The 134,100-nt window shown below is 40.9% G+C and overlaps 1 protein-coding gene across 5 annotated transcripts; it reads right to left on the reverse strand.

Annotated features, from left to right (window-relative positions):
• Positions 1 to 17,018: 17,018 nt before the first annotated feature.
• LOC124143837 (MLX-interacting protein-like) lies at positions 17,019 to 103,364 on the reverse strand. Of its 5 annotated transcripts, none has more exons than XM_046512958.2 (7): positions 103,149 to 103,364; positions 22,160 to 22,324; positions 21,793 to 21,880; positions 21,163 to 21,262; positions 20,091 to 20,208; positions 19,045 to 19,174; positions 17,019 to 17,831 (listed from the first exon to the last, which is right to left on the reverse strand). In XM_046512958.2, the coding sequence occupies exons 1-7, from the start codon at positions 103,161 to 103,163 to the stop codon at positions 17,617 to 17,619; spliced, it is 831 nt and encodes a 276-aa protein (XP_046368914.1). In that variant the 5' UTR covers positions 103,164 to 103,364; the 3' UTR covers positions 17,019 to 17,616. The 5 variants fall into 5 exon arrangements, with proteins under 5 accessions (XP_046368914.1, XP_046368913.1, XP_046368909.1 ...); XM_046512957.2 differs by lacking the exon at positions 103,149 to 103,364 and adding an exon at positions 69,216 to 69,326; XM_046512953.2 differs by lacking the exon at positions 103,149 to 103,364 and adding an exon at positions 35,611 to 35,949.
• Positions 103,365 to 134,100: the final 30,736 nt, after the last annotated feature.

A 134,100-nucleotide genomic window follows, 5' to 3' on the forward strand; every position in this document is an offset into this window, starting at 1 on the left:
ATTAGGCAGACCACTGAAGGGGTCGGTCCGAAGGGCCTTGTTTTCGCATATCACCTCATCAAAAGCAAGTACTTGTTTGTTGAGTCTTTGAAAGGCATTAGAAGTGATACACATAAGGAAGAGAATTTATGGATGTCAACTTCTTTGTTATGAGGAACACAACGTTTCGGAGTATATGCTTCCTACTTCATCAAGCGAAATCCATAAAAAACTTGTTTGTTATACTGAAGATCATTTATGAATTTTGGGGCACGGGTGGCCCAGTCGTCTGAGGTGCCACGATTTGCTGTGCAGAGTTGCGTCCCTTGGGCAAAACAGGAACCCCGATTATGTTTCTAGGTTTGTCAGCACCATATCTGTGCTCGTGGGTTTCACCGAAGTGGTAACCGTCTGAGACATGTATCACTTTGGGCTTTCCTCCCTTTTTAAGCTGACATGCCATGATATAACTGGAATACTGTTATAAGTGGCGTTAAACCCAACTCACTCACTCATTTATGAATTTACTTTTGTCCCTGTTATTAATTATGTGTTTCTCACAGAGGAACTCGATACTGATTATGTATTAGGTGACATAGTGATCATGTGACGAGTCAATATTTGCAGTCCGTGTCAGTCAAATGATGAAACCAAACTTTTTGGGGTCAGTTTTCTATTGTTAGGTCAACACTGAAATTTATTGTTTTATCATGTGATATAGATTAACCACTTAACTTCAAAGATTCTTAATAGATGTATAACAAATAGATACAATGGAGACATTTGAAATTATAAAAATAATTATAAGATTAAGTTTCTGCCGGCTAAACACGTAATTAATTAACTCAAATCTACAAAATTACAAGTGTCAATGTTTCATATATCATATGATTGACAAAGGGGGATCACTTATTAAAACCATACGTGAGTTTCAATCAAGAAGTTGTTATCCATAGATGTTCCATGTCTTCATAGCTTATTTAAGTAAACTGAATGGTTTGGTTGGGGATTTAGTCTGTCCAAATGATACTAGAAAACTTGCATTATGATAATCGTGTTTTCTGTGTACAACAGAAGACTTACTAAAAAGAGACCCGTGAAGATCCGGGGTAGAATAGGTCTTCAGCAACCCATGCTTGCCGTAAGAGGCATCTATGCTTGTTATAAGAGGCGACTAAGGGGATCAGGATCGGTCTTTGTCATATTTAAAATTATCTTTCATGTGTCATGTAGTTTCCAACCTCGTTGGACCAATGATAAAGACACAGTTCAGTTGTCTTTATTTGTAGAAGCTTTATTACGCCTGACGATACACCGGGACTCACAACACATGCGGGCCGCCATCTTTTCCCGACCATCCTACTTCCGGCCTGACATTCGCAAACCTTCGTATTTCCAACAATCGGAATAACTCGGAAATGAACATACTAACATCTCCCCTCCTTCGGAAGAAACAAAAAAAAAGAAGAAAAAAAAAGAAAGAAAGAGAATATGTCTCCTTTAACTCAAATGATATTAAACGATTGTAACCGTTAAAAGTTCTCAACATCTGCAATGATCAGTTAAATGTATCTGCTTAGTTCACACAGGCACTGTCTGTATATGCAACCGCATCTTTTAGTCTTGCCTCAAAGTTCATGACCGTAATTCATGCATGTCCATGTTGACAATAATTACATCAAATCACTCAAGCATTATATAGTCATTGTATCTTAAAGGCAATCTTTTTTCCCTGAGTGGACGTTTTACTGAGCAGGTCTCTTCAGATATCTTGGTAATATCTGTAACACTTTCTGTAGGTTGAAAACCTGGCTGTGTAGTCTTTGATTGTTCTACATTCTGTGTAATGTTAGGGCTGGCTTGGGCCGTTACACTTCGATCTGTCACAGGTTTCATGGGTGAACTTGGTACAGCTGTTTGGAATTCGGCATTCTTCAAGATCAGTTGATTATGCTCCCTCTGTGATGAGTTGTAGTTGTTCGATGGTGGTGGCGCAGCTGCTGGCTTGATTTGCACACGGTTTCTTCTCAGTGTGCTACCCTGGGTTTTTATTGTGTAAGACCTTGTATTGTCCTTGTGGATGACTTGCCCATATGCCCAAGGTTTTCCTCTCTGGTTTGGTGGAGGTTTAGCATACACATAACTGCCAGTTTCTATTGGTTCATGCTCTGTACCAGACGATCTATCGTACTGAGCCTTGCTAGAGATTCTTTTGCCCCTGATCTCTCTATAAACTATTTCAGGATCCACTACCTGGGGCTGCAGAAGTTGATTTGGTGTCGGCAGCAAAGTCCTTGTGCGACGATTCATCATGCGTTGTGCAGGTGAATAGGTATGTCCCTTTTGAGGAGTATTTCTGTAGTTCAAGAATGCAAGTTCTTTGTCATCAGATTTCTTCATCATAGCTTTTGCCACTTTGACAGCTGACTCAGCCTTTCCGTTTCCTTGTGGATGATATGGTGAAGACGTTGTGTGCTTGAAGTGATACTGCTGAGCAAAGTCTTCATATTCTTTGCTGATGAACTGAGGTCCATTGTCTGTATGACACACACTCGGAATCCCATAGCGAGAAAAATGAGCCTTTGTTTTGGCTATCACTGTAGCGGAGAGAGTGTCTTCCAATTCGTCAACCTCAATCCAGTCAGAGAAGTGACAAACTGTGACAAGGTAAGTCTTTTTCTCAAAGGCAAATAAATCTTGACTTATAATTTGCCAGGACATGGTGGGTATTGGTAAAGACTTCATGGGTTCTTTGGGTGCTTCATTTCCATACTGTGCACATGTTCCACACGCACTGCACATATCATGAATAGAGTTCCTCATCCCAGGCCAAAAGAGGACCTCTCGAGCCATTCGTATGTTTGATTCAGCTCCAAAGTGATTCAAGTGTATCTTTTCCAGCATCTCTCTGTACATGCTCTGTGGGATCATCACAAGTGAACCTTTGTATATGATCCCATTGCTGATGCTAAGTTCATCTCTATAGCCCCAGTAGGAGACCAAAGCTGGATCCAGTAGGTTTCTGTCATCTGGCCATCCATGACCTATCAGTGTGTACAACTGAGACATCAATGGATCTTTCGCAGTTTCCTCTCGGAGTCTGGCCTCAGTTTCTTCATGGAGATGTGGATTGTGCTCATCATATTCATGTTCTAGTTCCAGACGGAATACTTCATACCCTGTCACCTTGGCATTGATTGGAGTTGGTAGTGCTGCTCGTGACAGTGTGTCTGCAAGATGAAGTGATGTCCCTTTTCTGTACTTGACAGTGAAGTGATAGCGTTGTAGTTTTAACAACATTCTTTGTAGCCTTGCAGGGGCCTTGTTCAGTGGCTTCTTCATGATTGTTTCCAGTGGCTGATGATCAGTATGTACTTCAATGTCTGCCTTTCCGTACAGCCACTGGTCAAACTTGGCAAATGCATTGCATATCGCAAGACACTCCTTCTCAATTTGGGAATATCTCTGTTCTGTCGCATTCATGCTGCAGGATGTGAATGCCGCTGGATGAAGTTTTCCATTAGCATCAGGCTGAAGTAAGGCACCCCCAAGACCTTCCTCACTAGCATCCACTTGCAATACCACATTCTTTTGCAGGTCATAATAACTTAGCACAGGTGCTGTTGATATAAGTTGTTTGGCCTGATTGAATGCAGTTTCTTGTGTTGACGCCCAAGAGAATGGTACACCTCCCTGTGTGAGCATTGTGAGAGGGCGAATTGTTGCACTCAGATTTTCACAGAAGGGTGATAAGTAGTTGACCATCCCTATGAATCTCAGGAGCCCAGCCTTGTTGCGTGGAGGAGGCATTTCTGTGATCGCAGCAACCTTGTCTGGGTCCACTTTCATTCCTTTGTCAGTAATTATGTTGCCGACAAATTTCAGTTCCTTCATTTTGAAATTCAGTTTAGAAGATTGGCACTTGATATTTTTCGTCAAGCATCTTTCCATTAACGCTATAAAGCGTCGATCATGATCCTGTTCCGCCTCCTCATATGTGTTTCCTTCACCGTATATGAGTATGTCATCAGTCATTGATATGGTTCCATCTAGACCTTCTAGTGCAGCAGATAGTCTTATTTGGAACTCCTCAGGTGCACTTGTAATTCCAAATGGCAGGCGTAGCCATCTATACCTGCCATAAGAAGTGTGCATTGTAGTCATGAAAGATGATTCTTCATCAAAAGGAATATGAAGAAAACCATCACGGACATCTACCAGTGAAAAACACTTGGCGTTGCATAATTTGTGAAGCTGTTCATTGAGTGTCGGCATTTGACATATTGGTCGAAGGATGGCTTTGTTCACAGTTTGACTGGGATCTATGCATACCCTGAACTTTTTTGGAGTTTCTCTAATTAGAACATTTGAGCACCATGGGGTTGGCTCATCCACCTTTGCTAGTATACCAGCTTCTACATATTTATCAATTGCAATCTTTTCCTTTTCCCTTTTCGCTACAGGAACTCTGTGTATTGGCATCTGTATGGGAACAACATCAGTTTTCACCTTGAAATGAACTGGAGGTCCCAGGGACCCCACCCCCTCAAAGTTTTCTGGGTATTCCTTCAGCACGTTGTGCTTAGTGAGTTGACCAGGTGGAGGTAACATCCTTTTCCTTGGTACTACAATAGGCTCTGATGGTGCTGGAGGTGGCCTAGTGCATTGTCCAGGCACCTTGGTGTGTATAGTCTTAAGATGATTGCATGCACATAGACTACTGGGATCTGTAATTTCCATTTGTTTCTTTTCCTCCATGCACATGGATTCATTTGATTCTTGAAGATTTGATGAACCGCAGTCTGGTCTGCGTGCCTGAAACCCTGGTAAGTCTCCACCATCTGTAACATCATGTACTTTAGAAGTCAAAGTAAATACCTCATCAGCTTCAATCTTTATCAGTCCAAGATTTTCACTGTCTTGGCCAGAAAGTAAAGCTGGCTTTCCTTTTAACTGATCATGGGGAAGTACTTGAAATGTCAAAAGTTCAAACTTGTTCTTTCGTTCACATATTAAACTGACCTGTCCCAACGGGTGAAGGGGCTTTGCATCACCATAAGGATGCAATATGAACTGGGATCTCTGAATAGTTGCCTCTGGAAACATATCTCTAACAGTCTGACCGGAAATGGTATTACACGTGGCTGCAGAATCTATCTGGTACTTTACTGGTGTAAACTTGTTTCCTGATGTTGATGTTGAGAGGTAGACAAAGTATTTCTTGCCCATTTTGTTTGTGGTTACATTATATGCCTGCTGAGTTTCTAGTGAGTATATCTGGTACTCATCCCCCTGTTCATAGTCATCAGTGTAGTGGCATTGTGCATCTAATTGATGAGTTGACTGGTGACTTTTGCTTGTACCTCGACTTTCCTTGTCCTGGTTTTCACGCTGGTTTGTGTCCCTTACGTACCCTGTATTTCTCCTACCACGACCCTGGTTCCCTCTACTTTGTTGTTGCCCCCGTCTTGGATAAGAAGTGGGGTTGACAGGATGTTGCAAACATACCCTGGCAAAATGGTCATTTAACCCACATCTCACACAGTCTTTTCCTTTTGCTGGGCACACCTTCCATGGATGAGGGCCTCGTCGATCTCCACACCAATGGCATGTACCTGGCTCTCTCTTCAGCTTCATTTCTTTGTGACGAGTCCAGTGTACTTGTTCCTCAATATTCTTGGATGATTCACCAATAAGTTTATTTGCCTTATGTGCAGATTCAAGGGCTTTTGCTTCACTGACAACATCTGACAATAACTTTTTACTATTGTCTGATTTCAAGTGTGTCTTTAAAAGTTCAGTTCTAATGTTGCTGTCATGCAGACCAAATACAAATTTGTCACGACACATTTCATCTCCTACTGCTGCATAGGCACACAAGCTACCTGATTGTCTGACCTTGACCTCCCATTCTTGTACTGTTTCGTGTGGTAGCTGATTAGTATTCCAAAATCTGAATCTATCTGTCATCAGTGAACTACCGACTGTCCCTGTGTAGAAGATCCGTAACTTTTCCATCCATACCCATGGTTTATTCATATCTTCTTCTACTATTTGAGGTTCTATAGTGTATCTCACGACCTGTAGTGCTTCATCTGGCATCGCCGACCTCAGCGACGATATTTCCAATTTTGGCTTCTTGTAGTATTCTATTTGTTCAGTATTTGGGTTTTTATCTAGATTTCTGTAATCTGCCTGAATACAATAGTCATTGAACCTAACTTCAAAGTTCTTGAAGTTTTCAGCCACATTCCCCGAAAGCTTGAGCTCAGGTCGCTTTGGAAGTCCCGCCATTGCATGTGTTCGTAGTTGATTCGAGTTTGAAACAATCTGGCCTACCTCCGCTTCAATAGATTGCGTGATCCCACTTCTGACACCAAGTTTCCAACCTCGTTGGACCAATGATAAAGACACAGTTCAGTTGTCTTTATTTGTAGAAGCTTTATTACGCCTGACGATACACCGGGACTCACAACACATGCGGGCCGCCATCTTTTCCCGACCATCCTACTTCCGGCCTGACATTCGCAAACCTTCGTATTTCCAACAATCGGAATAACTCGGAAATGAACATACTAACAATGTTACTGATGTTTCCGAAGTTGTAGGGGGCACGGTTGGCCCAGTCGTCTAAGGCGCCGCGATTCGCTGTGCAGAGTTGCGTCCCTTGGGCACGCCAGAAACCTATGATTGTGGGTTCGAATCCCTCAGGCTTTCCTCCCACATTAAGCTGACACGCCGCGATATAACTGGAATACTGTTAAAAGTGGCGTTAAGCCAACTCACTCACTCACTCACTCCGAAGTTGTAGATAAAAGGAGCATTTCATTTTGATCAGGTATGTTTAAATCATGTAGTGTTTAATCACTTGTTGGGAATGAAGGTAGTAATATTCTAAAACAATATTTTTCATGTTTACAAATTAATTTAATATTTTAATGCATAATATTTTAGTAACACCCTGCCCACCCCTACAGGAGGGTTTCCTAGTGTATGGCTTGTTTAACCCTTTTGGGCTCCACTGGGATCAACTTCAGTAGTCTTTGCACTAAACATGTTTTACATAAGCATAATATATGTACCGGTCACATATCAGGCAAAGTTAACAAATGTTGGTCACAGAGAGTACAGTAGAACATGGATATAACGAACAAGAAGGGACCGGAGAAATCAGTTTGTTTTGAATGTTGTTCGATATATATTTTTTTGCTTGGAAATGTCTGCCATCTTGGATAAAACAAAACACAATACACGTAATTGCAGCATTGCTGGCCAGGAGAATATGTGCAAGTGAAGAGATACTTCGACACAATCTTGTGAAATTTATGTTTGGCTTACAGACAACCATAGTCCAGTTACAGTTTAACAAAGTTGAATCATCAATGCTGTTCGTGTTGATTAGCCGCGATTATGATGATTTACCGCTGATTGCCAGTTGTCAGTGAAACTTGACACTGAGTGAGATTTCTCAATTCGCCATACACGTCACTAAATAGTGGTATTTGGGCTTGTCGGGGATCAGATCTCAGTTCGCTATATATGTTAGTTCGCTGTAGAGAGTTCGTTATGTGCGTATATGATAATATAGAGGAGATAAATTGGGGATTTTGTAGCAGTTCGTTGTATCGGTTTGTTCGCTTTACCCATGTTCATTATATCCATGTTCTGCTGTAGTTGGATGTGTGACCATGTTCGGAGTCCTGAGAGTCTCGTTCTTTGGTCCTGCTCCACACTAAAGTATGTGGTGTCTCCTTAGGCTAAAGACTTTGTTCCAAATATGCCCAGCAAGGAACCGGTACCCAGTAGGAGATGGTAATGTGACTGTTAACGTTCTAGCGACTCAAAGGCATCTTTGGTTGTATGATCCCCAGGGAGCTGAGAATCAACTAAACATACCTGAAAATTGAGCAAACACTGATCTAGAGATCATGGTAATAATAAGATCTATCATGGTCTAAGTGCATTTGACTGTTATAAACTGGAAAGTGCACTATAGAAATTCATGATATATATGATATGTAATAAATTGTGTTTTGATGAAGTTTCATATGACAGTTGTTCTACTGTTGGCAACATTAGCAATAACAGCTTTTCCCTGTGCAAGCATTGTCTGACAACCCAGAATCAGGACAGGAGCAAAAACAGCAAAAGCTCTTTTTTTAAAAAAAAGAAGGAATGTGTACATGGTGTAGACACCTGCTGCCTGTAACTATTGCGTTATGATCACAGGGGCGGTCGGGTAGCCTCGTGGTTAAAGCGTTCGCTTGTCACGCTGAAGACCCGGGTTCAATACCCGACATAGGTACAATGTGTGAAGTCCATTTCTGGTGTCCCCCGCCGTGATATTGCTGCAATATTGCTAAAAGCAGCGTAAATCCATACTCACTCACTCACTCACTAATGATCACACTTATCTCATGTGCAGTCACTGTTGTTATCAGCATGTCTCACTGCAGTGATCACCAGCCTCACTGCTGTGTACTTGTAAACCATACCACATTTCGTTGATTCACCGACATAAATTGATATTAATATGCTGATGTTTTATGCATCCTCATGGATATATCTTTGAAAAGTTTCATAGATAATGTTTATTTACAGTTCTTAACTGACATATATTTTACATTCACAAACAATGTGTTGAAAGTTAAGTTTCTGAATGTTAAGCTCACCTGGACTTTAGGTCCAATGCGATGAAGTTACCGATGGTGAATATCATTTCCTTAGAAAAAGAGGATACATGAAACTAATTGTTCGTGTAAGATGTTTTGCGATCTTGATATAATATTTAATATAGTTGCCATGACATCCATTCAGAGAAAACATATTTGTGATGATTGGACAGCAATTTCTTGATCTTTTTAGCATGATTGTTCTTAGAAAGTAAGTAGCTAGCCCCAAGAGCTGCTGATGAAAGACATCTTTAGACATCTTTGACAGTTGATCTTGATTAAACTTCAGTAAATGCTCCTATGCAGCAATCGTGAAATTTTGTTTTTGGTCCTATTGATATAAGCTTGAAGGCAGTCTATTGGTTCAAACATCTGCCGAAGATATGGTTTTGATTCCCCACAATGGGTACAATGTATGAAGTACATTTTTGGTGTCCTTCTCTGTGAAAGTGGTGGAATATTGCATAAAACAATGCTCACCTACTAAGATTCAACTCGACTGCATTGTCCTGTTTTATTCTTTATCATGCAAGTAGCCCGTGAAGATCCGGGTTAGAATAGGTCTTCAGCAACCCATGCTTGCCGTAAAAGGTGACTATGCTTGTTGTAAGAGGCGACTAACAGGATCGGGTTGTCCGGCTTGCTGACTTGGTTTGTGCATGTCATCGATCCCAATTGCGTGGATTGATGCTCATGTTGTCAATCACTGGATTCTCTGGTCCAGACTTTATTTCCACAGTTACTGTTAGGAGCTGCAAACACAGTCCCTGTTAGGAGCTGCAACCTCAATCACTGTTAGGAGCTGCAACCTCAATCATTGTTAGGAGCTGCAACAACAATCACTGTTAGGAGCTGCAACCTCAATCACTGTTAGGAGCTGCAACCACAGTCCCTGTTAGGAGCTGCAACCTCAATCACTGTTAGGAGCTGCAACCTCAATCACTGTTAGGAGCTGCAACAACAATCACTGTTAGGAGCTGCAACCTCAATCACTGTTAGGAGCTGCAACCACAGTCCCTGTTAGGAGCTGCAACCTCAATCACTGTTAGGAGCTGCAACCACAGTCACTGTTAGGAGCTGCAACCACAATCAGCGCAGTGTTTAATAATGTTTGTTTACTATAATATGGAAGACATTTATTGTTATAAAAACTGCCAATCAGTGAGTGGCATTGGGTTTAACACCGCTTTGAACAGTATTCCAGTTATATCATGGTTTGTAAGGTTGACGTGGGAGTAAGGTTTAAGATTGCCACTTTGGTGAAAGCCACTAACATGGTATGGTGCTGACAAACCTTGAAACAGAATCATAGATTCCTGGCATGCCCAAGGGACACAACTCTGCACAGAGAATTGTGTCGCCTTAGACAACTGGGCCACCCATGCCCCCACAATTACCATAGGCATGTGGCATTGAAGTCTTGAGGCTGCCAAGTGGCTGTCACTTGTGGCACGGTTCGCCCCGATTATGTTTCTAGGTTTGTCAGCACCATACCCGTGCTCGTGGGTTTCACCGAAGTGGTAAATGTCTGAGACCTGCATCACTTCGGGCTTTCCTCTCACATTAAGCTGACACGCCGAGATAACGGGAATACTGTTAAAAGCGGCTTTAAACCCAACTCACTCACTCACTCACTTGTGGCATGTAGTACACGTGAGCTACAGTTCCCTGCCACTAATTATAGAGCATGAGTGTGCCACAGGGTGTGGACATGATTTGGTACAGTTAATGTTTTACACTTTGACACACTGTACAATAGACACTTTTTACGAGTATATATACGGGAAAAACAAAAGTGTATTCTTTCAATTCTTTGTCTTTAATCGTCACAAAAGCATCTTAAAAACTTTTATTTGTAAGGATTGGTCTTAATTGTTTACATTTCCAGACAATAGACAAGTGAAGGTTTGTTGTGTGTTTGCTTAGCTTTTAACAGTGATGTGCTTGGGGCCAGGCATGGATAAGATACCTGAATGAATAGTTCTTGATTTCACCTTCAGTGAAACCAAAGGATGTTTTTGAAATAGAAGTAGGTTCAATATCTTATGGATGTGGCAAATCAGTGAATCTTTAATGAGTGAGTGAGTGAGTGAGTGAATGAGGTTTTACGTCGTTTTTAGCAATATTCCAGCAATATCACGGTGGGGGACACCAGAAATGGGCTTCACACATTGTACCCATGTCGGGAATCGAACTCGGGTCTTTGGCGTGACAAGCGAACGCTTTAACCACTAGGCTACCCGACCACCCCGAATCTTTAATGAGTATAGGTTCAAACTTAACATTTCTCAAATACTTCTCACTGTAAAATCAACTGTTTAAGCTTTTTTTTTATATACATTGATACTTAGGCGATAAATATACTGTGCTTTCAATGTAGAGCAATGTGACCTGTAGATTTAATTGTGTTAAATTGAATTTGGAATCAAACATGCAGTATGAGGTTTCAAATGGTAAGTTTGGAACAGTTAAATCTACAGGTAACCTTAATTTACATTGAAAACACATATGTTTATTTCCATTCGACCATGTTTAAATAAAACGCGAACCCTTTGATGTCAGCAAATACATTAGTTGAAGCAGCATGGGTGGAGACCAGTGTTTTGAGTGAGAGTTTACGGAATCACGGACAACAGCATTTATACAAACTATGGCATTCAATATGATCAAGCAGTTTGTATTCGCCGTAATACTTCACTCAAACTTATGACAGGCACTGGAAGCATGTAGCATGGCAACTTCGTTAGCTAACATGAGGTGGGCACCCCGAAAGAAACTAAGCGAACCTAGGAAAGTTTTTGTTCTACAGCGTACATCACTGTTATGACATCATATTGCTCATTGTGATGTAAAAGATATGTCATCTCAGTTGTATATAGAAAAGCATCAAACAGCATGCTCTGTTGTCCTCAAAACGTGAAATACATCTCTTTGTAGATTTCTAAGGTGTTTTCTGCACAAAATGTATTGCCACACATCCTTTGAATGTTGTGGTAACTGCAACTTTGCATTTTGCAGCCTATAATTGTACATATAATTATTTAAATATGCCTGGATCCGCAAGTGGTGATTGTAAAGAGAATGCCTTAAGTCAAGGAGTTTGAATTATTGAGGTTGAACTGTGTTGAGACTGGTTTCAGTACAACATTGTAACAGTGTTATGATATTAATTTGTTCATTCATTCTTGGACAATAGTTTAATACATAACACAACATGAAATATTAATAAAATGTTTTATTCTCAATAAAACAATGGAATTCATATAAAATATATATAACAAGTCATTTTGTATGAGATAGATGTTGTAAGCATCTTTCACCTCTGTTTGCGGTCATGGGGATTTCTTTGTATATGAAGATATTTAGATATATATCTGTATGTAAATGAAGATATGTTAATGTAATATATATGATAATGTAAATATAAATCTTTTATGTACATTTGTACATAATTTATGTATAATATAGTGAATACAATGAAAATGTTTTGGTGACGTTCTCAAATTTTCCCTGAATTATGAAGATCATAATACATGACCTGTGATGTTTACTGACATGAAACAGACATGGATGGTTAACAAGCAATGTAAACTATCCTGCCAGCAATGAAGCACCCTATTTTCATTACAGAATGTATGGTCTATATCCAAGCGTGAACGACGACATTTGTTCATGATGAAATATGTATCATGAGACACTATTTCATTTAGAATTGTATCATTTTGTAGGACAGAGAATACAAAAGCTGCTATTTTTTCAGAAATCACATGTAGATGCCAATATTATGTGTATATTTTAAATGTTAGCTTGTTAGTGTAGGAAAGCTTTAGGCCACAGTGTGCAATATTTCAGTTTTATCAGACTGAAATGTTCAAGTCTGAGCGAGGCACACTAGTGGCTGAAAGCATGAGCAGCTACCCATCTTGGTTCGATGATGTCACTAACAAGGTGACAGAACTGATACTCTCTGATGACTGTATAAGTAGTACCACTAGCAGAGTGAACAGAATTCTGCAAGCTGAACGGCTTGTACATGATAAGAGTGAAGGTCGAGGGGTGTACAGAATTCTACTGGGCTTGTACATCATGAGAGTGAAGGTCAAGGGGTGTACACATACGTTCAGCTGAAAAAAATCTGTACACCCTGGAATTAACACACGTAACATGCATCATTATGAGATCAGAATTTACAATGAATTTTCAGGTGAAATATTTGTGTGTGACAATTAGATCTATCTATCGTTGTCTGACTCTCAGTATGGTATTCGATGTGGGAACAGGGTCAGTTGTGACGTGACAAGACTATGATGTCACGATGTCTGTACAGGACGGCCAACCAACCCATGTGATGTTTATGAGATGGTGACTGATAGATAGCTAGATTCTATGATATTAGTTATGATGTCAGGGTTTCGAGAACTGGTGCAAGAGACCTTAGTACTTAAAGATGTATACAAGATATATGATAATGATTATCATCAAAACCTCAGCGCTTGTTACTGTTTACATGCACATGTCATAATAATGAGATGATGAATCATATTTTTGTATATTTAATATAAATGTTCTATTTATATTTACAGTTGAAGAATTTTGATGAATATTCACAGTGTGTATTTTTAAGTTGAAAAAATCCAAGAGAATATATGGATGTCAACTTCTTTATTATGAGGAACAAAACATTTCAGAATATATGCTTACTCCTTCATCAGGTGAAAGCATATACTCCGAAACATTGTGTTCCTCATAATAAAGAAGGTTACATCCATAAATTCTCTTCGTAATGCATATCACTTCTAAATGCTTTTCAAAGACTTGAAATAAACCATTGTGCGCAATTCATCGTTTTTGTTTTTGCTTTGAAGAAACAAATAGCATTTCTGGGTAAGGCTTGCTGGGTGCATTTCTGACTTACACAAGCTTACCAGGTGACATATGTAGATATGTCATATGTAGATAAGAATGCTATGGAAGACTAGACAGAAGTATACCAACTAGGACAGGTGGAAGAGGCATTCTACATCTTCACTTCATTTCCTTGAAAGAGGGGCGTTAGGGTAGCCCAATGGTTAAAGCACTGGCTCAACATGCAGAAACTTGGGTTCAATTCCCAATATGAGTTCAGTTGGTGTACATTTGGTGTCCAGTCATGATATGACCATTACTTAGATTAAATTCATGAGCTCTGATTTGGTACTGACAGACCAGTGAGGCAGATTTGGGGTTTCTGAACTCATGCCTATTGCATCCTGACAAGTTCAAAGAAGGCAATCCTGCACAGTGATATGCAGTACCACAGACCACTGAGCCAACCCTATGCTATCATCGTGGTGATTGATACGATGGTCAATTAATAAGTTCTGAGCCTCACAAAGAAGCAATTGGGTAATAGTAAAATATTTTGTAGTGGACATTACATGTCACAGAGGTTTATCCACAAATACAATTGAGCAAATTGTAGTCGAGAGCCGCGATGGGGTCCTATAGTCAAGACGTGACCCTGCACGTGACCCTACAGGGTCACGTCTTGACTGTAGGACCCCATCTATACTCTTGGCTCAACAAATCAAGTCGGTAAATAAGCAGGGTTCTGTGACTTTTTGGAAATGGATGTACTTGAGGAACGGGCACTCATCAAGTGTCGTCTCACTTCATACCTTACAATGAATATATCAAAACTGTAGATTGATACGTTGTATCAACAAGAGTCCACTGTTGCTTTGATGCAAGTGATTAATGGTGTGGTACAATATCACAAATGTGTGAAAGACATACAAGAGAATGGAAAAAAATGAGATACTTGAAAAAGTATTCATTCAATTTTATGAATTTGCACATAAGTTCAACAATGGAAAACATGATGCCAAACATATATAAGTTCGGGTATCAAATTCCTTTGCCAGGCACTGAGATCAAATAGCCATGCTTTGCCCTTGAAATATGCTAATGAGGTGAAATATGCAAATGATATGTCATCTGGTAGCAGATGATTCAGAATTTCTATCACCTGGATAATGGACCCTTGGACTCCCAATTTGGTTGAAGGATAGAATAAAATGAGTACAAAAATAATTCAATTATTTATTTACTCACTGACAGAAAGAACGTTTCATTTAAGCCGACTGGCAAACAAGATGTTGCTAATAAGAAAGGGGTAAAATAAATATTATTTGTGTATCATTACAACATACCTTGTCAAGGAACAAATCACTTGATTTCCCTTTTTTATTGTTGATTGTTTCTTTTCCTTTCCACCCAAATAAGCCTAAGGTCCAAGACATAAAAAATGATATGAGAGACCATGAAACTGCTTTGTGTAAAAGATACAGTTCTTTCTATATACATGTTAATATGTGGATTTCTTATATTCCTACTGTGCATACGTAGACTGTACATGATGTGTAAGTAGAAATATATATGTTTGCTCACCTTGTATGAAGAATTATGATGGTACGTTTGGCAGATAGAATGGTATGCATGAATAGGTTGCAAAGAAGAGCAGGACGTCAACTGAGGAGGTTGGCTAAGGTTCATTTGTCAGACAATGCGAATGTTAATGACATTTCATAAATGTAAGGTATGGTTATGTTACATAAATGGACTCATCAGGTCTTTTCGAAAAAAGGACTGAGTATGAGAGATATAGGACGTGATGTCACAATGGACACATAAGTGCACAAGTCACATCATGTGCACAGCCAGAATGGTTCTTGTTATTTCACTGACTTTGCCATCAAGTTGTAAAGCTTATTAGCTTTGGTTTTTTTTGATAATTGTCTTCACTCATTAATTAAGATTGGAACTGAACGCACCTTTTCTCTGATTTCAGATTTGGTTTTTAGATATTTGAAATATTAATTTGTTAATCGTTTTAAAGTGCATTAGCTGAACAAAAACAGATACTGATAAATTAAGAATTTGTTTTTGTTTGACTTTAAAATCTCTCACCGTGTATATCTTGAGCATTGCTGGGGTTAAATATACTCATGTTGATTATCTTGGCCCTATGTTGTGGCAAAGATAGTTATCTTCCCTCATACCTGTCCTTTGTTAAATTTGTCATATACCAGATGACCCCTCACATCCGTATCACTTCAGACTCAAACTGTTCTACACTCTTTGAAAAAAGCTCCACCCGGATTTTTTTGTTTTCATATATCCTGAACTTCCATGTATTATAGAACTTTGTACATATGCTATTGATCTTACTTTGATATAGGTCCACTGATACCAGTGACACCTCCTGATAAGTCAGTACAAGGGCATTGTGTGTTCCTTAAGATAATTCCAAGTGCTACCTCATTATATGATGCAAAGAAGCTGAGTAGATCAAATAACCATTTGCCACGGAACAGTTTCGTATAAATATCAATACAGGATACAAATTTTAATTTGGCTACTTTATATGGTAATATAACATAAGTGGTGAAGATATCACCATATATAAGTTGTCCCACTGCCTGTAACAGTGTTTAGCAATCTCGTGAGCCCTAAACAAGTTATGGTTTGTGTGACCAATACCCGCGGGCACCTGTCATGTCAGAATGAGAATTTGTAGGTAGGATATAATTTCATAAACCTACTATGTGTCCCTGTTTCTGTTAATTAAGCTTCTGCAAATTACAAAATGATATTACACATGAAAACTGAAAATTGTAAAGGGCAACAACCTGATACTAATGTAAGGGAGGTCCCATCCATGATCAGTACAGAGAAACTTTTCATTTCCAAAGTTGTTTGTTTGTTGTTGTTTAAGGCCGCACCCAGCAATATTCCAGCTATATGACGGCAGTCTGTAAATAATCAAGTCTGGACCAGAAGTCAAGTGATTGACATCATGAGCATCGATCTACGCAATCAATCCATACATCAACCAAGTCAGCAAGCCTGACCACCCCGTGTCAAGTCAAAGTGTCAATTCCGGGTATAACACCAGAGTTCTTTCAAGGATTATGCCAGGATCCTAACCTTATGTCTATATCTTATTATATGAAACGTCAATGCCAGAGAATAACCAGTCTCGATTATCTGTGGAAACAGATTCAATTGGTCGTAAAAGGACTGAAATAGCGGTGAAAATTATATGCATGACTCATTGAAAATCAGAGATGATGCCAGGTGTTCACGAAAAGGGTAAGCATGTCCTGCCCCAGCGAAGTAGATATCAAACTAATGGACTGATGAGGTCACTGTACATTTGCTTACAACGTACCGTATTCGACGTAATAAGCGCCCCGCTCTAATAAGCGCCCACGGCGATATTTGCTAATATATTGGCTAGTGACAATCCCAATTAGCATCCCCTTCCGATTGACCAATGTACACAAGACCTATTTATTCGTTTATAATACGCACTCGTGTGTAATATGCACCCTCAATTATGGGCAATTAAATTCTGGAAATATGTACCTGTCGTATATAAACATTTCAGGCTGTCTATTTCTAATTTTGAGAGCGCCCTGGGCGCTTATTATGTCGAATACGGTATATTGTATTCTCGACAGGATTTCAGAAATCATTGAAACTTAAGTACCAATAACTTTCTGTAAATGTGAAGAAATGAAAGTTTAAAATGATTTTCATACAGGTGAAAATTGGAGAAATTTGGTAGGCAAGGAATTACTTGGACAAGAAAGCAACCAATTCACATGAAGTGAAGTAATGTACATGAATGATGTTAAGGCATTTCTTCGTTTAACATTCACCCATAGTGTCAAAGTAACCAAGTATCTGTGAACAAGTTACACCTTTGGTTCTTTCATTCTATGCTGTATCACTGATCTTGCTTCACCTCTCACTTACTTGCAACAGCCTTATGTATCATCTGAACCCAGCATCTGTCTAAACATGCATTTCCTTGCTCTGTGCAGCACACATCCGCTCTTGCATAGCAGACAGATCGTCACTCAGCAACTGTGTGTCCATATAGGATATTTTACACATTGTCATATTAGGCTTGACTGGGTCATAGAGCTGTGTAGGTTGGTTCTGGGAGTGCCAAGTCCTTGAACAGAGGATCTGAGAGGGAGAAGTCCTTGTCTAGAAGATCTACAGTTGACTGAAGGAAGGCTGGGTCAAGAGAAAGTTCTGTGGTTTGATGGAGAGCTTCCTGAGGGAGGCTGAGGGGTTCGTTCATGATTGACGTCTGGGTGCTGATCAACCGCAGCGAGCCTAACACCACTGTAAAACAATACCAGGATTTTAGCCAAAGTGACCATTAGAAACATGACATTTGTATCGGGTTTTCTGACCACCACAGAGTAAAGACAAAATTATTGGTTTTAACATTATTCAGAGACCGAAGGTCTCCCTCAAAAGTAAAGTGTAAGGTAGGATAAGGGTCCACTAGCAATGTCAAATTTATTTTAAAAAGTCTCATTTCTAATTTCGACCTCTAAAAAGGGCCCTTATCATACCTTATCCGTTCCTTGTTTCCCTGATCAATATGAACCCTGTATACAACGTATCTACATCGGACTGTTATGTGTCATGTGATCATGTGAGCCCATTATTGGTGTCCCCCGCCGTGGTTTTGCTGGAATATTGCTAAAAGCGGCGTAAAACCATAGTCACTCACTCATCAGTATGATCATGGAGCGAGTTTTGGAACTCCGCTATTGCAGAATTTCTGTAATTCCAAGGATCCTCTCTTCACTGTTACACAGTAAAGAAGGACGTACCGTTCCTTAGATCTTCCATCTAAAGATGGATAAGGACAACCTAGTATGGTCATTTCATACAACAATATGTCGGACAACCATCAGTGGTGAAAACAACTAGAAAAATATTCCTATATCTTTGGAATTGTGAATGTTCTTAGGTCGGGCACAATCAATATTCCAGCTGTATCACAGCGGCCTGTACGTCATCATGTCTGGGTCAGGTAAGTATGTGGTTGATGGGATTAACAGTAGTCTAAGCCGTTTGGGCATAATGAGTGAGTGAGTGTGAATGGTTTTACGCCGCTTTTAGCAATATTCCAGCAATATCACGGCGGGGGACTCCAGAAATTGGCTTCACACATTGTACCCATGTCGGGAATCGAACCCGGGTCTTCGGCGTGACGAGCGAACTCTTTAACCGGTAGGCTACCCGACCGCCCCTTTAGGCACAATGACACAGGTATGTCACACATCACTACCACCCGATCCTCATCAGGAATCCCTACTGGTACCCATATTCCACGTGTACTTTTAGTCGGTGATTTGCATTTACACAACGCCTTCAGCAATATTCCTGCAATGTCATGTTGCTGGACATCAGAAATAGGGTTTACAAATAGTACCCATGCAGGGATTCGAACCCAGATCTTAGGCGTGACGAGCGAAAGCTTTCACCACTATCTAACCACCCCTATGAAACATCTGCCGTACTAAGGAACACATATACTGACCTGATCTGAGATTAGCTAGAGACAAGTTGCTGGCGGCCCAATCCAAGACTGAGCGAAGAAAGCCCTCTGTGGTTGTTGTTGAGACCAGACGGTTGTAGGATTCGAAAAGGGGACGACTTATAAAGCTGAACTGAGTGAGTTCAGGAAAGTAGAGTTTGTCATTTCTACAAATCCATAAATAAATGAATAAATGAATGAAGGAATGAAAATACCACACGCACGCACGCACGCACGCACGCACGCACACACACACACGCACATGCACGCACGCACGCACTCACACACACATACATGTATGTCAGGTCATCGGTGTATATACAACCTAAGTTTTTTCTTGTTAACTACATGGGTAGCATTTACATTCCCATCTGACACTACCGAGTATTCATTTACTGCTTCGTGAATACAAGCAAACTTTGAAAAGATTTTTTTCAAAGGAGTCTGGAAAGACTTGAGTGAGGGTCGGGCAATATCACAATCGTACCAAACTTGAATAGGCTATTCGGACAACCTTATTTAATTATGTAGTTATCGGGTTTCTTAAAGTAAGACATACAAAATGTTTTCATGTCACATACTGAAATTAATACAACCATCTAATTCTACTGTCAACGATATGTAGGCCTGCAGGGCAAATCATGTTTACCGTTTCACTGTTTAGATCGAGATATTTCTTTAACAGCGTCTTGGAAATGTCTCGTTTTTCACTGGGTAATTGGCCTCTTTACTGCCAGAAGGGGGAGAGACGCCTCACAGCTGTAGGCCGTGTGTTGGCGATATCTGCTTACACAATAACAACTGCCATCCCATCAGTTACAAACTCCCTCGTAAAATCCCCGTATCAAATCACTTTTATTCTGTGTAGGGCATGCCTTGAAATACTAGCCACACATACCTTTCCCCAAACGAATCCCGATTAAACCATTCTACTTACAGTTGGCTCATAAACGACACTAGCTACGACTGGCCCATGCGCTGGCCGTCACGGCACGGGGTGTAAATCCAACCCTATTTTACGGGTGGTAATGTAAAGAATGCAAGGATACAATCCAGAACTTCCAACTGTCACGGGTTCGACTCTGGATGTAATCACTTAGTCGCTCTTCCATGTTAACTTGGGGTGGTTCGAATAGGTTCCCGTCAGGCATGAAGGCTTGATACGCTCTGGAGGTGCAAACAGATACATAGTTAGCGAATTGTGATTAACGCTTATTGAACGGTGGGTCTATTATGGTTGTCTGTTGTATGTGAGAGGAAAGATCAAGTTAATGTAAACCGTGGATGTTTGCCGATTTAGGGAAGGCCTTGGGTACGGGTATTGTACAGACAAACCAAGGATCATAATTGGAGCGAACCTTGGATTCGAACCAACGATCAGTAGATCCTGGCACTGTACAGTTGTATCGATCACCGTGCCCGACAAATACATATTAACGTGTGGCTAATCAGAGAGGTCTGTGTGTTTCCAAACCTTCTCTTGAAAAAGTGATTCACATTCAGAAATATTACAGCTATTTTACTTGGATCTGTAAATAATCGACTCTGGATCAGAGAAACCAGTGATTGATATCATGTGCCACGCCCCACGTCGTCAGGGCACGATGACACGCAAACAACCACGTCACCGAGCTTGAACGTCCCATTATTATCACACACGAATGATATAGAAAAAAGAACCAAAAGGCTCTGTAGCTCACCTGCAATTTTCTGGAATATCATGTTGGACCAGAAAGGTCATATAAGGTAATGAAGAATGAGAAAAATAGAGGATTGCGCATAAAAGAGATCCTCATATCATGGGCAATATATTACACAGTGGTACATGCGTAATTGGCCAAAGTTACTCGTTCATCGTGAGATGCATTATGTAATGTCAGACCTTTTAAATAAGGTCAGGAATCCTGTGAGCAGATTAGATGTATCATAGCTGTATTTTGCCATACAAAATTTTAGCTGCATGGGTTTTGAGGCTTCAGTTGCGATGTTGAAAATGTAAGGACTTATTCGGACGGCCAGCCCCCGTAAACTTCGCCCCGATCAAAGCTCAGTAGGCTAGCTAAAAACTGTCATACAGGCTTTGTAACAGTGACACCATTATTTAATCCCAGGAAGACTTACTCAATTTCAGCATTGAGGATGTCCATTTCCTGTCGCAGCGCTGTGATCATCGTCTTCTGCTCTTCGCATTCGGTCTTCACCTTCCGGCTGTGATCGGCAGCTGCAGACAGCATCAAATAGAGATATGAATTACAATTAATGGTGAACGCAACAAATATATTCTATGACGTGTAAAATACACAATTCAAAGTCGACCAACAACTACAGAAGCGTACAATATACAGATGATACAAGGCAGTATGATGATTATTCTACAAAATGAGGTGACGTGCAATAGGGTTTAACGACCCGTTCAAGATTATTGCTCTTATATAGAAACGCGTGTGTGTGTTTGGCTGTCTGTACTTGTCCGGACTAAGGGTTTTATACTGCTAGCCAGGTGAGATACCATGCTGCAAGTTTAACATGGATACCCCACTCAGACACAGTATACTGACCAGCCCTTGTGATATCCCGTTAATGCCGAGATCCAGGCAGGGTAACAAAAAGTACCATCTTTTAACATCTTTTGGTATGACGCAGCCGGGATAAAACTACCGACGCTCTCCGGGCAGACGTTCTATCCACTTGACCACGGAGGCGGTCTCTTAAAAACGAGACAGCAATGCTGCATGGGCGGTATGGTTTTACCTTTGAACAGAATATCTGACTTGCTGTCTCTTCCGACCGTTGTTTCGCCATTCTTGGGGACAATGTTCTTTAACGTCTGGAAACCATTCTGTTAACAGAATTATGTCCTTTTGAAATGTGTATAATGCCAACCGCATTTACAACAGTCATTTCTATAATAGGCACTGTCTTAGCTCAGGGACAACGTTTTCGTCATAAATACAGAGTGTAGAATGTTGTTTTATGCCGCAGTCAACACTATTCCAGCTATATGAATGATCGAATCAAGGCAAAGTCAAACCAGTGGTTGTCAGTATGAGCAACGATCTAAACCTTATACTAGCAGGCCACCAGTGTCCCCTTACAGTACACCACATCCAGGTCTCACCTGAATCTTTCCCCGCCGCCTGTGCTCGGCGTTGATGTGGGACTCTCTCTTGTGGCGAGGGATGGGGTTCCGAGGACGTCCACATTTCCTCTTCACCTTCACCTGTGCGGCATCGCCCACGGACCCCTTGGAAGGGGGGCACACTACAGAGGGTGGAATTGGACCCTGGAAACAAGAATAGGTTTCTATTTCATATCCGAAGAATATAAGAAAAAACAAGAAGATACTAAAGCCAGAACCACAGACTTCATCGAACACATACGAGGGCTGGTCAAAAAGTTCTAAGGCTGACAAACAAAACCAACAATTGTGAAAGTGTTTTTTTTTTGTTTTTTTTTCAATATAATCTCCTTGCTTTTCAATACACTTCTCATATCAATAGTGAAGCGCTTCAATTCAAGTCAGGAAGAAGGTTTCTGAAGCCACCCTGAAAAAAACATTCACGGCAGCTTTGAGGTCATTGTTGTCGTCATAGCGCTTTCCACGAATGTGTTCTTTCAGTTTAGGAAACAGTTTCTTTGCCGGTGGAGTGGAATGGTGCCATTCCATGGATTGACGTTTTGTCTAGGGATCACTGTGGTTCTCCCAGCCTTAAACATACCTGCCAAACGTTTAACAGTGGGATAGCTAGGGCACTTACCCCTGTACACTTATCCCTGTGACATGCGGTCATGAATTTCTTAGGGTGTACTTTTTTCTAAAGTCAAAAAGTATATGACTGCTCAGGACCCGCTCTTTTCCATTTCTGTGTCCATTTGGAACCCTATCACGTTCAACTGGCTGTCCCTTATATTCAAACGGCCTCAACAGACCAAATACACTTGCAATAAACTACACACTCAATGTATTAAATTGACTAGTTTACTTTGTTATGGCCCAGAATTTAAAGTTCGTCAGGCTCAGAACTTTCTGACCAGTCCACGTACAAATAGCAGGTTACAATATACAACATTCTGGCCGTTTTCTCAAAGTTGTAATCACATCGAAGACTCACTCCTATTCCTCACATAGATACAATGAAGCCCAGCCCCATAGCTGGAATATTGCTGAGAGCAGCGTAAACAAACAAACAAACAGTGTCCCCACCGGGTGTGATATTGCTGGAATATTCTCCCAAGCGGCGTAAAACCAATCTCATCCACCCATTACCTTGATATATGAAGTAATATACTTTGTATAGTGTATTATCTTTTCCTATCTTATATCAAATCAGTTCCCACACACTATACAAATATATAGATAATGTATCACGTTCCTGTCGTCTTAATTCCGGGTAACCAGTAAGAAGACCGGGCCTTGTAATAAGCAGTGTAAATCAGCATAGCATTATAGAGCAACCCGATAACTGGACACATATTCTCTTATCTAACTGGGGTCCATTTTTTGCCAATATTTCAAAATGCCCTTCACGTTGATGACATCGGTGGGGATTTGTATGACAAGCCACGTTTCAGGACAAAGCAAAGCGGTCTTCCCAACAACCGACTATGAATAATTGGCTTGAAGTACTTTGAGATCCCCGGGACCATTAACTGGCTTACTGTACATGTTAACACTTCAAATTCGATTACTCAGTTACGTTCAGGCGTGTTTATAAATGTCCTTGTTACAAGTGGTCTGTCAAATCTGTAGTGTGCACTTCAATGACTTACTCGATGAAAAATTATTCGATTTTACTCATTCATATCCACATTCAGACTAACCCTGAATGCCCACTGACCAGTCGTGACTATTCGCTAGAGCACCTTTTCCTGCTAAGTACAAACAGTATGGTAAAAGGAAACATGTGTCCTGCATGAGGTACACATATGAAATTGTCTGAAGATCCACCGTTACTTCCGCTCACTGCACATCAAATGCTTTTATTCATGATGTATGACTAATAATGGCAATATGACAGTTTCGTGTGACTGATGATTACGATTGACATATTTTGCTTGTTTCATTTGTGGCCACCACCATACATGGGTGTGTACTTTCTCTTGCCCGGCAATTTGGTACTGGACGGGATGTAAACCCTCTGTGTAATGAGTGGCTTGTTGAGTTTCAATTTAGTATCACGAATTGGAAGTTATTACGAATATCATGTCATCACGAATACCAAGGCATCACGAATATCATGTCTTCACGAATACCAAATCATCACGAATGCCATGTCATCACGAATGCCAAGCCACCACGCATACCAAGTCATCACGAATGCCAAGTCATCACGAACACCAAGTCATCCCGAATACCAAGTCATCCTGAATACCAAGTCATCCCGAATACCAAGTCATCCCGAGTACCAAGTCATCCCGAATGCTAACTCATCCCGAGTACCAAGTCATCCCGAATGCTAAGTCATCCCGAATACCAAGTCATCCCGAATACCAAGTCATCCCGAATACCAAGTCATCCCGAGTACCAAGTCATCCCGAATGCTAAGTCATCCCGAATACGAAGTCATCCCGAATACCAAGCCATCACGAATGCCAAGTCATCAAAAATGCCAAGTCATCACGAATACCAAGTCATCACGAATACCAAGTCATCACGAATGCCAAGTCATCACGAATGCCAAGTCATCACGAATGCTAAGTCATCCCGAATACCAAGCCATCACGAATGCTAAGTCATCACGAATGCTGAGTCATCCCGAATACCAAGTCATCCCGAATACCAAGTCATCCCGAATACCAAGTCATCCCGAATACCAAGTCATCACGAATGCCAAGTCATAACGAATGCTAAGTCATCCCGAATACCAAGTCATCCCGAATACCAACTAATCCCGAATACCAAGTCATCACGTATATCAAGCCATCACGCATACCAAGTCATCACGAATACCAAGTCATCCCGAGTACCAAGTCATCCCGAATACCAAACCATCATGAATGCCAAGTCATCCCGAATACCAAGTCTTGCCGAATACCAAGTCATCCCGAATACCAAACCATCATGAATGCCAAATCTTCACGAATGCCAAGTCATCACGAACACCAAGTCATCACGAATACCAAGTCATCACGCATACCAAATCATCACGAATACCAAGTCATCACGAATACCAAATCATCCCGAGTACCAAGTCATCCCGAATGCTAAGTCATCCCGAATACGAAGTCATCCCGAATACCAAGCCATCACGAATGCCAAGTCATCAAAAATGCCAAGTCATCAAGTCATCACGAATACCAAGTCATCACGAATGCCAAGTCATCACGAATGCCAAGTCATCACGAATGCTAAGTCATCCCGAATACCAAGCCATCACGAATGCTAAGTCATCACGAATGCTGAGTCATCCCGAATACCAAGTCATCCCGAATACCAAGTCATCCCGAATACCAAGTCATCACGAATACCAAGTCATCACGAATGCCAAGTCATAACGAATGCTAAGTCATCCCGAATACCAAGTCATCCCGAATACCAACTAATCCCGAATAACAAGTCATCACGTATATCAAGCCATCACGCATACCAAGTCATCACGAATACCAAGTCATCCCGAGTACCAAGTCATCCCGAATACCAAACCATCATGAATGCCAAGTCATCCCGAATACCAAGTCTTGCCGAATACCAAGTCATCCCGAATACCAAGTCATCCCGAGTACCAAGTCATCCCGAATACCAAACCATCATGAATGCCAAATCTTCACGAATGCCAAGTCATCACGAACACCAAGTCATCACGAATACCAAGTCATCACGCATACCAAATCATCACGAATACCAAGTCATCACGAATACCAAATCATCACGAATACCAAGTCATCACGAATACCAAGTCATCACGAATGTCAAGTCATCACGAATACCAAGGCATCACGAATACATAGTCATCACGAATACCTGTAAATAATCGAATCTCGGAAGACTTTATGATCAAAGTCACATTCCGACGCTATCAACCAATTAGACATTCAAACAATTTTTTACAAAACTCAAAAAGTTTTATATCAGGAGGTTTTCCATGAGACATTTTATAAATCTTTTTATGGATGGAAAGTTACCGGGGGGATCCTTATGTTAATGACTGCCTTTGTGGCCACTGCCCCAGAGATAAACCTCTGTCAACAAACACGATACCATCAGTAGCGAGATGCTACGAAGCGCCTCGAAATACCCTGGTTTAAACCACGCTGGTGTAGATTATATAACCTTTGTTCGCCCTTTGATATATGGCCACTGCCTCCCGCTTGTGAATGGGGAAGGTGGGGGATCGGTTACCGGCTGCAAAGTATCAGTTTCTTCTCATCTCGTGACGGTATAGTAGCCGTATAAGGATTAACTTTAAAGTTGAAGATTTGATTGTTACAAGTGTTTTTTTATGATTGTTTAATGGTTAAAACATTGGATTGAAACTACACTAGTGCGTAATCTTAAGATCTTTTAAGTTTCGAAGTAATCACATCATTTTGTAACATAACAATATGACACAGCGTGATGTGCAGTATTCAGAGCGCGTAGTGAATTAAAAGAAATTACTTTCGAAAGAGATTCTAAATATTATCTTTGTTAAAACATGGTCGTAAACTCCCTTTTTATATTAGCTGTAATATGTGGTTTCATATTTCTATATCAAATAATCTTGCACATACTTGCCTGTGAAAGAGATTACTGTCATTTTCTGATAGAAATATTCTTCTTTAAGCAACGCAGACTGAGTGTGACCCGACTGATGTCACTAGTGTTCATTCTATCAACCACTGGTTCAACTATTTACAAACCGTTGCTGAGGGTTGTGTAAAACAACATTCACTTACTCACTAATAAAATGGAACGTTTCCGATTGAAATTTATCTCTACAGGGAGGTTTTGCTTATAGGGGTTTTGTGAGATGAATACGAGAAACATATTGATACATTATTTGATTGACAAACATGTAAATCATTCAGTGGCTCTTCACCGACTCGATCAGTCATTTTAAAAAAAGGAAATCCCGTTAGACCGGAATGTTAAAATGCGAAGATTCAAGAGAATTTTCCCGAAATTATAATTTAATTAATCAATATTACGAATTACTAGTGTAGATGTTACTGACAAAATCATTCGGAAATCGGTGTTTCACTTAACCTATTTTACTTTATGTATGTATTGCACTTATCATCATCATCATCATCATCATTATTATTATTATTATTATAAAAAGTATTTTTTTATAACGGTTATTACGCAGCGTACTGTCGTCGCTAGAATGTCTATGTGGTAAATAAAACGTGCAACCATCCCATCGCATGCTGTCTAAGCTGACGTTGGCGTGTCTGACGAATGTGAGAAGTCCCAAAAATACCATGCAGTAAATCGCTGATTCAGCAATATAATATTTGCATAACACCTTCTAAATATAGAATGGTTTGGTATTACATCTGCCTTAAGGCATGGTGATATGTATATATTTCAACATTGTTTTATCCTTCCCAAACGCCTTACAATCCGCAGCTGACATCGTATTAATTACTCGGATTTAGGTAAAGCTGAGCCCTAAACTAAAAAAAGGAAGTTATGCTCTTGTAATTCCAACCACGTAACATGATTCAGCAACATGTGTTACTGGCATGGTTCCCCGACGTTTATCTATGCTAACCAGTTCTTAATCTGAGGTGAACGACCGATACGCTTCCCTAATGACCGGCCTCAGCTACCATAACGACTCTCTAATGCATCATTTATCTACATACATTGTCAAAAATGCTGCCTCCTTATCACGATATGCTTACCCTTACCCGGTGTCATCACTGATTTCCATTGATCCATTTATATTCTGTTTACCGTTATTTGCCTTGGACGCCCAATGGAATCAGTTTTGTGGGAAACTCGAGATGGTTATTCCCTAGCGTTGACGTTTCTTATACATTTGATTGTCAATAAGTATTTGGAAGAAAATGAAAAATTGAAACTTTATGGATCCAATTATATCTGAAACGTCAATACAAACAATACAGAAATTGTTAAATATCCATACAACCTTCACGTCTTCATATCACAAGCAGCGATGTTCTGAAACTGGTCATGCATACTGTGCCTGATATCATTGCAATAGTGGTGCGGGTGTATTAATCTATAAATTTAAGGGAGGGTTTTATATCGTAATAATTGGTCTACAAATGAGGTGAGTAATATTTCAGCGACATCACGGCAGTCTGTAGATGTCCGAACATAAGCCGGACAAACCAGCGTTTGGGTGCATGAACACTTACCCAGGCCGTATTGTACGATCACACGCAGGTCAAACATATTGGGTACTTGTTTTTCGGCTTGTATGAAAAGCATTGTCTACTTGAAACATTTTCCTCCCCATGAACCCCATGGTTTGGCTTCACATGAATGGTTATACAATATGCATACCAGAGACTAAATCACATAATCAAGTCAGTGTTAGAGCTAGGATCGTTTTGACTTGTAACTTACACTGAAAATAGAAATAAAAGAGCAAAGATTAATATCATATAACTATTTTTTTAAAGGCAAGAACAACAACATTTCATGATGGTATGTTTCAAAAGCTTATGTTTTATATTAATATACGTGCTTGTAATATACTTTGTATCAAAGGTGAATCTCATTCAACTGAATCACCCCTTGAGTACAGGAACCTCGTAATTTGCGCTGTCAAAATACTTAGTACATTGCAAAATGGAGACATCGTTAATCTCATCACGCCAACACCTACTCGTCATCCCATTATCTCACGTCTGGCCCTTCCACACTGACACAACCATAAACATTTCTTACTGAATGAAAGGGTGTAAAACGGGCTCCACGGCCATCATTACCCATTCAAGGAACTACAAATGTGCAGCCTCATCAGAAATCAGGGTTTACTCACAGCCTCTCGTGCGTGACATACCATCGTTCTGGTCATTAATCAAATTATTGCACTAATCTAACAACATCGTTGATGATGCTATCATGTTTTATACCCTGGTGATAAAGAGTGTTGTGTTACTGTACGTGATTGACTCCGTGTTTAACATCAAATCTGAAGACATCAGCGCATGGGTGATCTTATCCCCTTGCTTCAGCTCCATAGTGTCATATAGTGTTGCTGCCTGTGATAAGATCATACTCACACCACGAGGTCATTGACATCAAATCGTTCCCATTAACACCTTGACTAGCTTAGCAATTAATCTAAGCACTCAGGCCCGGGTTCATTTCCCCACATTGTGAAGCCGTTTTCTGCTTTCCCCAGGTGATACTGTTGGAATATAACTAAAATCGGAGTAAAACTCAATCCACACTCACTCACTCACAAATCCACCAAAACACCCTCCCACGCACACAAAAAACTCACTCACATCACACGCTGTCGCCACTGTATTATGTACTCGTGAGTGCAGCGTGTGGCTTCTATTTATTCCCTTCTTGTCACAAAGCTACCACATGAACACACTCGAGCATTGACAATTTGCACTACAGGGATAAGGAACCTTTGAACCATTACTCACAGACTTGTTCTATAATTACCATGTAAAATGTCGATGTACTTGATACGGTATTCAATAGTTGTGTAACGATAACATCACAAGCCAAAGTTCTGACGGAAACCTGTCGCCGTCGGTAACATAAACTGCTGGACAAAAGAAAGTATACACTTGAAAATTTAATTTCACCAATTTAGTTACAAACGATATAAAAAAACGTTACTAGGTTTCAAACAGTCGCCGAAATACTGCAAACTTAAGGTCCCAAACACAGCTCTGATCCCCATATAAAATACATATCCATCAAATATCCATTTTGTTTTGTTTTTGAAGTTTAAGCCACTATTATAGGTGTAAACTTGATTTTGCCCGGCAGTGTAGGTAACGTCGGGATGACTACAGGAGGTCTGAAGTAATAAAGCATACGGCCCGGTTCAAGTGTCTTTTACTTATGTGATTAACGTTCCGAGGTTACAGTCTGTCCCGAAACCAGACAACAGTTGATCGTATGACATGACCGTCGCTTCCGATCATTATGGCATATATTTCTTAACTGTAATGCTATCAGATACAGTGAGTGAGTGAGTTGGGTTTAACGTCGTTTTTAACCGCATTTCAGTTATATAACGGCGTGTCAGCTTGATGTGGGAGGAAAGTCCGAAGTGATGCAGGTCTTAGACGTTTACCACTTTGGTGAAACCCACGAGCACGGGTATGGTGCTGACAAACCTAGAAACACAATCGGGGCGAACCGGGATTCGAACCCACCATCATAGGTTTCTGGCTTGCCCAAGGGACGCAAAGCCACCCGTGCCCCCCCTGGGCCTATCAGATACAGAACAGGCTTGACGGAAGATGTCTATAAAGTGTTGATAAATTATTCTCCAACCATAAATTTGGAAATTGTAAGTTCAGTTGGTCAATCAGATGATTCGAATCACGATAACCACCTCTGATTGAAACAGCTGATTTGACGATCGCAAGCGGTGTGTTTACCTAAGTAACACTATATTCACTTAAATTTAAAAAACCCAGTATGATGTAAAATACAAAAGGTAAATGCCAAAAACCTCATCTTCCCATGAAGGCAACACGTGGATATTATTCACCAAACCGGTTTCTATCATTACATGATAAGATTTGTTTGTTTGTTGTTTAACGCCGCAAAATATGACGGCGGTCTGTAAATAATCGAGTCTTAACATGACAAACCAGTGATAGATACTGTGAGTGATAATCAACGCCATGGGGGTACATTGACACATACTACTACTACTACTACTACTACTACTACTACTACTACTACTACTACTACTACTAATACTAATACTAATACTTCTACTACTAATACTACTAATACAACTAAGGCTATTTCTATAGTGCAAGATTCCTCATCACCGAGGGACATGCTCAATGCGTCTCACAGCATATCTACATATATACAACAGAGAGGGAACAGTAAGATAATACAAATATACACAAACAGTTGTAGCGTTCCAAAAGTTACGTTTTGAGACCAGACGTAAACATAGTGATATCAGGTGCATCTGTTAGGCTAAAGGGAAGGGTGTACCATAGTCAAGGTACAACAAGTCAAACGCTTACTCAAATGCTTAAACATTTACTCTTGGCATTTATCTCACATAGACCCTTGTTTACCTCTTCTAATTTACATGTTTGCAACTGCACAACAGCCATGTTGTCTCCTAGCGGATACAGCAGCAGGTTCTGCGTAAGGACGCTCTTACCCTAGAAGGATGATCCGACTCTACAACGTCTCCATCTTCCCTAGAAAGGTACCCCATTTTACTCCGAGTCATGACACGCCCTTCACCGGTGTCAGCCAGCACTCTACTAACCACTCGGCTTTCTCTTATCTGCCTGTCTTATTCAAAGATTGTTATATCTCCAGCTGTTTATCCGAGTCAGGTACAGGTTATTAAAGTTTCGTTACTTTGTCTTCTTCATTGTTTCAACTTATTCTGATATAAATTTACGATTTACTGCTCTTTATATTTACTTTTACGGGAAACACAAGCAAAGTGTCTATGAAATACGTCGACGACCAAGATAGCATGGAGATTTTGTAGTTTTGATAGCGGTACTGTTATGGCATTCGAAATTCATTGCTGATTTATTATTCACTGGGTAAATATTTATCCCATATTACAACAATAACTATTTGATAATCATGAAACGTCAATTATCTGCCGAAACAGATTCCATTGGGCGTAAATGGCAAAATAACTGTGAAAATTATATGATTGGATCACAGAGAAAGGATCATTAAGAAGGTTCTCACGTGGCTGATGAAACAATAGACACAAAGGCTCTATCAACGCAGGTTTTGTCTTAGTCATATCAGTTGATAAGGTGTCTGTAAATATAAATAAATTCAGGTAAATGTTAGAGTCGACTGCAGGCATGTAACACCGATTCGGAAACGTAAGATTCGGGGATCATATTGACGAAAATATACATACTATCAACAAATATCCACGAAGAACAGATTACAGTCGAACCTCGTGGTGTCGAACCTGGATATGTCGAACTCCCGGCTCTCTCGAACTCACCTTCCCGTCCCTACGAATTCCTTCTTTATTTCTCATCATTCGAACACAGGTATGCACATCACGACCTTGTTTTAAAGCGAGGTTGCACGTCACGTCACTTACAAGGACCTTCGTTATTGATGTTTCTCATTGAATGTACAGACCTACCACAGAACGCCAACAGGCGTTAAATGTATAGATATCTTCATGACATTTGTCTATTTTGCACACTAAATTATAAGAGTTGACAATATATTCGAAAACAACAAGTTAGCAGCAGCTGGAATGCATATGGTCGTTTTCTGAATATATTGGCGACTCGTAGCCAGCTCAGCTCATAATTTCAGTGTGCAAAATGTACTCATATTTCTGGTTGTCGATTTTTAGTGTGAAAAAATAACAAATAGCAAACATTTTCATATTTTTTAACACAAGTTAGTATTTTCTTTGGTAGGCCTGGTATATATAGGATGTCAATAAACATTGTTTTCAGAAAAAATATCATAATTTCCATTGCAAATTTTAGAATACAAAATCATACAAATGTTAATATATTGTTTGGACAATTTGGCAGTGCAGAGTCAAACTAAAGTAAACTCATATGCTCCTGCTATTTCACCTTAATAATCCAATTGCATTACAACTCAATATTCCAAATGTATTAAACCCTTAATCACTGTCAACCACGACATGGCTTCTAAAGACACCGTCCAATGACAAGAGCGTTGTTGTGTAGAGCCTAACTCACAATACATGTTCCTCTTTGAAATTCATGTTGGTTCTATTTTAATAGTTTATCAGCGTCCGTGTACAAAGTATGTCAAGTGCAAAGATAACGCCCTAACCTAAACAATGTATAAGTGGGGATACAGGCATGTTAGTCCCTTCATGTAAAACCAACACGCACTCTCTGACCAGTACCATATCCAGTAATGTTAAAGGGTACAGCCGACATAACAACTGTTACCAAACTACGTCACTTAAGTCAAATATGCCGGTCCATTCGGCTTATATGCCGTTACCTACATAATCCCGTCATAATAATTTCACTACACCGACACCTTCGTATACGTTCGTATATTATTACGGCCAATTCATTTTGAGAAAAGTGTTTGTATGGTTGATAGACGTTAGGTAAATAATTATAACGCGACATGTATATAAGAGTCTCGGTTGTCGACAAATTGTGTTGTGTAACGTGATAGTTACGTGAACTATTGAAACTAGTGAAACCAATATGGATTCCACAAAATACTGCCCGAGATAAATAATAGGACTGAGATTACCCGGGTGTGAAGCAAGGTACCTCGCCAGAAATCCGTTAAATAATAGGGTCACCCTGAAGTGAATTCTTAAAACTTTGAAATATGTCACAACAGGTCGTATTATCTGTATCACTGAAGGTCACTCAAACTGATACTGGGAAAGGACGAGCAATGTTAACAATTTTCATGACCTTATCAGTGATGTGACCTTTCAGGCTAACCGTATGCGGGTGTGTTAAAACGAGTTCATATGAGACATGGAGTGATAAAAGAAATAAGATAAAGCAACATGTATCAACGCTAACATCTTCAATTATTTTTCAACCATGTGAACGTCAATTCCTAAATAGGTATGGAAGTGTTTTTCAAATGGTGAATAGCCAACCTGCCTAAATCGATGCCTGACATACATATATCAAAGGATGCAGAGAAGGATCAATGAATGATGCTGAGCTAGCTTGGGCATACTGGTGCTATCCCTAGAATTGTGAACACGGTAAACGATACTATTAAGCTTGCGTACGTTAAGGGGCGCGTCCAACTGTTATGTGTCGACTTTGCGCCATAGGTTGTCCAGCAACTCATCCACGTAACTAAATACATTCTCCTGAGAGATTGAGACCATAAAAGCGTCCTTGATATTTCACAATACAGACGCCTGGCTCTATCAAGGCAGTTCCTTGTATAGAATACAAAAATGTAAATCTGAGTTGGCGATCTCGAATACAGGCCTCCCTCTACTACCACCCTGATTACAACAGTTCACAGTTACTTGTGTAAGTATATCATTTTATCAGAATGTGGCATAACCTGCAACAGGATACGTATTGTCAGCCGAAACCTGCTCAGCGTGTGTATACTTTCAACCATATTTATGAACCTCCTCTCCGCGCGTGCAAATAGTCAAATGGGTTTTTTAAACGACATTTATCTTCAAACTCATCAAGTGCAGCTTGTCTGATATTTTACACATAATTATGAAGGAATACTTGCTTTCACATATATTAAAGTTTGAATACAGGTAAAGGGACTTGTTAGGACAGTTACACACAAGGAGAAGTCATTTATTGTCTTCTTGTATGGTGTTTTTTATAGGTCATTCTAATTTGTTTACTTAGGAGGAGGGGACTCGACGATGACATGCAACCGAGATATCTACTAAAGGTGTATCTATACAGTCGTCACAACAGACAACAACCACTCTTGAAATCATCTATCAAACTCTTGAGCTGAGTAAAAGGCTTCTGAGATTACCCGGCACAAAACGCCGTATTCACCTCAATAGCCCCTTCCCTTCAGATATCTCGAATCCTCAGATACCAAGGAATCCCCGTGTCTAGACATCTGTGCAATGACGATAGAATGACAGGTTAAGAATCAATAACGTCTAGATATATAATTTGACCTGAAAAAGTATTTTGCGAAGTCAGGCGAAATGCATTAGTTGAATGATACGTGTAGTCCAAGAAAGGTAGAAGTCAAGTTACTTATCAACGAAAGTCTGAGATGGTGTGGGCATGTTCAGAAAAAGTATATCTTCTTATCTCAACTTGCAGTGGTTAATCATGGGTTTTAAAGGTACTAAGATAAAAAGGACGACGCTAACTTGATATTAACCCACTGTGGATGTCATTTAATGTACAAATAGTCGAACCAGCAACATACAGTTGGTTATGCATGCTTTACAATGAGAAAACATTGGACGGTGTCCATTGCTTTACATCATCAGTATGTGTCCCATGAATATAAAACGTCAATGGAAGGACATCACAGCTCTCTATTATCCCACGAAACAGATTCCGTCGGGCGTTAAAGGCAAAATAGCGGTGAAAATTATAAGAATGGACCACTATGGCACATGCTGACATACAAATGTAAGCAATTTCTTACCTCAGAATCTTCAAATCAAAAGATATTTTACTGACCTATTAAAAGTATAGTTTTAATACAGGTTATCTGAACAGTGATAACATAATCTTTATGGCTGCTCCTGACAACGAGCTTTTGTTCATTGATATTTTGGTCATTAGGGTAAACAAGTTAAAGGTGGTTTTAATGTTCAAGAAGAGGTTATATGTAGGGGGTTGAATCGTCCAGTTGTGACAAGGAAGTGCCACAGAGTCTATATCACAATTATTTCATCACAGGACAAGTATTAATCCGGAGCAAGATATGGTTAAATTACTGATATTGTGTGACCAAATATACTGTCCTACCTGTCCAGACTGATGATTCTCTTCATGTTCCACGTCAAAGAGTATTTCTTCGTCGAAGAAACTTAAATGTGTTGCAAAGCCACTCACTGATCTCATGGTGAGCGAAATGACCCAACACAACAGCAGTACTCCTCACGTTCAGTAAAGCACACGATACCAAGACTTTGCAATTACCCACAATTCTGATTGGACTGTCAGACCGTGTGTATAATATGTACTATAATGTGGATGTTTTCACGTTACCTCTAGTCATTGTCTTTTGTTTACTCCATTACACCAAACATTTAACTCGAACAATGCTAGGGTAATCTTACTCGTGGCCGATTGGTTGTAGTGGCAGAACTGGAGGCAGGGGCTGATGTATCTCTTGTGTCGGGTTGCGTTACGGTCTGGGGACCGGGTTGACTTTCAGGTCGAGTAGTGCGTAAGTGATACGTCTTCTTCGGGTGGGTCTGGTAGAGGATGGAGAACGGTGCTTATGCCCGAACGAATCAACGAGGACTTCTGAGGTCAGTGTACTGTGTCTTATGACACATTTCATATAGGTTGAATGAAAGTACAAATAATTCGATGGAATGTACTATACCATTTATTTGGTGCAGCTGTATAAGGTTAGACTTCAATGGCAAAAGAGTTGGACACCTGTCTTGGACGGGAATCAATGGCCTTGTTGCAAAGTTTATAAATAATTGGCATGACTACGTCCCCATACATGCATAGTTATCTGACGAGGTTATTTTGAAATACAATACAAAACGCCAACGCCAACGCCAACGCCAACGCCAACGCCAGAGAATGACCAGTCTCAATTATCTGATGAAACAGACCTCACTTGACGTATAAGGTAAAATAGCGATGAAAACAATGTAAATGGGTCATTGAAAAACAGTAATAACACCAGGTGTTCGTGAAGGAAATATAAACTTCTTATGTGCTGTGGTCTATGAACGACTGGAAATAACGACACCATCCTCCATTAAGGATGTACTTTGTAATAACAGCTGCCTTGTGTATTTCAGTCTTGGTTGTTGGGGGGCGGTCGGGTAGCCTAGTGGTTAAAGCGTTCGCTCGTCACGCCGAAGACCCGGGTTCGAATTCCGACATGGGTACAATGTGTGAAGCCCATTTCTGGTGTCCCCCGCCGTGATATTGCTGGAATATTGCTAAAAGCGGCGTAAAACCATACTCACTCACTCACTCACTTGGTTGTTGGCTAACCATTTCATATTCAGTTGCATATGAGGAAGCTGTGGGTTCGGTTGGTAATTAGATGTAAGATAGTGATGCTACGTCCACGCGTAAATTAGGACCGCGCATTCACATACCATTTTAATCTCTCTATATATTTTAAATATGAGATAAAATAAGCACAGTAACGAATTATACCGTACACGTTAGTTTAAACATTGCCAAATGCAATAAAATGCAATAATGTTGCCTTATTTATTTACTGTGTAAACAAACCATGAATTCATGTGCATCCTTCAAATTTAAAGATATTGTGGTCTCAAAGTTTCTCATGGGTCACGGGTGGCTTAATGACCAAAGGAGGGGCAACTCGCTGTATAAAATCTCCAACCTACTAAGCTCGACTGATCTTGGGTTCGATTCCGAAAATCAATAAATGCTTTGTCAGCAACGTACCTGTCCTCGCGAGTGTCACTAAAGATATTTTGTTTGTTTGTGTGGTGTTTGATGCCAGCTATACGGCGGCGGTCTGTAAAAAATCGAATCTGGAGCAGACAATCAAGTGATTGATATCATGAGCATTTATCCACTCAGTTGGGATATGATGACATGCATCAACAATGTCTTTGATCCTGACCACCCGACCCCGTTAGTAGCCTCTTACGACAAGCATAGTAGCCTCTTACGGCACTCATGGGTTGCTTAAGACATATTCTAACCCGGATCTTCACGAGTTCACTAAAGAGTTAGGTCTCGATTACCTTTGTCACCTTTGGAGTTGTCCCCCACATTAAGCTGCTCCTTAACATGAATAAAATAGTTTAAAAACGGCGGTACCCAAACCCAATTAAATTGGACGCAGTGAGCGATGATATTCCAGCTTTATGTCAAGTAACTGTAAATAATCTGGAGTCTGGACCAGGCACACCAGTGAATCAAAGCATACACAACGATCAACACTATCAACCAATGGCACGCAATAAGCCATATCACAGTGCCTGTCTATTCATTGAAGCCTACGACAAGAATGGGGGACCCGGAAACCTCATTAAAGATAATATTGTGTGCAAGATCCGACTTTAAATAAATTTCCGTGTCAAAGAAAGTATACACTTGAATTTGAAACTGGATTTAACCCAAAAATTACAAACGTTATGAAAACGTCGCCAAGCTGAATGCAATCGCCGAAACAATGCAAACGTATGGTCCAAAAACGCAGTTATGATACCCTTATCCGACACATCACCATCGAATAACCATTGCTTGTTCGTTTCATTTTTAACCACCATCAACCATGGGTGAATCCTTTCATTTGCCCGGAAGTTTACTTATTTGTAAGAGGCGACTAACGGGATCGGGTGGTCAGGCTCGCTGACTTGGATGATGCATGTCATCGATCCCAATTGCGTTGATCGATGCTCATGATGTCAATCACTGGAATGTCTGGTCAAGACTCGATTATTTACAGACCGCCGTCATATAGCTGGAATATTGCTGAGCGCGGCGTTAAACAACAAACAAACGTATTTGTTCAAGTATCCACATTTCCTACCAAAAACACTATTATAATCATGCAAAGTCACAAGGTGACTTTATATAGCAGACACAGCAGGTACAAGGATGTAGAATGTTAAATCTAAATAGATGTCAAAGCTGACATTCGTCAAGTATTTGAAATGAATGGCTATTCCACATATCTAATCAATTCATATTGAACTGTTTTTGCTGTGAGCTCTTAGCCGAGGTCAGATCACCCGAGGAAGGCATGTATATAGGTAAGCTGTATTTCCTGGCAAATGTAATAGCGATAACGCCAAGGCATTTGCCGCTTGAACCAACAGACTGAAATGATCTAAGCGTTTACACTCAGTTCAACCCGGTCATTACAAGTATGGTAAGTATCAATGTAATGAGTGAGTGAGTGAGTTAGGTTTAACGCCGCTTTTAACAGTGTTCAAGTTATACCACGTCGTGTCAGCTTAAAGTGGGAGAAAAGCCCGAAGTCATGCAGGTCTTAGACGTGTTCCACTTTGGTGAAACCCACGAACATCGGTACCAAGAAAACTAAGCGGGGTGAACCGGCTTTCGAACCCGCGATCATAGGTTTCTGGCGTGCCAAAGGGACGCAACTCTGCACAGTTAATTGGAGCATCCGTGTCCCCATTTACTCTTGTAGTTTCTTTGGTGTAAGTATTGATGCTTGTGGAACATATGAAATTGGATTTGACAAAAACATTACGAACGTTATTAAAAGGCTGAAAACAATCGCCGAAACACTGCGAACCTTAGGTCCCAAACACAACCATGATACCCGTACCAAATACATCACCACCGAATAACTATTCTTTGTTTCATTTTTAGCTACCGTCAAACATGGGTGTATACTTTCTTTCGCCCAGCAGTCTAGGTGGTGGTGATCATAAGTCACATATGTTTCAACATTAGGGGATACACATTCTAATACGCTTCATGTAATACGTGCTGCAGCTAACTATAAAGGCATACACCTTTTCACAAAACACATATACGTTAACATAACATTAGTCTAAAACATGGATGATTCTCAAGAACATACCTGCATTATCCACTGTAAAAACCATGTATCCGTGTAACATATACAAGTCGGTAAATTAAACGTCATGAGATCCAGGGGCCGTATACATATAAAGATGGATGGCAGTGAGAAGGCCCCAAAGAATGTGGTCCAACCTTTCCACCCTGTATAAATCAAGTGACCAGTGTCCAACATGGGGTCAACTGGACAGCGCCAAAGGGCGATCCGATATATGACACGCAAGAATGAATCCATGGCCTTCAGATTAATAACAAAATTGCAGGTTGTCCAGAGATCCATTACGCTTAGCCCTACATCTTGAATGTACATACTGATGAAAAGAATGGGAGGATGTCGGGGAAAACAGATTTTTATTCGGAATTATTTTATGGGCCAAAATGAAATCCACAGCATATTCGCCAGGGCAGGGAGCACATAAATCGTATAGTGAAAATATCCATTCAACATAATCCTAATTTGTGAGTATATATGCCAGCTATATGAGTGCGGCCTGTAGATAATCGATTCTGGACCAGATAATCGATTTCGTGAGGAACGATTTACGCCGCCGTGGTACGATGACACGCAAATCACCGAGCTTGACCACCCGATCCATCTGGTAGCCTCTTACGACCAGCATAGGCTGTTGGGACTAATTCTAACCCGAAAAAACCCATGGTCCTGATTTTGGAATTTAATCATTTTGTAATGGAACAAAGCAGTAGCATTAATTTTTATTTTTTCTCTGTTCCCTTATTTGTTGTTGTCAGTACATGTACGCTTACCATATAATATACATGTATGTAGCAACTGTTTCGTTCTTAACTGTGACATTAGTGATGCAATATCATGTTTGCTGCCATATAGTGATATCGCTTGTTGATAGAACATCCGTGACATGTAATCGGCAATGTAAAAGCTTGTAACCAATAGACCATTGCGCCACTCAGGATAAGTAACTCGAATAATGTTAAGCACCAACCCTTCACAGCCCGAAATGCCATGTAACCACTGCGATGTATCAACTAATATAGCATCTTCCCGAGGTAAGGGAGTTAACTGTTTATAAAAGTCCAGTTTCCACCCTTGCCAAACTAGGCTGGAATTTCGTGGCTCGATGGTTGCGCAACCAGTGGCTATTACGAGTTGTGTCTCTTCTAAGTCCCTCCTAATGACATATCAGATTCCACCTATCATATTGCATGTACTTGCATTTGCTTCAAACAAAATAGTGGCGCCCAGAGAAGACGATCTGATTGATAAACAGGATCCATATTGTAATACAACGGGTCTCACCTCGCGAAGTGCATCGAATTACTTTAACACCTTGATTTAAGATTTGGAAAAATTACCGAGTTTGGTTTCTGTATTTCATATTGTAAATTTGTAAACAAGCAAATGTATTTCCTCAGAATATTTATACATGATACAATTTTTTTTTTAAAAGGCCATTTTGTTTGCATATATATTGCCTCGGAATGGCGTTTTGAAGCGATACACATAAGGAATAGAATGTATGGATGTCAGCTTCTTTATTATGAGGAACACAACCTTTCGGAGTATATATTTACCTGATAAAGGAGTAAGCATATTCTCCGAAATGTTGTGTTCCTCATAATAAAGAAGTTGATATCCATAAATTCTCATCCCCAGGAACAATATGTAATTGTATATAATTTGTTCCAGGTGTACAGTTTCTGAACTATCACATCAAAAGGCGAAGTTTCTTAAGATAGGAATATATTACCGTTAACAGGAACTATATTTGTTAACCCCTGCAGTCAATATACCTACAATCAGTTGTGTTCTTTTCGTATGATACAATGGACAATGACATCAATAGAACATTTCGTTAAATGAGACCGGAGACAACAACCACTGTTTGTTACACACAACAATCATGCATATGGGCAGTTAAGTAAATATTATATGTGACTGCATCAAAACCTTTCAGAGAAATAAATAATATATATTTTTTTGTATAAAATTAAGTGCTTAGAACTATTTAATTGTGGAGAATATGTAGTTTGCATTCTTTAAAATTTGATTTCAAAGTCAGTGAAACATTGCACGCTTACCCCTGTTAATTTAATTCCCTATTAAAGTGAGTGAGTATGGTTTTACGCCGCTTTTAGCAATATTCGAGCAATATCACGTCGGGGGAACACCAGAAATGGGCTTCACACATTGTACCCATGTCGGGAATTGAACCCGGGTCTTCGGCGTGACGAGCGAACGCTTTAACCACCAGGCTACCCGACCACCCTAATTCCCTATTAAAAGTGTATTGGTTACGACGGTATAGGGACTACGGGAGGACACGACAAAACAAATAGTTCCATTACATTTCATACATGTTGTGCTTATCTGCTTAAAACCCCAGTGAATGGTGACACGATCACCCTATACTATCGCATCTGGTGTTAAACGTTTTGAGGGAATCATTCTGAATGGTGTTGATGTCGAGGTCAATTAATTAATTTCTGACAAGAGTACCTACAGCGGAGCTGGGTATGTAGTCGTCATTCCAGGCGCGCGTGTGGGTGTGGTTTTCAGAACAAATTTTTTAATGAAACACAATACTTTCCTAAATCCTGTAACTGAACACCACTTAGATATTGTATAATCTATTTATAGATTACGCACTGGTACGTAAACGTCTGAGACTAGTTGATAGCTGTTACCATGGATACGTGATTAAATGTGAGTCTATATGAGTTTAAATAAACCGGCAAGAGTGACTATTTCAATGGTTTTGACCATTAGACCATTATGTGGATACATTTGAAGTAAATTAATTTGTGTCGGTAAACTTAGAAATGACTCCTCTCTCCGCCCCCCCCCCCCCCCCCCCCCCCCCCCCCCCTCGCTCGAAAGCGGTTGAGGGAATGAGGGGGGTACTTTGCTTTTAACAACATTCCAGCTTATCATGATTATCATAAAAAAGTGTTTTAGATACATATATATTATCAATTTGACCAATCGAACGCGGGTCATCGACGTGCGAACGCTTTAACAACCAGAAGTTTAACATGTTTACGACAAAATGCATATCATTGTGTGTTATCCTTATAATCTAATCATGTTTAGAATCTCAACTTGCGAAACGCATAACTTATCACGAACTTGGTACAATATCAACATAAAATGTACAAATAGACCACGCTGAGTTAATGGTGGCTAGTACAATTTACACTTGTGACGACATAGCATTAGCGTGACTTCAGAACGGTTTATACCTTGGTTATTACGAAATAGCATTAGCGTGACTTCAAAACAGTTTATACCTTGGTTATTACGACATAGCATTAGCGTGACTTCGGAACAGTTTATACCTTGGGTATTACGACATACCACCAGCGTGACTTCAGAACGGTTTATACCTTGGTTATTACGACATAGCATTAGCGTAACTTCAGAACAGTTTATATCTTGGTCATTACGACATAACACAAGCGTGACTTCAGAACAGTTTATACCTTGGTTATTACGACATAACACCAACGTGACTTCAGAACAGTTTATACCTTGGGTATTACGACATACCACCAGCGTGACTTCAGAATGGTTTATACCTTGGTTATTACGACATAGCATTGGCATGACTTCAAAACGGTTTATACTTTGGGTATTACGACACAACACCAGTGTGACTTCAGAACGGTGTATACCATGGGTATTACAACATAACACAAGCGTGACTTCAGAACGGTTTATATCTTGGGTATTACGACATAGCATTAGCGTGACTTCAAAACAGTTTATACCTTGGTTATTACGACATAGCATTAGCGTGACTTCAGAACGGTTTATACCTTGGGTATTACGACATAACACCAACGTGACTTCAGAACGGTTTATACCTTGGGTATTACGACATACCACCAGCGTGACTTCAGAACGGTTTATACCTTGGTTATTACGACATAGCATTAGCGTAACTTCAGAACAGTTTATATCTTGGTCATTACGACATAACACAAGCGTGACTTCAGAACAGTTTATACCTTGGTTATTACGACATAACACCAACGTGACTTCAGAACGGTTTATACCTTGGTTATTACGACAAAGCATTAGCGTGACTTCAGAACGGTTTATACCTTGGGTATTACGACATACCACAAGCGTGACTTCAGAATGGTTTATACCTTGGTTATTACGACATAGCATTAGCGTGACTTCAGAACTGTGTATACCTTGGGTATAACGACATACAATCAGCGTGACTTCAGAACGGTGTATACCTTGGGTATGACGACATACCACCAGTGTGACTTCAGAACGGTGTATACCTTGGGTATAACGACATACCACAAGCGTGACTTCAGAACTGTGTATACCTTGGGTATAACGACATACCATTAGCGTGACTTCAGAACGGTGTATACCTTGGGTATGACGACATACCACCAGTGTGACTTCAGAACTGTGTATACCTTGGGTATAACGACATAAAACCAATGTGACTTCAGAACGGTGTATACCTTGGTTATAACGACATACCACCAGCGCGACTTCAGAACGGTTTATACCTTCGGAATTACGTCATACCACCAGTATTACTTCAGAGCGGGGTATACCTTGGGTATTACGACATACCATTAGCGTGACTTCAAAACGGTTTATACTTTGGGTATTACGACACAACACCAGTGTGACTTCAGAACGGTGTATACCATGGGTATTACAACATAACACAAGCGTGACTTCAGAACGGTTTATATCTTGGGTATTACGACATAACACAAGCGTGACTTCAGAAAAGTTTATACCTTGGGTATAACGCTATACCTCCGGCGTAACTTAAGAGTAGTATATACGAGAGGTATCCTTATATTTACCAAGGTGTGATATAGAAACAATTCATGCCAAAAACATATTCGATACCACGCGTGTACATATTCCAGTTGCTTATACCCTTTGCATTAACCGACCGCCTCCGTGGTCTAGTGGTGGCGCGTCCGCCCGGAGAATGGATGGACCGGGGTTCGATCCCCGTGGGCGTCATACCAAAAGACGTTGAAAGATGGTACTTGCTGTTACCCTGTCTGGCGCTCGGCATAAGGGGGGCTAAAACAAGGACTGCTCGTGTTAAACTGCGGCATTGTATCTCTGTGTGCTAGCACTATAAATCGGTCCGGACTAGAACACACACACACACACACACACACACACACACACACACACACACACACACACACGCACGTCACTGTATAAGTGTAATAATCTTAGACGCGACGTTAAACCCAATTTCACCTCACTTCACCTATGAATTAACCGCATTCGAGGAAGCTATAGTTATACATGTTTGTTTTTTTATCCCAGTGTGTGTGTATAGAAATTGGACAGCTTGTTGCGCACCCCCGACACTGACACACTTGCTGCAATGTCATGTGATGCTTTCAGCGGGATTTCATCAGATAAGAAGCACACTCTACCCATGAGGGCATTTAACTTAACGCTTTACGCTTCAAACTTTTTAAGTTAAAGAAGATCCCAGCGCGTCTATGTGGTCTGTCCCTGTAACTAACGCCTATGAGATATGTAGCACTAAACACCCCAGCCGTCGTCACAAATGAGATCAAGTGATAAAGTTAGTGAATAATTGTTTTTAACATATGCCCCTCGTAGCCGGTCAACCGTTATGTAATGTCTTACAGGAAGCTTCAGGCGCAGTAAACTAGGTATCATTAGTCGTCATACGGTGCTGCCTCAGCAGTCATTCACTGTCTAGTATAAAAAGATACATAAACTGTGTATGAATTAGTTTAAAAGTTCAAAGGGCTTGTTGACAACTATGTTTTGGAAATCCTCATCTTATTTTACTGGCACGAAACACCTCCGATAAACTACGAGACGTAATACAAGTGACATTAAATGACGCCCTAGCTGATTTGATGATTCGTAAAAATATATATCTATTGGCTACAGTTTTCAATTTGATCAGCTGTACGGAAATGTTACTAGCCCAATTTAAAAGTCACTGTCACTTGGCTAGCGGGCAGGCATACAAATGCTGGGTTGTCGACCTGAACGGATACCCTGACGTGTGACATTATCGTCATTTATTACCTACGAGGGCAAACATATCGGGGTTCATAAAAATAATATGTGCCCTAGGGTCATATCACGGCACGAGTGTATTGGTGATGCCATTCGAATCTTCTTGTGACACGAGGTCGGAATGACGTCACACTAGAAACGACGACGCTGAAGATTGTTGACGTCATTCAACAAATGGTGCTGCTGTTGCAACTTGCTGTCCTTTTAGGTAAACACTAAAATTCACCTCTGTATGTAGACATCTTCTTCCGTAATAAATAGAACATAATATTCGTGTTCATGTCATTCTGTGTTTACGACACCCGTGCCTAAATTCCGCCCTCACTCGGGAAATACCGGGATTTAGAGACTCGTGTCGTAAACATAGTATGACATAAACACTCATATACTATACCCTATGTCCCAAGACAGTTTTCCCATAATATTATTAATAATTACATGTATATATCAAGAAAGCTGAATATTTCGTTTAAATCATGCAACCTTCATGGTAAATGTTTGTATTAGAATATGTAAGTGCCAATTAGAAAGTTGTAATATCAATGAAGTCACAGTTTCCTTATGGATTTCAACTTTTTTTAAACTTTTGGTTGACTGGTTGTGTTTTGAAATATCTATTGCAAGAGTATGTCTCCCTGCTTCAGCTAAATTATTTGGGCCTAGTTTTTTTCCACCGGGTCTACGGTGTTTTGGAATGTACTGACACTCAGTTTACTCTGCTGAGTTTCAGACACTGCAAGCAAGTGCTTCATTTGTCAACTCTGTTCTTATTATACGGTCAGTACAGAATAACTATGGTCATATGAAGAGATCGGGTGTTTTTTTAACTTCATTTGAGCGGTATATGTATGAATTGAATATTAAATATTTGAACTGAATAAGTAACATTTTTGCAAAATAAATTGCCATGTTTGCCTTCAGTTTCTACCAACGCTCGAGCCCTGCTTCTGCTCTTATCGCCACCCTTAAGTGCTAGTTTGACGTACTTTAAGCATTAGCATTCCAGTGAGGTGGCAGGTGTCCTAGTACACATACTATCGGCATTGCCCACAACACTGTAAACAACTTATATAACGTAAATTAGATAAAACCGATAAAAAATCCCACCGAACTCAAGGTCTTCATTATGGATTATGCTGTAATAAATGTGGCATTTATTAGGGTATTATGTCTTCCGGAGATACAATGCTGCGTTCATGTTTAATACCTAAGGGGTGATAGCAGGTGTGGTGGCGGTAGTGTAGTCACAGTTATATAGTTAAAATTCGAGTGTAACTCATGATAGCGGCGCCAGGTGATGTTGACATACTATCAAATAATCGAAACATGCCACGAAGAACAAACTGACCTGACGATAATAAATTTAGGAAATATTATATCGGTTAATATTACCCAAAAGGGAAAAGATATATGTGGAACTATTTTTTATGATTGTTTAATTTGAAGCTTACACGATATACGGCTTTTCCATTGGACGAGAGGTCGGTCACATGGCCGCGAAACTGACGTTCATAAGTGAATGAACGACACAATTTGACGTTCATACGTTTTTCACTTGACTGTATTCTTGAAATTATATAAACACTGACGGACTACTTTCACATTCCTGGGGGAACACCTGGGGATTCCCTTTCACGAATAGTGAGTGAGTGAGTTTGGTTTTACGCTGCTTTTAGCAATATTCCAGCAATATCACGGCGGGGGACACCAGAAATTGGCTTCACACATTGTACCCATGTCGGGATTCGAACCCGGGTCTTCGGCGTGACGAGTGAACGCTTTAACCACTGGGCTACCCGACCGCCCCTCTTTCACGAATAAATACAGACGCATTCTGATACATTCTGGTCATTTAGATCCTTAATCTGGAACTCAGCGTCTTAGCATACATTGGGATAAGTCAGAGAGTTTGACTGCGTGATCGTTCACAAATATCCTCGCTACGACCCATCCAAGCGAACGAAACGAAGAAATGCACATCCAAACAATCGTAGTATCGAATCGATCAGTGACCAGAACGACAGATACAATCTCCAGAATATAGCGAATTTACCTTTAGTTAGTATTAGCTTACTTAACATCATTACAATCAGCCTTTCAATGATCGGCAATGATAAGTAACTCTTGTAATCGCCACAGGTTCATCAACAATCTCTCCCGTCACGTTTGTCATGTCAGCCATTTTGACCTCTTGCTGTAAATGTATTACGACGCGCTATCGTTGTGACTGACTTACTGAGGTAGTTCTTAACAGACCTTTCTCATCTAAGGATGATACTATTTGAATATAGTTGTTATAACCGAAGTACAAAAGATGTGGCTTTAGCACAATGTAAGCATATAGGCGCTCGTGTCACCTCTCTTGTTGCGGAACTACATCATTCCGCAATACAGCTGGTTGTTGAATTTACGGCTGTCAGTGTAAACATGAAGTCACATGCACTAAATGGAATTGTGTTTAGAACTACATCCTACAAATAGTGATATAACAAGTTCTAAGAATTGAAAGAGAAAGTCAAATCTGAAGTAATTTTCACTGAACATCCTGACAATTAATTGTTCCATTGTTTTTACTATTTGCGAAGAGGTCCATAGCCACGTGATGTCTGTTTGACCAATCAGAATCGTGAATTTCCAAAATACATGTAAGAATGTGGGTTTATGGATCGCAAATGGAGACATTAATTTAATTTCTCTGGTCAATCAGACTTTAAATCATAGTAACGACCTCTGATTGAAACAGCTGGTTTGACGACTGCTTATATTCAAAGAAAAGTACTTCTCTCTCAATCATTGACACCCCGCCCAATATTTTTCAGCAACTAACCTAATATGACACGGCAACTGGTATAAATGACAGGACCAGTATATTTGTTTCCGATACAAAGCTTTAATGTAAACACAAACGTAAACAATTGAATATATAATGCACAAATTGGAGTATTTCAGATAAAATGTATAGAATTATCATAAAAATGCTCGCAAGATATCAGAAATCATTGGGCCACTGTAACGTGATATCAGCCCACTTTTCCTTAACGACGGGCTGCTATTCTATTGCTATATGACGTCATTGACGTCACGTTTCATTTTCAAATGTATAATTTTGTGTGAAAGCAACAAACAACCATCAAATGGTATACAATCAACAATTGTGTTACACAATTAACTAGGTTTACAAATCAATACAAACTACTGCACAGCAATTACAATGACAATAGAGTGGTAGTACAATATTCAAATACAAAATATGATGACAGCGGTGATTAGCAAAACGTTCAGTTACAATAATATTCACCTATCCGCAACAGTACCAGTGGTCAAGCTTTCGAGAAAGGCCTTGGCTAGGAATCAAGGGTTGAAATGTGATCTTCACACAAATACTGGTCTTGATGTAATATCAGATGAAATGTTATATGGAATGTGAGATGAGACACGGATGCGCCGGCTCCACTTATAAAATCTAACTAGCTTTCCACACACTGCTTGACCAGTCCAGTGTCATTAGAACATCACAGAATATTTCACATGTTTCTATGGCCCTTGACATCAACCCATGCTGTTCCGAAAGTTTACAGATAATTCGAGCATCGAAATATAATAACTTCCTTACCACAGAAAATGCTAAATAGTGAATAACACGTGCCGCTTGGGCAGCCGAAATTACAAGTGAAATAAGGGTATATCAATGTTACTGACGCCAAATCAGTCACCCACACTGATAAAAAAAAAAACCCACAGAAACGCCACGACCGACACCAGACAACACGAGCAGGCCCTTGGCATGAGACAGATGGGAGCCACCCATGCCAACATCGATGGCACTTTTGGTTGCTCCCGTGATGCAACCTGATGTAACGTTACACATAGGCCGGGGGCACGGGTGGCCCAGTCGTCTAAGGCGCCGCGATTCGCTGTGCAGAGTTGCGTCCCTTGGGCACGCCAGAAACCTATGATTGTTGGTTCGAATCCCGTTTCGCCCCGATTATGTTTCTAGGTTTGTCAGTACCATACCCGTGCTCGTGGGTTTCACCGAAGTGATAAACGTCAGATACCTGCATCACTTCGGGCTTTCCTCCCACATCAAGCTGACACGCCGCGATATAACTGGAATACTGACAGTGTTAAAAGCGGCGTTAAACCCAACTCACTCACTCACTCACTCACTACACATAGGCCGGGCAGACGTCAGACAGGCCAAGAACAGGCCGAGGGTAACTACGCCCAATGAAGACTTTGCTTACTTTATATTTCCGGTTCCTGACAGTGACGTCTTCAGCGACGAATGACTTAGGACATGTGGATAGTCGACAGACAGTGGCCAGGTGACTTAGGACTCAAGGAATAAGGGCTTACAGAGCTAACACTGGACAGTAATTGACAGCGCAACAATGTCTATCTTTTGTGGTTTTTAAACTGATTGATTTAAAACTATGGTAAAGTTTCTTTAGTTCGTCAGTTTACTTAGGGACGTATGTCTTATGTCGTCATATTGCTGGAATAATGCTAAGCGCGGCCAAAAAGCAAACTGACTCACTAGCTCACTCCAATTCGAAAATAATGCTCACTGTCAACTTCAACAGTTCAAAGAGGACGTGTACGCAAATGAGTGTATGGGATCCTTGCAGTGTGTTCCGTACACTTGTGATGCAGCCTGGAGATCGCGTTTACATCAATAACATTTTACATCCTGACATAAACGGTGGGAAACCGACACTTATTGTCCAATTCTATTCATACGTCAACAAAAAAACAACCGAAAAACATCATGTTAGCCGTGATGAAACCTGATCGCAATAGGAGCATACAGATCTTACTTAACCTATTGCAAGAACATCAAGTGATACTACAGGAAAAACCTGTAGAAACACTATCTCGGCACCAGTGCAGACGAGTGGAGGCCAGTGACCAAATGTTGGTGTGACTTACTTCTGTCCTAGTGACCTTTGTGCCTTCTCAAGCTCTCGGCAACGATGAAACAGATAAACGTGATGATTAATTGGTGTAGCTAAATGCCAGATGAAGAGCTTATACACTAAAAGCACTGCTAAACTTTTCGTCCACTGTAGCATTTTTAAGATGTGAGTAAGGGGGTGAGATAAGTTTACGCAGCATTTTGTGGCATTCCAACCACAACCTGGGAACGTCAAGAATGGGCTTTATATAATGTCAAGAATGTAGTCTGGATTTTCGGCGTGTCGAGCCAAAGCTTCAGCTACTAAATGTCCGACCGCCTCTGTTTTGGGGGCGTGATGTATACTATACTTGTAATTATTAGCGTTAAAAGACTGCATGAATATGTAAACATAAGGTAAGTTTGCTTTGGTGAAGGTTGGGTCAACGTGTTATCTTTATAAACCTTTGTGAGGACGAAAGTGTTTCGAAACATTGACAATGAGTTTGAACAAGGAAACATCAAAATCGATGTTATTCCGTTGTAATTTTCAAAGACGGCCTTGAACGTGTGATATCGTTTTTGTATTGAGTCTTGAATCTGTTTTAAGCATGACAAGTACGTCAATCAGTTCCAGCCATACAGAAAAGTTGAAACTGGATCTGATTGGTCTGGAATTCACCACACGCTGAGTGAGTGAGTGAGTGAGTGAGTGAGTGGCCACACCATATTGTCATAAACAGGATGGGCGTATCCTTTTAGTACCGGTCGCACTCGGGAAATCAACAACAATAATACATAATTGTTCTAAAACATTATTTGTTTGATATTTATTTTTATAATATTACCAACTGTGACGATCAGCTGAATCCCAGATGCACTCAAGACATATAGGTTGAACGCCTGTACTGACTGACATTATACTCGGGAATATTTAAACGAGGTATCCAAGATGAATATACGGCTTGTCATATGATACTGAAACTTTTAGGATCCAGAGATGCTATAGATAAAATACTAAGACTCAATAAATCATAGTGTTTTACACACCTGCATTAGGTTTCAGTATTCATCAGGTAGATAAAAAGTGGAAAGGTGGTATCATTTTCACCAGTATATCTGAGTATAATTAACCATTTTGAGTGTCAGGCGAATAAAAAACAAATGATGAGAGCGATTCCAGCGTCACAATTTGTCAAATTGTTTTCTCGACACATTTCGCATTTTAAATTATCTTAAAGTATGAATTTTAACGGATTTGTTTAAGAAGAATTAGAATTACCGTTCTGAAAAATATGGTCCTTTGAAAACATGGTGACAAAGTACTTTATGCTGTATGATAACGTGTGATCACGATTCGTTGTTTGATATTTAAAACCGCGGTCAGGAACATTGCAGCTATACCAAGTCTTGGGTCCCGTTGTACAAAACAACCTTAGCGCTACGATGATGGTAAGTCTATGTTATAGTATGGGCGTTGTGATCACCTCAGCGCTAAGATTCCTTTGTACAAAGGCACCCTGGCCCTGTTCTACAAACATGTCTTAAAGATGGACGCATGTCCCAACCTTTAACATAGGCGTACGATAGCCGTAGCTCTTCGATCGCTTTGTGGAATGAGGTCAAACAATGATGAGCAACAAAGCGCAACGTCACACGCCATCGGTGCCGTGACACGCTATTAGCCAGGTTTCGGCATGACTAATGCTAACCAGCAGGGATGCCATTTCGCGGACACCTGGTGTTATCACTGATTTTCAGTAATCCATTCATATAATTTTCACAACTATTTCGCCTTATACGCCTGTTTCTGACTGATTATTCTCTGATTATATTCAACGACCTGACCATAATTGAACATATCAACTTCATATCTCCTCAAATTGTAACGTATGTCGTCAGTTAACAGTTTCTCACCACAGTCCGGCCAAGCAAGTAAACGCCTTTTTCTAAGCCCTGTACTTTGGGGCAGTACCTCGACGTGTGATAAGGCGGTGGTTGGTCGACCGCATTGTCACTGCCTGATACTTTGACTCCAGGTTCCTTACAGGCTGAAGCCCGATCCACAAAGCGCTCGACGCTGAACATGAGTTATGGTAGTCGTAGGAGGACGAACCTTTGTGGATCGGGCCTCATTAACCAGAATGACCACTCATCTGGTTATCAATGGCCACGAATTACCTGAATCTGTCACTATGAAGCATCATTTTGCTACTTGATACAACAATTCGGTGTCCTTATATAACTTTCATCTGGAAAGGATGAAGTTACCTGTTAGAGATGTTGTGGGCGGTGTTGTGGTGGTTTAAGTAAACAAAAACAATGAGGTTGAATTTGTAATACACAGTGAGTGAGTGAGTGAGTGAGTGAGTGAGTGAGTTGGGTTTAACGCAGCTTTTAACAGTATTCCCGTTATATCGCGGCGTGTCAGCTTAATGTGGGAGGAAAGCCCGAAGTGATGCAGGTCTCAGACGTTTACCACTTCGGTGAAACCCACGAGCACGGGTATGGTGCTGACAAACCTAGAAACATAATTGGGGAGAACCGGGATTCGAACCCACAATCATAAGTTTCTGGCGTGCCCAAGGGACGCAACTCTGCACAGCGAATCGCGGCGCCTCAGACGACTGGGCCACCCGTGCCCCCTTAATACACAGTGTATTGTTTACCTAGCAATGAGGGGCGGGGAGATAGCCTTGTTCGACTCACCACGTGGATACAATGTGTAAAGCCCATTTCTGGTGTCCCCCGCGGTGATATTGCTGGAATATTTCTATTAGCCGCGAACAGCCATACTCACTCACTCACTCACTCACTCACTCACTCACTCACTGAAAGCAATGAAAGTGAAATGCGTTTAAAACTTGTCAGAATTTGAAGCAAATGTCGAATTAAATCTAAGGTACATATGAATACTACATTGTTTTTTAACTTAAAGATTGTGAGTCTAGTTTTCTAATCATATGGAAAATCAGATGATTCCCTAACAGACTATGTTTTGGGGCATTATTCTACATGGTCTGTTAAAAAAGAACGTATGTACTTTTGAAAATGATACTCTTATGACCTCGTTGCTCTTACGGGTTAGGGTAAAACTGCTTTAACATATCACATCCTCTTGATATTCATTCTCGAGGAACATATTTTTAGCAACGAACACTGGATACGTGCCTCGTGAGGGACATAGTTTCAAAACTGAGTAACTAGAGCATGAATTGCACCGTTGGGGTCTCAAATATCTAAAACTATAAATTTCCAAATCAAGTGCCTGCATTGTCCTTGGTAAGTCTGAAACGCGTTGATATCTTTCAGTGAATAGTCGAGCATACAGCTGGTTTGTGATCTAAATAAAAGCGACAGAACCCCTTCCATAGCCATGAGAAATTTCTTTTAAAAGCAGAGTCCATTGTACGATTCCCCGTATATTATAAGGATGTGTTTATGAATCACTATCGAACAGTAAGTTTACTATGAGTAATAAGACAAAATATATTTTGTCTAAGCCTAGAGAGGCCATTACGTGAAACTTTGAGTTTACCAACAATTAAATATAAACTGCGAATCAAAGTAAACATATTATTTTTGATGAATGGCGATATACACTGATGTATTTGCATATGTTACACTCTGCAGCACATGCATAGTGTCTATATTACACACCGCAGCATATACACCTTCCCAATATCCCATGGTGCAGCACATACATAGTGTCTATATTACACATCGCAGCGCACACACCTTCCCAATATCCCATGGTGTAGCACATACATAGTGTCTATATTACACACCGCAGCACATACACCTTCCCAATATCCCATGTTGCAGCACATACTTTGTGTCTATATTACACACTGCAGCACATGCACATTCCCAATATCCCACGTTGCAGCACATACATAGTGTCTATATTACACACCGCAGCACACCCACATTCCCAATATCCTATGCTGCAGCACATACATAGTGTCTATATTACACAACGCAGCACACGCACATTCCCAATATCCCATGTTGCAGCACATCCACAGTGTCTATATTACACACTGCAGCACATACACATTCCCAATATCCCATGGTGCAGCACATACATAGTGTCTATATTACACACTGCAGCACATGTACATTCCCAATATCCCATGTTGCAGCAAGTAGAAATTGTCTATATTACACACTGCAGCACATAGAGATGGTCTTTTGTACCAACTGCAGCACAGGCACATTTCAAGTATCCCATGTGGCAGCACATATATAGTGTCTATATTACACAACGCAGCACACGCACATTCCCAATATCCCACGTTGCAGCTGATACACAGTGTCTATATTACACACCGCAGCACACCCACATTCCCAATATCCCATGTTGCAGCACATACATAGTGTCTATATTACACAACGCAGCACACGCACATTCCCAATATCCCATGTTGCAGCAAACAGAGATTGTCTATACTACACACTGCAGCACATACACATTCCCAATATCCCATGTTGCAGCACATACATAGTGTCTATATTAAACACTGCAGCACATGCTCATTCCCAATATCCCATGTTGCAGCAAGTAGAAATTGTCTATATTACACACTGCAGCACATAGAGGTGGTCTTTTGTACCAACTGCAGCACAGGCACATTTCCCTTATCCCATGTGGCAGCACATACATAGTGTCTATATTACACATTGCAGCACATATATAGTGTCTATATTACACACTGCAGCGCATAAACATTCCCAATATCCCATGTTGCAGGACATACATAGTGTCTATATTACACACCGCAGCACACGTACATTCCCAATATCCCATGTTGCAGCAAGTAGAAATTGTCTATATTACACACTGCAGCACATAGAGATGGTCTTTTGTACCAACTGCAGCACAGGCACATTTCAAGTATCCCATGTGGCAGCACATACATAGTGTCTATATTACACACTGCAGCACATACATAGTGTCTATATAACACAACACAGCACACGCACATTCCCAATATCCCACGTTGCAGCACATACATAGTGTCTATATTACACACTGCAGCACATACATAGTGTCTATATTACACAACGCAGCACACGCACATTCCCAATATCCCACGTTGCAGCACATACACAGTGTCTGTATTACACAACGCAGCACACGCACATTCCCAATATCCCATGTTGCAGCATATACATAGTGTCTATATTACACATTGCAGCACATACACATTCCCAATATCCCATGTTGCAGGACATACATAGTGTCTATATTACACACTGCAGCACATAAATATTCCCATTATCCCATGGAACAGCACACACATAGTGTCTATAGTACCCACTGCAGCACAGGCACATTCCCAATATCCCATGTTGCAGCACATACATAGTGTCTATATTACACATTGCAGCACATACAGATTGTCTATATTACACACTGCAGCACACACGCATTCCTAGTATCCCATGTTGCAGCGCATTCATAGTGTCTATATTACACACTGCAGCGCATACAGATTGTCTATATTACACAATTAAGCACATACAGATTGTCTATGTAACACACGGCAGCACATAAAGATTGTCTATATTACACACTGCAGTACATATAGACTGTCTATATAACACACGGCATCACATGTATACTATAAATATTACACACTGCAGCGCATACATATTGGAATATCACACACTGTACAACGCAATACAGATTGTTGATATCACACACTGCGACGCAACACAGATTGGAATATCACACAATACCCAACGCAATACAGACAGGGATATCACACAACACAAAACGCAGTACAGATTACCAATACAACACAACACACAACGCAATACAGATTGTCAATATAACACAACACAATACAGATTGTCAATCTCACACAACACAGTACAGTCAATGGGACACATTACACAAAGTACCATATTATATACTTCAGAACGTACGTATCGTCAATATTTTACAATGCAGTAAATCAAAATTTCTCGACCACCACATATAGCACCGTCACGCACGAAGTCTCATTGTAAATGACTGCAGACCATATATAACATAGATTCGTTTATCAAAACACCACAATGTATTACGTACGTATATTGTCACATTTACTGATTGTCACAAAAATATCGTATTCCGTGCTAGGTTTCCCAAAGACGAGCCTGGTTGCCTCATGTATGCCAGAGCAGGTGCGTTACCATTAAGATATGATGATAGTAACTAACATATGCATGTGTTAAGCCTCAATCCATGAGTTCTTTCAGATTTATAAGACCCTGTACTCGGTGCCTTTAAGATGCTTTGATAATTGTATAAAGTTACACTTGTCAGGTCGGAGCTAGATGTTATCGGCCTATATTTTGTTTCAGTATCATATACAGTTTACGCGTTGATATTTCTGTTTTGTTATATTATTTTGTGTAGAAATCACGGCTTCCTTATGTGGGCATTAGCAATTTCAAAGTATGGTGTATATTGATATATAAATATAAAATATGATATTAATTGGCATCATCTCCTAAATTAGCTCTGTTCCAGTAATATTAAGGCGGGGGACGCCAGAAATGGACTCCACATTGTATGCATGTGGGATATCGAACTCGCACCTTTCGATTGACGGGCGAACGCGTTACCCACTAGGCTACCATTTCTGGAAAATTCATGTACGAGTAATACCATTTGTACACATTTATGCACATTTCCTGTTGGAAATTACTTTACTTTAACGATATATTGGCATAACCTTATAGGATTGATATTTGACGTCGAAGACCCGAATTCGATTCCAAGATCGCTACGTTTTCATAGCCCGTTTTGGCTTCTCAAACCTTGATATGAATGAAATTTGCTTGATAAAAGCGACAAAAACTTTTCATATGGATACGAAATCTCTGCCAAGAGCAGAGTCGATAGTATATCATATGCACGGATCACTATCAAACAGTGATAGTGCTAGGTATTCGCAAAAAGGTGAGGGTATCCTGCCCCATGGGTGTCACCCGTCACAAACACATGCAAAGACAAGTCAGATGTTCACCTAACAAGACACGGGATCATATGGTACCGTACTCAGTCATGGGGAGATATGTCAGGTCTAGTCCACGTGGGCCTGACATTCAACTCAATTTGAGGTGGATAAAATTTGGTATCAGATCAGCCTTTATCCCCGTACGCTTTACCTGACCTAGTAGGGATAATACGGGGTTAGTGGTAGTGCTTTGTGGTTGACCAATCTTGCACGATGGAGTAGCAACCGACATTAAGGTTAACGTCTTCGATATGATCTTAAACTGCGCTGTGTCCTTCGCCGTGTGGAAACACTGTCACACCATCCACCTGATACACCTCTTATCGCCTGCCATAAACCTGTATTCCACTTTCACGGCCGCTTTACTGAAGTGATGGATAGGAGATGAGGAGTGGAAGATGTGACCCCCATGGCTGGGTCAGACCATTAACACCTCTGCTGTCGCGTCTTGATCGGGACAGATCATCTACATTTTCCGGTGCTTTGTAGTGTTTTAAACCATAACAGTGTCGTTAAGGAGATAAATAGTGCTGTTTACCTCTACAGGACAGCGTCCTCAGAAGAATTGGGTGAATGACGCTAGATGTACTAGAGTACATTTGTTTTGTTTTTCGTCAACTGAATCAAGTCGTATTGACTTATGGAGGATCGAACTACCGAAAATTGATTGCATTGTCCTGACAGCAGCATATTCATTTAAGATGCTAAACAAATTCAATCAGAAAATTCCGCTCCCAAAAAAGTATGTTATTCAGAGATTAAAATGTATGACATGTTTCTTGGTGTGAAGAACAAAACATGGTCACAACTCATTTTAAATGGACCCCATCAATCATTTTAAAAAGAGGGCAGTATTTTGTACAACAGGTCCACAACACAGACACGCAAACAAAGACACAGACACACACGAACGCACACACGAACGCACACACGAACGCACACACACACACACACACACACACACACACACACACACACACACACACACACACACACACACACACACACACACACACACACACACGAACGTACGCACACACACACACACGAACGTACGCACACACACAAATATACACACAGACACGTAAACACACACACACGCACTCACACACACACACACACACACACAAGCGCGCGCGCACGCGCACGCACGCACACAAATATACACACATAGACATACAAGTAGACACAGAAAGATACAAACACCACCATCACCACCACCAATCTGAATCCGCGATTTCCTTGTGCAACCAGACCGCCTCCGTGGTTTAGTGGTAGAGCGTCCACCCGGAGAGCGGAAGGTTCGGGGTTTGATCCCCGGCCGCGTCATACCAAAAGACGTTAAAAGATGGTACTTGTTGTGTCTGGCGCTCGGCATTAAGGGGCTAAAACAAGGACTGGTCGGTTCGGAGTTAGTATACTGTGTCTGAGTAGGGCATTCATGTTAAACTGCAGCATGCTATCTCAGTGGGCTAGCACTATAAGTTGGCATCAGTCCGGACTAGTGCAAGCAGCCACACACACACAGACACACACGTGCATGCACGTCGCTATATAAGTGTAATAATCTTGGACGCGACGTTAAACCCCATTTCATCTGACCTCACCTCCTTGTGCAGCCAGCATGACCTTCACCCATTGCAACTTATATGGTAGCGCGGTGCAAAATCTCGCATGGGTGTGTCTGTGTATCAACCGAACGACAGACATGTCTAACAGTAGCATATGTTAAACATATACAAAGATTCCAATTACATATAGCCACAAATGGTCTGTTTTCTTTGTGTGTCACATGATATGAATCTCATTTGAGTCGTCTTTGCAAACAGGCTTTTTCTCGTCAGCTGTATCAGATTCCAATCTTGTTCCAATCCCATCAGCATACCCCTGACTTATAGCGGGCATAAAGCAACACCGTTGATTAGCATCATGGTTTCCTCTCGGTAATGATTATAAAAAAGACGGAGACAACGCATTAAGACATTCCCTGCACGTGTGGACAAGTGATCACATTTTTAACTATAACCACCTTCGTTAAAAGGATACGAGTAATGCACACTCGCCTCGCCTCTGAGTCAGGGCGCAGTGACAGTGCAAAAACACGGGCACGATTTTGACATGACCATCGTGAAAAGAGTAACGCAATAACTCATCATGCAGGAATTGAAACTCTACTGACTCAATATTGCAATTAAATTGGTGGTGTCGCGACCAAAAAGGCCATCTTTTACTGGTTCCAGAAAACGACACGCGTGTAAACTTTATTATACTCCTCAAAACAAGTTAAAGGCTTCCCGATTCCGCCATGCCATGACCGATTAACGAAAGGAATCCGGTGTTCAGGACATGCTTACCCTTTTCGCGAACATCATCACTGATCTTCAGTGGTCCATTTATATATTTTTCCCAAAGCTATTTTGCCCTTCACGCCAAATGGAATCTGTTTCGGTGGATAATCTAGACTAGTTATTCTCTTGCAAGTTCAGTACATAGGGCCTTCGAAATTCACACCAGTTCTCCAGCCCGAAATTTCTAATTTATGCCGTGGACAAATAAGTGAGTGATTTGGGTTTTACGCAGCTTTTAACCTTATTCCAGTTATATCACGGAATATCAGCTCAATGTGGGAGGAAAGCCCGAAGTAATGCAGGTCTCAAACGTTTACCACTTCGCTGAAACCCACGAACACGGGTATGGTGCTGACAAACCTAGAAACATTCGAAGCCACAATCATAGGTTTCTGGCGCACAAGGGACACAACTCTGCACAGCGAATTGCGGCGCCTTAGCCGACTGGGCCCCCGTGCCAAATAAACATCCAATGATGGTAGTCCTTATTGAATGTGAGGGTTATCATTCTGAATCAGTTCTCTCAGCATCAATTTGCTACAAATTGGAACTGAATGTACGGATAGAAAATGTAAACATAGTAAACATGTTTGTCTTGTTAAAAAGGACTAGTGTTTCTCTGTCATCTCGACTAGTGTTTACAAATATTATATCTTTGGATGTTGAACGCCTGCTTCAAACAATCATCTTGATGCGTTTTTTTGCATTTCTTTAAAACAAAATGTGAACAGCTCACATATTTGACAATACTGACATGAGTTTGTTCCGTGCTGTTAACAAATGGTTTGTCTTTCTACATTGTTTAAAGAAGCAGGTGAATATTGGACCAGGACCAAAGCGCACCACGGGCTGGCTGTTGTAGGCTATTCAGGCGAAACCCGGTAACACCAATCGTATTACAAAATGCGCACTTCATGCATTTCTACTAGCTCCGTACGTCATGGAAAACGATGAAAGTGTTCTCAAACTTAAAATTTAATAAAGCGGCGTTCAAGACCATGAACATAAATGAAAAATATGAACAACAATATATAAAAACGTTGACATAACAAAAATGTGGACTTGTCTCAGCATGTATAAATGGATACGTACAAGAATAGCTTGTACAAGTCTTCTGCTTTAGTTGTGAAAGTGGTCTGCATAACCCCCTTTAAGAATATCACGACTCTATTCGCTGATTAACAATTAGTCTGGTCACGAGTGATGTTTTAGCTCTGTTGCTATCTGACCTACATATCTAACATAAACATTAACTCTTACAATGAGTGTCTATGAACTTTCTAAAACGGGACCTGTTGTCATGCTGTATGTATAGATAGTAGCATGTCATAATGACTAACTTGCGTGAATAATATGTGGTACATGAAAACACTTTCATTATGCAAGATAGGATGATATCCATGGATGAGATTACAGTTGAACGAAGGGAGTGACATGTTTGACGCCGCAGTCATCAATATTCCAGCTATGTCAGAACGGTCTCAAAATGAATTTAGGTCAGGTGGATCAGTGGTTGACAATATGAACGGCGATCCTTGCTGCTGGTGTGAAATGACATACATAAGTTAGGTCATACCCCTCGATTCTCATTAGTCAGCTCTCTCGCGGTCTAGTGGATAGCGCGTTTGTCATGAGAGTGGAATGTTCGTGTTTCGATCCACCGCCGCGTCATACTTAAAGGTGGTACTTGTTGTTACACTGCCTGGCGCTCGACATTAAGGGGATAGCAATGAAGGACTGTCGCCTCGGAGTCACTATACTGTGTCTGAGTGGAATACCCCATGCTAAACGGCGCATGATATCTCAGTGGCCTACACTAGAAAACGTGCATGCTCATCGCTAAGTCCAAAAATTTTGAACGTAAAAACCCTGCTCACCTCACCTCATCATGTCTTGCGACAAGCACGGAGTATTGGAGACCGTGACTCAAGTTGAGACTAGTAAGTGAGTGAATGTCGTGTTACACACTATCAGAAACATTCGAGCTACGTCACAGCAGTCTCTTTATTATTGGAAACACGTGGTTGACATCATGAACATCGATCCACGCCCTAGGGATTGGATGACACACTGCCGCCTGATGATCATGGCTCTAGTCTTGTGACAAACATGTGGAGGTCGATTCTGCCAGGAATCACCACAGCTAACTTTCTTTATGAAAACTGATGTGAATAAGGACTTACGTTGATCAATTGGAGATAGTAATCTGTGCAAATATGCCAGAGTTTATTTCTTTAAGATATGACATTCCAATCCTATCTGATTTCGTCACGAGGATTCACGTGTATGTTTCAAGCGATTCAACTGGTTTTTTTCCCATTGAGTCAGTTGCCTTACGGGGAGGAAACATAGCATAGAAATATAGGATACGATTGGGTACAATGTTAAACCCCTCCACACAAGGACAAGTCTAAGCCTAAACAGAGTGAACAGAGTTAGAGGGTCTGTAGCTCACCTAACTGAAGAAAGAGCAGCTACTCTTAGGCATGATCTGCTGATCAGAGATATATTTTAAAGCCTTTCGCCACCACATGAAATCAGTCTATCAATGATATCTATGTGTAAGAATGTGGATATCACACCGTTGGTTAATTTTAGCAATCTGCAAGACTACACGAAAAAGAACCATATTGTCTGAAGATGTCAAATCAAACTGGAAAGATAAATACAGTAAACTATGTTTTTAACGAACACGCTTATAACAAACTGACGGATATAACGAACTTACTTTTTTATGCCGACTATTTGCTGTAGTTATGCTGTATATATGCTTATAACGAACTACGGTTATAACGAACTAAAATTAGTGGTCCCTTTGAGTTCGTTATAACCGTAGTTTTCTGTATTTCAATGAAAGTACATTCCTCATGTGGTACGTGAATGGATCATGGCTGACTCCAGGGTGTCTGTCTTAAACAAATGACAGTGACAAAGTTCTCTAATATCCCAATACGGACAAAACGGATTGAAGAGAATAGCCGACAAGTCATGATACAAATCGACCCGTGAAGATTCGGGGTAGAATAGGTCTTCAGCAACCCATGCTTGCCGTAAAAGGCGACTATGCTTGTCGTAAGAGGCGACCAGCAGGATAGGGTGGTCAGGCTTGCTGACTTGGTTGATGCATGCCATCGTATGCCAATTGCGTGGATCGAGGCTCATGATGTCAACCACTGGATTGTCTGGTCCAGATTATTTACAGACCGCCGTCATAAAGCTGGAATATTGCTGAGTGCGGCGTTAAACAACAAACAAAAAACAAAACATGATACGAATCTCGTCATCACACAGCCACGGTCACGAACTATGTGCAGATTACAAATCGGGATATTTCAGATATAGTTGGTATTTAACATATTCCTGACACGCGCGACATCTATAAACTAGTACAGATATCAATCTACCTTCGTCATGACAACATATTGCTTTCAAAAGAAGTGCCGCCATTAATGAGCAGTGTTTTGCCGCCCCGTAAAGGAGCATTGTGCAATATTCTTTCCAGCAAATATGTTGCTTTTGTATATGTCTTTCCTAGGTTTCAAGGGGCGGTCGGGTAGCCTAGTGGTTAAAGCGTTCGCGCGTCACGCCGAAGACCCGGGTTCGATTCCCGACAAGGATACAATATGTGAAGCCCATTTCTGGTGTCCCCCGCCGTGATATTGCTGGAATATTGCTAAAAGGGGCGTAAAACCATATACACTCGCTCCTAAGTTTCAAATGTGAAAGACATTTATTGTAGAGTTAGAATTCGGCTGCAAGAACGTCACCAGTCTTATGGTATTAGCACGGTAATTGGTAACGTCACAAGGCAAGATCGTTAGATATTGCTTGTAATAAACAAACTGCAGTTGACATAATAGTTGATGAAAATTTGGAAAAAATGATTTTTATGTCTCTTTAAGGGTACAAAGTTCGCGAAAACAGTTAAATCGTTATGCAGAATTCGTTTTTGATAATATATAGCAAAGTAGGTGATCTATCCTTTTGTGTATGCTTGTTGTTTAACATCGAAACTTAGCACTATCACAGCTCTTTGACGGAGGCATGTAAACAATCGAGTATGGACCAGACAATGCAGTGATTGATATCATGAGCAATGATCTACGCCGTCGGGGTCCAAGTACACGCTATCAGGCTAGTCACTGAGCCTGACCGCTCGATCCATGCAGTTGCCTGATATGACAAGCATACATTGCTTGGAACCAATGCTATCTCGGAATCCCCTCGGGTCTCCCTGTAAAAGCAACTACTATGATGTAACAATAAGCACCACGTGTGTGAAGAGACACAAAGGTCGTTGCAGTTGTAGCAAAACGTGTTCCCGGGAGTGAGTGCGTGAAAGTTGATTTACGCCACAGTGTGTAAGTGAGTCGTGGTCAGGTCGATTAGAATGAAGAATATGGACCTGGAATCCCACAGGGAGACAAGCATGGGGCACTAGTGGCCTATTCTGACCCGGAATTCCACTGAGAGACGAGCATGGGGCACTAGTGACCTATTCTGACCCGGAATCCCACTCGGAGACAAGCATGGGGTACTAATGACCTATTATGACCTGGAATCCTACTCGGGGACAATCGTAGGCTACAAGTAGCCTATTCTGACCCGGAATCCTACAGGGAGACAAGCACGGGGTACTAGTGACCTATTCTGACCCGGAATCCCACTCGAAAACAAACATGGGGTACTAATGACCTATTCTGACCCGGAATCCCACAGGGAGACAAGCATGGGTACTAGTGACCTATTCTGACCCGGAATCCCACAGGGAGACAAGCATCGGGTACTAGTGACCTATTCTGACCCGGAATCCCACTCGGAGAAAGGCATGGGGTACTAATGACCTATTATGACCTGGAATCCCACTCGGGGACAATCGTAGGCTACAAGGAGCCTATTCTGACCCGGAATCCTACAGGGAGACAAGCACGGGGTACTAGTGACCTATTCTGACCCGGAATCCCACTCGAAAACAAACATGGGGTACTAATGACCTATTCTGACCCGGAATCCCACAGGGAGACAAGCATGGGTACTAGTGACCTATTCTGACCCGGAATCCCACAGGGAGACAAGCATCGGGTACTAGTGACCTATTCTGACCCGGAATCCCACTCGGAGAAAGGCATGGGGTACTAATGACCTATTATGACCTGGAATCCCACTCGGGGACAATCGTAGGCTACAAGGAGCCTATTCTGACCCGGAATCCTACAGGGAGACAAGCACGGGGTACTAGTGACCTATTCTGACCCGGAATCCCACTCGGAGACAAGCATGGGGTACTAATGACCTATTATGACCTGGAATCCCTATTGGAAACAATCGTGGGCTACTATGAGCCTATGCTGACCCGCAATCCCACAGGGAGACATGCATGGGGTACTTGTGACCTATTCTGACCCGCAATCCCACAGGGAGACATGCATGGGGTACTTGTGACCTATTCTGACCCGGAATCCCACAGTGAGACAAGCATGGGTACTAGTGACCTATTCTGACCCGGAATCCCACTCGGGGACAATCGTATGCTACAAGGAGCCTATTCTGACCCGGAATCCTACAGGGAGACAAGCATGGGGTCCTAATGACCCATTATGACCTGGAATCCCATTCGGAGACGATCGTGGACGACTAGGAGCCTATTCTGACCTGCAATCCCACAAGGAGAAAAGCATGGGGTACTAATGACCTATTCTGACCCGGAATCCCACAGGGAGACAATCGTGGGCTACTAGTGACCTATTCTGACCCGGAATCCCACAGGGAGAGAAGCATGGGGTACTAGTGACCTATTCTGACCCGGAATCCCACAGGGAGAGAAGCATGGGGTACTAGTGACCTATTCTGACCCGGAATCCCCTGGGAGAGAAGCATGGGGTACTAGTGACCTATTCTGACCCGGAATCCCACAGGGAGAGAAGCATGGGGTACTAGTGACCTATTCTGACCCGGAATCCCACAGGGAGAGAAGCATGGGGTACTAGTGACCTATTCTGACCCGGAATCCCACAGGGAGAGAAGCATGGGGTACTAGTGACCTATTCTGACCCGGAATCCCACAGGGAGAGAAGCATGGGGTACGAGTGACCTATTCTGACCCGGAATCCCACAGGGAGACAAGCATGGGATACTAGTGACCTATTCTTACCCGGAATCCCACAGGGAAAGAAGCATGGGGTACTAGTGACCTATTCTGACCCAGAATCCCACTCGGAGACAAGCATGGGGTACTAATGACCTATTATGACCTGGAATCCTACTCGGGGACAATCGTAGGCTACAAGGAGCCTATTCTGACCCGGAATCCCACAGGGAGACAAGCATGGGGCATTAGTGACCTATTATGACCTGAAATCCCACTCGGGCACAATCGTGGGGTACTAGGAGCCTATTCTGACCCGGAATCCCACGAGGAGCCAAGTATGAGGTGTTAGGGACCTATTCTGACCCGAAATATCAACGAGATAATGTCCTCTGAGATCACAGAGAAAGAAAATACAATAAATGATATGTTTCATGGCGAACAAAGTTGAACTTAGGTCTACATGAAATTGTTGGTAGATATAGGATATAGACAGAGGATAGAGTTGGATTCAATTTCTTTCAATTGACTTGGTACATTAAGTTGATGTTACAGTAATATTTAAGAACGCCTTTAATTCTCAGCACAACTGACCTAGTTGCATGGTGCATTGCAAGATAAAGTCACAATGTCATATCAAGTATAACCGTCACTTGTGGTCGAGCGATGAGATACAAATTCATGCTTACGACACAAACCATTGGGTGAAAGGTAAACTGCCAGCGCAGCTTTTTTCATCACAAACACACGATTGAAGCGCCCTTAAAAGTTACACAGTAGACCATTGTGTGTGGTATGTGAGGTATAGTTGACATCAGATCGGATTCTCGTTTCGGAGTGACGCATTCCTCTAACAAAAGGCGAATCGGATACTATTTCACGGTTGCAAAACGTGTTTCTGTTATTGAATATACTGCAGGCTTTGCGAAAATGGAACCAGAATTAATATAACCCTCTTCTTGTAGATTAAATAAAATTTTGTCATATCGACATTATGAGATATATGGTCATGTTATTACAAACATCATTTAAGTTTAATTACAACAATGCTCTTTTGTTTACCTACAACGACGGAATTAAATGAGAAAGAGGTTATTGCGTATATTGTCTAATATTTGCAAGCAGCGTTTAATAAAACGACAAATGGTGATGTTGACATAGTTTCTACAGATGCGTCGGTAACAACCGTGGCCCGTGTCGAGATCCGGGTAAGATTATAGGTGCCTTGCAACCCATGCTTGTCATAAGAAGCGACTTATGGGATCGGGTGGTCAGACTCGCTGACTTGGTTCATGCATGTCATCGTATTCCATTTGCGTAGATCGATGCTTATTATATCAATCACTGGATTGTCTGGACTAGAATCGATTATTTACAGACCGCCGTCATATAGCTGGAATATTGCTGAATGTCGGGTTAAACAACAAACAAACAAACAAACAACACAACACAACTTGGGTACAATGATAACAATATCGCTTTTCCTCGACAATATCTTAATACGACATGAAGGTGTATACTTAGTATTTAAACGATAACACATTGATTACTTTCTTGCTGCGTCCACTTGCAGACGCCACCAATGACACCATTATTAATAATACTAGTACTAATACTAATAAAACAGAAAGGTCGTTTAGCATTTGGAATGAACTTTGGTACAGTGACATGTGTTCCTTTGACACGACATTCCTAGATGTACATACTCATCAGGCAATCTCTCAAAACCGGAAGTTATTCTTGTTTCAACTATTATTGTAAATTCCTGCTTCGCCGAGGATCAAATTTCCAAAGCTCCCCGTTACCGCAAATAGCGACGTATCCTGATTGTTACAAGACAGGTTACAACAACTTCAGAATGGCCAGCACTGTCGGTGTAAACGCTCCCGTCTCGTAAATAATGTTCAATTGAATATAGGAGTATGTTTTTTTTTATATTTGTTTCGGTTGTCAAAAAGTCTATTTACCCATTCGCAATACATTGAGACAGTAAGCTCCAACATGTTGTTCAGTTCATATGTGGCCCATGGTCTTAAAGACGAAAGGTATGTGGAATTTGCTAGAATCCTTCTGAATCATAAACAGACAGGGGGCATACCACATTGGTTAGAAAACAGCCATTTCAACGTATTTAGAAACGATATGAATTTAGGAAATGGCCAATTTCAGAATTTTCATTCACCTCTTTCTTTTCAGTGATCCATTCATATAATTTTCACCCTTATTTTTCCTTTACACCCAACGGAATCTGTTTCGATGGATAGTGGTTATTATCTGGTGTTGAGGTTTCATATATCATGAATCTTGATTCAGAATCACTCGGAAACTACGTTTGTGATGCATTTACAATGTAACTATCCACTATGTGTAGCTGTGTATACCAGGAATACCATATGAGTATATGCGAATATCATCCACGTAATGCTACCCTTTGAAATAACGCGACCATCTAAACCCTGTATTATGTCCAAGGCGGTCTCCATAACCAGAGTCCATAGCTCTCTGCTCGACTGCTCAGCCAGCCGTTCCGCTATTCAGCCCGTGTAACACAACCTACAACCCGTAAGTTTCAATGTGTCAGGATCCGGGATGATGCTTTGTCCGAAATCGGGTGAGGGGAGTTGAATGAATATATGATCATCAGTAATGTTTGGAAAGATTATACCACAACACGTATCTGACCTACAAACCAGATTTAGTATTCTCACGGACTTGTAAATTCTGATGTATTCAACTGGATGTTATAAATTGCAAAAATCTCCTGGACCATAACCTGGATCCTAAATTGAAGGTCACAAAATTAATACTATTATTCGTGTTTCAGATGTTCGTAGTAGCACTTTTTCCGGTTATGTAAAGGTGTAATTAATATTCGGGAAATAACGGGAATGTACTTCTTCATTTACTATTGTCAGAAATATTAGTTTATATGAATCGAAACATCACTAAACAATATCATCAAATTTCATTGGTTTTTGATAAATTAGTTTGATTCAGATGAAAAACAACAAATTTAAATTGAGATGTGTCTTTAAATGAAAATGTAAAATATATATTCAAACAATGGTTTTGAATATGCTTACAAATATTTAATCGTTTATCAATGTATAACATTACGATAGTAAAACATTATTAATCTCAGATAGCAGGACCATCTGTCAAGCACCTGTCAAGCACCTGTCAAGCATCTGCACCAATAAAACGACCACGTGCTTCATATTTCTTATATATAGTTTCATTATAAACACAATCATCACATACAAATGGACAAACCATCACACGCAAACATATTGCTACACGCGCGTTTCTTTGTTGAAACCAACATTGGTTGGATCTACGCAAAACGAACCTGGTAAATCCCAAAGATGTTACAAGTCTTTCAGTTTGAGTTTAGACAACAAACAAAACAGTGTTGATTAAGTCAAATTTAGATGTAGACGAATACACACATTCTTACCACTGGTAAACTGAAGTCCAAATACCCATTCATCCGCCCGGTGGAGACCTTGCCGCTATACCTGCCTATCTCGCATCCAATCCAACATGGCTGGGAAATTGGATCATTCCAATCTGTGGCCCTTCCCTGAAGGTTATGTAACACTGCTGGATCACGGAAAGGGGGCGGAGGGATACTACAATAAGTACCTACGTGAATAAAACAACAAACTGCCGTTGGCAACAATGTTTACCATGTACAAAAATGATAACTTATCAAAGGAATATTAACTTTTATTTTGGAAATATACACTGCTCTTTAACGCCGCCTTGGAGACTGACATTCCTTTCTGTGGGCAGATTTGTTTCAATTTTATAGGCCGACACACGCGGTTTTGTCTCTTTAGTTCCTCGGAAGATACATAATACGTCTCACTTACACTGGATATTCGTGGAGGCGCAACCGAACACGCCTATGTCGGATCTTATCATTGAGATTGGAACCAAACTAGCCTTGCTCCAAGGCTGTACTGAAAGATGTCCTTGGATGGGTAGTAATTCTATCCTGCTAATAGGCAAGTCTAGTTATGTGGGACAGTAGACTCCAGTCTCTTACAGAGACAATTTGTTCTTATTATCTACATCATCTAGAACATATAATTTAAACTAATAATTATTGCCTTAGAGACTTGTGCAAGTCTAGAACCAAACCAATTTTGGAAAATGCGATTGCGTTTAAACTCTTACAAATTTATTTCGATATGTTGCAAACGTGTGGTATAGGTTATTTAAGTCATGTGGAGAATATAATTACATTGTAGAAAGTGTGTAGGTCGTAAACACAAACCTAAACACGTTCCTCGTTACATAATTTTCACGCGTTTAGGTATGAATATGTTTAGGATCTGTACAATAATAAATAATATGTCATGTAAAAGAGCTAAACGTGTTCCGGATCTAAATGTGGGCAAGCCCCGTATGCCAAATCTCCCACAACTCACTGTAGGTAATTTAAAAAAGTTGCGCTTTCTATGGTTGTTATTAGCGTTTAATGGGATATACAAGCATGGTGAGGGGGGGGGGGGGGGGGGGGGGGGGGGGGTGTCTATTTGTACATATTGTACATCTAACTGCCATATGTATTATACAACTAGACCATATTTGACTTAATTCCAACTGATATACACTTTATTTACACTTATTTAAATTCTAAACATTCTCAATCTCTGATAAACATTAAACATGTTTAAATTATATAAATATTTATTTATGCATGTTTAGATTATGTGATTGTTGTGTTTTGATGACTCAGTTCATGTTTAGACCCAAATGTGTAATCCGTTTAGAATTTTTGACTCATTCCCAAACATGTTTAGACCCTGACATGTATTGTATGTGTTTACCTTTGAAACACATTGTTTACAGAGTAGATTTTGAATTTAGCACATTAGGTTTTATCACACTCTGACTGCTTCAATGTACCATGGGTGAAAAGAGGAGGAGACGCCTGGACGTTAAGGTATCAGCTCATCCCAACGACGTCACTGGTTCGATTCTCCCTAAGCAGGGAGACCGCCTCCGGCCTCCTGAGCGTCTGCCGGGAGAGCGGAAGGTCAGTGGTTCGATCCCCGACCGCGTCATATCAAAAGCCGTTAAAACATGGTACTTGTTGTTGCCCTGCCTGGCATTAAAGGGCTAACACAAGGACTTTTCGGTTCGGAATGTTGTATGCTGTGTGATAACTGTTCAAAGCGGCGTTAACCAAAACTTCATTCATTTCCTTACTCATTCACTCATTCACTCACTCATATTGGATTGGTGGGGGTGATGAAGGTTTAGAAGTTCGTCCCGTCACATCGAAAACCAGTGCCCGGTTACAACAATGGGTTGAAATCATACTAATTCACTTTTACTTCCATGAAAGGTTGTTTTTTTTTAATCAACCCTACTTCCAGATGTCCGTGGTTTGTATCCAACCGTAAACATCATTTCTTTTGTCCCTCGAGGTGATATTGCGTGGATATTGCTAGGAACGGCGTAAAACAATAACCCCCCCCCCCCCCCCCTCCACTACCTCAACCGTCAGCTGCATTGGTCAACGTGCAACGGTGCTCATGATGTCAATCACTGGATTGTCTGGTTCAGGCACGATTAATTACATACCGCCGTCATATAGCTGGAATATTGTTGAGTTCAGCATTAATTAATAAACAAACAAACAAACAACCTCTCTCTCTCTCTCTCCATCTCCCCATCCCTACTTCTGGTGACTATGCTTGTCGTAAGACAAGATTAACGGGATCGGGTGGTCAGGCTCGCTGACTTGGTTGATGCATGTCATCGTATTCCAATTGCTTGGATCGGTGCTCATGATGTCAATCACTGGATTGTCTGGTTCAGGCACGATTAATTACATACCGCCGTCAAATAGCTGGAATATTGTTGGGTTCAGCATTATTTAATAAATAAACAAACAAACAAACAACCTCTCTCTCTCTCTCTCTCTCTCTCTCTCTCCATCTCTCCATCTCCCCCTCCCTACTTCTGGTGACTATGCTTGTCGTAAGAGAAGACTAACGGAATCAGGTGGTCAGACTTGCTGACTTGGTTGATGCATGTCATCGTATTCCAATTGCGTGGATCGGTGCTCATGATGTCAATCACAGGATTGTCTGGTTCAGGCACGATTAATTACAGACCGTCGTCATATAGCTGGAATATTGTTGAGTTCAGCATTAATCCCTCTCTCTCTCTCAACCTTTCTCTCTCTCTCTCTCCCCCGTATGTATGTGTGGTGCTTTGCGTCGGTATCTTGAAGGTGGATTAATCGGCCTTTGTCGCTCATTGTAGACATTCTCATGTACTTGAGTATGCCAGTAGTCAAACACTTGCAAACGTAAGAAAAAAGTTGTGAAGCATATGGACATATCTTCACACCGGCGTCGGGATAGAGATCTCCAAAGGCCTTACTAAGGGAACTCATAAAAAATCTCATGTTGACAACAATATGACACGTTATCGTTAAATGTTGTAATCATAGCGTCAAATATTTTTTCATAATATGTTTTCCATGCAAATAATTCACCGCTGTGGAAGTCTTGCCAAGTCGTCTGTATGCAAAAGATGATATCTATAATAACCTTATGATGGCGATGACAATCACTCACCTCGGCGTGCTGTGGATGGCTGTAAGTTCACGTGACGACACATGGTATATGCTATATAATCTCCTATCCTTATAAAGAAGTGGCTACGCATGCGTAGACGTTCTTAGTTGCATTCTAAAACACTAAAATATTGTCAATTTCGTTTACACTCGTGACGATGACGATACAAATCTGTAAGTCCTCGCTATCATGATCATTTGTGAATATATTAACCTGAAGCTTCACCAAGCGTGAAGGAAGGGCACCTCCATGGCTACAAATACATTCGGTCTTTGGGCCTTCGAAATACGGACTTCGGGATGTCCGTGGTAGACCGACTATACTTTTAACATGAAAGCCAGTTTTATTTGTAATTGTTTTACGTCAAACGGGTATTTAAACGACAATACATTTAATAATGATATTGTAACCCCACTACCTACTCCCAACTTATAAATGCCCATCAAAAATTTTAATATCTACAGGTGAACTTTTTTAACGCTTTAAAAAATGCTTACGTCTTTGGGGGATTCAGGGATAAAATTAGTCTTGCGTAACAAATGCTTGTCTCTTGGCTTTCTTCGCAATACAAACTGGACATATGAGCTTTCGATAACCTGATGATAATGATAATATGGAATAGAGTAGTAATACTGTTGCACCAGAAGCATTAAAGAGTAAGTGAGTGAGTTGTGTTTAACGCTGATCTACACTCTTTAGCAATGTGGGGAATCGAACCAGGTTTTTCGGCACGACAAGCGAAGACTGTATTCAATAAGCTAACAGAATATAATTTTATAAAGGTGGATGAACGTTCTGGTAACATGACGATGTAGAAACTATTGACTCAGGAATCTCACAGTTTGCCACAGGACACCCGTAAATTGTGTCAACTAACACATTTTTTTTGGATATTATTATCATTATCTTGTTAATGTTTTCATCTACATATTCTACTGAAACAGCATACTCATTCGTCATGTCATTTTCATCTACAAGGGATAACACATTAACAAATAGTGTCATTTCATTGTTTATTGGTAACGTTTTCCCTATTGCCTTTCACTGAGACTGATAAAACAATTTTCATTTAAGACTTTCACGGGGTAAGAGTTCATTGAATATGAACCTTCATAGAGTGAGGGCCAAACTGTATGAACGTCGGATCTTGCGATAAGGTGTCATCAGGAATAAATGGCGATCATTCAGATGTGATTATGAACATGTGTCGAATACATACAGGAGTGAGTTGGGTTTAACGCCGCTTTTAACAGTATTCGAGTTATATCGCGGCGTGTCAGCTTAATGTGGGAGGAAAGCCCGAAGTGATGCAGGTCTCAGACGTTTACCACTTTGGTGAAACCAACAAGCACGGGTATGGTGCTGACAAGCCTAGAAACATAATCGGGGCGAACCGGGATTCGAACCCACCATCATAGGTTTCTGGCGTGCCCAAGGGACGCAACTCTGCACAGCGAATCGCGGCGCCTTAGACGACTGGGCTACCCATGCCTCCAATATATACAGGAGTAAATTTATCGACTGCTGTACCATGTTGACAACTGCTTCTTTCAGTCTGAATTCTTGTTTGTTGTCAACTTGGGTGGGTCGTAGCGAGATTATTTGATCACTGGCATGCAGTCAAACAATCCGACTTGTATTCATTTTATGCAAAAATGCTTATTTCAAGATTAATTTCGGGCGTCTAAATGATCTGAAACAAACCTTCTGTATATATTCATGCCCCATGAATGTGGAAGTAATTTGTTTACGTCATTTCAGAAGACAGTCTCGTGAAAAACTTCAAAATGTGTGAAAACCTCACATTAAAAACATATTTCTGAATACCCAAATCTATTTTGTGAATCAGACTATGCATCAATCGTGTTCACATGTTCATATTTTCCCATGTCTGTGACGTTTATTTGTACCTTTATATAACAGTGAGTGAGTGAGTGAGTTGGGTTTAACGCTGCTCCTGTAACATCACGGCATGTCAACGTAATGAAGGAGAAAAGCCCGAAGTGATGCAGATATTTACGTTTACCACATTGGTGAAGCCAACGGGCACGGGTATGGTACTGATAAACCGAGAAACATTATCGAGGTGAATCGGGGATTCGAACTCGCGATCATATAGGTTTCTGGAGCGCCCAAGGGACGTAACTCTGCACCGCGAATTGCGGGGCCTTAGACGACTGGGCCACCCATGCCCCCCTTTATAGAACAAGGTATTGTTAAAGTACAGGATTTCTATGTGTGCCCTTGTCATCGCCTCAATACAAAAACGCTTGAACTTGAAACAGATCTTAACACATGCGAAACCGACTCCTGTCTGTCCAACCGACGCCTGTGGCGATATGTCTGAAACAGATACCACCAAAACTTGGGCATGCGACAGAGTTTTCTAACCGGACCAGTATCGCTCCACGACCTTTCCTGTACTTTAACCCAGGCCACGGTGCTTCAACTGTAAATGAACCATCTCCCCAAGCTGTACAATGTTCGGTATCAAAAACATATCATTCTCTGACTGAATCTGATCTGTAAATTGTAAGATTAGGAGGGTTAACCACGGTTGAGGTCAAACGGTCAGCATATTTCGCCAAGGCAGAATTCAATCTTCCTTTTCATGTATCACATGACATATTATGTTGCAGAAGTAAACCTTGGGACCATTATAACCATACGTGGATCAGTGGGTATGCAGGGTGCGCCCGAAACTTTTAATGGTACTAAACTTGTAAACATATATGTACAAAAAATACATATCCGTCGGGTGAAATGTTTTCAACAATAAGTACTATTATTAAAAAATGACTAGGTTTCATACTAACAAACGAAATTTCTTTACTGAATTATGTGCATTCGTCTAGAATGTTGTCTGCGGTTGTTAATCAGCAAGTGTCTGTTTCATTGTTTTAACCCAGAAGTCTATGTTGGAGAGACATAAATGATACAGGTTACAAGAATTAAACTTTTATACATAACATCTAGGACTATTCTGGAGGAGGGGCGGTCGTACGGTAGGACGGTTGGACTGTACGGTTGTGGGACGATGACCCGAGGTGGTGGGGTTGTGGGACGGTGTGACGTTGGATGGTGGGAAGGTGTGACGTTGGATGGTAGGAAGGTAGGACCGTATGACGTTGGATGGTGTGACGGTAGGACGGTAGGACGTTTGATGGTGGGACGGTTTGGCCGTGGGACTTTGGATCTTTGATGGTGGACGGTGCGACGGTGGGACGGTCGGGCGGTGGAATAGCCTAGTGTTACCATTAAAGCGATGGCCTCGGGTCGCTTCCTCACATGCATATATTGCGTGAACCCCATGTTCGGTGTCCCCTGCAGTGATGTTGCTGGAATATTGCTAAGCAAGTCGTAAAACTATATTCACAAGCAAACGTGTATACGTCTGTAAAGTCTAAGATGATTACTTCTCAAACCCCTGCTGATAACAGTGTTGAAAAAGCTTTAGATAACTTGAAGTCATCAAACTGCAACTGCAAACCGGTCACTATCAGTACACATGGCACAATCTGCAAGGACGAGTTACAAACCACAGTTAACACCCTTATTAGTCACACGGTACCAGGGGAAGGTTGTGTTTGTCATGCTGGTTATCATGCTCAAAGAGCACAGAGACCTACTACACCGGTCAATGGATCAGTGTGTGCTTCATCTTCATTCACTGGGCATACAGCCCAACCACCATGTGAGGAACTAGAAGGTTAATACAGTCACATTACCGTCACATCATCCTACCGGGTACCCATTCACGGCTGGGTGAACTGAGGCATATATCACTTCCCCGGTGAATGGATCAGTGTGCACTTCATTTTCATTCACTGGGCATACAGCCCAACCACCCTGTGAGGTACTAGAAGGTTAATACAGTCACATTAGCGTCACATCATCCTACCGGGTACCCATTCACGGCTTGGTGAACAGAGGCATATTTTGACCAAAGTCACCTGCCCAAGGAGGCGGGCTATTCGGGGTAGCAATAACATTATGAATACCGAAAGATACCCATTTGTATTGCCTGAATTATAATATTTGTTAAACAGGGTTGACATTGCAGATGCTTTTCAATCTGTTCGGATCTTCACGGGTGAAATGAGTTATGAAATCGGATGCTTTAATAGAAATGATGTACAATTGATTCCTTGCAACGACATATCTATAAAATTTGATTATTACATTTGATCTTACAATACTTATTAATAATGGCTTGCAATCATAAGGAGGAAAAACTGTTGCCTTAAAATACTTAAGCTGAAATAAGCCATAACATTTACTCGAACTTTACAGTAGAATATGTGTACTTGCAGGTTCTGTGTTTAAATCATGATAAGCTTAGTCATTGTTCGTACGATATCTGTGTAACGTCAACGGTTATCGAGGGTATGATGAATCCATTCTGTAATGCTAAATATTGTTGATCAGTGTATGACCCAAGTTATTCTGGGATGACCAGTGTAAGCTCATATATATATACCTAACGAACCCTTGCGGTACTCTGGTTAGCAGTCTACAAGACGTCACCGCTTAAGAAAATTGGTTTCATGCATTGATTCAATCACGAATAAAAGCATTCTGCTGAATATAATTACCCTGGTATTCATAGTATATGTATATTCTGATATGCGTCAGGAAAATGTAACTTCCGATTGTTGATATAACTACTTTAGAATCATTAATGCAACTTTGATCAAAAGTTTGCATATAGTTTGACGTGATTACAGCAATGTTCAACTTTCTTGACGTTTTATATGCATTAAACAGAAATGGTACAATGGCAGCTTTGTCAAGCAATGAAACACTTTTTAACTCATAATAATGTGTTTTAGCACATGGTTATAGTGATTCTCCGTTTCCTGGCAGCCATAATTATATCTAAGGTTTCAGTTAATGCTTTTATTTCGGATTCTGCCCTAACTTATCCTTGATTAACTGGTGTGGAAAACTCGGTTAAATCAGGTAACAATGTAATAATCGAGCGCACAGTAAATAGAATCAAGAGGTATTGAGTCACATGTTGGGAGCACTGAACAAGGAGCAGCGTCCTGACATTTGCAAGAACATTTGTTTTTCCAAATTTAAAAATCCAGACATATAGCGAGTAAGTATGCTTTAACCTCGTGACCAATGGTTAGCTAACCAACATGCTTCTGTTGTGTATGTACACATTGTACAGGCCATTAAGCTAAAACAGTAAATGTTTCTCGGGCATCGGCGGGTCACTTTAAATCCTGCACGTCATTCATTTTTATGACCAATGAAAGTAGCTTCCATATTTCCGACGTCACATGAAGTAAGTATTGCTATTCATGCTTGACAACTGACGTGGTATAGTTAAGAGCTGAGTTTACTACGCACAGTTGTGTGTGTGTTCCAGTTGAAAAACAAAACTGCTTCTCCCTCACTACTTTTGTTTCCAACCCGTGAAGATTCGGGGTAGAATAGGTCTTCAGAAACCCATGCTTGTCATAAGAGGCGACTAACGGTATCGGCTGGTCAGGCTCGCTGACTTGGTTAATGCATGTCATCGTATCCCAATTGCGTATGATATCAATCACCGACATCATATAGCTGGAATATTGCTGGGTGCGGCGTCAAACAACAAACAAGCAAACCTTTGTTTCCAATAACATAAATTGAAAGGTGTTCCCCACTCTTCACTTTTGGGGCGGTCGGGTAAGCTAGTGGTTAAAGCGTTCGCTCGTCACGCCAAAGACCCGGGTTCGATTCCCGACATGGGTACAATGTGTGAAGCCCATTTCTGGTGTCCCCCGCCGTGATATTGCTGGAATATTGCTAAAAGCGGCGTAAAACCATACTCACTCACTCTTAACTTTTGAGAAAAATGGACCCGAGATAATTTTTTAAGCACTCTTACAATCACTAATCATTGTTTAAATTATTTAAATATTTTTTTCTGCCGACAATACAATGTTAGGATTAGGAGACGCATTTATTACAAGGATTTAAACTGACATTTACAAAACACCACAACGCAACATACACCACGTGGTTAGTCTGGACTACCTGTCTACCGCTGAGGATAAGGAGATCCAGTGTTGGTTGTCAAACTGGCATTGTGGATCTTGGCGCTCTGTCTGTTTAGTGTACACACAGTCTGGTAAATCATCCCATCGGATTAATGATTCTGCAATTTATACCGCACAGATAATCGTTGTATACAGACTGAAAGTTACATTCAGGGAGGTCCTGATCTTAGTGTCTCAATCGACATGTTTATTTGTGCCTTGCGATATCGGGTGATCCCTCGGGGATTTAACGGTCACGGCGAGAGTAGTGTCACCGAGGAGAGTTAGACTGTTTCTATGAAGATATATCTTCGTTCCTTTTTATTCAATCTTGTAACGAGTTATTATTAATTTCGTGAGTGGCGGGTGCTACCTGTAGGGCAGGACATGCTTATCCTTTTCGCGAAAACCTGGCATCATCACTGATTTTCAGTGATCCATTCATATTATTCTCACCGCTATTTAGCTTTCACGCACAGCGGAATCTCTTTCGTCTGATAATTGAGACTGGTTATTCTCTGGCGTTGAATTTATATATTTATCTGCTCGCCTTACTCATAGGAGGTTTATTTGGCAAACAGTATTCGTAAGCTAGTACCTAATAGTAGTAACATGGTTACTTTTCAGTAATGGTGTCACCCGAATTATCTCATTTAAATATGCGTTATTTGGAATTTCCAGCTTTTGATTTAATGGTAGTTAGATCACTTTTCAAGCGGTTGAAGCTAAGTTTGTGAAGATAGCAAATTATATTCACACAAATTGCTGTCCACCCACACTATATCATGGAATTGTTTACAGTTCAAAGGTATGGCCACTTGCATTAATTTAATGACGCATTTTAGGTCAAGGGTCGACACACTCATTAATTTGGTGATGCATTAATTTCATAATTTACGGAATATTGCCCGATAAATTGCCTGAAATGATGATATCTCAAGTTTGCCGTGGAACCAATGGGCTTAAAGAAACTGTTATATACCAGTCTATTCTTAATTAAAATGTATTTGAAAAAGTCCTTGTCAAAACTTTCATACTAAATTACATCATTTAGTGGTACTTTGTTATAGTCTTTAAAAAGAAACGTTATCCTGGAAATATGCAGGGGAAGTATGTCAATTCTTTACCCGAAAGGATGTCAGGACACCCAGACACGGCCCTAGATCCTCTTCTTAACGCTGTGCCTGCATGTGACGGTATCGTGATATAACATACCTAGGTGGTTGGATACAAAGTCATTATGTCCTTACATGATGTCAACTACCACCCTACATATCTACATATTTACTCTAGCAAGCAACCCCTAAAGATCCGGGGCGTCTGTTTGAAACAAATGACAGTGCCAAAGTTCTCCAATATCCCAATACGGACAAAACGGATTGAAGAGAATAGCCGACAAGTCATGATACAAATCGACCCGTGAAGGTCCGGGGTAGAATAGGTCTTCAGCAACCCATGCTTTCCGTAAAAGGTGACTATGCGTCTTACGGGATCGGATGGTCAGGCTCGCTGACTTGGTTGATGCATGTCACCGTATCCCAATTGCGTGGATCGATGCTCATGGTGGCAATCACTGGATTGTCTGGTCCAGACTCGATTATTTACAGACCGCAGTCATATAGCTGGAATATTGCTGAGTGCGGCGTTAAACAAAAAACAAATACACTCTAGCAAGCACACAAGAACAAACCAACTTATCCTTTCTCCATATCAGTCTCAACGAATCATTCTATACACATCTCACTCATCTGTCATCACTTTATTTGCTCTTTGGACACGCCCACTGTGGCCACTGGTAGCACACGTGATTATCTTATGTTTCTAGGTCACTAGTTTTTCTCTTAACTACGAGTCGGCATGTGATCATGGTTTTGTCCTGACTCATGGCGAATACCTGCATGATTGACGATGCGGTGTCAAACAATATTCTCACATGATTTTGAAAAAAACTCGATTCAGATTGGCCAATCAGAGGTTTCAAGTCACAAAAACTACTTCTGAGTGAAACAGCTGCTTTGAAGATGTCATCATTGCGACGAAGTCAGAGGTGGTAGTTGTAACAATAGTAGAATATTGCGAATTGAGGTCACGTGTTACCTAGGTCTTCCAGCCTTTGTGTATCGGTCGATGGCTTCCTTTAAGTACAAATGTCGTGTAAGCATAGCCATGTGTCTACCTTGAACTGTAATGCAATAATTCCTATATAAAACCCGGTTCTACCCGCTTATCAGGTATGTAACTCAAGAGTGTCGTGGTATCTGCATGTAACATATATATGTGGCCCACGTGACTTTGGGGAATGAGTTGCAATTTATATCTTACAGTATAAAAAAATCTTGGTGAAAGATCACCTGTGTTAAATGTCTTATCAAATTGCATTCTCCCTCCGCGTGACTCTTTAATCAGGCTCGTGATAAGCAAAGGGGTACAACTCATCAAAATAGTTCGGACTGTCAATGTTGGTAATTAAATACAGTGGTCGTGGTACCTGAGTTCAAATGTATAAGTAAGGGGAGATATTTTCAATGCGCTTCATGTAGCTTTAACGTCTTCCAAGTATTTGTATTTCTAATAAATAGAAACAGTGACTGTAAATGCAAAGGGATATTATTGAACGCAGATTTTAAGTTCTTACAACTACTACTACTACCACTATGACTATCGCTACTACTACTACTACTACCACTATTACTATCGCTACTACTACTCCTACCACTATTACTATCGCTACTACTACTACTACCACTATTACTATCGCTACTACTACTACTACCACTATTACTATCGCTACTACTACTACTACCACTATTACTATCGCTACTACTACTACTACTACCACTATAACTATCGCTACTACTACTACTACTACTACCACTATTACTATCGCTACTACTACTACTACCACTATTACTATCGCTACTACTACTACTACTACCACTATCACTATCGCTACTACTACTACTACCACTATTACCATCGCTACTACTACTACTACTACTACTACTACTTCCACTATTACTATCGCTACTACTACTCCTACCACTATTACTATCGCTACTACTACTACTACTACTACCACTATTACTATCGCTACTACTACTACTACTACTACCACTATAACTATCGCTACTACTACTACTACTACCACTATTACTATCGCTACTACTTCTGCTACCACTATTACCATCTCTACCACTACTACTACTACCACTATTACTATCGCTTCTACTACTCCTACCACTATTACTATCGCTACCACTACTACTACTACCACTATTACTATCGCTACTACTACTCCTACCACTATTACTATCGCTACTACTACTACTACTACCACTATCACTATCGCTACTACTTCTACTACCACTATTACCATCGCTTCCACTACTTCTACTATCACTATTACTATCGCTACCACTACTACTACTACCACTATTACTATCGCTACTACTTCTACTACCACTATTACCATCGCTACCACTACTACTACTACCACTATTACTATCGCTACTACTACTCCTACCACTATTACCATCGCTTCCACCACTACTACTACCACTATTACTATCGCTACTACTACTCCTACCACTATTACCATCGCTTCTACTACTCCTACCACTATTACTATCGCTACTACTACCACTATTACTATCGCTACCACTACTACTACCACTATTACTATCGCTACTACTACTCCTACCACTATTACTATCGCTACCACTACTACTACCACTATTACTATCGCTACCACTACTACTACCACTATTACTATCGCTACCACTACTACTACCACTATTACTATCGCTACCACTACTACTACCACTATTACTATCGCTACTACTACCACTATTACTATCGCTACCACTACTACTACCACTATTACTATCGCTACTACTACTCCTACCACTATTACTATCGCTACCACTACTACTACTACTACCACTATTACTATCGCTACTACTTCTACTACCACTATTACCATCGCTACCACTACTTCTACTACCACTATTACCATCGCTACCACTACTACTACTACCACTATTACTATCGCTATTACTTCTACTACCACTATTACTATCGCTACTACTACTACTACTACCACTATTACTATCGCTACTACTACTCCTACCACTATTACTATCGCTACTACTTCTACTACCACTATTACCATCGCTACCACTACTACCACTATTACTATCGCTACTACTACTCCTACCACTATAACTATCGCTTCTACTACTCCTACCACTATTACTATCGCTACTACTACTACTACCACTATTACTATCGCTACCACTACTCCTACCACTATTACTATCGCTTCTACTTCTACTACCACTATTACCATCGCTACCACTACTACTACTACCACTATTACTATCGCTACTACTACTCCTACCACTATTACTATCGCTACTACTTCTACTACCACTATTACCATCGCTACCACTACTACTACTACCACTATTACTATCGCTACTACTACTCCTACCACTATAACTATCGCTTCTACTACTCCTACCACTATTACTATCGCTACTACTACTACTACCACTATTACTATCGCTACCACTACTCCTACCACTATTACTATCGCTACTACTTCTACTACCACTATTACCATCGCTACCACTACTACTACTACCACTATTACTATCGCTACTACTACTCCTACCACTATTACCATCGCTTCTACTACTCCTACCACTATTACTATCGCTACCACTACTACTACTACCAATATTACTATCGCTACTACTTCTACTACCACTATTACTATCGCTACCACTACTACTACTACCACTATTACTATCGCTGCCACTACTCCTACCACTATTACTATCGCTACTTCTACTCCTACCACTATTACTATCGCTACTTCTTCTACTACCACTATTATCATCGCTACCACTACTACTACTACTACTACTACTACTAAAACTACTACTACTACTACTACTACTATTATTAAGGATATTTCTATAGTGCAAGATTCCACATCACCGAGGGACATGTTCAATGCCTCTCACTGTATATGTACATATATAAAACAGAGAGGGGACAGTAAGATAATAAACATACTCACAATCAGTTGAAGCGTTCCATAACTATTACTATCGCTACTACTACTACTACTACTACTACTATTACCACTATTAATACTATTATCACTACCAGTATCACTATTAATACTATTACAACTACCACTATTACTGCTACTACTACCACAACTATAACCACTACTACCACCACCACTACTACTACTGCCAATAATAATAATACCACTATCACTACAAATATTACCACCACCACTATTTCCGATACTTCCAGTGAAGATGGTATTTCAATACTTACATACTTGTTACACTGGGAGGTAAAAGCTTGGGTTAGAGTATCCACATGAGTACGAGGGCTGGTCCAAAAAGATCCCAGCCTGACTAACTTTCAACTATGGGCCATAACAAAGTGAACTAGTCAATGTAGTACATGCCATGCATCCATTGAAACGATTATTCATGAACATTTACAGATGAATAAGATGTCTGCCCGTTGGGTGCTTCTAAATTCTGATCTTAAGGAAAACTGACTTTGCCATAGAAGATTTAGGGCTAATTGAGGGGAATTTCGTAAAATTCAAAAAGAGATTAGTAACGGATGATGAAACATTGGTCTACCACTATGATCCCGAGTCAAATGGAATGGTACCATTCCACTTCACCAGCACCAAAGAAATTCAAATCTTCGAGATCCTCAAGAAAGTTATGGCCGATGTGATCCTTGTTGATTACTTAGAAAGTCAAAAGACGATTACCGTTGCCTACTATGCTGATTTGCTTCATCACCTGAGAGATTCTATCAAAATAAAGCGTCGAGGATTGCTGAATGCTGGAGTTCTACTATTTCATAACAATGCCTCTTCTCACACGTCCCGACTTGCAAAGGCTGCTGTGCGACAAAGTGGGTTCGAAGAGCTTCCCCACCCTCCATTACTCGCCAGACCTGACACCAAGTGATTTACACCTGTCTCCTGACTAGAACTGAAACGCTTCACTATCGATATGAGAAGTGTATTGAAAAGCGGAGAGATTATGTGGAAAATAATAATTTTGTTTGTTAGGCTTAGAACTTTTTGACTAGCCCTCGTACAAAACAGTGAAACCCATTCTTGATTGCCCCTTCCGCGATATGTTCCTACATTACTTACAACGGTATAGACCCTACCCACTCACTTTGATCGTCCGGAACCTTGTTAATCCGGACGATTACAAGGAGAACAATACCATACAGTACCATAGAATTAGGGGTTTTCACTGTTCACGCAACATGGGCGTGTTGATCACTACTTCAATGGATTTTCACTGTACATGGAATCTGAGAGTAATGTTCACAACTTCAAAGGATTTTTATTGTACATGCAGTCTGGGCGTGATGATCACAGCTTCAAGGGGTTTTCACTGTACATGCAGTCTGGGCGTGATGATCACAGCTTCAAGGGGTTTTCACTGTACATGCAATCTGGGCGTGTTGATCACAACTTCAAGGGGTTTTCACTGTACATGCAATCTGGGCGTGTTGATCACAACTTCAAGGGGTTTTCACTGTACATGGAGTGAGTGGGTGAGTGCGTGAGTGAGGCGTGTCGCGGCTTTTAGCAATATTCCAGCAATATAACGGCGGGGGACACCAGAAATGGGCTTCACACATTGTCGGGAATCGAACCCGGGTCTTCGGCGTGACGAACGAACGCTCTAACCACTAGGCTACCCGTCCGCACCCCACTGTACACAAAATTTGAGCGTACTGCTCACTACTTTCAAGGGCTTTTCACTGTACACAAAATCTGAGCGTGTTGATCATCCCTTCAATATTTAACCAAATGGGGTAACACATTTTTATGAATACGAGGTGTGTGGACGCCGAATGTAGGCAGGTAACATTATAGTAAACGTATCGTGGTTGAATATAGGCCTGGTACACTGAACGGTATAGTTAGTACTATATCCTATTTTCAATACATTTTCAAGTGATGGATCATAACTGACACCCCTTCAATATCGCCAGCTTCGATAAAACAAATTGCAAAGCCAGTTTATAAATATAATCTCAATTCAAATCTTCTTTCACGTAGAACTGCGATGTAAAATCGTCACCTGAGAAACATAATGTCCTATCTCCATTTTTACAAGTTTTGAGTTTGAAATGCTGTATAATATTAACTTTAAAAACAATATGCATTTATTTCGCATGAAACAAGCAAATACAAATTAATGGATATGTTTTTTAACGCAAAAGTAATTATCTATCTTCTCTTTTACAGATAACTAATATTTATATGTAAGAGTACCAAAAGAAGTTAGGACATTTATTTTCATATCCATGCTGTTCTATCTCAATTAGTCAAATCAATTGGCATATTCTGATAATCTTTGACCAAAGTTTCCACCCAAGGAGGGATAACATACTTGTGACAGCTTATTGTATTGAAGTTATAACCTTTTATACTACAGTATTTCAGCTTACAGATCACAAAATTCATTCCCAATGTTCACATTCCTTAGATGATAAAAGGTAACCAAATGGTTCTATCTCCAAATGATTTGGAACTATGAGGTCCTACCTCCTTGTCACATCATCATTCTGTGTCAAGAATTTGACATGGACACAGAACACCCTGGTTTTAAATAACTTATGAGTTTTAGGACATAGAATTACTGTAAAACTACTTTCAGGCAACAGGGGCTTCATGAAATTTACAACAATATTTGAAAATCACCCGTTAAGAAAGAAACATCACTTTTGGTCAAATGTGGACATAGGACCATCTGGTTCACATACAACATTTAAATGTTAGGTGTGCAATTAGTCTAATTTTGTCTTTATCATAACGAACACAACACTATCAGTCTATGAAATAACGTGGTCGTTCCACGCGTACAGCAAGCAGATTGCTATATCTCGATTAAGTTGAAACGTGAATGACAGGCGGGTTGGTGACTGAAAATATTGAAGCGCTCGTAAAATCTATCAAACGTTAAAACGATCGTCTTCACATTCTCTCACAGTAACACGTTGTACCTCAAGTTCAACAAGATTATGACTAGTCTCATATATATATATCTGATTTAATACACTATCAAAATGTCACGCGAAGCTGCTATCATCTCGCTATTGTTAAAGTTTAACAAACAATATGTTTGCAAACCCTGGCGTCCTTAATACTGTGTATTAAGTTTATTTAATCCTTAAAAATAAACGAAAAATGTTTGGTCTTAGTCGATTTCTATCATATTTATTGTCTTAGCATTTCAAAGATACATTAGAAAATGTTTGATCAGCAACACTGAATTTTGTGAACTTATGATTGCAAATTTCATGATTTAACAATGCATAAAGACACAATAATTGAGATATTTAGATATCGATTTTAAATCACAAAAGCCACCTATAACTGAAACATCAGACGTGACTTTCGCATCTCCGCGGAAGATAAGATTTAATCTTATCATAAATACTTTTTAATATAATCTTCCGTGGCGATGCGACCGTGAAGATTCGCATCGATTATTTTTCAAAACACGCTAGAATAGGTGGATTGAGCGTTAAATGTCATGTTTGACGGGTTGACTGTCATCGCCTGCTTCTTTAAGTATTAGGACCCGTGAAGATCCGGGGTAGAATAGGTCTTAAGCAACCCATGCTCGCCGTAATAGGCGACTGTGCTTGTCGTAAGAGGCGACTAACGGGATCGTGTGGTCAGCCTTGCTGACATGGTTGATACATGTCACTGTATCCCAATTGAGTGAATCGATGCTCATGATGTCAAACACTGGATTGTTTGGTCCAGACTAGATTATTTACAGACCGCCGTCATATAGCTGAAGTATTGGTGAGTGCGGCGTAAAACAACAAAGAAACAAACACACTTTAAGTATAAGGACTGTTCTAGTCTTAGTAAATTCAACAACTGAGTGGGTGAGGTTAGGTTTCGGCAAAATTCCAGCAACAGCAGGAACGGGCTTCTCACATTGTACCCATGTGGGATATCGAACCCGGGCCTTCGGCGTGAGGAACGAACTCTTGAACCGCTAGGCTACCCCACGGCCCTATATCAGTTATGTCACAACGTGAAAGGTAAATATTTTATGGTTAGAATGAGTGAGTGAAAATGGTTTTAACGCCACTTTCAGCTATATTCCAGCAATATCACTGCGGATAACATCAGAAATGGGCTTCAAACATTGCATACATGTGGGGAATCGAACCTGGGTCTTCGGTGTGACGAGCGAACGCGTTAACCAGTAGGCTTTGAATAAAGCGACAATTTGGATATGTCGCGAACAGAGAATCATAAAGGAGACGAATCTGTGACGGAACGGAAAATGCGATTATATGCATAGAGAATACTACATTCATTCTCGTTAGATACCATTTTTACGAAACAAGTGGACTTTCTATGGTATCTGACCGAGCGAAATGGTATCTAATGAGAATGAGTGTGGTATTTTATTTATTACTCACGTTAAGTATATATTTAAGTGTAAACGCGTGTACATAACAACATTCGTTCGTTGACAGACCAAACTGAAACCGGTTGTAAAATTGCATATTGATATATGCCCAAATATGGGCATTGTTGACATTTCTATGCATACGTATTAACAACATGCGCCTAGAGTTGTGTTTGCAAACATAACAGCACCGACGCTCAAGATCCTTTTCGAAGTATTTCTTCAACTTATGGTAATTCAAGCGCCATGTTGTTAGTACGCAGGACACCTATAAGAAAATTTGAAAAATCACATTAGCGCTTGTAGCGTCACCAGTGGCTATTACGGGTTATGTCCCTCGAATTGACCAATCTGATATATCACTTGCATTTGCTTCAAACAAATTTTTAGGCCCAGTCAAGACGATCTGATCTATGTTGTAATTAAAAGGGTCTTACTTCGCGAAGTTCATCAAATCACGTGAGCACCTTGATTAAAAAAGTGAAAAGATTGGAAAATATCTGTTGACAGAACTCCATAATTCCAGCCTAGTTGGGCAAGGGTGGAGACTGGACTTATGAGTCAGTTAACTCTCTTGTCTCGGGAAGATGGGCCCAGACTCAATTATTTACAGACCGCCGTCATATAGCTGGAATATTGCTGAGTGCGGCGTTAAACAACAAACAAGGAAAGCATATACATCTATCATCTATCTGTGTAAAACCTGCGCAGCTATACATACACAAGCCATTCCTGAATCAGAATATGGTAAATATGATTGTTTTACTATTGATAGGATACATTTTCAAAAATAGCATTGTGCGTATCATACTTGAATGTATCTATTCACAGAAACGCTATTTATAAAAACCTGTCGTTTTGAAAACTTAAGAACGTTGCCGCGACAAACTATCAGCTAATGAAAACCTGTATCATACTCCTTCTAATGACACGACATTCATAACCATAATTAAAAAGCGCTTAAAGAAACGTTAATATATTAGATAATCGATACTCGTTTTCATACCAACTAGACCAGGCTTTATATATATATGAAGCGCTTGTAAAATCTTGTAGCAGGTCCAGTTGTCCAACTTAAGCGTCCGATTTACTTTTCTTCAGGCATGATTTTGTGTGGTTACAATGTGACCCCCGGCTTAATTATTTCTTCTGACCATAATGGCTTTGATTCTAGCTATTAGTTTCAATCGTTTGTCTGGAAAGGTTTGATTGTTTACAGCCTGCCTTTATGTTACAAATGCTTTTATATATTTGTCACAATGATCAGGCCTTAAATGTTGTCCATATTACTTATAGGGGCACGGATTTATTTAGGATTCTCAACTAAGTGCTCGTGGCAGGCAAATTGTGAAAAAGTCGTTATTTTGTTCAAAATTGGGATTTTTAATAGTTCATTTGTTCTAAAATTCAGAGGTATTTAGAGATTGTGTTTCATGCAATAATATAAAACGAAGCGTTAAAACCTGTCCCTCATTGATCTTGCCATTAGTGAATACAGGTTACTTGTGCAAAGCCAGAAAATTAGTTTATTAGGTATACATATCAATACACAGTAACATGAATTGGGAAACTATTAGTTCCAAATTGGGAATTTTTTACTGACATTTGCTGCAGACTTGGGGCTGAATATCGGCCTCTGAGGACGTCCAGATACATCCCTGTGTACACGCGTGTTTTCAGTAATTCTCAAAGAGCATAAGTATTGCTTCCTGCTGTCAAAAAGTTCATTCCAACTGTTCGATGCTTGCGAAGAGTTCCGCTGATAGCAACGTGGCATCATATAAAAACATTGTCGCAATAATTAACATGTCAACCATTGTTCATTGTTTAACAAGAGAGTTAAAATTTAACGTCGCATCGGCATTATTTCAACAAACGATTTATCTGACGTCGATCCAACAATAGAATGATAAAGCTGGCATCTCCAAGACTATGAGTGTTATGAAGATTAGCCTACTCGCAACTCGGAATAACGGATTATCTATCAGATAATCCATCATTCCTCAGTGCTCGTAGGTTAATCACTAAATAAGTAACCTAAAACTGTTTGATAACACTGATATAATCATATCATCATTAATCGTTTGTTCGTTCGTTCTTTTGTTGTTAACGCCACACTCAGCAATATTGCAGCTATATGACGGTGAATAATCGAGTCTGTACCAGACTATCCCGTGATTAACATCATGAGCATCGACCCAGGGACACGATGACATGCATCAACCACGTCAGCGAGCAATTAATCATTTTACAAATATATTATAACGGAATTAGTATGTTTTAGAATCGGCTTGAACAGCAAATCGGTGCCGCGTTCATAGGCATATACGTTCGCTCCCTGTAACGGATTGGTGTTAAAGATATCGGTGCAACACTCGTTAATTGTGCGATGGCAAATATAGACAAAGTTTGTTCAACGTCTCAGTTAATTTGGTTCTTGAACATATCTGTTCAGAATGTTCATATCAGTTTTAACAAACAAACACTCGCTAGGTTTGGACAAACGCCAGCCACACTACATTTTGTCTTCCAAAGAGTGAGTGAGTATGGTTTTACGCTGCTTTGAGCAATATTCCAGCAATATCACGGCGGGGGACACCAGAAATGGGCTTCACACATTGTACCCATGTCGGGAATGGAACCCGGGTCTTCGGCTTAACGAGCGAACGTTTTAGCCACCAGGCTACCCGACCGACCCTGTCTTCCAGTGATATTCATGTAAAATGCATCTTTAGCAGATACCACAAACGTGCAATATGTTCATTCTACACTAAGTGTCTATTTTGTTTTACCTTTGACTTTCTTGTGCAAACGACGACTTGCCAATTTCTGACTTTTTCTCCTTGAAGGCAATAATAGTGTTTACGATCGTCTGCTCATAAAAGGGAGGTAACTCAAAATAAATGTTTGATACATTAGCGGTTATCTCCCCTCTTTGTACTTCGGTGCTGTCTTCAACACGGAATAAAATTGATCTTCTGTAAAGTATATATTTGCTCGTGTTTCTATATGTGTATAGATTATAGATTTATTAGATTTATGTCTTTCTCTGCATGAACATAGTGATCATTTCGAAAGTGAATTCACAGAACGTTTTCTGAATGCAAAACCTGAAAAAACAAATTTATATATATTTATTTATACAGTATAGCCATATTTGTTGAAAAAGTAATATCAGTCAATATGTGAAAGTGCATGTCGTCGTTCGGGATCTGCGCCAACGCGCTTGAAGAAGATATTTGCATTTCCTTGTCAGAAAAACATGTTTGTCTCATTGAGAAACCTGACAAAGGGACATTCTCAAATAATATATAATTTGAAAATGTAAACTTCGTCAGGTCACGAGTTAGATAAACATGTTATTTGACCAGAAAGTACTTATGTTTAATTTATTAAGTAGTTTCTCAATGATATCACGTAGAACATCAATTTTTGTAAATATGATCTTGACCTTTTTGAGAATCCTCTGGAGGACATTCATTCATTCATTCATTCATTCATTCATTCATTCATTCATTAATACAGCAATTATTACACCTTTGATATCCAGTTATTTTTCCCACATATTTTGCAAAAAAGAAGCCTCATAAACAATTAGTATTGGTTTGTTTGTTTGTGGTTTGACGCCGCACTCAGCAATAATATAGCTATATGACGGTGGTCTGTAAATAATCGAGTCTGGACCAGACAATCCAGTGATTGACTTCATCAGCATCGATCCATGCCATTCGGATACGATGACATACATCAACCAAGTCAGCGAGCCTGACCACCCGATCCCGTTAGTCGCCTCTTACGACATGCATATGTTTGTTTACAGCAAGCCTGGGTTAACATCTTGCCTTGTTGATGAAATAATTGATAATTTGACCCACTAATTTACAAACCATAACTGACTGAATAATACCTTTTACATAACGGAACTAAACTGTTTACATTCACCCCATCAGTGTATTCTGAGTAAATACTTTACCTTAATGTACCTATTCAATAACATCAAAATGATCCAATCTCTACGTTTCGGAGCCACGAAATAAATAGGGACTATTTTAAGAAAAACATCATATGCAAGACTGCCCCAAAGAAATATTTTCTATACAATCTTGGCCTGTAATGAGGGCAGGACATGCTTACCATTTTTGCGGATGAATTCTTTGAGTGCTGACTATGCGCCAGTACAGTTCATATTTTGTCTATCATGTTGCAAACTTAAAATGTTTTCAATCGAAAATCAAACATATGATAAACACAAGTGAGAGGTATAGTTTCGTTTGCCCCCCAGTTTAATATCAGTATCATTTATTGACTGAAATACTGTTCAAAGCAGCGTTAACCACACTCACTCCCTGTTTTCCTTATTATTAAATGAAGCGTACGTAAACCATCCATCACCACAAGGCGCGATGACTCGGCACGCGACGGCAATTGCCAAATACCCTGAACGAGGAGGATCTTAGAACTTTCTCAGGATCATTTCTCAGGATCATGCGTATTGTCCTGTCTTGTCAAATGCGCAATAAAACAGTTTTCGACTTATACAGTACCTTGTTAGTAAAATGTTTGTTTTGTTTGTTTGTTTGTTGTTTAACGCCGCACTCAGCAATATCCCAGCTGTATGACGGCGGTCTGTAAATAATCGAGTCTGGTCCCGTGATTAATATCATGAGCATCGATCTACGCAATTGGGATCGATAACATGCATCAACCAAGTCAGCGAGCCGGACCACCCGATCCCGTTAGTCGCCTCTTACGACAAGCATGGGCTGCTGAAGACCTATTCTAACCCGGATCTGTACGGGTCTGATGTGAATAGTGTCCATATGACGTCACTACTTAATATTACGTCAACAGCGGCGTTGGCATAACGCCCAAAATACCGTTGGGTGCGAGGAATCGTTATTACACGTCTGATCATGTGGATCTGTATTAACTCGCTTATCTTAGCATTTGGGATAATAAACCCCAGGCGCTTCTACAGTCTCAGGTATAAATAGGTGTGTGGCTTATCTGCTGTATATTCTCCATCTACATGGAAGACCACACGTCTTCAGAACGGGTCATATCGCAGTGTGACATGATTTGTCGTTCACACATTCATAGAGCAGAGTGTAGGATTAGCATGTAGCATTCTCCTCAGAGACAACACAACAGCAAGCTATGTGACAATGTGAGGTGAGGTGAAATGGGGTTTAACGTCGCGTCCAAGATTGTTGCACTTATGTGTGTGTGTGTGTGTGTGTGTGTGTGTGTGTGTGTGTGTGTGTGTGTGTGTGTGTGTGTGTGTGTGTCTGCTTGTACTAGTCCGGACTGATGCCGATATATTGTGCTAGCTCACTGAGATACCATGCCGCAGTTTAACATGAATACCCCACTCAGACACAGTATACTGACTCCGAGCCGACCAATCCTTGTTTTAGCCCCTAAATGCCGAACGCCAGACAGGGTAACAACAAGTACCATCTTTTAACGTCTTTTGGTATGACGCGATCGGGGATCGAATTCCGGACCTTCCGCTCTCCGGGCGGACGCTCTACCATTAGACCACGGAAGCGGTCTATGTGACAATCAGATTTACCTTAAGCTGCGGCTATCTCTAGTCTACCGGACTTCCTATAACATCGCTCGACCCTACTAGTTGAAACCTATTAAACTTTTTTATCTCTCACTGTGTGTAAAAATATAACGTCTAACACAAGGTAATAGTCTTGATTTTCTGCCAAAACAGTTCCACTGCTTGTTTGTTTGTTGTTTAACACTCAGCAGTATTCCAGCTATATGACGAAGCACTGTAAATAATCGAGTCTGGACCGTAAGAATCCAGTGACTGATATAATGAGCATCGATCTACGCTATTGGGATACGATGACAGCGAGCCTGACCACCCGATCCCTCTTACGACAAGCATAGTCGCCTGTTACGACAAGCATAGTCGCCTGTTACGGCAAGCATAGTCGCCTGTTACGGCAAGCATGGGCTGCACTGGGCGTAAAAGGCAAAAATAGGGGTGAAAATTATATGAATGGATCACTGAAAATCAGTGATGACACCAAGTGGTCGCGAAAAGGGTCCGCATATCCATCCCTACCTACTCACTCACTTACTCTTGTGGGGTGTAAAGAGTACCATTTCGGGGAAGTTAACGGATAACGGCTGTGTCGTTAAAGGGGGCTTGGCTCGTGATAACTGACAGTCCCAGCAACTTTGTCATTGAAACATCACTTTGGTTCTGTACTTGATCAAGTCTATTTTGTGTGTCAATCTTGCAGTGAAAGATCCGGGGTAAAATAGGTCTTCAGCCATGCCTGCCGTTAGAGGCGACTATGCTTGTCGTAAGAGGCGACTAACGGGATCGGGTGGTCAGTCTCGTTGATTTGGATGATGAATGTCATCATGTCCCTATTGGGTAGATCGATGCTCATGATATCAATCACTGGCTTGTCTGGTCCAGATTCGATTATTTACAGACCGCCGTCATACAGCTGGAATGCTGCTGTGTGTGGCGTTAAACAACAAACAAACAACAGTGAATAATCATGCTGATTACACAGAGACAATGTCTTAAGCCCCTATCTCACATTCACGAGTCTGAACACGAATGAACACGATTTAACGTATGAAGGTCGCGCACTCATTCGTGTTAAGTCGTGGTCGGTCGCGCGCGGTCGTATGGACTTTTCAGCTCGGCTTAAATCGTGTTATAATTTGAAAAGTCGTGTTCAGTCGTATGAAGGTCGTATGAAGGTCGTATGACAGTCGTGTTCAATCGTATGAAGATCGTGTTCAGTCGTATGAAGATCGTGTTCAGTCGTGTTGGGGAGCGTGGGAAGAAACGCATACGACCTTCATACGTTTTAACACGATTAAACACGACTTTCGTTCTTTCAATTAAAGTTCATTCTACAGCCATGCCAAACCTCAGGCGGCGGAAACGGAGGCTCAACAACCATGGTCGAACCCAGAATCTCTTCCTGTTCCTCACTCTGCGACGCCTACGCTGCCTCCTACCTATCACCATCAAAGCCATAGCTACCAGAAGCACTTCCTCCTCCTCCAAAGCTGCTTCTTGCGGGTCTTGTTCGTTGTTGAACATGGTGAAGACTGACACAGAAATGCTGTTGCAATGCAGCTTATATACTACATGACCCGCGTGACCAAAATAAACAAAAATATGTCGTATGAAGGTCTTGCTCAGCGTATGGAGATCGTGTTTATTTTTGTAGTCGTATGGACATCGTAATGATTCGGGTTCAGTCGTATGGCGGTCGTGTTGATTCGTGTTAAGTCGTATGGGCGTCGTATGACAGTCGTGTTTGGTCGTATGACAGTCGTATTGGGGTCGTGTTGATTCGTGTTAAGTCGTACGGACGTCGTATGACAGTCGTGTTTGGTCGTATGACAGTCGTATAGCGGTCGTGTTGATTCGTGTTGATTCGTGTTAAGTCGTATGGGCGTCGTATGACAGTCGTGTTTGGTCGTATGACAGTCGTATTGGGGTCGTGTTAAATGAGGTTAAATCGTTTTGTATCGTATGAATATCTTATGACGGTCGTATGAGTGTCGTGTTCAGTCGTATGCGGGTCGTTTTTGGTCGTATGAGGGTCGTTTTTGGTCGTATGAGGGTCGTGTTTGGTTAAGAAATTTGCATAAACCACAAGGTCGAGCACGAATCAACACGATTTTTCAACTTTTCTTAAATCGTGTTCGCAATTTCTTAAATCGTGTATGTGAGATAGGGGCTTTAGTTTTCTGTTGGTTACGATCACTTAATAGCTAAGGGGGGGGGGGGGGGGGCGGTCGGGTAGCCTAGTGGTTAAAGCGTTAGCTCGTCACGCCGAAGACCCGAGTTCGATTCCCGACATGGGTACAATGTGTGAAGCCCATTTCTGGTGTCCCCCGCCGTGATATTGCTGGAATATTGCTAAAACCATATTCACTCACTCACTAATAGCTAAGAGCGATTTTAAGAACGGCCCTGACCATGAAGCACTGTCCCGCTTATAGATCTCGAGTTACTTTAGAGTACTGCTGTAGGAACGCTTGTCTCGCGTGAGCCATGTGTGCCAGTACTGGGTGCCCTACCCGCCTTCCATGTACACAGAGAAAAAGGATTGGCACAAGCGACCTGAACATTTTAGGGCGGATTGTTTGCGTGAAAGTTGACGCGGTAACTTACATATTTCAATATTTCTACAATACACAATCAGTTTTATTTATACAATCACCCCAAAATGCATTTTAGGTATTGTTGAAACTGTCAGGTTACATCAGTAATTCATAAAAGTGACAAAAAATCATATCGATAATCATACAATGTAAGAAATCTCTGCTAAAAGTCCATTGTTGGATTTCGACTATATCATAAGCATGGTTTTACGCCGCTTTTAGCAATATTCCAGCAATATTACGGCAAGGGCACCAGAAATGGGCTTCACACATTGTACCCATGTGAGGAATCGAACCCGGTCTTTGGCGTGACGGGGGAACGCTATAACCACTAGGCTACCCGACCGCCCCGCATGTATTAATGAATCATGATCAAATAGTGATGGTACAGGTGTTCGCAAAAATGTTAGCGTGTCCCGCTCCACCGGTGGAACCGGTTAACTTGACAAAACACGGAAACATGGCACAAATCCAAATATCCTGCCCCACCAAAAATGTCATCAAATATTCCTGTCAACACTCATTTGGTGAGTCATAGGACAGCTACTACGCGCTGAGGACAGGTTTACATGCAGACATGCTTTCTGTGGCAGGCACGCTGCACATTTGACCGGGTATACACTTGAAGGAAGAAAATCTCGGGCTTACGTAGCAACAATGTGTTTTGGGAGGATCGGTCGTTTCCGGTGGAGGTTATTGATCAGTGTACAGACGACTCGTTAATATTCGGAAGTGTTAGCAGGACCCTGACTTAATGCCGGATGTAACTCACGTGATTCTGTAGGTTAAAGGGCCAAAGTTATTGATAATTATGATAACAATTTAAAAGTTACTCGGATTCTTGCACTAATTCTTTTCAGTGTTGTTTTTTTACCTACGAGGGCAAACATATCTGGGTTCATAAAAATCATATGTGCCCTTGGGTCATATCACGTGACGAGACAACAATGTATTGTTTCCGTCATTCGAATCGTATTGTGACGTGAGATCGGAATGACGTTACACTAGAAACGACATCATTCGACAAATTGTGGTTCCGCTGCTGTTGCGACTTGCTGTCCCTATAGGTTAACACTAAAATTCGTCTGTGTGCGTAGACATCTTCCTCGGTAAAAAATAGAACATTTCATTCGTGTTCATGTCATACACACGTGCCTAAATTCCGGTATTTCCAGAAGTGTGACACTCGTGCCGTAAACATAGTATGATATAAACACTCATATAATATCCTCTATATATCTTAAAGAAGATATAGGGGCGGTCGGGTAGCCTAGTGGTTAAAGCGTTCGCTCGTCACGCCGAAGACCCGGGTTCGATTCCCGACATGGGTACAATGTGTGAAGCCCATTTCTGGTGTCCCCCGCCGTGATATTGCTGGAATATTGCTAAAAGCGGCGTAAAACCTTACTCACTCACTCACTAAAGAAGATATAGCTACAATGAAAGTGCATCACAATGCTTTGCAGATCATTGTGATGCTATACGTTACCATGACGTCACGATCAAATGACATCACTAATCTCTCTGCCACTTAAGCTGTTTAGCTGTACTTTCTACTCTCAAGATACTAGTGTTCACTATTTACAAACTGAAAGAGTTGGAAGAATGATTTAAAAAAAAGAGATGGGCAATCCATCAGAGTGATGTCTGTACAATCTACAAGAGCGTTTGTGTCCTGTAACCTCTTGAAGACCAGGGCTAGAATAGGCCCTTTTGATCAGGACCTCAGTATCATTGTAAGCGAATAATATAGACCGCGCGTCATCGAACCCAGATGGCGTGGGTCGTTATTCTAGCATTCCCTGGTTGAATATAACTGGGATCCTAATAAATAAAATCCCAGGTCCTTGACACCCTACGGGACACCGGAGCAGTTTATGTTTGTTTGTTTGTTGTTTAACATTGCACTCAATTCCTCCTGCGTGAAGGCCATCTGTAAATAATCGAGTCTGGACCAGACAATCCAGTGATTTACATCATCAGCATCGATCTACACAATTGGGATACGATGACATGCATTAACCAAGTCAGCGAGCCTGACCACCCGATCCCGTTAGTCGCCTCTTACGACAAGCATAGTCGTCTCTTACGACGAGCATGGGTTGCTGAAGACCTATTCTACCCCGAAAATTCCCTGGAAGGAGCAGTTCTTGGGATACATGGCCTACCGCAAGTGTTAACTGGAAAGGGGATTGGATGGCCACAATGGGTTCTGGGAATCAATAGCTTGGGATGACGTTCCCGGCTTCTTGCATCGATTTCTTTCCACATTAAAATGAAATGGAAGTACCGATCAACTAACCAACTCACTAAAAATGTCAATTTTTTGCCAAAGCACGTGTACTTATGCTTTGTAGCTACAATATAATGAATTGAAATAAGCAAAACCATTTTCATATCCATAAGAAAGCCCTGCTAAATGGAGAGTCCATTGTACGATTCAGACCCATCACAAACACATGCAAAGACACGTCAATTGTTCACGTGAAAAAACACAAGAACATATGGCACAAACCAAAATAGCGAATTTCATCGGACATCATTCTGATCACTGATTCGGAAATTTGGAAATGTCCTTCGTGTCTACCAAAACAACTTTCTGAAAACTTTATTGAGTCCTTGAGTGCTGTAACACTATCCAACAACTTTTGAGCAAGACGCTGTTTGTCCATATAACTGCAGGGTAGACCTTTCTCCACTAATTGTGACCGTGATACGTGCTGCACGAGTGTCACATTACGCCATGAGATCAGCAAATGTGCATCACACACCCTAGGCCTGGCTGATAGGTAATTCCACGCCTTATGGAAGACCACTTTATCACGTTCAACCCACACTGTCGTCATTCAGATAGTACAACTAGATAATGCACTTCTACAGAACCAGGATATGTTCCGTCGGCCTTGACCTCTTCATGACGTTCTGATGGTGCTATGCCATATGAACAAATGGTGTGTATGTAATCGATATATGAGATTGACTCCAATTCGAAACGCAAAACAGTCTTTTAAAGGTTAACAGAGAGAAATAGGTTCCATAAAGTAAAAACGACAAAAGCTTTTACATATTAGTCATAAGACATGTCTATTGAAAGCAGAGCCAACTCTACGAATCACTAACAAATACCGATGACATCACAGGTGACAAACACATGCAAAGGCAAGTCAAGTGTTCACCTGAACAAAAACGGGAACATATGGTACATGTCAAAATAGAGAATTGCATCGGACATCATATTATTTTGGTACAATTCGGTAATGACCACATGTATTCCGTCAAACATTTTGAAAACTTAACGAAGGCCTTGAATGCTGTAACCTTCATCCAGCAACTTTAGGATGGAGTAGTATGAAGCTCTTTCAGTCTTCGTAGAAAGAGCATGCTCGATTGGACTCCAGAATTTGTGCAATGTAGACACAAAAGGCTGGAGCTGCTGCTAATGCTTGATATAAACAGAGAGTTTGCATCCCCTTTGTCATTTTGTAAACAAATACAGTAAACTACGGTTATAAAGGAACACGCTTGTAACGAACTGACGGATATAACGAACTTACTTTTTGGTCCCGACTATTTGCTGTTGTTATGTTGTATATATGCTTATAACGAACTACGGTTATAACGAAATAAAATTGGTAGTCCCTTTCAGTTCGTTATAACCGTAGTTTACTGTATGAAACAGCGAGGCGGTTTCACGTATGTCTCCATCCCGGGTACAGCAAAAATCCACCCGATTATAAATTACATGATATATTCGTTCGATATGTTTTAAAGAATATATTTATATCGATATGCGATATTTGCAGCTGCGGAATATGAAATACATTGCACATTGAAATTGAATTCCTGTCTACAGTGTGAATTTCTAAACTACTAGGACCTCGTTTGTTGCCAAGCCAACGATGACTCAATTCAACAGCGGATAGAACTAAACTGATTGGATCTAGTTTGTTGTCAAGTTAAGTCGACTGTTTTCACAGTGAAACGAGATGGGGAATTTTCTCGTCAAACGCATTTGGTCTCTGACAGATATAAACATTAGACACATGAGAAACTCCCTTTCTCCGAAAGCATACAAAGCTCGACAGTAGCTGGCCATTACGCGAGTCACTGTGTAGGCGGGAGGCCGGTCCACTTAGTGGAATAAGGGTCTCTGAAATCCTCAAAGTGAGGACAGCTAACTGCATTCTCCCGCTGTAAGCAGGGGCCCCTTGCCAGCTTCCCTGGTGTGTCACATCTGATTAATGACCACAAGCTCTTCTGTAGCAGACGACATGTATGTGAGTCCAGAAAATAATTGTCTGCTTTTAAAATATTGATATTTGGTTATTTTTAACTACTTTCGAAACATTCAAATGTTCTGCAGACTAAAGAAATATATTGGTCGACTTGTAGATAACCCATTTAAATTTAAATGTATTGTGCGTAACAAAAAGGTTTTATTAATGCTTTCAAAAGCAGGCAAGACATATTACAAAGTATTACTCTTTTGCCATGAAACATGTATCAAGTCAGTTGTGTACGAACATATCAAAAGTACAGTGGACATTGATGAATAATTAAAACAAATGTTCATAATTAACTAGTCAAGTGGTTTTTTTTATATGAAGCAGAAACAGTATATACTAACTGGATTCAACATTTGACATAATAAGAAATATCTTTAAAGAGCTATAAGCGTGTTTATAAACCTGCAGGTGCAGTGTACATCATGTTACTGCCCAGTACATGTGGTGCACGTGGTCTTCTGGTGACATTCATGTAGATTCAGTTAAAACAAACTAGATAGGAATAGTTTCATATTAGTTTTCCTTTCATGTAAATACCATAGTCACCCCTTTTTCTTCTAACTTTGATGGTAAGGAGTATTTTAAACATAAATAAGTACAATGTAACAAATGTCATATTTGGGATAAGACTTTCTCTGTAAAGTGCAAATCCTAGTATTTTTTGGAGTTGAGTCCCATCTGGGACAAAAATGGAAGTTTGACAAATGGTACTCACAAGCTTCATGTAACAAGTGTATATTGGCACGCGTACAACTTTGCAATATGTTCGCTACTTTTTAAACCCATTAATTATAAAGTTTAACATTTTACCTATCACATTATTCTCAAAAAGGTTTGAGGAACCATTTTACATGTCGACGTTAGATTTTGAGGAAGTTATTGAGGCATATAATAGTTCCATTTAATAATCTGAATCAGAAGTCAAACAGTTTTGAACATTATTTGTAGTGGCGAACATATTGTAAATTTCCTCCAGGTATAAATCCATTTTTCAATTTTTCAAAAGCTGAATCTCTCATCTCAGTGTGACTCTTTTTCAATATATTGGAGTTATTGGTTTCTATCAAAATTATATATTTTCAGAGGCTCAGCGTTAGCCTACTAACATACCTAAGTATGAGCCTAACCCCAAACTACCATCATTAGTAATGGTTAATAAATTGCCTTATTGGGCTTAAACCCGATATATATAAATGCTTACCATATTGAACATAATTCAAATAGTGGTTAAGGGATGACAGTTTCCAGTGAATAGACACTTTATTAGTTGTTACCTCCAAACCTTTTTTTCAAAGAGTTGATTTGGTCACTGTAGTTTCTCTTGGAGTGTTATGTTTCAATCCTTGAGTGTCAAGCTGGCCCATGCCATCTTTTAAGTGCCCTAAAGTAAACAAACTTGGACCAAGGAAACTAATGATAAGATCATGGCTAAAGAGTGTCAGATTCAGTGAGAGGGGGGATGCTGACAGGGAGAGTTTTGGCTTGTGCCACTAAGTGAGTCTGTACTTACAGGCAACCATTATATTGAATACAGTCAACAACAGGTACTATTGTATACATGACTGATCGCTATGTGTGATGTACAAAGTTATCGGCCTAAACTGAAGGAAACCATTTCTTTTTTCATTTATGAATTTGTGAATTTTTTTCTAAGAAACTGTATTCTACTTTGTTATTCCGCAATGAATTTGTGAAATATTCGATTCTGATTGGTCAGTCAGAGGTATCAAATTACAGTGACCACCTCTCATTAAAACAGCCAAATTGACGACCGCATCGCTGCGGAATATATTATTCGAAAAGTACTTATATCCTAATGTATTGGACCGCCTCCGTGGTCTAGTGAATAAAGCTTCTGCCTGGAGAGCGGAAGGTCCGGTGTTCGATCCCCGGTCGCGTCATACCAAAAGACCTTTAAAGATGGTACTTGTTGTTACCCTGCCTGGCTCTCGGTATTAAGGGACTAAAACAAGGACTAGTTGGCTCACAATACTACTGCTACTAATAATACTATAGGGCAATGATTACACAATTAAAGCAGGATAATATTTGTCAATTTGATGATTTTGTTCTTCCAAGTATGACACTGACTACTAACGTGGCACTTCATGTGGATGTGTTATTACCAGTTATTCAGTGACAAATAGTGACGCTCATAGCTGATGCAGAAAGGCAGTTCAATGCACTCATAATTCAAAACTGGAAATGTTAAAATCCAACCCCTCTGTCCAAAAATCTACAAGATCGAACTTAAGTAAAACCATTTCCCCATTCAACTTCGTTGTATACAAATGTAAACACAAAAATATTTGTATTTCAAAAGCAACGGCATTACATCAAACGAATTCAAAGAACTAAAAAAACAATGTCAGAAATGTGACTTCACGTAATTTAACGATAAAATACATCAATGGGGTGGTTTTCTTACTAATCAATGCAAAATAAAGAATTTAATTTAAAAAAGAAACCATTTCAATACATTTAATATTTTAAGGGTGTATATATAATAAATACAGTTAAACCGTTAAGAAATGATATACACCTCGTGGGTTTTCGTGATGAAAATACAAAACTTAAATGTTATTATTCCGTCATTTGTCCTAGCGTTATAACATGACATAAACTAAAATATCGATTTAAAAAACCTAGATAAATCCAGTAAATCATTGCATCTATAGAATCATATCTGTCATAAACCCGTTCAATATGCATAGTACTGTTTCACCTGTCTTCTGGTCCCTCGTGAGAGGAGAAGGTTAGTTACCAATAACACATCACAATTCCTCGTGTTCACTTACCGTTATAATCCTCATATTCCTGTTAAATCCAGTGACGTCGGGTCCCCGGGGTCCCGTTCTTCTGTATTTTCAAAGATCTTGAAGGCCAAGTTCACCACCGTGTATTCCATGTAAGATCCCCTGGGTGCGGTAACCAAAGAGGGGTTCATAAGACACCCACCTATAATTCAAGCAAGAGCTTTCCCCCGCGTGGTTGTCGGACAATATTCACGCTTACAGTCGCACGTAACCGGTAATATACCGACTCACAATCTATGGAAACGCGTACGGGACAATGTAACGTTATCGCGTTGGCGCCTGATCCAGTTGTGCGAGCTATTTACAACAGTGAAAGAGGTTTGAATGAGTGAGTTGGGTTTAACGCCGCTTTGAATTATATTTCAGTTGCATCACGGCGTGTTAAATTGATATACGTTTACCTCTTTATAAACCTACCATGGGTATGGTTTGTTTGTTTGTTGTTTAATGCCGCACTCAGCAATATGCCAACTATATGTAGTCTCGACCAGACAATCCAGTGATTGACATCATGAACATCGATCCACGCAATTGGGATCGATAACATGCATCGACCAAGTCAGCGAGCCTGACCACCCGATCCCGTTAGTCGCCTCTTACGACAAGCATAGTCCCCTGTTACGGCAAGCATGGGTTGGTGAAGACCTATTCTACCCCGGATCTTCACGGGTCTTCACGGGTAAGGTGCTGGACATGCTATGTGATGTTGTGTGCGTGTTTATGGTGTTGTGTTTGACACTGATTTGACCAGTATTCCAGTACAGTCTCGCTTTGCTACCTTGATGTAGGAGGAAGGTCTGAAGCCAATCTGATTGAATGCGTCTGCAGTCCTGGCAACACCAACGAACTCGGGTGTGGCGTAGACATTTTAAGGTAATCATGGCGAATCTGAATTCGAACCCGGAACAAACGAACCATGGCACTGTAAAACGAAGCGACACTGCTGAGCGATAAACCCGATCCACTAGACCACCTGTGCCCCAAAAGTTGTCAGTGATTGAATGTTTTAAGGTCGCGAATCGTCAGGAGTGTCTTAGTGTTCTTACGCCGTTTTAGGTAACATTCCAGAAATACCAAATGCCATCAAAAGACCCTTTTCTCAGAGGGTGTTTGAATTTGTTATCATTATTTTTTGTTATTTATATTTTGATGTGTGTGTGAGAGATAATGTTAATTTCAGAGCTACTTGAGACAGGAATAGCCACGACACTCGTATGTATCTAACAAGACAACACCTCAAGTGAGGAAGGCCAAGTAAGGCTGAAGAGGATCACACCACCTGTTAGGAATGATGTCTACTTGCAGTAATGACGCCGTGTGTCAAATACCACAACGCCTGGTCGAGGTCACTTCAAAGATAGCCCTTCGAAGAATTCGAGGAAATATTTAAAGCAGCGTACAAAGTACTGTCCCAAACAAAATAATGAATCACTAACACAATACCAAGTATCCTGCCTCGCCGTTGGCACCCGTCACAAACACATGCAAAGGCAAGTGAATTATTCAACTTAATTTCAGTAACGTCCTGCACAAGCGCGTGGGGGGTGGGGGAGGGGGGTGGTGTGTCAGGTAGGATAGCCACCTGGTTGAAACCTTCGCAATTAAGACCCGGTCGGTTCGATTTCCCACATGATACAGTGTGTAAAACCATAACCTTCCCAAGAGGAGAATCAATTTGTACTTCGGGATGACGTGACAAATGATCAATTGTCTTGGGTATTATATATCAGTCATTCTTATCACTAATTTAACACGTTTCCTCTCGTTCATGAATGTGATTTCATTGGACGGTTCTTTTTCGTGTCGTGGTTTCTTAATCAAACTTGAAACAACGCTTCTGTAGCGAATGGGTCAGGGGTATTTGTCATTGTAAAATGAGATGTGGATAATCATGGTAGGAGGATATATATTATTACAATCATGGCAGATGGAGATATAATATGGATAATTATGGTAGATGGAGATATAATATGGATAATCATGGTAAGAGAATATATATGGATAATATATTAATGGTAGATGGAGACATAATATGGATAATTATGGTAGATGGGGATATAATATGGATAATCAAGGTAGATATAGATGTATATGGACAATCCTAGATGGAGATATAGTATTATAATAATGGTAGATGGAGATATAATATTAATAATCATGGTAGATGAAGATATAATATGGATAATCAGGGAAGATGGAGATTTGACATTGTTAATCATGGTAGATGGAGATATAGTATTATAATACTGGTAGATAAAGATACAATATGGATAATCATGGTAGATGGAGATATGACATTGTCAATCATGGTAGATGGAGATATAGTATCATAATAATGGTAGACGGAAATATAGTATTATAATAATGGTAAAAGGATATATAATATTGATAATCGTGGTAGAAGGAGATATAATACTGATTATCATGGATGCTAAATAAGCAGTGCGAACTGTTGAAATGTCTCTATCAATTTTAAATTTAACATCGAACAGGTTTCAATAACCCGTTCTGTCCAGTTGGAAGTGAACGACATCAAGATAACTATATTACACAGATTTGGGGCGTGGTCATAACGTGATTTTAGTTTAAAATGGATATCATAACTTATTTATACATTAGCTGGCTAATTATTTTATAATTAAAAAGGGAATAAATAATAATTCATAAATATGTCATTTAAAACATTTCTTAGAAGAATACAAACACATTATTCGACATTTTCTCCATCAAATATACTTTGGAAGCCCTTATCTTGCCTCTCCCATTTGAGAAGAATGTCACCGCGAACCTTATGTCAATCTTCACGTTTCTGAGTGCTGTTGGATTAATCTTTCGTAGTCGCCATGCTCTCGTGTGTGGCGTGTGAAGGACGTTATCGCGTACCAGGACTAATATAGCAAGGTCATTCAAGATAGTCGTTGTCGTTCTGACGTACTCAGGGTGAACTCCGTGGTGTGATCGTTTCAAGCACGAACATGGTGTGAGTGAGTGAGCGAGTATGGTTCTACGCCGCTTTAAGCAATATAGGTTACACACAACCAAATGTTTTCCCATAGACTTCTATAGTAACGTTATATCTTTTAAAAAAATAACTAGGCATTCAACAGCCATTACATTTACATATATGCACAGTCTGGCCTTAAAGCTGCAATAAAAACACAAATTTTGGCCAGGTCAGCCAGCTCCTTTTCCGAGTACAGGAAGCTGAACACACCAACCCCAGTTCCGCACCAAATGTCGCCTACTTGAAAATATCTGTGCTCACATAAAGCACAAGTCATCTTGTTAAAAACGTCAGCACCAAAAAAAATATGGGCAGTTTTAATTACTGGATGGATGTACATTTAAAAGACATAAAAATCTTACACAATATCATCCAATCACAGCCTGCAGATGTCTCTTGATCTGCACTGAAGGCAGCCTGTTCACAACCAGTTCTGATTTAGTGTAGTAGAACCTGTACCAGCATTATCACGGCCGGGGACACCTGGCGTCACACTTAATACCCATTTCTGTAATCGAACCCGGGACTTCCACGTTACGAAGGAACGTTTTAATGGTAATGCTACCAAAAAGGAAAGGCTCGATAATCGTCTGTATGAAAATTACAAGTTTACTCTTTGTATGCGTGCACGCTTGCTTGAGTGTCGTGCGAGCGTGATTGCGCATGTATGTGTACGTTTTCATGGTGGCTTGTTTTAGTCGCCTTCAGTTGAATGCATATTACTATTATGAACAAGTTGCTTGTGTAGCGGCCATAAATTTTTCGAGTGCCGTGATGGGATTCGAACCACGGACCTTCTGATCCGAGGTCGGACGCCTTGCCCACATGACCAAAGAGGTTAACCCCGTCAGCAAGCTGTCAAGGTAAGGATGTCATCTGTGGGTGACTCCACGCCCCCTGCTACATACTCCCCCGTCAACAGAAGGCAGGTCCCGGGCCGCATAGTAGGGTACTGAGGCTTTTTTTTCCTTAAATTTAATATAATCGTGCTTAGCCCCACGTTGGGCGCCAATGTAGCGGCCACAAAATTTCCGAGTCCCGTGATGGGATTCGAACCACGGATCTTCTGATCCGAGGTCGGACGCCTTGTCCACAAGACCAAAGAGGTTAACCCCGTCAGCAAGCTGACAAGGTAAGGATGTCATCTGTGGGATGACTCCACACCCTGCTACACTTGCATCGTCATAGGCTCAGTAGAGTGAGTAAGGTTTTACGCCGCTTTTCAGCAATACCCCAGCAATATCACGGCGGGGGGTATCAGAAAGGGGCTTCACACATTGCACCCGGTGAATCAAACCCGGGTCTTTGGCGTGACTGGCAAACGTTTTAACCACTAGGCTACCCCCCCCCCCCCCCCCCCCCCCCCCCCCCCCCCCGCCAATAGGCTCAGTAGAGAGAAACTTGGACTCATTATGCCCAATGAATTTACTTCGAGCTGTATACCAGGCAATGGTGAAAATGGCAGTGGTGGCGTTAAAGGTTGACTGTCCGTACGCATAAAAGGCCACTCAACAAAATCATTTAAAAAGTGTGTTTGATAATACCACCCTTTGCTTGGTTAGTTTGTTTGGAGAGCTTCTTTGTGCTAGTTCAGCATCATCATTCAACAATGTAATGTTGTTTCATCCTTATCCCCAGGAGAGTTTTTTCTTTCTCTCTATCTAACACCTCATGAGCATCTGTGGTGTTTTTCTGTCTCTCCATCTAACACCTCAAGAGCATCTGTGGTGTTTTTCTATCTCTCCATCTAACACCTCAAGAGCATCTGTGGTGTTTTTCTGTCTCTCCATCTAACACCTCAAGAGCATCTGTGGTGTTTTTCTGTCTCTCCATCTAACACCTCAAGAGCATCTGTGGTGTTTTTCTATCTCTCCATCTAACACCTCAAGAGCATCTGTGGTGTTTTTCTGTCTCTCCATCTAACACCTCAAGAGCATCTGTGGTGTTTTTCTATCTCTCCATCTAACACCTCAAGAGCATCTGTGGTGTTTTTCTGTCTCTCCATCTAACACCTCAAGAGCATCTGTGGTGTTTTTCTGTCTCTCCATCTAACACCTCAAGAGCATCTGTGGTGTTTTTCTATCTCTCCATCTAACACCTCAAGCGCATCTGTGGTGTTTTTCTGTCTCTCCATCTAACACCTCAAGAGCATCTGTGGTGTTTTTCTATCTCTCCATCTAACACCTCAAGAGCATCTGTGGTGTTTTTCTATCTCTCCATCTAACACCTCAAGAGCATGTGTGGTGTTTTTCTGTCTCTCCATCTAACACCTCAAGAGCATCTGTGGTGTTTTTCTATCTCTCCATCTAACACCTCAAGAGCATCTGTGGTGTTTTTCTATCTCTCCATCTAACACCTCAAGAGCATCTGTGGTGTTTTTCTATCTCTCCATCTAACACCTCAAGAGCATCTGTGGTGTTTTTCTATCTCTCCATCTAACACCTCAAGAGCATCTGTGGTGTTTTTCTGTCTCTCTGTCTAACACCTCAAGAGCATCTGTGGTGTTTTTCTGTCTCTCTATCCATATCCTCAGGAGCCTATGTGGTGCTTTTTCCTATTTTTCCATCCATATCCTGAGGGGCCTTTGTTGTGTTTTTGACTCACCATCCATATCCCCAGAAATCTTCTCTATTGCATAATCTGTCTCTCATCCATATCGCCAAGAGCCTCTGTGCATTATTTCTCTCTCTCCAACCAACGCCAACAAAACCAATGCACGTCTCTTTCTATATCTTCAACTAATTTACCCAAGAGCCTCTACAGTTCTTTGTGTTTCTCTATGCACTTCCTCCAAATGATTTGCAATGCTTCCGAAAACGGCCATTGTCGTGACCAGCGAACAAATTAGTCATTAGGCTACTCCATTGCTATACATCTGTAGGAGTACCATCTTCCTGAGGCAAGGGCGTTAACTGACTATAAAAGTCATGTTCCCACCCTTGAGGAACTAGGCTGGTATTCCGGAATTACATTTTGGCTGGACTAACGAGACTATGCAAGTCCAATAAAAATGGCGCTACAAAACTACATAGATTTCAACATGCAGATTTCGGGCGATTGCAGGATTTGCGATTGGCGTCGACAGATATTTTACAAATTGTTACATGTTTTTAATGAAGGTGCTCAAGTGACATAATGCACTTCGCGGCGTGAGGCCCCTTTTATTACAATATAGATCTTGATAGATCGATCAGATCGTTTTGACTGGGCTCTGCCATTTTGTTTGAAGCAAATGTAAGTGATATGAGTGACGGAATCTGATTTGTCAATGGGAGGGTCATAGAAGGGACATAACTCGTAATAACCACTGGTGGTGTCACGATCGAGCCTGGAAATTCCAGCCCAGTTCGGCAAGAGTAGGAACTGGATTCTTATAGTCAGTGAACGCCCTTTCCTCGGGAAGATGTAGGAGTACAGTATCAATGATTATTGTAGTAATTAAATCGCAAGTACTTAAGACAGTCATCCTATGCACTCTATATTTCGTCGAGGCGGAGAAGGTCCTTCCCAAATAAACAGCAACTTGTCTACACACCAGCAGTGGTCCGTATAGAAGGTTTCTGGGTGCAGCAATAAAAACATCCCCAATGTAGAAATCCTGCACGTTATCAACAGCCATGCTCATTGCCAGTGACTGCCAAGGCTGGCGACACCAGTGACGTCACTATCAGACAATCAGGTGCTTCTCGGGAACCCTTTACATACTTGTTCCAGACATCGACCTTTTCACTTTATCGGAAGACGAGGCTGCATGATAGGAAAGGCTTGTTTGATTGGTTCGCAAACTGTGTGAAGGACGGAAATCAGTATATACTTTGTTCAATATATTTTGACCTTATGGCAGTGGCCTTCAGCATATTTGTTATTCGGTCGATTGCATGATTAGCAAAGCATGTGTACCACCAACTGGGCGTCGACAGATTTTTTTCAAATCTTTTCATGTTTTTAATCAAAGTGCTCAATTGATTTGATGCACTTCACGGCTTGAGACCCGTTTTATTACAATATAGGTCTTGATAGACCGATTAGATCGTTTTGACTGGAAGCCGCCATTTTGTTTGAAGCAAATGCAAGTGATATGAGTGATGGAATCTGATTGGTCAATGGGTGGGACATAGAAGGGACATAAATCTGAATAGCCACTGGTGGCGCCACGATCGAGTCTGGAAATTCCAGCCCAGTTCGGCAAGGGTGGGAACTGGACTTTTGTAGTCAGTTAAATGCATTTGCCTCAGGAAGATGGTAGACAGTCGGATAGACGAACGGAATTGCCGTACATCGAACGGACTTGCCGTACTTCGAACCTACTAGGACGTGTTACGACGTGGTGCAGTCCGACATAAATTTCAGTACGTGTGCACACCGACCGGGTCGTCTTCTCTTTGGAGGCATGATGTGTACAGCTCGGAGCCCTGAACTTGAATGGAAGACTGGCTACAACGCGCTCGGTATCCATAGGAGTCGGGCCAGGACGGGCCAGGACGCGAATACACACGCACTTGGGACGAGATGAGGACGTACAGCGAACGAGTTGGTCGGGTTAAGAATTAGCTAGTTAGGACTGGCTTGGACGTATTGTGAACGAGGTAGAACGAGGTTGAACTGGTTAAGAACGGGTTAAGAACGGCTACGGACGTGCTCGAACTGCTTCGAAACGTTGTCGGGTTGAGGTGAACGGGCACTTTTACACGATCTGAACTGGATACAAACGGACTGCAGACTGGCTAAGAACGAGATAAGAACGAGATAGACATATTGAGGACTGCTTATGAACGAACTAGCATCGCATCATAGCCCGTTCTAGTATTTAGTTTAGTACGGGGTAGAACGGGATAGAACTACTTTGGTGTGATGGTAGCATAACGTCGCATTGAATGAATACAAGAATTAAAACCCATACGTTCGTTTACATCTTAAACTTTCAATTTCTTTTATATAAAATAAAATAAACTCTGTTAAAATCTTGTAATAACTATAACCTGAACACCTTATCCGTCGGTTTAACCCTTCAACGGCAGTCATCGTATATCTACAAGTTGGCCCCCGTCCACCTAGTCATCTGTCAGTGAAATACTCGCAGGGAGATGACGCACGCGTGTAAAATCTAATTCATCACACGTGCCGCGCGTCGATAAGAACAAAGATAGTTAAATCGCTGAATATGTTGTATTACTGTTTAAATTATTATGGCGGTGTATGGGTACCGACTATTTAATATTCTAGGGAGGGGAGAGTCTTGATTTCAGTCAGCGCTGAATTACGGGGATTAGTGTATACTCTGAATGGAAGAACCAAACGGCTGATTATATTCCAGAACACTCTGCATGTCACGGACAGGTTGGTGTTAAGTCTGAGTATAATTATCTTTCCAGCATTTTCGGAATCCGATTATATGTTTTTAAAAATGCACCCCCACCCCTTCCTCGGATAGAAAAGGAGAGAGTGAAAGAGAGAGGAAGGGGAGAGGGAGATGGAGAGATGATGGAGGGGGATGGAGAGAGTGAGATAGAAAGAGAGAGGAGATAGAGAGAGAAGATATGGAGAAGAGAGAGGTGAGAGAGGAATAGGGAAGGAGGAAAGACGAAGAGAGAGAGAGAGTGAGAGAGAGAGGATAGTCAGGATAGAGGTAGGAGAGGAGGGTAGAGAGAAAGGGAGAGAGGATAGAGAGAGAATAGAGGGAGGAGAGATGGGGAGAGCGAGGGGAGAGAGGATTGAGAAGGGAGAATCAGGATAGAAGTACGAGAGGAGAGAGGGGGGATCGACAGAACCGGAGAGAGGATAGAGAGAGAGGAGAGCGAAAGGAGAGAGGAGAGCGAAAGGAGAGAGAGAGTGGGAGAGAGAGGATGGAGGGAAAAGAGAGACAGAAGAGGGAGCGTGAGGATAGAGGGAAGAGAAAGATAGAGAGGAGAGAGAGGGAGAGAGGAGAGAGGGAAGAGAGAGAGAGGGAAAGAGAGAAGGATGGAGATGAGAGAGAGGGGTAGAGAGAGAGAGAGAGTATATGTGTAGAGCTTTACTTTAATCTATTTCGACTGTCCACGAGAGAGCAGAGTGACCGCGAAATTGAATATAATACCTTGACGTGGACTATTGAACGCGGTGTACAGTGATTCAGGTGACCGTTTGTCCAGAAAAGAAGGATTGTATTGATAATGTATCACGATGAATAGGTATTATGAACGCCGAATGGCAACACAGAACATGATTTTGTGTGTAAGTGTAACGCCACACTAAATTACATTTATTTGACATATCAAGAATGGGTCTTTTTTTCTAAATTGGTCATTATGAATATCATCATCAACATTATCACCTTCTCTGCAATATTCTATCAGTATTGCTATTGGTATTCTGATACTCAGAGTATAGTTCATGATTATAACCGTAATACGTTTTATTAGTATCACAACTGTCGATATTTTTATAAATATTGCTCAGGGCCCTTTTCAGCAAATCAAGACAGTGATAACCATCTAAACCTATTTATGTATTTATTAAGTTAAAAAAATCGATATCATGCTCAAGTTAATCGGCGGTATATCATAATGTATAATATACTAAAATTATCAAACTTTCATCAGAAACCTTTGTCTGTGAAAATAAACACTGCAAATAATATAAACGATAAAAATGACACAAACTCTCAAACCCACCCTCCCGAGTACCCATGCACTGCTGGGTGCACGGAGGTGAAGTCAATTCAAAGCAGTCAAGGAGCGCGCTATGTGGGGCAGATCTGACAAAGCCTTCAAGGGTCAAGCAGAGAGCGGTCACCCATCCAGCTACCCACCGCCGTCTTTCTGCCCTCGGCTATAATAATACCGCCCACATGTGATCGGTGCTTTTTCAGCTTTTTCACATATTACATATTTCTATCTCCAAGAAGCGCCATCCACATACAGGAAATATTACCATGGCCAAACATGTGAGTCACCTAACCTTCATGTTAGCGTTATCAGCAGATAGTGTCAAAACTACTATCATTAACCCAATACAAATATTTTTAACGATAACCCGAATGTTGCTGACATAACTTAAGTCTGACCTTAACATGCTCCTTCAACGAAGGTCGCATGTACGTGAAGGTATTTGTGACCATTACTATGTCTGACGAGCGTATAAATGGTTATTATGCTGGACGTGAAACCTATACCAATTGTCAATGTGACGATTTTGAATCTAATGGTTTCAGAGTGAGTTAGTGTTGTTTTAAGCCGCAGTTACAACATTACATTCGGTGGCCTGTACGTAATGGCCTTACCCAGTGGTTGATAGCACCAGCGTGGACACACTCTGTCGGAGCACGATGACACATTATCAGACAGGCGAGACTGTAACCACCCATTTCTCATTTTGTTCGGCACCTACGACATGTACGGGGTTGGGGGCGGGGGTTGGGGAGTGGGGAGTGGGTGGGGGCTATTCTCCCCCGAGAATCTACAAAGGGCATAACATTTAAATATTCTAGATATATTGTAATAATGCCTTCACACATTAATGGCACCTGAATGGTTCATGTATTTTGATATAATGCCACCGACACTGGCATGGCGACTGAATGTTCCATGCATTTTGATATAATGCCACCGACACGGGCATGGCGATTAAATGTTCCATGCATTTTGATATAATGCCACCGACACTGGCATGGCGACTAAATGTTCCATGCATTTTGATATTATGCCCCGACACTGTCATGGCGAGTACATTTTCCATGTATTTTGATATAATGCCACCGACAACTGTTATGGCGACTAAATGTTCCATGTATTTTAATATAATGCCACCGACACTGTCATGGCGACTAAATGTTCCATGCATTTTGATATTATGCCCCGACACTGTCATGGCGAGTACATTTTCCATGTATTTTGATATAATGCCACCGACACTGGCATAGCGACTAAATGATCCATGTATTTTGATATAATGCCACCGACACTGGCATGGCGACTAAATGTTCCATGCATTTTGAATTTTTGATATTATGCCACCGAGACTGTCATGGCGACTAAATGATCCATGTAATTTGATATAATGCCACCGACATTGTTATGGCGACTAAATGTTACATGTATTTTGATATAATGCCACCGACATTGTTATGGCGACTAAATGTTCCATGCATTTTGATATAATGCCACCGACTCTGTTATGGCGACTAAATGTTCCCTGTTTCTTGATATAATGCCATTGATGCAGCAATGGCGACCAAATTGTCTATGTATCCTTCTATAATGCCACCGATCAAATATCCCTTGTATTTTGATATAATGCCACCGACACGGTTATGGCGACTAAATGTTTCCTTATTTTGATATAATGCCACCGACACTGTTATGGCGACTAAATGTTCTCTGTATCTTGATATAATGCCACTGATGCAGCAATGGCGACCAAATTGTCTATGTATCCTGCTATAATGCCACCGATCAAATATCCCTTGTATTTTGATATAGTGCCACCGACACTGTTATGGCGACTAAATGTTCTCTGTATCTTGATATAATGCCACTGATGCAGCGATGGCGACCAAATTGTCCATGTATCCTGCTATAATGCCACCGATCAAATATCCCTTGTATTTTGATATAATGCCACCGGGAACAATACCTAGCTACTGAGTTTACTAAATGGGCGCCAATACCAAATGTTTTACTTGTTATGATGCCATACCAGTTATAAAGAGAAACAGGTGATAATGTCAAATTGAAACCGGGTCATAACGCAAGACTCGTTAAAACGCCAAATTGCTCAAAATGCAAAACTGGTTATTACGCAAAAGTACACTTAACGGACAACTTGCAATAACGTCAAACTGCCCACAATCCGAAACTGGTTATAACGCCAAACTGGTTACAGCACCAAACTGTTATAACGCCAAATTGATTATAGCACCAAACTGGTTATTATGCCAAATTAATTATATTTTTAATGTTGTCACTTGTTCAAAAGGAAGTCATAATGAAGAGGTTACACTGTATCGAATTATAAAAGACATCAAAACAAATGAATAAAACTGAATTAAGTAGGGGAACATGTCATAAGAACAATATTATTATCGTTAATAAACATTATTAATAATAATTAACTTACCGATCAGATGTCCCTCGAACTAAGTGGTGGCCACAGGGGAGAGTTCATGGACTGCTGATCAAACTGAACGCGAAACACAACACGTAAAGTACGTTAACACTTTAACACACGTATGTGTGACAACCGAACGCTTGACATCAACCGCCAGCGTGGAGAGGGTTAGGCAACATGCAGTTACTACACGTGTGTAAGAAACGTTTCATTAACAAGAGCACAAAGCATGGACTACATGGACATATGAAGTTTCCTATGCACATCTACCCTCCCTATTTTTACACTGTCTGCTGGAGCAGCCTCTCTAACAAACACTATTTAACTGCCATTGATCCTGACACAGTTTTGTTGACTTGCTCATTAGCCTGTGTGCTTAGTGCTTAAATCACCAACACTTGTCAGGCCATTATGTCACGTAGTTTACCCGGGGTGTTCAGATCTCCCACAGGGAATGCCGACGTCAACAGTATCAACTTCGCATGTGATTCATGCTCTTCAGAGATGTTTGTCAGGCTTTGGGGCTACGTGGTGCAGTGTATTACAGCAATGAATTGATTCATCTGCTTTGTGACGTGTGTTCCACCTAGGGTCACAGCGTCTTACTTCTTTTTCTACAGTAAACTACAGTTAGTGAGTGAGTGAGTATGGTTTTACGCCGCTTTTAGCAATATTCCAGCAATATCAAGGCGGGGGACACCAGAAGTGGTGCAGTGTATTACAGCAATGAATTGATTCATCTGCTTTGTGACGTGTGTTCCACCTAGGGTCACAGCGTCTTACTTCTTTTTCTACAGTAAACTACAGTTAGTGAGTGAGTGAGTATGGTTTTACGCCGCTTTTAGCAATATTCCAGCAATATCAAGGCGGGGGACACCAGAAGTGGTGCAGTGTATTACAGCAATGAATTGATTCATCTGCTTTGTGACGTGTGTTCCACCTAGGGTCACAGCGTCTTACTTCTTTTTCTACAGTAAACTACAGTTAGTGAGTGAGTGAGTATGGTTTTACGCCGCTTTTAGCAATATTCCAGCAATATCAAGGCGGGGGACACCAGAAGTGGTGCAGTGTATTACAGCAATGAATTGATTCATCTGCTTTGTGACGTGTGTTCCACCTAGGGTCACAGCGTCTTACTTCTTTTTCTACAGTAAACTACAGTTAGTGAGTGAGTGAGTATGGTTTTACGCCGCTTTTAGCAATATTCCAGCAATATCAAGGCGGGGGACACCAGAAGTGGTGCAGTGTATTACAGCAATGAACTGATTCATCTGCTTTGTGACGTGTGTTCCACCTAGGGTCACAGCGTCTTACTTCTTTTTCTACAGTAAACTACAGTTAGTGAGTGAGTGAGTATGGTTTTACGCCGCTTTTAGCAATATTCCAGCAATATCAAGGCGGGGGACACCAGAAGTGGTGCAGTGTATTACAGCAATGAATTGATTCATCTGCTTTGTGACGTGTGTTCCACCTAGGGTCACAGCGTCTTACTTCTTTTTCTACAGTAAACTACAGTTAGTGAGTGAGTGAGTATGGTTTTACGCCGCTTTTAGCAATATTCCAGCAATATCAAGGCGGGGGACACCAGAAGTGGTGCAGTGTATTACAGCAATGAACTGATTCATCTGCTTTGTGACGTGTGTTCCACCTAGGGTTACAGCGTCTTACTTCTTTGTCTTCAGTAAACTACAGTTAGTGAGTGAGTGAGTATGGTTTTACGCCGCTTTTAGCAATATTCCAGCAATATCAAGGCGGGGGACACCAGAAGTGGTGCAGTGTATTACAGCAATGAACTGATTCATCTGCTTTGTGACGTGTGTTCCACCTAGGGTCACAGCGTCTTACTTCTTTTTCTACAGTAAACTACAGTTAGTGAGTGAGTGAGTATGGTTTTACGCCGCTTTTAGCAATATTCCAGCAATATCAAGGCGGGGGACACCAGAAGTGGTGCAGTGTATTACAGCAATGAATTGATTCATCTGCTTTGTGACGTGTGTTCCACCTAGGGTTACAGCGTCTTACTTCTTTGTCTTCAGTAAACTACAGTTAGTGAGTGAGTGAGTATGGTTTTACGCCGCTTTTAGCAATATTCCAGCAATATCAAGGCGGGGGACACCAGAAGTGGTGCAGTGTATTACAGCAATGAATTGATTCATCTGCTTTGTGACGTGTGTTCCACCTAGGGTTACAGCGTCTTACTTCTTTGTCTTCAGTAAACTACAGTTAGTGAGTGAGTGAGTATGGTTTTACGCCGCTTTTAGCAATATTCCAGCAATATCAAGGCGGGGGACACCAGAAGTGGTGCAGTGTATTACAGCAATGAATTGATTCATCTGCTTTGTGACGTGTGTTCCACCTAGGGTTACAGCGTCTTACTTCTTTGTCTTCAGTAAACTACAGTTAGTGAGTGAGTGAGTATGGTTTTACGCCGCTTTTAGCAATATTCCAGCAATATCAAGGCGGGGGACACCAGAAGTGGTGCAGTGTATTACAGCAATGAATTGATTCATCTGCTTTGTGACGTGTGTTCCACCTAGGGTTACAGCGTCTTACTTCTTTGTCTTCAGTAAACTACAGTTAGTGAGTGAGTGAGTATGGTTTTACGCCGCTTTTAGCAATATTCCAGCAATATCACGGCGGGGGACACCAGAAATGGGCTTCACAAATTGTAACCATGTCGGGAATCGAACCCGGGTCTTCGGCGTGACGAGCGAACGCTTTAACCACTAGGCTACCCGACCGCCCCTAAACTACGGTTATAACGAACTCACAGGGACCACTGATTTTAGTTCGACATAAACGTAGGTCGTTACATATCTACATGTATGAACGGCACATGGTTGGGACATAAAGATATGTTCGTTATATCCGTCCGTTCGTTTTAAGCGTGTTCGTTATAAACATAGTTTTGTGTAGTTGTCTAAGGCGATTCGATTTGCTGTGCGGCATTACCTCCCTTATAAGTGTCAGAATCATCTTAAATTCGGGGCGGTGGGGTAGCTTAGTGCTTAAAGCGTTCGTTCTTCAAGCTAAAGAGGGGCGGTCGGGTAGCCTAGTGGTTAAAGCGTTAGCTCGTCACGCCGAACACCCGGGTTCGATTCCCGACATGGGTACAATGTGTGAAGCCCATTTCTGGTGTCCCCCGCCGTGATATTGCTGGAATATTGCTAAAAGCGGCGTAAAACCTCACTCACTCACTCAAGCTAAAGACCAGGGTTCGATTCCCGACATGGTTACAATGTGTGAAGTCCATTTCCGGTTCCCCTGCCAGATTCGCCCCGATTATCATCCTTGGTTAGTCAGGAACATACTTATGCTCGTCAGTTTCAATCAAGTCCTGAATCATTTGACCGGTTCCTTTCATTGTATACTCATACGCCGATATATTACTAAATTACTGTTTTGTTTGTTTTGTGGCAGCGTGTAACCTGTCTCACTGAATAGTGTTATCTTTGATAACCGAGAAAAATGAATGAATATTGTTTTACGCCGCGCTCAGATTCACTGAAACGAATCAGGTTGGCATGTCAATAATTGACTCAGGCAAGCAGAGATTGACTAAATATTCATCAATGTCGTTGTACGATGACTCTTGAACAACCTTGTCATACATTGTGACCAACCAATCTCCATTTTAGACGGCGCTTAATGATGTCCGGTGCAATTCACTATTTACTTGCGTCACAAGTTCCCGTTGTTATTCAGACCGCCTACGTGGTCTAGTGGTAGAGCGTCCGCTAGTGGAGAGCGGAAGGTCCGGGGTTCGATCCCCGACCCCGTCATACCAAAAGACGTTAAAAGATGGTACTTGTTGTTACCCTGCCTGGCGCTCGGCATTAAGGGGCTAACACAAGGACTGGTCGGCTCGGAGTCAGTATACTGTGTCTGAGTGGGGTAATCATGTTAAACTGAGGCATGGTATCTCAGTGAGCTAGCACTATAAATCGGCATCAGTCCGGACTAGTACAAGCAGCCACACAAACACAAACACACACACACACACACACGTACATGCACGTCGCTATATAAGTGCAATAATCTTGGACGCGAAATTAAACCCCATTTCACCTCACCTCACCCCGTTGTTATTCAGGTGAATAATTGACAATCCTTTGCCTGTGTTTGTGACCGGTGGTGCAGCATCAACTTTTCGCGAACACATAGTATCATCACTCCTTGAGAGATAAACACATGCTGAAGATGGAGATCGTGCAATGGAGATTTCTTACGATTATGGAAAGGGTTTCATCGCTTTTAATTACAAACATGGGAAATTGTTTAAATCAAGGTCATTCCCTCTGTGTGCGTGCGTGCGTGCGTGCGTGCGTGCGTGTGGGTACATTGTAAAACTATCCACAATCTAAAGTAATAGACCCTGCAAGTATCATCATCCATTTGTTGCACTATTAGGCGACAGAGTGGCGTGACGCCTATCAGTGTGTGTACTCTGCGAGGTCAGGAAAAAGAACTCGGTCGCCAATAAATAAGTTATTTTTTTTTTGTAAACACACATTGTCACCACGTGTTCTGATAAGCATTCAAATCCTCACGCCAAGATCAAATTAATAGTAAATTCATGACATTATCAAAAAGAATAATTCTCCTGTTTTTATTAAGTTTGCTTGATGTGGTTGTAAACATAAAAGTGTATTTTTTTTAATTAATAGTTTGTTCCAAAATAACTTTAAGAACAACAGTAGCAACAAAACAAATGTTCGTTGGACATGCTGAGTAACCTGAAAGAAGTGTTTTGTGAAAATACATTTGACATTCCCTCCTGAATGAAAATATATCATAAATATGTCTGCAACAAAACTATCACATGGTCGGTCCCTCAGTGAGGGAGTGAGGGAGTGAGGGAGTTGGGTTTAACACCGCTTTTAACAGTATTCCAGTTATATCGCGGCGTGTCAGCTTAATGTGGGAGGAAAGCCCGAAGTGATGCAGGTCTCAGACGTTTACCACTTCGGTGAAACCCACGAGCACGGGTATGGTGCGGCGCCTTAGACGACGGGGCCCTCCGTGCCCCCCGTGCCCCCTCCTAAACTTTTAGAAAAAAAATAGATATAGAAATTAAAAAAAACAGTCATGGCACAGGATTAACTAACAACCAAACTAATCAGTCTTGCTGACAAACCGAGAAACATAATTGGGTTTAACGTCGGTATATAAGTTTTAATACATTTATTTGTGATGCGGGGACACAACCTAGAGATGATGAAATATCTAACACAGTTGACATTGGGGCCAGTATGTGATACACTAAGGACCATGGTCGAGGCTATTGGATTCGAACACATTACAAGCGGACCTTGGAAGATGTGTCGTCGCGAATAAACATATAGGTGTATTTTTTGCCAGAAATTTACACTATGGTGCAAAGGTTGTTCTCATGTTGCAGTATGGATAATATTAAAGTAATAAAAGCTGTAAACACACTTGCTTGTTGAAGATTCCTCACGGTCAAATCCTCCACGCCGAATCAAATCGCCAAGGAAAACGTGGTAGATATCAACTTTATATATTGTCGATGAAACTTTGTGTCAAATATTGGTGTGAATGTTCAATATTTAATATTCACGGTTTCCTAAACATGTTGTGAAATGTTGTATCAGGTATTTACTAATGGTAAACCCAACCAAAGAAACATATTTAAGAAAATTTAAATACCTTTATTTACCATGCAATGCATGTTATCAAATATGATTATGATCTGCAGGTTCTATGCAGTGTTACAATGTATAACTGGACTTCTGTTCTGTGGAAGATATGTACCACGGGCCGATGGCCTACATTTTGATCTGAATAAAATATTTATGTTACATTAAGCAGTCAGATTTCTTTTGAAATTGCATTGGCCAATATAACGCCGAACAAAAATAATCTAGACGTCAACTATCGTCTATAAGGTGAGTATTCGACAGCTTCGTTATAATGGACGTCAATACTGATTTATAATAAATGTAATATACATGCATCTGTAGATACTTTCCATGTCCTAATAGTTTGTTTCGAAAACAGAAGAATGTACATACCAAGTTAATATTACATGTATCCATCAGGAACACAATTCAACTGCAAGAAACAAAGAATGTTAAGTTTGTATATGATATGATATATATATGAGCTTAACATTCTTTGTTTCTTGCTGTTGAATTGTATATCCCATGTAAAGTCACATCAACATTCACATCCCTTGTAAAGTTCATATATATAGATATATATGAACTTAACATTCTTTGTTTCTTGCTGTTGAATTGTACATCCCATGTAAAGTCACATCAACATTCACATCCCTTGTAAAGTTCATATATATATATAGATATATATGAGCTTAACATTCTTTGTTTCTTGCAGTTGAATTGTACATCCCATGTAAAATCACATCAACATTCACATCCCTTGTAAAGTTCATATATGTAGATATATATGAACTTAACATTCTTTGTTTCTTGCTGTTGAATTGTACATCCCATGTAAAATCACATCAACATTCACATCCCTTGTAAAGTTCATATATGTAGATATATATGAGCTTAACATTCTTTGTTTCTTGCAGTTGAATTGTACATCCCATGTAAAATCACATCAACATTCACATCCATTGTAAAGTTCATATATGTAGATATATATGAGCTAAACATTCTTTGTTTCTTGCAGTTGAATTGTACAGCCCATGTTAAATCACATCAACATTCACATCCCTTGTAAAGTTCATATATATAGATATATATGAGCTTAAGATTCTTTGTTTCTTGCTGTTGAATATATTTATATGATGCAATTGAAATGTTCCTTTTAAGGACCACTATATTATTAATATAATAACACATATATATAATGTAATTGAAATGTTCCTTTTAAGAACAAAGATATTATTGATAATCATTAATGCAACGTTATCTGGGCCATTATATTTCATGCGTTTCTGCGAAAGAATATTTTATCTTTTGTAAAAGAGTTTTGCCCCTCCAAATTACAATGACTGGTTTGCTTGTTATTTTTGCCATCTTAATACCGCTGAGAAACTGGAAGGGTTAACTTAAATGATATTAATCCTGGTATTGATCGAGTTCAGGGAGTTCGAATGTCACAACCCGTTGCTGTACTCAAGTGGTACGATACGTATTATGTTTATTCCTGTCTGGAGTAAACTGAAGACGTCCTGTTATATTCTGTTTTTTTATTCTGTGACGCTTGACGTCCATGTGCGTTTTGTGAGGTTTGTTCTTGTCCTTCCTAATTCCATGACTGCTGCACAAACTTAAGGAAAATCACGACCATGACAAGCGAATCCGTGCACCTGCATTATCAGTGCAAGAGATAACGGCAGAGAGGAAGGTTTTGTCGTGAGCCGGTTAGGTTGCCTCACGTGTTGGAAAATGAATCATGTGACGGCGTGTTCCTGATTAACAGTTTGACATTTCTGAGGGCGCAAACATCATGAAGTTCATTTGCACCCCGTCACTCCACCACAGTGCCCTTTGAAATGGAAAGGGATGTTTCGGTTGCACGCGGAACTCCTGCTCCCAAACGTGGTGTTCACAACAATATTTGTTTGTTTGTTGTTTAACGCCGCACTCAGCAATATTCCAGCGGGCTGTTAATAATCTCATCTAGACCAGACAATCATGTGATTGACGTCATGCACATCGATCCATGCGATTGGGATTCATCAGTGATTACTAACACTTGTAATAGCCACAGGTTCATTAAAAACTTCGGAAATCTCTCCCGTTATGTTTATCGTGTCGGCCATTTTGACGTCTTGGACTTGATGTAAATGTATTACGGCGCGCTGTCATTACTGGGGTAGTTCTTATCAGACCCTTCCCATCTAATGACGGTATTATTTGAGTGCATTTGTTTACAGAAACTACAAAAGTTGTTCATGTTGAGCATACATATGCTCATGTTACCTCTCTTTTTGAGGAACTATTTTATTCAGCGATACAGCTTTTAGTTGTACGGCTGTCAGTGTAACATGAAGTCACACGTACTAAATATAATTGTGTGTAGATCAAGGTCTTCGTCCTTTGAGGTACAAATAGTGATATAAAGCTTCGACGTTCGTACAGTTTGGCCCTTACTCTATGAAGGTTCATACTCCAATGAACTCACACAAAGTGAAAGTCAGTTCTTAAATATACTGGCCAAAAAAAGAAACGCATAGCTGACATCTGTGTTTTCAAACTTGACTGTTATTAAAGATGAAGGCTTGAACTCAATATAAATGTCATTGCTAACTGAATATTGACCTTACACTAATTTATTGCACCCGAACACACCATTTGGTGACTTGTCGCCTGAATACAGCATCTTGAAACCAAACTGGGAGAAATTGCATGGAGAAAAAACTGTAAGCATGCTGCACGTGCAAATACGGCTACTTAACATTTATACCGAGGGGTATAAAAATGTGGCAGTCCTCCTGCGAATCACTCTCCGATGTTCTGTATACGTGACTCTCATGATGCCAAGACTGAATGAAGACTGTAGAAACAGAGCCATTGGACGTCTGGAAGCTGGAGAGAGTCAGACATCAGTAGCCAGGCACTTTAACGTGAGACAGAGCACCATTTCTCGTCTGTAGCAGCACTAGACAGCACAGACTCCACAACTCTAGAAGAGATCGACCTAGTAGTGGAATACCCAGGGTCAAAACAGCGGTGCAGGACCGCTTAATCCGGGTGTTGAATCTTCGCAACCGGACAATCAGCGCAGCATACACAGCTAACAATGTTCCTGGTCTTCGTAGAGTCTCAGCGGAAACCATCAGAAATCGTCTAAGACAGCATGGGATACGGCCAATGAGACCATATACAGCGCCCGTTCTGCGGCAACATCATCGTCGTGCACGTCTGCAATGGAGCAGAAATGTTCGACCATGGACCCTAGTGCACTGGAAAAGGATATGGTTCAGTGATGAGTCGCGGTTGTCTGTATCGCCATGATGGTAGGATGCGTGTCTACAGACGGAGAAATGAACGCTTCACTCGACACTGTATTCATGAAGTCGACCGATACGGCGATGGAAGTGTAATGATGTGGGCAGGCATATCCGTGAATGGTAGGACAGATCTGGTGCACGTGCAGGGAAATTTAACTGTTGTACGCTAACGTGATGAAATCCTTCAACGTCACCTTATTCCCGCCATTGACGTCAGATTAGAGATTTTCCAGCAAAACAACGCAAGACCGCATACTGCACGTGTTACCATGGATTATCTGGCCCACAACAATGTTACTGTGCTGCCATGGCCCTCCAAATCGCCTGATCTAAACCCCATTGAACATTTGTGGGATTTGCTAGACAGACGTGTACGACGCCAACAGCCTCAACCACAGACGCTTCAACAGCTGAACCATGCATTGCAGGATGAGTGGAGAAGGATTCCACAACGCCAGATTCGACGACTCATACAGTCCATGCCCAGGCGGTGCAGAGCTGAGATCGATGCTCACTTTGGCACAGTGCAACACAGACACAGACGTCCTTTAGAACATTAAAAGACTGTTTGTAGTGTAAGAAACATGTGCCTCATCCTGTGTAAAATTTGGTTGTTGTATCTTCATTATTTATTGTGTAAAACTATTTCATTAAACATGTAATGAAACACTGATAATTCTGTTATGCGTTTCTTTTTTTGGTCAGTGTAATTTTCACCGATATTTTGCCTTTTACTCCCAATGGAATCTGTTTCGGCAGATAATCGAGACTGGTTACTTTCTGGCGTGGACGTTTATATTTATGAGGAAACGCGTATATCACTTGGAAAAATAGGTGTTCAACATCTCCTGGATGACAGGAAAATACAATGATTTTTTTACGCGCCTTTGACTTTGAAAATGCTATGTACGGCTAACGGTATCCCAGGCAAGATATTTGTTTTAACGTTGAAGGTATTCATCAGAATCCCAAAGTAGCATTCTTACCCGGGTCATGACGCAATTTTCAAGTCCAGCTCGACGCCCTGGGTAGTTAAAATATATCATTTTGTGATCAGACGAGTATTTGTTTTGACATACTTATTACCACCTGACTTCAACTATGCTTTAAAGGAAACCTAAAAAATATACCACTATGGACTTTAATTGAATGAAAAGACAGAAGCATTTATTTTTCTTTATAAAATTGTATTGTTTCACCTTCCAGTCATTCGTATATGACTTAATAAGTGTTTTTTTGCAGTTGGGGAACACCTGGTGTCATTACTGTTTGATTGTGATTCATAAACACATGTTTATGATAGAGTCGGAATTGGACAATGGACAATGCTTCATATGATTATTGAATAAATTTTGGCGTTTTTAATTTGCTGTCTAATATCCACGTCTTTTAACCCATCTTGCTTAAAAATGTCAAAAAATGGAGAGAAAAAACACCCAAACGGATCCTACTTTCAACTGCACGAAATACGCCCAGATTAGTATCCTATTTCTACCATTACTACCACAGAATTGTTTTCCTTTGTTGAAAGGCAAGTTAATGTATCCTTGCACGTGTTATGTCGGTTGCTTTACCCTTTATCTGACATAGTTAGTGATAGGGTCTTGCGCATAAACTGGCAACTGAGCCATGCAGGAAGTGACGTAAGCCGTGTGAACTTGAGTGGTAGGTTCAGCATCAGGTCATGATAACATGACCGTGTCACGTCGACCAGAGCATGCATCCTGCAATGTCTTTGTATTAGGTAACAAAATCCTCTTACTTCGGTAGGTTCTATTTACGGTGTTACTTGCTGGGTTGACCGCCTCCGTGGTCTAGTGGTAGAGCGTCCGCCCGGAGAGCGGAAAGTCCGGGGTTCAATCCCCGGCCGCGTCGTACCAAAAGACGTTTAAAGATGGTACTTGCTGTTACCCTGTCTGGCGATCGACATTAAGGGACTAAAACCAGGAATGGTCGGCTCGGAGTCATTATACTGTGTCTGAGTGGGATTTTCATGTTAAACTTGCGGCATGGCATCTCAGTGAGCTAGCACTATAAATCGGCATCAGTCCGGACTAGTACAAGCAGCCACACACACGCGCGTACATGCACGTCGCTATACGAGTGTAATAATCTTGGACGCGACGTTAAACCCCATTTCACCTCACCTCACCTCACCTCACCTCACCTCACCTCACCTCACCTCACCTACTTGCTGGGTTACTGTGGAGCGTAGTTTACTTTGAGGTCATGGGAATTATTTTCAAGTTTATGTGATTGTATCTTTAAATCACATTGTTTGCAAATGGGTAAATACTTCTTTGATATGCTAGACTGGGTAAACAGCGGGAGAAGGTGTCTGTGCTTCATGCAAAGTGGTGTAAGTGTTATGTTATTGAAAATAACCAGATGATAGTTGGTCATTCGTTTGATCAGTGTCTTATCTTAACAAATTCATTGACAAAACCCATACCTAGTACCAGGACATACCACCGAGGAGTGGTATAACAACTTTGATAATGTCAGTATCGTGTGTGACCATTTGCGTTGATACAGGCGAGGTAGAAGTGGCGGATTGAAGACACGAGATGATTGAAAACAGCCCGGGGAATGTTTTCTCCAAATGTCAACCAAAGATTTATCCAAGTAATACAGTCTGGTTCTGGTCCTGTCGTAGGCGTCGATTAGCTCATCCTAGGCATGTTTCATGAGGGAGAGGTATGTAGAAACAGCAGGCTGTGGCAGTACAACAATGTCATGCTGCCTTAAAAAGTCTGTTACAACACATGCAACGTGTGGTTTGGCATTATCCTGCTGCAACGTGACGTCACGTCCTTGTATGTGCACACAAAGGGTAGATAATGATCTCGAACGGCATATTCCAGCAACGTACGCCATTCACATTACCATGAGCAATGATGAGTTGTGTTCTCTCATGAGTTGTGATGTCACCTCATTACACGTCGTCCCCCAAACTGACGACATGAAGTAACGCAAGCGTCACTAAATGTTCTGATGGACGCCTGCAGACCTTGCACGACCATCAGAGCTGCCAACATGAAACCCGTCCCATCCGTGAGAAGTATACTGTCGCAGTCTGAACCTCAGATGCTGTCTATATCAAGCTATGCGTGCCTGACGGTGACGTGGAAGCATAGTTGGGCGTATCACCGAACGTTGTACTCACTCACCCGGTCGCCTACGGTTCTACCACTAACTGGCCTCAACCCAGGAATTGTCCGAGCTGTTAATGTGGCAGTTTGATAGCGGTTCCGTAGATGCACCAACCGAATATGGTTGCCTTGACGTACACATCCAGTAACGTGAAGTTCATTATTGTAAACTATCTTATCATTTTATGCCAAAACATTTATAGGGAATTTGAAGATATCCAGGCACTATTTAAATGTATGCATATGAAACAATGTCAATCTCTATTTACTATATTTTCCAATATTAAGTACATTTTGTAATTTTCAAACGAAACATTTACTTTTGTCAACAGTGTGACATAGAAACCCCTGGCTAATGAAACGTCTGAAATGTTCCACAGCATTAGTTATTCGACGACCCTTTCAACTGTTTTCCTTGCTTCCTTACATTGGGTGTTCTTTAAGCAGATACCTAGTGGTATCTTAGACATCTATCAAACTGTGGCCAGGATGCCGTTGTATAAAACAACCTTAGGGCCACGACTGTCGTAAGTCTATGTTAAGGTATGGGGGTAACGATCACCTTAGCGCTAAGATCGCTTTGAATACAATGGCACCCTGTGACATAAATTTAGGGGCCAAAGAAAGAATAACGAGTTTGTGTTTCATGTAATTGAAAATTGAAAGGATTGTTGTTTAATTTGATTGTTATTACTTAACCATCTCTCATGTCTGCAACAGTTTGTGAAAAGTAACACGTGGCTTTGTAAGTTTGTGTAAATGAATTGGTTTAATAAAAACTGGGGTGAGAAATAAATTTGCAACTACATGACCCCTACCATGTTTAAAATGTTGTAAATTTATGACGAAAACCGCAAAATTATAAATTGAAGATTGTTTTTTTCAAAATTTACATGCTTTAAATCAAATTATATTTTGAAAACACTAAAACCATATAAAACATTCTTTGAGTTCCTACTAAGCGCCAGTACAGTTCATTTTCTGGATTTAATATCGCTAACTTAAGATAGTTTCAATTGAAAAAACAATCATAGGATAAATCCAACTGAGAGAAATAGTTTCTTTTCCTACTCAGTTTACGTAGCTATTGCCATATATATTACACTGAAGCAACGCTGTTAGAATTTCTATTGAATGACTTTCCGTTTAAATAATGAAGAGACTGTCCCTTTAAATAATGAAGAGGCGGTGTTATAACTCTACTGCTCTTCCATACTATTTGTGACTGACGCAGCTTTGATGTTGACGTCACACACTACACCCCCTTCTAGCCTTACACATATAATCTTTAAATCAATAAACAAATTACGTCGCGATCCGTGGACCCAAGTCACAGGCTGGCCAAGTAGTGACGCTGACCTTACATGCAGGTCATCACGAGTCGATGCCGGCGTTCCGCAGCCTGGGTGGCGTTAATGGGTAGGTGGATATTGGCGGCGTGCATCTTGGCACTGATCGTCGGGGCAGTGATCTGACATACCTCCCTTCATCTTCACTGATCGTTGTGCGTGAACTTATCATGGAATGTGTAAACATTTTTTCGTTGATCTTGACAACGTCACGTTGCATAAGGAATCGTTTGTCACCAACCGCTACTCCACAGGAAACGTGCGTAACGTCATGAACCAGATGCGATACAAGGGAACCTCGTTGTCTCTAATTATCATATACGTCGAACCTAATCTACAGTGAAGCTAGACCGCCTCCGTGGTCTAGTAGTAGAGCGTCCGCCCGGAGAGCGGAAGGTCCGGGGTTCGACACCCGGCCGCAGGGACGTTAAAAGATGGTACTTGTTGTTACCCTGTCTGGCGCTCGGCATTAAGGGGCTACAAGGACTGGTCGACTCGGAGTCAGTATACTGTGTCTGAGTGGGGTATTCATGTTAAACTGCGGCATGGTATCTCAGTGGGCTAGCACTATAAATCGGCATCAGTCCGGACTAGCCACACACACACACACACACACACACACACACACACACACACACACACACACACACACACACACACACACGCGTGCATGCATGTCGCTATAAAAGTGCAATAATCTTGGACGCGACGTTAAACCCAATTTCACCTCACCTCACCTCACAGTGAAACTATGTTTAGTCGTGCTCTTTTAATCCGAGGGATGACAGGTTGTCCAGTCATCTAAAGCGACGCTTTTTGTGCAGAGTTGCTTCCCTTAGGCGTGCCAGAAACCTGTCATCGTTGGTTCGAATCTGCGATTCGTCCTGAAGATGGTCTTCATATGTCAGCACCAAAACCCATGCTCGGAGGTTTCGCCAACGTCGTATTCCTTAACCAACCGTCCCAGAATGCCCATAGGATGGCAAAGAGAAGACAGGAGAGGTGAGTTGAAAAGGGATTTAACGTCGCATCCAAGATTATTACACTTCTACCCTTTAAGTAAATCTATTTTTGAATGTGAACTGTACTTAACAGCTTTAAGCTCTATAAGTTATAAAAAAGCTTTGTTGATATTTAAATCATGTATGAATTCTCTTGGTATACAAGGGGCGGTCGGGTAGCCTAGTGGTTAAAGCGTTCGCACGTCACGCCGAAGACCCGGGTTCGATTCCCGACATGGGTACAATGTGTGAAGCCCATTTCTGGTGTCCCCTGCCTTGATATTGCTGGAATATTGCTAAAAGCGGCGTAAAACTATACTCACTCACTCACTCTTGGTATACAAAACTCCCGTAAAGGTAAATGTGAATTATATGATCCTGAAATCTTGTGTAAAACCTGTTTTGTAATATTATAGAAGATGAAAGTCATGTATCATTTTATTGTTCATGTCATGCAGTAGAACGTAATTTGTACTTGCAAGAATATACAGATATATATGGACTCTATATGGACTGCAGCAAACTTTAAATTCACAGAAATTGCTTTAGTTGTCAAACAATTTGTACAAAGTTCTTTGTATCAAAGGAGATATTAAGATGCATTAAGATGAGTGTGTGTGTGTGTGTGTGTGTGTGTGTGTGTGTGTGTGTGTGTGTGTGTGTGTGTGTGTGTGTGTGTGTGTGTGTCTGCTTGTATTAGTCCGGAATGATGCCGATTTTAGAGCACTACCCCTTTGAGATAAGATACCATGCCGCAGTTTAACATGAATACAATCCGAGCCGACCAGTCCTGGGCCCTGTTCCACAAAGCGATCTTAGTGCTACGTTGATCGTAAGCCTATGGTAAAGTATGGGAGTTACGACCAACTTAGCACTAAGGTCGCTTTGTGGAACAGGGCCCTGGTTTAGCCCCTTAATGCCGAGCGCCAGACAGGATAACAACAAGTACCATCTTTTAACGTCTTTTGGAATGACGCGGCCGCGGACCTTTCGGTCTCTCGGCAGACTCTCTCCCAATGGGCCACGTGGGCGTCAAAGAGAAGTCAGCGACCTCGAAGATGCAAATAGAAAATGACATTGTGGTTTAATATGACCTTTGCCGCACTTCTGCCTTCGAATACCGTCATAAATGGAGGATCAATGTATTCCCATACAAAAATAGTAAATCATCTAAGTCTCTCAAAGCAGCGTTAGACCACGTCCATTCACTCCTTCACCTGATAATGCCAGGAGTGTATGAACACTATATCTTGTTGAAGTCATTCCGCTTGTCTCGAACTAGGAATAAGACGATATGTTTTCTATGTCCACGCAGTTGTGACTTTATAAGGGTTCACTAGATCTAGATCGGGACAGTCGATGTAGGTCGAAATGACGTAATGACTGCATTGCACAGTTTTAGTGAGTGAGTGAGTTGGGTTTTAACGCCGCTTTTAACAGTATTCCAGTTATATCACGGCGTGTCAGCTCAATGTGGGAGGAAAGCCCGAAGTGATGCAGGTCTTAGACGTTTACCACTTCGGTGAAACCAAAGAGCATGGGTATGGTAATGACAAACCTAGAAACATTATCGTGGCGAACCCACAATCATAGGTTTCTGGCGTGCCGAAGGGACGCAACTCTGCACAGCGAATCGCGGCGCCTTAGACGACTGGGCCGCCCGTGCCCCCTTACACAGTTTTAAATCTTATCCCGAAGTAGTGTTGACTACCAAGATGTTAGGAATGTGATAAGGACGAGTGAATGAATATTGTTCAACGCCGCCTACAGCACTTCAACAGCAATATCACGACGGTGGATACCATCTAGGAAGTTCACACACTGTACCCATGTGGAGAATCGAACCCGGGCTTTCGGAATGACGAGTGAATGCTGTCACTAAGCTTCTTGGCACATTTTATCTCGAACATACGGATGACTCGAGTTAGAATATTGAAGTTTGGCTGCATATATGTACATACATGTACACATAGAAACGTCTCAGTTAGATTCAGAGTACGCCCCTCAGGCGATTATGCACTTACTGAGTAAAATTATCGTTATAACATCAACATGACATCATGTCTACAAGTGGGTTGGTGTTATAGCCGATTAGGTTTTGCGGTAGCATTTCCAAATTTTTAGCATAAGTTTCAAAAATGATGTCCGATGCAATTCCCTATTTCGACTTGTACCATATGTTTCGTGTTTTTGTAGGTGAACAATTTACTTGCCTTTGCATGTATTGGTGACGGGTGCCACCGGTGGGACAGGATACGCTCACCTTTTCGCGAATACCTATATCATCACTATTTGAAAGCGATTCATAAACATAGGATATAGTCGGAATTGTACTATCGACTCTGCTTTATGCAGAGATTTCTTTTGGATATGGAAAGGGTTTTGTGGCTTTATTTCAACGATACGGATGCGTTGAACATTCGATCTAGTTCTGCAAGACAAAATACTTATAAACTGCGATTTTTCGTCAGTCGAAATACTTAGTTGTATGCGTTTCAAAAGTTATGCCACTTACGGCAGGTGCACGCAGCGACACATTGGCTGTGGAAGTCCGCAGGTGCTTGCAGGGCCGTGCCCTCCCTTGGGTATGCTTGCAAGGAATGTACTCTACTGGCCATGTGAAAATCCGCAGGTGCTTGCAGGGCCGTGCCCTCCCTTGGGTATGTTTGCAAGGAATGTACTCAACTATTCTCTGGACACTGACACCTATTTCCCAAAACAGCATAAGATAAGATTTGAACATTCCGCTGGATGTCATTGTCTTAATTAATATGTCAAATTGACATAGCCACAATTGTTAAGCTTCTACGTCTTTCCCTCTAAAACATCAAAGGTTCTCACATTTTAATGACACATATCCGGTTATTATTACTTGCTGTTAATAATGTAATGACGTAATAGTACCCCGCGACGTATTTTAATCACCTTGATGGAGGTCGTTAAAGGCGTCTCGATTGGATCGGCTGGTCAGACTGTCTTACTTGCCTGTTTCTTTGTTGTTTAACGCCACATTCAGCAATCTTCCAGCTATATGTCTGTAAATACTAGAGTCTGGATCAGACAATCCAGTGATTGACATCATGCACATCGATCTACCCAATTGGGATACGATGACATGCATCAACCAAATCAGCGAGGCTGACCACCCACCTCTTACGACAATTGAGTGAGTGAGTAAGTGAGTATGGTTTTACGCCGTTTTTAACAATATTCCAGCAATATCACGGCGGGGGACAACAGAAATGGGCTTCACACATTGTACCCATGTCGGGAATCGAACCCGGGTCTTCGGCGTGACGAGCGAACGCTTTAACCACTAGGCTACCCGACCGCCACCTTACGACAACTGCCTGATTGAGTGACTGTTATCGTACCCTTCTTTGTCCAAGGGGGCACCGGTGGTCAAGTAGTCGAAGGCGCCGAAATTCGATGTGCCTAGTTGCGTCCCTTGGAGACACCAGAAACCTATGATCATGGGTTCGAATCCCGGTCCGCCCCGATTATGTTTCTAGGTTTGTCAGCACCATACCCGTGATCGTGGGTTTCACCGAAGTGGTAAACGTCTGAGACCTGCATCACTTCGGGCTTTCCTACCACATTAAGCTGACACGCCGAAATATAACTGGAATAATCTTAAAAGCGGCACAATACCCAACTCAATCACTCACGAAGGCCTTGTCCAAACAACCGTCTCCGTAGTCAAGTGGATAGAGCTTCTGGTCGGAGAGCGGAAGATCGGTGGTTCGATACCCGGCCACATCATTCCGAAAGACATTAAAAGGTGGTGCTTGTTGTAACCTTGCCTGGGGCTCGGCATTAAAGGGGCTAAAACAAAGACTGGGCTCAGAATCAGTATACTGTTTCTGAGTCGGATATCCACGATAAACAGCAGCATAATATCTCAGTGGGCTAGCACTACAAAACCAACATCAGTCCGAACTGGTACAAGCAGCCACACACACAAACACACATACAAGGGCATGGACGCTATATACGCGACATAATTTTAACCGTCGTCATATAGCTTGAATATTGAATATAAACAACAAACACACAAAGCAATAATATTGAACGCGATGTAAAACCCTCACCTAACCCCATCTCACTTTGTCCAAACTCGATCAAATATAGAGCACAGTGATATAGGTGCAACGCTGACTTCATTACTGCAGTTTTTCTCTGTTGAAGGAGGCACGCATTGTCTAGCTGTGCAGAGTTGCGCCCCTTAGCCATGCCAGGATCCGCTGATTCACCCTGTTATGACCTTTGTTTGCAAACACCAAACACTTATGCGTTCGTCCTAATGTTAAGCCTTTATAACCATCGGAAATTTGTACTTTCCTCCTGACATGGTAGAATATGACATGACAAGAATAATGCTCAAAGCCGCGTTA

Source organism: Haliotis rufescens, unplaced genomic scaffold, assembly GCF_023055435.1.
Source record: "Haliotis rufescens isolate VD_foot unplaced genomic scaffold, xgHalRufe1.0.p SCAF_5, whole genome shotgun sequence".
NCBI classification, from domain to species: Eukaryota; Metazoa; Mollusca; class Gastropoda; order Lepetellida; family Haliotidae; genus Haliotis; species Haliotis rufescens.

Coding starts and splice junctions, on each gene's coding strand:
- LOC124143837 (XM_046512953.2), bottom strand. CDS start 35,706: ATGAGATCAGTGAGTGGCTTTGCAACACATTTAAGTTTCTTCGACGAA. Junction 21,881..22,159: donor GGCGGCGGGGAAAGATTCAG/GTGAGACCTGGA, acceptor TTCTGTTAACAG/AATGGTTTCCAGACGTTAAA. Junction 20,209..21,162: donor ATCCTCAATGCTGAAATTGA/GTAAGTCTTCCT, acceptor TTGCACCTCCAG/AGCGTATCAAGCCTTCATGC.